Source organism: Physella acuta, unplaced genomic scaffold (genome assembly GCF_028476545.2).
Source record: "Physella acuta isolate Inbredline_101_S28 unplaced genomic scaffold, ASM2847654v3 ptg000388l, whole genome shotgun sequence".
NCBI classification, from domain to species: domain Eukaryota; kingdom Metazoa; phylum Mollusca; class Gastropoda; family Physidae; genus Physella; species Physella acuta.
Genome location: NW_026731907.1, coordinates 81052 through 220514, shown reverse-complemented (window position 1 = coordinate 220514; position 139463 = coordinate 81052). Strand labels below are relative to the sequence as shown.

General features: G+C 37.5%; 9 protein-coding genes across 13 annotated transcripts; 6 read left to right on the top strand and 3 right to left on the bottom strand.

Annotated features, from left to right (window-relative positions):
• The first annotated feature begins 2159 nt into the window (after positions 1–2159).
• LOC131942116 (sodium/potassium-transporting ATPase subunit alpha-B-like) lies at positions 2160–18763 on the top strand. Its single transcript, XM_059301842.1, has 19 exons — positions 2160–2191; positions 4274–4453; positions 5609–5812; positions 6225–6338; positions 6929–7063; positions 7801–7918; positions 8808–9076; positions 9502–9700; positions 9905–10016; positions 10301–10433; positions 11229–11415; positions 12104–12279; positions 12800–12936; positions 13673–13890; positions 14372–14723; positions 15432–15606; positions 16385–16515; positions 17247–17348; positions 18163–18763. The coding sequence occupies exons 1-19, from the start codon at positions 2168–2170 to the stop codon at positions 18281–18283; spliced, it is 3087 nt and encodes a 1028-aa protein (XP_059157825.1). The 5' UTR covers positions 2160–2167; the 3' UTR covers positions 18284–18763.
• A 1347-nt stretch (positions 18764–20110) lies between these two features.
• On the top strand, positions 20111–26293 carry LOC131942119 (uncharacterized). 2 transcript variants are annotated; one of them, XM_059301848.1, is made up of 7 exons: positions 20111–20164; positions 21801–21939; positions 22674–22752; positions 23129–23266; positions 23583–23661; positions 25135–25242; positions 26195–26293. In XM_059301848.1, exons 2-7 carry the CDS (start codon positions 21835–21837, stop codon positions 26208–26210), a joined length of 525 nt encoding a protein of 174 aa, XP_059157831.1. In that variant the 5' UTR covers positions 20111–20164; positions 21801–21834; the 3' UTR covers positions 26211–26293. The 2 variants fall into 2 exon arrangements, with proteins under 2 accessions (XP_059157831.1, XP_059157830.1); XM_059301847.1 differs by having other exon boundaries at positions 26192–26278.
• A 1588-nt stretch (positions 26294–27881) lies between these two features.
• On the top strand, positions 27882–35060 carry LOC131942109 (uncharacterized). Its single transcript, XM_059301831.1, has 8 exons — positions 27882–27937; positions 29123–29207; positions 30093–30232; positions 31778–31853; positions 32997–33131; positions 34122–34194; positions 34857–34952; positions 35039–35060. Exons 2-8 carry the CDS (start codon positions 29198–29200, stop codon positions 35058–35060), a joined length of 552 nt encoding a protein of 183 aa, XP_059157814.1. The 5' UTR covers positions 27882–27937; positions 29123–29197.
• Positions 35061–42020: 6960 nt separating this feature from the next.
• On the top strand, positions 42021–92176 carry LOC131942110 (uncharacterized). Of its 3 annotated transcripts, XR_009386710.1 has the most exons (12): positions 42021–42130; positions 44556–44740; positions 46108–46227; positions 47144–47238; positions 48412–48617; positions 50340–50985; positions 52197–52306; positions 85122–85248; positions 85676–85837; positions 89657–89815; positions 91544–91880; positions 91978–92176. XR_009386710.1 is itself a non-coding variant. In XM_059301832.1 (11 exons), exons 2-11 carry the CDS (start codon positions 44632–44634, stop codon positions 91775–91777), a joined length of 1968 nt encoding a protein of 655 aa, XP_059157815.1. In that variant the 5' UTR covers positions 42021–42130; positions 44556–44631; the 3' UTR covers positions 91778–91901. The 3 variants fall into 3 exon arrangements, 2 of the variants coding, with proteins under 2 accessions (XP_059157815.1, XP_059157816.1); XM_059301832.1 differs by lacking the exon at positions 91978–92176 and having other exon boundaries at positions 91544–91901; XM_059301833.1 differs by lacking the exon at positions 91978–92176 and having other exon boundaries at positions 42021–42134; positions 91544–91901.
• LOC131942111 (ficolin-2-like) lies at positions 61136–66419 on the bottom strand. Of its 2 annotated transcripts, XM_059301836.1 has the most exons (6): positions 66371–66419; positions 63628–63739; positions 63057–63133; positions 62721–62849; positions 62329–62448; positions 61136–61984 (listed from the first exon to the last, which is right to left on the bottom strand). In XM_059301836.1, the coding sequence occupies exons 2-6, from the start codon at positions 63704–63706 to the stop codon at positions 61598–61600; spliced, it is 792 nt and encodes a 263-aa protein (XP_059157819.1). In that variant the 5' UTR covers positions 63707–63739; positions 66371–66419; the 3' UTR covers positions 61136–61597. The 2 variants fall into 2 exon arrangements, with proteins under 2 accessions (XP_059157819.1, XP_059157818.1); XM_059301835.1 differs by lacking the exon at positions 66371–66419 and having other exon boundaries at positions 63628–63788.
• Positions 68910–71559, bottom strand: LOC131942113 (ficolin-2-like). Its single transcript, XM_059301838.1, has 5 exons — positions 71399–71559; positions 70915–70991; positions 70586–70714; positions 70194–70313; positions 68910–69742 (listed from the first exon to the last, which is right to left on the bottom strand). The coding sequence occupies exons 1-5, from the start codon at positions 71475–71477 to the stop codon at positions 69359–69361; spliced, it is 789 nt and encodes a 262-aa protein (XP_059157821.1). The 5' UTR covers positions 71478–71559; the 3' UTR covers positions 68910–69358.
• LOC131942112 (ficolin-2-like) lies at positions 77747–80291 on the bottom strand. Its single transcript, XM_059301837.1, has 5 exons — positions 80130–80291; positions 79647–79723; positions 79321–79449; positions 78929–79048; positions 77747–78577 (listed from the first exon to the last, which is right to left on the bottom strand). Exons 1-5 carry the CDS (start codon positions 80206–80208, stop codon positions 78194–78196), a joined length of 789 nt encoding a protein of 262 aa, XP_059157820.1. The 5' UTR covers positions 80209–80291; the 3' UTR covers positions 77747–78193.
• A 5646-nt stretch (positions 92177–97822) lies between the features above and the next one.
• LOC131942103 (uncharacterized) lies at positions 97823–104644 on the top strand. The gene is made up of 7 exons (XM_059301825.1): positions 97823–97887; positions 98579–98791; positions 100205–100313; positions 100820–100895; positions 101557–101700; positions 103257–103329; positions 104506–104644. The coding sequence occupies exons 2-7, from the start codon at positions 98748–98750 to the stop codon at positions 104642–104644; spliced, it is 585 nt and encodes a 194-aa protein (XP_059157808.1). The 5' UTR covers positions 97823–97887; positions 98579–98747.
• Positions 104645–117654: 13010 nt separating this feature from the next.
• On the top strand, positions 117655–123787 carry LOC131942107 (uncharacterized). The gene is made up of 6 exons (XM_059301830.1): positions 117655–117698; positions 118027–118169; positions 118975–119086; positions 120112–120187; positions 121167–121304; positions 123711–123787. The coding sequence occupies exons 3-6, from the start codon at positions 118976–118978 to the stop codon at positions 123785–123787; spliced, it is 402 nt and encodes a 133-aa protein (XP_059157813.1). The 5' UTR covers positions 117655–117698; positions 118027–118169; position 118975.
• The last annotated feature ends 15676 nt before the right edge of the window (positions 123788–139463 follow it).

Sequence of the window (139463 nt, the reverse complement as noted above, 5' to 3'; positions counted from 1 at the left end):
TTATCTAAAGGTTAAGGAAGTCAGAAATTAGGGTTACGGCTTTTGTAGGAGTTTGATTAGGATTTGAGTTAGAAATAGGGTATGTTTGACAAGCTGAAAAATAGGCGTGCTGGGGTTTTTGTTAGAATTGTCATCTATACTTTACGGCTGTGGTATGACTTTAGTTAGCCTTTAATCTAGACATAGAGTAAACTTAACATTAGCAAGTTAGTATTTAGATTACTGCTATTTAGATTTCTAGCAGTAATCTAATCTAACACCTTTTTTTTAATATTGAAAAATAGACGCGTTAGAGTGTTAATCGTTATGATATTATGATTAGATAAAAAAAGTTTAGGCAAGTTAGAAATTCGTGTTACGGCTATGTTAGGACTTTGGTAAGATATAGGGTTAATTTTGACATTAATAAGTTTTTGAGTTTTTGACATTTAAAATTTAGTATTTAATTTACTAGCAGTAATCAGACACACTTTTTTGATTCAGAAAATACACGCGTAAGGGTATTTGCATGATTGTTGTAGGCATACAATATTTTGTGTTAGCGTTAAGGTAGGACTTTGTTTAGGCCTTGAGTTATGCATATGACTAATTTTGACATTATCACGTTGGTATGTAGTCGTAAAATAGGTTCTATTATTGTAGTATTGTCCGGCTTTAGTGTAAAACATACCATGAACATCGAATCTATTTCTAGCCAATTTCTCTAACCAGTGTCCAATAATGCGACCGTATTGACAGTTTCAAAACATGTGTATGGCTTCTTGTTGGCATACACTATTATGAGTAGTATTGATACTACTTTTGTCCAATAATAGACTCTTCGGAAAATAGGTGTGTTAGGTTGTTAGTAGTAGGCCTATTGTCATCTCCAAATCTCCATTTCAGGGTTAGGGCTAGTGCTATAGTAGAAGTTGGGTGGGGGGGGGGGTTATGATGTTGACATTTGCAAGGCATAATTGTATTTAGTTAACAACCAGTAACCTAACGCCCCTTTTTTAAGAAGATTCCATTCTTGTTGTATTATCGGACAATTTTTTAACACACCCCCGGGTAATTACAAATACAGTACACTTGAGACGCCCAATTGTAGGTAACACATTCAGAAGTTTCTCGTATTTCTCAAGTTAATTTTTTAAAGCGTTGAATCAAAATTAGTTACCTAGAAGCCTATACGGATACTACTTTTAAACTACTAAACCTCCTATGTGTCTATGAATGACTAGTTAGTAAGAACAACGAACGCCCCGGCGTACGAGAGCTAGTCTTCCACTATATACCCAGGCTGTGTTACTTTCAGACATTTTTTTTACAATGGGGGGGGGGGTACTTAACTTTCCGGGGGGTAGGACCTTGGTTAAAGTATGTATTTTAACATCCAATTTTTCCTCATTTCGACTGGGGGAGGGGGAATGTTTCAGATGCCCCACTCCCCCGGATGTTTCAGGTGCCCCCCCCCCCCCCCCCCCAGAAAAATGTCTGAAACGAATGATACATTGTTTTGTAATATTTATTGAATATTGTACGTTTTTTATTTTTGTTTTTAAATTATGTAAGCCTAAACGGTAATCAGCCGTGTTTTAATCTAAAAAAATGCCCCCCCCCCCAACCCAACTATCAAAATATCTCTGTACCCGTACGCATGCGCATTTACAGTCCTTTGATATTTTTAATTCAAACCGAACCGTGACATCCTTCAGATCCAAAATAGGTTAAATATGATCTCTACTTTCTAGAATCTTCTATAATAAAATTAGCCATCCGGCTGGGGTTTAGATACACTTTGCGCATGTCTTCCGCGCATGTAAACTCAATGTCAGTTTGGCGTATATATATAAACACCCCGACCAACTAGTGCAGAAATAGTGTTCACTCACTCAAAACACATGTAAACAATAGGGTAGTTACAAATCACTATGCAACATTCCAATTTCTTGAAACTTAAATAGTCGTGAGCTGTTCTCACGAAAACTCATTCACGATTTACTTTTCTAAAAACACAAACACTTTACTTTTGTAGACCCTATTTTGACTCGCTGCCCTGTAAACTAGAGAAGGATTTAAAAACAACCAAGTTGATTTCCAAAAGTTTACAAAACTACAGGAAAATTAACCAAAAGAAAGTTGTCTGAAATTTTGTTGAATTTTTTCCTTCACAGATAGGCGTAAGATGACAGGAGCTGAAATGGGACAGGTACGTGTTGACATGGTGTCTGTGGTGTCATGGTGTCTTGTGTTGTCATGGTGTCTTGTGTTGTCATGGTGTCTTGTGGTGTCTTGTGGTGTCATGGTGTCTTGTGTTGTCATGGTGTCTTGTGTTGTCATGGTGTCTTGTGTTGTCATGGTGTCTTGTGTTGTCATGGTGTCTTGTGTTGTCATGGTGTCTTGTGGTGTCTTGTGGTGTCATGGTGTCTTGTGTTGTCATGGTGTCTTGTGTTGTCATGGTGTCTTGTGTTGTCATGGTGTCTTGTGGTGTCGTGGTGTCTTGTGGTGTCGTGGTGGCTGTGGTGTCATGGTGGCTGTGTTTTCATGGTGTCTTGTGTTGTCATGGTGTCTTGTGTTGTCATGGTGTCTTGTGTTGTCATGGTGTCTTGTGGTGTCGTGGTGTCTTGTGGTGTCATGGTGGCTGTGGTGTCATGGTGTCTGTGGTGTCATGGTGTCAGTGTTGTCATGGTGTCTTGTGTTGTCATGGTGTCTTGTGTTGTCATGGTGTCTTGTGTTGTCATGGTGTCTTGTGGTGTCGTGGTGTCTTGTGGTGTCGTGGTGGCTGTGGTGTCATGGTGGCTGTGTTTTCATGGTGGCTGTGTTTTCATGGTGACTGTGGTATTGTCATGGTGTCTGTGGTGTCATGGTGTCTGTGGTGTCATGGTGACTGTGGTATTGTCATGGTGTCTGTGGTGTCATGGTGTCTGTGTTGTCATGGTGTCTGTTGTGGTGTCATGGTGTCTGTTGTGGTGTCATGGTGTCTGTGGTGTCTGCCTGTAATGGTGTCTGCCTGTAATGGTGTCTGCCTGTAATGGTGTCTGCCTGTAATGGTGTCTGCCTGTAATGGTGTCTGCCTGTAATGGTGTCTGCCTGTAATGGTGTCTGCCTGTAATGGTGTCTGCCTGTCAAGGTGTCTGCTTTTATTCAATTTGTTTCACGATTTTTTCTATGCAAACACATATTCGGCTACGTTTAAAAACGTCTTTTATATATTTTTTTCTATCAATCAACCCCCCCCCCTCGTGTATGTTGGGGAGGGGGGGGGGAGCTAGCAGTTATTGGTAGACCACAGCAGATTGTTTGAATGGTCTTTTATTTTTGCCATTGTTTTCTGTCTTCTGCTGTTTTAAGTAGTTCTGCAACGGGGTAGCCTTGTCCATTCCTTGACTTCCTCTATCAAATTTCTAATTCGTTTTCTATTTTCTTTACATTTCCTTAGTCAGTTTACAGTTTAGAAGAATAGTCTCACATGTTCATAATATACACTGTTGTAGAAGCAATACTACAATGATTTAGACACAGTAAATAATGTACAATTTAAACCTTTACTTCCTTGGTAGAGTCAGCTAACATCAACATTTTTGTCGTCAATAATCTCCCACCACTTTTTTTAACCTCTTATTTGATTAATAAATTTTAAGGTTCCTATTATCTCTCCTTTTTGTTTGCCGCCATTGATTTTTAATAAAAATCCGTGTAATACTTAATTTATAGTCACATTTTTCCGGTTTAAAAAATCTATCGAGTCGCTTAGATTTAAACTATTTTGAGCAAATTTGTGCTTTATAAGTTCTTTTCACAATACATAAGACTACCCACCTCCTCTTCTAAGTAATGCGCTGCAACTCTTCATTGTCAAGTTCAAAGATTAGTTTAAGTCTGTTATGTCCCTTAGAACAACATATATTAAGGGATGACAGTGCCGATATTTAAAGTATTGTGAAATGTTGATATATTGAAACTAGCAGATAAAAAACGTATCCTTTCGAATCTGACGGTCTATGGGTCAGGTAGAGTTCACCTGATTCGTATGAAGGGATAGTGTGGTCAGCACTATACCCATACGCCTTTACTTTCCCTAACTTGAGTCATGCACCCATTAGAGGTGACTGGACTCAGATACGTTCTACTGACACAAACACATGATTCGAACTCGAGACTTTCGGGTTAGCAGACGGATGCTCTACCATCCAACCATTCAGTCCCACAACACTTAAGAATTACATGACAAAATCTTACATATTTAACAACAGCCATTTACGAAAAACAAATGCTTTGTTTTTTTTTCCAGAAAAATGGGGCCGGTAAGACTTTCAGTCACGGGGTCACCCGTTCGGGAACGGAGAAGAAGAAGAAGAAGAAAGGTGGGGAGGAGATCAAGATGGACGGGCTGAAGAGGGAGCTGGACATGGACGAGCACAGGATTCCCATGGAGGAGCTGTTGGAGAGGCTGAAGGTGGACCCAAAGCTGGTAGGGACTGTTTGTATAAACGTGTGTGGGGGGAGGGGGGGGTGGGGTGTGTGTCTTGGTTTGTATGCTGGTAGGGACTGTTGTATAAACGTGTGTGGGGGGGGGGGGGAAGGGGGGAAGTGATATGGCTGAAGGTGGACCCAAAGCTGGTAGGGACTGGTGTATAAACTTGTGGGGGGGGGGGGGGAAGTGATATGGCTGAAGGTGGACCCAAAGCTGGTAGGGACTGGTGTATAAACTTTGGGGGGGGGGTGTCTTGGTTTGTATGCTGGTAGGGACTGTTGTATACTTTGGGGGTGGGGGGTGGGTGTGTGTGGGTGTCTTGGTTTGTATTAAAAGCTGGTAAGGACTGTTGTATAACTTTTGGCAAGATTGGCGGGGGGGGGGGGGAGGGAGTTCTGGAAATAAGGTGGATCCAAAGATGGTAGGGACCGTTGTATAAACCTTGGGTGTGGGAATTTCTTGGCTTATATTCAAAGCTGGTAGGTAAGGCTTTGACATCTTTGGGGTAGCGGAGAGTGTCTTGGCTTCCGGTGGATCCAAAGCTGATAGGGACTGTTGTATAACCTCGGGAAGTTGGAGGGGGGGGGGGGGTGAGAGTGAGGGGAAAATTGGATAGTGCACTATTCTCTACACTGAGGCGTTTGCTCGAAGTAGCACGCCACACGTTACTTTCCAATGAAGGATACAGTTGTAGGTATCCCAAAGACTTAGTTTCAGGATACGTTCAGATGATGGGATAGTTATAGTTTCTTCCAGGCAACTCTTCGGGGGGGGGGGGGGGGGCTCTGAAGAAAGTCTTATACTTTTAACAGTGTCAGCCCCTCCCCCCGGAAAATGTTGACCGCCCCCCCCCAACCCCTAAAATATCAAGTGTCCCCCCCGGAGAAAAACGTCTGGAAGAAACATTGGATAGTTATGTTTGGGTTGGTAACAGTCTCGGGATAATTCAAGAGTTTATTTCAGGTATTTCTTCAACACTTAACCCCCCCCCCCCCCCCCAACGCCCTCGGAAGTGTCTAGAAAATTCTGTTAAAAAGAAACCTTTCGGTATATTTATGTTGATTTTAAAATGTCCTAGGGACTTAATAAAATCGAAACAAAATCTCGAGATATTTATACTTTTATTCCATCCCCCCCTCCCCCCAACCCTAGGGCCACACCCAGGATAAAGCCAAAGAACTTCTGGAGAGGGATGGACCCAACGCCTTGACCCCGCCCAAGACGCAATCTGAACTCGTTAAGTTCGCCAAAACCATGCTGGGCGGATTCGCCACACTGTTGTGGATCGGCGCCATCTTGTGCTTCATCGCCTACGCCATACAGGCGAGTCAGAATGAAGACCCACCCTCAGACAATGTGAGAATTTTTTTTTTTTAATTTTAATAATGTTAGTTAGAAATTTAGTTTTAATTCTAATACCATTTCATTATATTTTGGCGACGTAAAGATATTGGGTTAATGGATTCAATTTTTGTTTTTTCTTCTTACCACCCTTACATACTATTTTGTTTCGTTAAGATAATGGGTTAGCGGATTTTTAATACTTAATGCTAGTCTGAACATTCGTTTTTTTTACAAATAATGTCCTTTAATTATATTTCATGACGTAGAAGTATTAGGTTTAATTAGAAGTGGAGTTTAAAACAGGTTACATTAAAGCTAGTCTCAAATTTTTGTATTTGTTTCGAATGGTCTTCCATACTTTTTTTCCCACCCATATTACGATATTAGGTGAGCACATACTCACGTGGTGTGTTTCTATTTTCAGTTATACCTGGGCATTGTCCTGACCGGTGTTGTCATGGTGACCGGATGCTTCTCATACTTCCAGGAGGCCAAGAGCACGCGCATCATGGACTCGTTCAAAAACATGGTGCCACAGGTAGGCTGGTTAAAAGTATCTTTTTCCTGTGGCCTTACTAGGTCGTGTGTCATCCGGTGCGAAAACGGAGGGTTTAACCGTACCCGCTCAAAACTTAAAAAAAAAATAATTCGGTTTTTGTGTCACCCCCTCCCCCTAATTTTATAATTTTTTTTAACTGAATAAGAAATTTTGTCAGTAGATTTTATATTTTGATTTGACATCATCCCTTTCGAGGCCCCCCCCCCCCTAGTTAAATTTTTCTCTATTTTATTGCTCAAGAAAAACATACTTTTTATGTCTTATAATATAGTAAGTAAAGTTCCCCCTTTCAAACCTGACGGTCTATGGGGCAAGTGAAATAGAGTTCACATGTTTCTGTGACCTCGGCATATGAAGAGATAGTGTGGTCAGCACTATGCACGCCTCTACTTTCCCTAACATTAGTTAGGTACCCATCAGAGTTGGCTGGACTCAGGGACGGTCTACTGACTTGAAACCAGATTCGAACTCGAAACTTAGCAGTCCAGCTCCCTACCGTTAGACCACTCCGCCCCCTTATATTGAATTACATATTTAATTTTTTTTTACACTTCTTTTTTTTCTCCCAGCATGCATTGGTAGTCAGGGGAGGGGAGAAGCTGACAGTCTTGGCTGAGCAGTTGGTGGTCGGCGACGTTGTGGAGGTGAAGTTCGGGGATCGAATCCCTGCCGATATCAGGGTCATATCATCCCACGGTTTTAAAGTGAGTTAAATGTTTGGTCAAATAAATGTATCACTTTTATTAAAGTGAGTAAAAATTTCGGTCAAATGTATCACTTTTATTAAAGTGAGTTAAAATTTTGGTCAAATGTATCACTTTTATTAAAGTGAGTTAAAAGTTTGGTCAAATGTATCACTTTTATTAAAGTGAGTTAAAATTTTGGTCAAATGTATCACTTTTATTAAAGTGAGTTAAAATTTCGGTCAAATGTATCACTTTTATTAAAGTGAGTTAAAATTTTGGTCAAATGTATCACTTATATTAAAGTGAGTTAAAATTTTGGTCAAATGTATCACTTTTATTAAAGTGAGTTAAAATTTTGGTCAAATGTATCACTTTTATTAAAGTGAGTTAAAATTTTGGTCAAATGTATCACTTTTATTAAAGTGAGTTAAAATTTTGGTCAAATGTATGTATCACTCTTATTAAAGAGAGTTAAAATTTGGTCAACTAAATGTATCACCCATTTTAAAGAGTTAAATGTTTAGTCGGATTTTAAAGATTAATTTAAAAAACCCACAAAAAACGGGTGTTAGAAATTCGATGATTTATACACGTGGAAAAAAACCATGAAAATTTTAATTTACTTTTACAAAAATATTTGAACAATGCACATTAATTCGATCTAATATAGTTACTTTTGTAGATTGGTCTAGATTGTAAAATTAAAAAGAACTTTTAAAAATAAAAATTTAGTAAAAGATAACTCTCTGTTGCAGGTAGATAACTCATCATTGACTGGAGAATCTGAACCACAGTCTAGGAGCGCGGAGTTCACACATGACAACCCACTCGAGACTAAAAATTTGGCATTCTTCTCAACCAATGCCGTTGAAGGTAAAGAATTGTTATATTTTTACTAGTCAAATCACATTTACCTTACGGCTAATGGTTATTGTTTTGTTGCCCAGAAAAAGCGGCTGTGATGGCAATGCATTGTCCATCTGTTTATAATTTCCGTTAATGCTTCAGGTGGTACTCTGTTTTTGCCTCTTGGTTATGCCTAATTTATGCCTCTAATTTATGCCTCTAATTTATGCCTCTAATTTATGCCTCTAGGTTATGCCTCTAGGTTATGCCTCTAGGTTATGCCTCTAGGTTATGCCTCTTTGTCATGCCTCTTTGTCATGCCTCTTTGTCATGCCTCTTTGTCATGCCTCTTTGTCGTGCCTCTTTTTTTCTCCTTATCTGGCATACTAAAAGCTCGTCTCTCAATGTTAAGTAAAAGCAACAAAACTAATGCCATGCCCCCCCCCCCCCTTGTCAAGGCCAACCCACATGAGTACACTCAAAATTTAGCCTGTGATTTTACGGGTACATTTTAGTTAGAGGCATGTAAAGGAGAAAATTCCAGAATTTTATAAATTATTATTGGTACCTACGTTTTCCAAATATTTTCAATTACAACTAATGTAAGTAAAAAGTAAAGTTCCCTTTCAAACCTGACGGTCTATAGGGCAAGTGAAGTAGAGTTCACTTGTTTCTGTGACCTCGGCATATGAAGAGATAGTGTGGTCAGCACTATGCCCAGCCGCCTTTACTTTCCCTAACGTGAGTTAGGTACCCATCAGAGTTGGGTGGACTCAGGGGACGGTCTACTGACTTGAACCCGGATTCTAACTCGATACTAACGGGTTAACACTCCAGCTCACTATCGCTAGACCACTCCGTCCCCTACAACTAATGTAATCTGTAACATTAATTCTAAGACAACTTTCCTCTCTAGGTACGGCTACTGGTATTGTAATCCGGACCGGAGACGACTCCGTCATGGGCCGTATTGCCAACTTGGCCTCTGGACTGGAAGCGGGTCGCACCCCCATCGCCAACGAGCTGGCACATTTCGTCCACATCATCACCGGCGTGGCCATCATCTCCGGCGTCATCTTCTTCATCATCTGTTTCTTCTTCGGCTACTACTGGCTGGACGCGGTCATCTTCTTGATTGGTATCATTGTGGCGAACGTTCCGGAGGGGCTACTGGTCACTGTTACGGTAATTCCCTATTTTTGATTCCTACAAAAATACTCAGCGTTAAAGGTTGTTTTTAAATGACATCAGACATTTATCCTGTAGTTTATACCCCACCCCTTGTCTTCAAAAAAAAAAAAAATCTCCTCCTGAAAACTAAATGACACAACTAAATCAGCACCACTTTATAAATAATTCTAAACAAAGGTGTACAGTTTTCAATAGTTTTCATAACAGCAGCAATTTTTATAAGGCTGCATATGCTACGTGGTGTTTCCAGGACTATCTCCTTCCCGACTTAGCGCATCTTCCCCAAGTTCGAATCCCCCTTCCCATAAGTGTGACGTCATTTATAAACGACCATTAAACTACTCCTGATAGAGAATAAATCTTAAGTCAAACAAGTTTTTTGGTCAAGTCTCTGACGTGTCACAATCTATACCTACAAGGTTTGTCTGACACTGACCGCCAAACGCATGGCCAAGAAAAATTGTCTGGTCAAGAACTTGGAAGCTGTAGAAACTCTGGGATCCACCTCAACCATCTGCTCTGACAAGACCGGAACCTTGACCCAGAACCGTATGACGGTTGCCCACATGTGGTTTGATGGCCAGATTTTTGAAGCCGATACAAGAGACGATCAGACCAGTATGTTTTTCAAAAAAAAAAAATTACTTTTTTTTCACATGATTAATTTTTTTTTCAGCCTAATTTTTAAAAATAATTTTCTTCCAGAATTTTTCTGATGAAACTGACAAGAAAAGTCTGACAATCTAAGCAGAGTCTTTTATTGCCAGATTTTAAATTACGAATATTGTTTCGTAACTTTTCGATTTTTTCTTTCTTTTCCAGTTACAACTTTTAGCTCGGAGGAACCAACATGGAAGGCGCTGTCACGTGTTGCTATGCTGTGCAATAGGGCAGAGTTCAAAGGTGGCCAGGACAATGTATCGGTTCTCAAAAGGTAAAATTGCCAAACCAGTCCTGCCAAATTGAAGTAACATTTTGCTGACAATATATATTTGTGATTGATTTAAAAGATAGTTAATCGTTACAAAGATTATATTCGTAATATATATTTTTTATAATTTCTTATAGAATTAGAATTAGGCAGAGGATTCATTTTCAAATTAATCCATAGGTTAGGGTTACAAGATTGTAATAATGTATACTAAATTAAGCATGTCTAAGGAAAACCCCACCTTGACACTTGTTTCACAAACATTTTGTAAATTGTTGTTTTTACAGAGAATGTAATGGCGATGCATCAGAGTCAGCCATCTTGAAATGCACAGAGCTTGCTATTGGGAACGTAATCGACTACCGTAACCGTAATAAAAAAATTGTGGAGATCCCTTTCAACTCCACCAACAAGTTTCAGGCAAGATTTTTATTTCTAGTTATTTAATAACTACGAGCCGACCCGCTGCGTATCATACGCCGCTATTTAGTTGTTTTTTTCTACTTTTCAGTAATTTATAATTTGTGAATTCGACAGTACCAATGCTGCCATTGAAAATATTTGCTTAAAAACACTACCCCCCCCCTTCCACGTGAAAGCAGCCTCCTCTTAGGTTACCTCCTCTAAGTTTAAAATCGTTTCAAACTAAATTATCTGCCCCTAATAGCCGTCACCAAACCCGTCTCTGTGATTGTAAAATGTAAACAGAGTGAACACCGCTCACCAGATCATGTGGGGGTGGGGTGGGGGTGGTAGTGATAGTGATAGAGAGGAAGAGAGGGGACTGCAAAGGCGCGCTTGCAGCTTGTTTTCTAACTGATCCCAGAAGAGAATTATATATATAGATACTTTTTTATTTTTAATTTAAAATATTTTTTTTACAGTTTTCATTCTTCCCTCCCATATTATGAAGGATTAAGATAAATTATAACCGAAAACAAAAACTGTAAAAACATTCTTACCTCCTATATCATGAAGGATTAAGATAAATTATAACCGAAAACAAAAACTGTAAACATTTTTCCCTCCCATATCATGAAGGATTAAAGATAAATTATGACCAAAAACCAAAAACTGTAAAACATTCTTACCTCCCATATCATGAAGGATTAAGATAAATTATGACCGAAAACCAAAAATTGTAAAATTATTCTTACCTCCCATATCATGAAAGATTAAAATAAATTATAACCGAAAACTAATTAAATTTTACAGGTATCGATTCACCAACTGGAAAACTCCACGCAGTACCTGCTGGTGATGAAAGGAGCGCCAGAACGGATATTGGAGTGCTGCTCCACTATATTACTGCACGGGGAGGAATACGAGTTGACCGATAACTATAGGGACGCCTTCAACACAGCGTACATGGATCTTGGAGGTCTGGGTGAAAGAGTACTAGGTAGGTTGAAAAGCGAACTTCTTCTTCTTTGTTCTTATTTTAATTTTGGAAGAGATTCCCTCCAACACAATTAAGCGTTACGTGTCAACTGTTTATGCGCCATTTAGGCCGTTGACTCCGGTTACAGCCTGCTTTTCTTTTTGGATTTGATTCCATAGCCTTTGTCCAAACAAGTACAAACTACAAGACAGCAGTTGTTTAATTTTGGAGTTGTCTCTCCTAGAAGAGTGGCTGTCCCCAGCTAACGAGCCTCATCTGTCCGAGGGTTTGAACTCAAAGACTTTCGGTTTAGCATCCATGATCTTTACCGACTCGAACAATTTTAGTTTCAATTAAACATTAAATTGCCCAGACATTGGATGAGATTATCCCAAAATGTACAATAACTTATAACTGTTTTTTGTCATACAAATCAGATTAAGTTATACTTCCTTTGGGCGTAATTAGTCTAAAATGTAATCAGAAGTATTTAAAACAGTTCAATCATAATCTATAAGTCCAATCAAAGCAAATTCTACTTAAACAATAATCTAATGTTATTAACACTATATGTATAAACTCCTAATTGTTCAACCATTGGAAGTAAATAACCCAATATAAAATCAAATGAATAATTAGATGAAAATAGCCAAAAGAACGCAACATACTGTGTATTTTTTGTCTTATCCTCAACTTTGTGTTTCCCCAGGTTTCTGTGATTACCTACTGCCCACAGACGTGTTCCCACCAAATTATCAATTCGACACGGAAAATTTGAATTTCCCAGTGGCAGGCCTGCGGTTTGTCGGCCTCATGTCTATGATAGACCCACCTCGGTCTGCAGTACCAGGGGCGGTTCTCAAATGTAGAAATGCTGGCATCAAGGTGAGATCTGATGAGCAAGCTTCTTGGGTCTTTTGTTCTAACTTTCAATGGAGCACTACGCTTCTTATGTTGAATCTGTTCACACGGTGTTTTTAAGAATATTTTCTCAGGTGGGTTGGGTGGACGTACACCGGGGTGGTGTCTCCCAATCCCCCTAAGATATGCATGAAAGAAACCCTGTTTATATATCTTTATCTGAAGTCATGATTCCTGCTTTATCATTCCATTGCTGTTTTAGACACCTTTAGTCCGTTATATTATGTCCTGAAATTGTTTTTCTCCTGGAATTCTCTTGGAATTTCAGGTTCACTTTAGTGCAGGGACCCTGAATTCTTAAGACTTCTAAGTTTCTGCCTTGTGTCTAATGATGCTGTAAAATATTTTAAGTTTTGTTTTTGTTTTTACCCACGAATCCTTTTTTAGAGCTATTTATGAATACCCGTGACTTAAGTATTCGAAGGTACTTTGTGTGCACTAAATAGTAAACAATTGTTCTAGTTAACCGCCATGTTGTTTACAGGTGATCATGGTAACAGGAGATCATCCAATCACTGCCCGAGCCATAGCTGTAGGTGTTGGTATCATCTCACCAGAGAGTAAAACAGTGGAGGATATTGCAGCAGAGAGGGGGATACCTGTGGAGGAGGTTGACCCCAGGTAAGGAGAGGATATCTTGTTATCTTGTGTATATGTTACGCAATATTGGCCAATGCGCGCATTGGCCGGCCAATACGTGCTTTATCCGACTTCGGGCTTTGACCGTAACATATATAACTTTACTGCTATTTAGTAAAGTAATGTTTTGGGGAAATGAAAACCTGTAGTCTAGAAGATAGGTAAATTAAAATGACGATAGTAGTCATAAACTATGGGATGGTTTTGGAAATTGGTAGTGTATACTTGTTAATCTAAAGATCTCAGAATTTGTTTTCTGAACTTGAAGACCTTAAGACATCGTTGTCATTGGCGCCTGAATATATTGCTGACTAGACATTCCTGGGGTCACAGAACCAAATGAAATATCCAATGATCTAGGCTAATACAAGTTGTAGTGTACTAATTTATGAATTTATGATAAATAACCAGTGCTTCTTCGAGAATTTTTTCTCCGGTGGGGGGGGGGGGCTCTTTGAAATTTTTGGTTGTCCGGACTTACGGGGGGGGGGGGGGGGGGGGCGGACACTGTTAAAAGTATATATTTTCTATATAAATTCCATTTTGTTTGGGGGGGGGGGTAGACTTTCAACGGGGGGCTCACTCCCCCCCCCCCCAAGAGATGCCTGGATGAAAATCTGTAAATAACTTGTGAAACAACATGTTTACTATTATTTTAAAATGAAATAGTTAAAATTCCCATCGGTTGGGTTATATACGTATGTTATATCATCAACAGAGAGGCCAAGGCCGCCGTCATACACGGTGGGGATCTGAGGGAAATGACCCCAGCCCAGATAGATGCCGTCCTGAGGAACCATACAGAGATTGTGTTTGCCCGAACCTCACCACAACAGAAACTTATCATCGTAGAGGGCTGCCAGAGACAGGGTCAAATTGTGGCTGTTACTGGTGATGGTGTCAATGACTCACCCGCTCTCAAACAGGCTGATATCGGTATGTAAATAATAACTTAATTTTTTTCATTGAAATGGCTAGAGATAATCACGTAAACCTGACTGGCCACTACATGGTGGATAGTCAAGGCGTTCCGTCTATTCCCTAAGTGCAAATCATGCATTTTATACACTGAATGTAGTTATGAACACATTTAGAAAGACATATAACGAAACCTAAAGTAAAGGTTTTGGGACATATTTGTATATAAATTGGTGTAAAGAATGTCAGCAAAAAAACTAACGATTTTGCCCTGTAGCCCAACCTTAAACTATATTAGCTAGGAAAAACTAACTTTACTTACAATTAAGCAGTGTTGAAAAGAAAGCAGTCTTAATACACTAATTAACTTGCAGTGTTATCAGGCCTTCCACAATACATACTAGATTCAGAAATGCGTAACATCTGCTGCTTAACTTATGATCATATTTAAAGTCTCGAATAAATTCTATCTAAACAATTGCAATTTTTTAATGATCAGGAATTGCGATGGGTATTGCTGGCAGTGATGTGAGCAAACAAGCAGCAGACATGATTTTACTTGACGACAACTTTGCTTCCATTGTGACTGGTGTTGAGGAGGGTAGACTGATCTTCGACAACTTGAAGAAAACCATCGCCTACTCCTTGACCACCAACATTCCAGAGCTTGTTCCGTTCGTCATCTTTCTGTTGGCGGATATTCCATTGGCGCTTGGAACCATTGCCATGTTGTTTATTAATTTGGGAACGGATATGGTGCCAGCTATCTCGTTAGCTTATGAAGAGGTGGAGCTGGACATTATGAAGCGGGCACCGAGAGACCCAGTCAAAGACAAACTGGTGAATGACAGGTAACGTACAAACATGATACTTTCATTTTATCTCTTCGTCGCACTAGTTGTTTTACGTTTAACCCTCGCCATTCCGGCTAGGCGTTGCTCTGGTTTTTCAGCGGTGTGTTTACACATTTGGTATCCGATTTAGTTCACTTATTGTAGAAAATGGTGGTCGAATGATAGAGCGCTTTACAGCTAGCCTGAATGTTTCAAGTTCAGATCTCGATCCGGACTTGGGACTAGATGGCGTCTCGGAGTCCACTCAGATCAGATGGGTACTTGACTCACGTTATGGAAAGATAATGCGGCTAGGCATAGTGCTGACCACACTTTCTCTACATATGCCGAGGTGAAGTAACATATGAACTCTACTTCATTTGCCAAATGGATGGTTGAGTCTGAAAAGGGAAGATTACTTAGTTAACTAGTTAACATTAAATATAACATTAACATTGAAGTATTTGGTACTGTCAAGAACAGTGTTATGGATGAATTATTTGATCTGTAAAATCATGTAAAGAAACTCCAGAAAGCGTTTTATCGAAGTGCTGACTCGGCATTAATTATATTAGTGTTCACCCGAATCAAATATTTATGAAAATAAAAATCTATCAGATCTGTTATTTTTTTTTACCTATATAACACAACCGAAGTTAAAATATAACAATACAACATTCATTTTTAGCTAACGTAACGTGATGTACGTTTTTCTGCTCCTGCTAGGTTGGTCTGTGCGTCCTATGCTCAAATCGGGTTAATGGAAGCAGCGGCCGGATTCTTCACATATTTTATCGTGATGGCCGAGCACGGTTTCTGGATGTGGACTCTGGTCGGCATCCGCGCCAGGTGGGATAGCCCAGGTGTCAACGACATCAAGGATTCATACGGACAAGAATGGGTACATACAATCTTCTTTTTACCCCATGTATTGCAAGCATTGTGAGCAATGTTTCCTCAAAGTGGGAAATCTAGTTTGCAACGTGTATTTTGTGTGCGAGGTGTTTTTATCCTGTACAAGGATATATTTATTTTACAAAATGACTGCGCGGCAGCTCAAAACTACTGCGCGGCCGCGCAACCGCGCAGCTTAGAGGGAACTGAATGTCAGTCATTAGTTACGGTCGCATTCACAGGAAAGACATAGTTTCTATGTCAATGCTGGTGAAAGAGTTTCGTTGGCATCACAATTCCATTCTCTGTGCTTTCTCTGGCATTAAATTGTCTCGAACAGAGTTTCTTCCAGGCATCTCTTCGGGGGGACTCCGCCACCCCGAAGGAAGTCTACCGCCCCGCCCCCCCCTAACGAAATGACGTTTATATAGAAAACATATACTTTTACCAGTGTCCGCCCCCCCCCCCCCCGAAAATATTGACCGCCCCCCCTCCCCGAGAATATCAAGTGCCGCCCCCCACCCCCCCCCCCCAGGAGAAAAAAGTCTGGAAGAAACACTGGTCTCGAATTTCTAAGAAATATTTACACCAGCTGGATCCCGAACTTTAGAATTTAGTATTTCATTTTTTTCAGTATTTTAAATTTACTTGTGAATTAATTACGATCTTAAATTTTCATCTCGTGTGTTTTAAGATGTATAAATGCATTGGTTAACTTCACTATACCTTCCGAGTACAGGCGTATTACCTTACTTATTGTTTGTTGAAACATGTTTTCGTTCCAGACTTACTACCAACGCAAGCAGCTGGAGTTTACTTGCTACTCCGCTTACTTCGTGACGTGCGTCATAGTCCAGTGGGCGGACCTTGTTATCAGGAAAACGAGGCGTCTTTCAATTTTCCAACATGGCATGAAGTAAGTCACTTCATTCCGTTTTTTTTTTTTTAAAACTTTTGACATTGGAGAGATACTTTTAAACGACTTTTATACTGTTTTGATACTTTCAAAAACTCTGGTAAAAGTGCCGCAACCATGTTTGTTGATAATGTTACATCATCAACTAACATTGTCACATTATCAACCGTAATCCTATCACAAGCCTTACACTGACCCCCACCTAAACCTAATTCCTGACCTGTCCCTGATATTATCCCTGACACTTACCAAATGCTGATCAGCTTAATCTCAATGTGGCCTGAGTATCTTTCAGGCATCCCCCCCCCCCTGAGAGCACGTCCATCGCCCCCCAAGAAATAGTTTATATATAATCTATATCCATTATCCACTACCAACCCCTTCCCACACAATAAATGAAACCATGAATATGGTACTATATTGTCCTAACTGCTTATTTATAATTTTGCAAGACTTGGTGCATTTGCATATCTTTTTACTATTAAACATAACGCTCTCAAAAATTTAAAACACAATTTTAATGTTCTAAAATGACCTATTTGGCTTGATGGAAACTGTACTCCATTGAACGGCAAGACGTCATTATAAAAAAAAAATGCTTTAAAGTGTCAAATAGCAGGCTCAAGTCTTCATTTACCTATAAGAGAAACAATACTACGGTTAAAAAAAATTAATAGCATCGTAAATAGTTTTCTAATAAAAAAACCAACTAAATATTATTTAAATTTCAGAAACCACTACTTGAATTTCGGTTTAGTTTTTGAAACTGCTTTGGCTGCTTTCTTATGCTATTGTCCTGGTTTGAACCAAGCCCTACGTTTTCAACCTTTGAGGTAGGAGAACTGTGGATTGTTTGTTACACAATTAACTATAGCTACTCGAGTGTTTGGGGTCGAATGGTAGAGCGTTGGACTGTTATATCTAATTCAGTGTGTGTGGCCGAGTCTGTTCGAGGCCGCTGAGTCCATCTGACTGATTTTTTATCAAAAGTAAAGGCGGAAGGACTTAGTGCGGACCACACTATCTCTTTATATGCCGAGGTCACTGAAACAGGTGGACTCTACGCCACCTACACCATGGACCGTCAGGATCGAAATGGTACTTTACTTCAGAGTGTGGGTGACATGCAATCTCCCTCTAGGGGGGGGGGGGGGGGGGGGCGGGAAGCTAGTGTGCAAAATGTATTTTCTGTGCGCGCTGTTTTAAAAGTCTTATACAAGGATATGCTTATTTTACAAAATCACTGCGCGGCAGCTCAAAACTACTGCGCGGCCGCGCAACCGCGCAGCTTAGAGGGAACATTGGTGACATGGGTGGAACCACCTGAGCACACCCTGCACAGGTGGGGTGGGCAAATAACTGAGTATTGTCTCTGCTAATGCCAAATTCATAAACGCGCATTATCCCCACTTCTTCTGTCACATCTCTGATCTGAAAGTGTACTAATTTAAAAAAAAAAAAAGGATGAAAAGCCAATGTTATTGTGACGTATGCATCTATTTTTAGATTCCCATGGTTGTGTGGTCACCTCTACTGTATGGCTATTTGTTTATGACGTATGCATCTATTTTTAGGTTCACATGGTGGTTGTATGGTGCCCCCTACTGTTTGGCTATATTTGTTTATGACGTATGCATCTATTTTTAGGTTCACCTGGTGGCTGTGTGGTATCCCTTACTGTCTCGCCATCTTTGTTTACGATGAGATGAGGCGCTTTTTCTTGAGGAGGACCCCTGGAGGCTTCGTGGAGAGGGAGCTGTACTTTTAGTGCAATATCAACAGTGATATCAACATGGCGGTATCAACACTTGTAATTTCAACACTTTTGATATCAACATATCGATATTCACATCAGTGATATCATATTTAGCAATGGCATCAATCATAAAACGAATTTTTAAAAATTGTTTACCTGCTGTGTTTTTGTCAGCTAGGATGGTAATAGGAAGTGGCTGATGTGATCATGTGATACACATGCTTTTTATTCTAGTATCATTGACCTTTTTATTTCGATATTAAATTTTTTTTTTTTTTGATTGAACGAGCTTTTTTTTTTATTTACGAGGAGTTTAAGGGGAGGTAAATGTATCATTTAAAGTGAGTTTTATCCCTTTGAAATTTTATGTGAATTGAATTTTAATCTAAATTTTATTTTAATTAGTGATTGTTGAGTTATTTTATGTAATGCATTTGTCAGTTTATGATAAAAAAACACAATAGAAAGTAGTTTTTTACTTTGCATTTAAATAAAATGTTTTAAAATATGTTTGTAAATAAAATTGAATAAAATAAAATAAATAAAAGACTTAGGCATTTTCATTTAAAGCTTGGTGTATTGATATTCCTTTTCATGGGCAGTTGAAGTACAGTTCATCTTTTTTTTTGAACTTGGTATTAAGTGATTAAGATTTCCCCGAGATTCATTAACCTTCCTAATTAAGTCGAAAACATAGTTAAGTCAGCTCTGTAATCTAGCGGCCTTCAGACGGTAAATATATTTCAATGTTTCGAGATTAGCGATGGGATGTGTACAGTTAGCGGTAATTGTACTGATCGAACCAAGCAGAATGGAAGGCTTGGTGGGACTTGCAGTTGTCGAAACACAATTTTATGTGAAGGGAAAAGGTCTTTAATAGAACGATGCTGCGGCTGTTGTGGTCGGCACCAGACATCCGGCAATTGTTTGGGTGAAGGGCATCTGGTCTTCAATGTCTTGTGGGGCTAACCGCTAGGTTAGGTTAGCATCCCTCTCCCCCCCCCCCACCCCCGGACCAAAATTTCCAGGCTTCACCATTCTAGACTATTCACAGACCGTATCAGAAATACCAGACTCCAAATAACAAAGCTACTAAACTTCTGCTTCGTTTTAATTTTAATACGATTTTCTCCAATAACTAAGTATTACTTGTCAGCATGTTTATGAGCCATATGACCCGTTGATTCCTTACTTCAGCCTGCTTTTCTTTTTTGGATTTGCTGCCATAGCTTTTGTCTACCCAAAAACAATCAGAACGTTAGTAGTTTATACTTAATTTTGAAGTTCTCTCCCCTAGATGAGTTGCTGTCCCTTGCGAAGGAGCTCATTTGTCCGGCAGTTAGCAATCACATGCTAACTCAAGACCACGCCATCACCTCGCTACAATTCGGACTACAACAACATCATCACATCACAAAACAACTCAACACTTGATAACTGGCTTGACATTTTTATTAGGGCTAAAATATCATAATTTGTAATACACTGTCCACTGGCCCCTACGCCAACCCCACCCCCAAAACCCCAATCCACACAAGCACTCAAAGATCCATTTATTTTGAAAACTTAACTAAATGCTTACCCTAGCTCAGATACGACCCAGCTCTGATCACACAAGTTGTCTCCCATGTTAGACAACTCACACAACGTAAACAACACAGTGAGTTATCCAGTACACAGGGACTACACATTCAAGGGAGATCACGAAGATAAATATAATACAAGGGACGTAACAATAACTACCAAGACATAACGTAACGTTGAAATATGTAATAACTGGAACAAAAAATGCGCACTTCCTGGTGCTAAGCACTTTTACGCACCATCGCACAGACATGTCAACAATCCCGCTAGCAACAACTCATTACAGAACCTTTTAAAACAAAATGAAATGTAAGGTATTTTAAACTGAAATATTTATTTTACATTAACTCGATAATTAATTAGGCTAAGGCTTAATCAGGTGTGGGCCGCAGGAGAATGTCCAGATGGGCCTCCAATACTGTAATTGGCCTAGATTCTATGTTAATTTCGCCTGCTTTGATTTTAAAAAAAATTAAAACAACACGTTTTTGTTTAATGGACACTACCGAGTCCACCCAACTCTGATAGGTACCTAACTCAAGATAGGGAAAGTAAAGTCGGCTGGGCATAGTGCTGACCACACTATCTCTTCACATGCCGAGGTCACAGAAACAAGTGAACTCTACTTCCCTTGCCCTATAGACCGTCAGGTTTGAAAGGGAACTTTACATTACTATATGGTAGCGGTTTATGATTCGAGTTGTAAATTTACCGAGTTGGCGAGAATCTTTCCATCATATTATTGACATGGATAAAATCCGTGCTTTTAAGATTTAGTAATCATAAGCCCTAAAAAAACAACAACAAACAACAAAAACTCCAGGCTGAAAATAATTAAGAAATTTCATATTTTTAGAATCAAATGTTATAAAAGCTGCTAATCAAGAGAACTAGAAAATAATTTCTTGAGTTTAAGACTACATTTCTATTTATTTTCATCAAGCCGAAGTTATAACCCGAAGTTTCACTTTCGTAAGACAAATCTGTGATCGATGCTTTCAAAAACACCACTTCATAAAATCTTATAGTAATTTGTACTCAATACTTTTCCGATACAATTTTAAAATAAAATTTATTTTTTCAAACCACATGACCTAGCTCAGCCATGTTTGTTGTCATCTCCAGTGATAAAATGTACACAAACAAATTATTTTTTTAAAAAATTGCCTGGTTACCGTAAATACTAAAAACACCAAATATATCCAAACTTTAGTAAAGTCTAACAAAAAATCAAATAGATTTTTATAACCGTATTTATTTTAATAACATCGTGTTTGAATTTTAAACTATTTAATGGGCATTTCAAATAATTTCAAGAATAATCTCGGTTGTGTCAATCCACCAATTCATTGAGATTTGTCATTTTGAAAGTGTTGTAAATGGCAATTTTTAAAGTGACCCATGATTTTAGAGGCTGGGATTTTAAACAAATACACAATGAAAACTTAAGCCAGGGGGGGGATTGCTTTTATTTATTATTTTATTTATTTAGCCTATTACCCGGGTAGCATGGAAACAGCCAGTCCACCCAGGGCTTTTGTCATGGTTTATTTTTTTTCCGAATTTAAAATAAATTCACTGATGTAAAGAAATGTTTATATATATAGGCGTATAATATATATATGTATATGTATATATATATATATATATATATATATATATATATATATATATATATATATATATATATATATATAGTCATATATATATATATATATATATATATATATATATATATATATATATATATATATATATATATATATATATATATATATATATATATATAGATATATATATATATATATATATATATATATATATATATATATATATATATATATATATACATCTATAAACTCAGAGGGTGTATCAAAGCATTGAGCTTTCCGCTGTATCCCAACACCTCCCCTCACACACCCGCATATTTCCTCATCTCCTACAGGAACATCACGCACTCCCCCTTTCTCTGAGCCAAGATGGCACCCAACTGTTTGCAAATATTCACCCTCATCCTGACCTGTCTCACCTTTATCCTGCTCACCACCGGGCTGTACTCGGCTATGTGGATTAAAAAATCTGTGGTAGGTCACCACTGTACCTATATGATCCTCTGCTCAACACTCGGCTATGTGGATTAAAAAAATGTGCCATATATATATATATATATATATATATATATATATATATATATATATATATATATATATATATATATATATATATATATATATATATATATATATATATATATATATATATATATATATATATATATATATATATATATATATATATATATATATATATATATATATATATATATATATATATATATATATATATATATATATATATATATATATATATATATATATGATCATCTGCTCACAACTGGCCATATGGATTTAAAAAAATAAGTGGTAAGTCAACACTGTGCTTATCCGATAAGGTGTCAACTGGTTATGCGCCATTGAGGCCCTTGACTCCGATTTCAGCCTGTTTTTCTCTTCGGATTTGTTTCCATAGCCTTAGGACAACCAAGAACAAACTACAAGGCATCAATTGTTTTGTTTGGAGTTGTCTCTCCTAAAAGAGTTGCTGTTCGAACTCGAGACTTTTCGGTTTAGCAGCCTTAATCTAATTCAAATTTTAGCTATTTATAAAATTAGTTAAAAAAACTTACGATGATCATTATTTGTGAATGAAATAATACTTACATTTTGATTTGTGTTTGTAATATTAATGTTGTAATATAACTGATTTTTAAAATGTTTTTTTAATGACGTAATATATATTTTTTTCGCACTATTTTCAGAACGGACAAACCATATCCAGGGAGGGATTGTACGAGACATGTGTCCTCGATGGGTGTTCGAAGATAGGTCCTCTCACAAGTCGGTACCGTTTTTACAAGCTTTTATTTAACGTTCTCCCTCTTTCTTTTGTCTGTCCTGCTAGCTTCGTCCGTCATGGATCGAAACTGCCGAGCGAAATTTCGACCACTTCTAAACGACCGATTCGTGTCAAACTTGGCATGTGTGTCAAGACCCGATGACAATGAAATCTGTTTCAAATTTTATCAGATCACATTATTTCTCAACTGCCCATATCACATTTTCTCTTCTCCAGGTGTCCACAGCGAAATTTCGACCACTTCTAAACGACCGATTCGTGGGTCGAAACCCGATGACAATGCAATCTGACATCAAATTTCATCATATCACATTATTACTCTTATCAGCTGTCCATATCACATTTTCTCTTGACCAGGTGTCCACAGAGTGTCACAGATTTTCGGGCACCTGATGATTGTCATCTATGTGATAAATCTGGCCGGTCAGTGCGCTGCTGTCTTCCTCAGTTATCTCCGCTTTACCCGAATATTTGCCCTCATTTACTTCTCCACTGGTGAGTAAACCTTCATCTCATGGTCGGTAGACTTCAATGCCCTCATCTCATGGTGGGTATTAAAACACTCAACGCCATAGATCACATTATTTAAATACCAACGCAAGTAAAATAATGCTATCTTGCAATCCATACTAGTGAATGAATAAGTGTTGTTGATTTAAGTGTAATTAAAAAAAATGAAACATGCATCGTTTTAAAAATGATTCATAAATTTAAAAAAAAAAAAACCTTCACTGCCAGGGTTATTACTTACACATATATTAGGGTATGGCTTATCAGTTAAGATGTACTAATATGATGTTGTTTAATTCAGCCATCATCGCCTTCTCCTTACTTGTCATCTACCCTACTAATATCCGGCCTATAGGGAAAGATGGTCAGCAAGAGTTATGGTAAGTGTTAGAGTTATGGTAAGTGTTAGAGTTATGGTAAGTGTTAGGGTTATGGTAAGTGTTAGGGTTATGGTAAGTGTTAGAGTTATGGTAAGTGTTAGAGTTATGGTAAGTGTTAGAGTTATGGTAAGTGTTAGAGTTATGGTAAGTGTTAGAGTTATGGTAAGTGTTAGGGTTATGGTAAGGAAAGACTGTTAGAATTATGGTAAGTGTTAGGGTTATGGTAAGGAAAGACTGTGTTAGAGTTATGGTAAGTGTTAGGGTTATGGTAAGTGTTAGGGTTATGGTAAGTGTTAGGGTTATGGTAAGTGTTAGGGTTATGGTAAGTGTTAGGGTTATGGTAAGGAAAGACTGTGTTAGAGTTATGGTAAGTGTTAGGGTTATGGTAAGTGTTAGGGTTATGGTAAGTGTTAGGGTTATGGTACGTGTTAGGGTTATGGTAAGTGTTAGGGTTATGGTAAGTGTTAGGGTTATGGTAAGTGTTAGGGTTATGGTAAGGAAAGACTGTTAGAGTTATGGTAAGTGTTAGGGTTATGGTAAGTGTTAGGGTTATGGTAAGTGTTAGGGTTATGGTAAGTGTTAGGGTTATGGTAAGTGTTAGGGTTATGGTAAGTGTTAGGGTTATGGTAAGTGTTAGGGTTATGGTAAGGAAAGACTGTTAGAGTTATGGTAAGTGTTAGGGTTATGGTAAGTGTTAGGGTTATGGTAAGTGTTAGGGTTATGGTAAGTGTTAGGGTTATGGTAAGTGTTAGGGTTATGGTAAGTGTTAGGGTTAGGGTTATGGTAAGTGTTAGGGTTATGGTAAGTGTTAGGGTTATGGTAAGTGTTAGGGTTATGGTAAGTGTTAGTGTTATGGTAAGGAAAGACTGTGTTAGAGTTATGGTAAGTAAAGACTGTTAGAGTTATGGTAAGTGTTAGAGTTATGGTAAGTGTTAGATTTATGGTAAGGAACGACTGTGTTAGAGTTATGGTAAGTAAAGACTGTGTTAGGGTTATGGTAAGTAAAGACTGTGTTAGGGTTATGGTAAGATAGGATTGTGTTAGGGTTATTATAGTAAGATAAGATTGTGTTAGGGTTATGTTAATATAATATTGTGTTAGAGTTATGGTAAGATAAGATTGTGTTAGAGTTATGGTAAGATAAGATTATGTTAGGGTTATGATAAAATACGTTTATTTTAGAGTTATGTTAACATAGAAAAATAATGTTGGACGTGTACAGCCTGTAATAATGTGTAAAGTTTAATCCGCAGGTTTGACTAGGTATTTTACGTGTCCTCAACCTACATTAAACCTCCTTAAATACTTAGTTTTACGCCTCCTAAACCTACACACCCCTAAACCTCCTTTAATCTACAGGTTTGACTGGGGATTTTACGTGTCCTAAACCTACAATAAACCCCCTTTAATCTACAGGTTTGACTGGGGATTTTACGTGTCCTAAACCTACAATAAACCTCCTTTAATCTACAGGTTTGACTGGGGATTTTACGTGTTCCTGTCGGCGACCCTACTCCTGGTAGGTTTGTCTGTGCAGTGTTATGAACTGGACGAGGATACGTTTCCTGGGATTGAGCTAAGGTAACTCATCAATTTGTATGGTTGAGCTTAAGTAACTCATCGTTTTGTTTGGTTGAGCTTAGGTAACTCATGGTTTTGTTTGGTGGAGCTTAGGTAACTCATCGTTTTGTCTGATCGAGCTTAAGTAACTCTTCGTTTTGTTTGGTTGAGCTTAGGTAACTCATCGTTTTGTTTGATTGAGCTTCGGTAACTCATCGTTTTGTTTGACTAAGCTTAGGTAACTCATCGTTTTGTTTGATTGAGCTTAAGTAACTCATCATTTTGTTTTATTGAGCTTAGGTATCTCATTGTTTTGACGATTGAGATTAGGTAATTCATCGTTTTGTCGGATTGAGTTTTGGTAAATCTTTTTTTTTTTGAGTCAGTAGGTAACTGATCTTCTTGTCTGATTTAGTCATGTATTTTGTTTTTTGTCGTGCCAAATAATTCTATCATTTGCTGGATCAAGCTTTTCCTCTTTTGCTTGTCTGCGTCAGAGATTATACCTTCCATTCATCTTCTAGGGTATTTCGTTAGATTTAAAAGGGTCGACGTGGTCCAGTCGGTAAAGCTCATGGTTGCTAAACCAAAAAGTCTCGAGTTCGAACCTTCGGGCAGATCAGGCTCGTTAGCTGGGGACAGCCACTCTTCTAGGAGAGAAAACTCTAAAATCAAACAACTGCTGCCTTGTAGTTTGTTCTTGGTTGGACAAAGGCTATGGAAGCAAATCCAAAACGAAAAGCAGGCTGAAATCGGAGTCAATGGCCTCAAAGGCGCATAACCAGTTTACACGTATACTTAATTATATTGGAGGAGATCCCTTCCAACACCAAAATTAAGAACGAAGAAGAAGAAAAATATTGCTTACATTGATTGTAAATTTCTCTTTCTTCATATAGCCATCATTTCTTGCTATCAAAAACACAACTATGTAGCTTGATAGTTTCATGCAACGGTATTTTTTTATTAGCAGGAGAGATTCATCATGATGTAGAGTACATCAAAACATCACGATGTTGGACACAAGTTAAATATGAATTCGCCATCACGAAATAGATAAAATAAAACCTAAAACATTATGAGTGTTGTGTTTGGTCAGACACCGTTTGTGATCCCATACCTTAAATCGATATTGTTAGCAAATATTATATATCTGGTAGGGGTTCATCCATAAATGACGTCACTCTTTTTTTGACGATTTTTACCTCCCCACCTCTCCCTCCCCTCCGTCTCACAACGTATTTTTATCAATTCCTTTTACAATTTATTAAAACCGTTTTCTAAAACGCGATTACAGCTAAAACTCGTTCTCTAACATTGTTTTTTTATAATGCAAAAAAGTGACGTCACATTATCTGACCCCCCCCCCCCTCCCCCTCATCACACACCGTCACAACATTACGGACCCCCCTCCCCCCTACGATTGTGACGTCATTTATGGACGACCCCTAGACAGATGGCTAAGTCTGACTAAAGACTTAAGGTTAAATTAGGTTAGTTAGCTGATTTTGATATCAAATGAATGGAGTTAAGGTATTGATTTGGTGTTTTGTTAGTTGGCTATATTCAAAGTCCAAAAACGTGATTGTCATTTCCGATTTTCGGAATTAAAAAAATAATAGCATTTTAGTAATCGATACCGTTTTAGGTATTGACTTCCGTCAGATAGTGAATCCCTTTATATATTGAATAAGGTAAAGTATCGAATCGATTACGTCACTCTACGATTACTTTCTCAGGAAAGAGCCCAAACGCCTAACCTGAATAATGACCGATACACATCATAGCACACCATGCACACATCTAAGACAGCGCGAAAGATACTGGGCTACAGCGCGGGAGATACTGGACTGATAGAAAATATTTGGTTGTTGACAATAATAAAACTAAAAATAAGATCAATGTTTATGAATCATAGTAAAAACACATTAGAAAGATCGGTGCAGTTTTGTTCGAGAGAACAGAAAAATAAATTGGTTTTGAGGCGTATGTTTAAAGTGTTGAAATGAAAACATATAGCCCAATCTGATAGACACTAACACTAGAAAGAATGGTCACCATTGGGGACAGTTGGAGAAACTTACACCAAAAAGATTGGTTACCACTGGGGACAGTTGGAGAAACTAGCACAAGAAAGGTGGGTTACCACTGGAGACAGTTGGAGAAATTAGCACAAGAAAGATGGGTTACCACTGGGGACAGTTGGAGAAACTAGCACAAGAAAGATGGGTTACCACTGGGGACAATTGGAGAAACTAGCACAAGAAAGATGGGTTACCACTGGGGACAATTGGAGTAACTAACACAAGAAAGATGGGTTACCACTGGGGACAGTTGGAGAAACTAGCACAAGAAAGATGGGTTACCACTGGGGACAGTTAGAGAAACTAGCACAAGAAAGATGGGTTACCACTGGGGACAGTTGGAGAAACTAGCACAAGAAAGATGGGTTACCACTGGGGACAGTTGGAGAAAGTGGCACAATAAAAATGTGCCGTGAAATGTATAATTAACGGTCATTGCCCAAGAGTGTCCTACTGGCTCAAAAGATGATCATCTAGTTACACAATGAAAACTTGCGCACCGTCTACCTGATAGAATTATTGCACCGAAGAGCACCATTTTGGTTATTTTCGTAACGAAGGATAGATCTGTTCCGTATTAAACATTTCCTGAAATTCAAATTTGAAACCTGTGCTATATATTTGAGTTTGAGGTTTTTCTGTTTCTTCAACTAGATCTAGATTTATACGTTTTATAAACGTTTGTAGGGTTGTGCATTTTTAGTTAATTTAAACATTTATTATAATATGAATTAGCGTTATATAGACGAATCAATATCCAGGCAAGTTGATTTGAAGTAGATCTAGAGTCTAGATCATCTAGATCTAGATCTAGATCTAGATCTAGTAGTGTTGTTATCATTTCTATTTTAATTTAGACTATTGTTATTTCTACTATTAGTCAGTCAAATACCTTACACATTTCCAAGACTCTAGAATATAGAGACTCAGGACTATATAATTTTAACCTATCTTACAGTATCGCATACATGAATAATGACCTGTCGGTGTCTATGTTACGGTTTGGGTAAATTAAGGTTAGAGTAAAGATACGATAGGCCTGGGATTAGGTTAATTGTTAGGGCTAGAATTAAAATAGCGATGCTTTTTTAAAAAAAAAAACAACAAAACAAAAAACTATTTCTAGATCTATATCATGAAGGTAATGTGTTAGAGAGTAAGGAGTCAGGGTTAGAAAGTAATAAATTAGCATTAGATAAAGAAGTTTGAGTTAGAGAGTAGCATGTTATGGTTAGATTAACCAATTAGGGTTTGAGAGTAAAGTATGGGCTTAGAGAGTAACATATTAAGGTTAGATTAAGAAGTTTGGGCTAGAGGTAAAGAGCTAGGCATATAGTTTAACAAGGCCGAATAACAGAGTAAAGAGTTAGGGTAAGAGCGTATCATATTAGGATTAGATTAAAGAGGTAGGGTTAGAGTAGAGAATAAAGCGGTAGGGTTACAGGGATAGGGTTAGAGATTAACGAAATGTGGTTTAGAGTTAAAGCCTGAATATTTTTGATTTCCCGATTTGATATTCAAACAAAATTCCAAATTTACATTTTCAAAAGTTATTCATAACCACGTTTTTTTCTTCTTTTTCATTCACATAAAAACATGTTAAATTGTTAAATTTTATATTTGACTTAAACACGTCTAAACTATTTAAAAAGGGTAATGGAAAATAAAAATTGTTCCTAAGTTTTTCAATAGGGCTGGTAAGTAGGTCACCAACCACTTATACGGCTCAATAACACCTGCATGAGCCATAGAACTGGTTGGTGACCTACTTACCAGCCCTATTGTGATAGACCGTTTACTTTTGTAATTCTACACAGCCCATGTGTTAAGACTTCCTGTGGAAGAAATCTTGTCAATGCTGTCCTACCTTAGAACAATCAGTGACGTCGAGCATGCATATAGGTAAGACTTGTGAAACCCATGACTTATACAATGGAATAATAATGCAGGTATAAAAACTTATACATCGAGTTATGCCATTGCATATACCTGCATGAATTATAACGTGAATGAGGGTAAATATTGTCAGGCAAATATTGGTAGGATAAATTAGGTATGCAATGTCAAATTGATACAGGTAAAATAATATATATATATATATATATATATATATATATATATATATATATATATATATATATATATACACTGGTTTTATTACATATGTTATATTTATACTTGTTTAAAAGCCATTCAAAAGTATGTATGACATACAAAAACATACATATATACATGTGTTACATCTTAGAAATTAAATTAGAACTGCAGTTATTTAAAGACCAAACACTCTATGGGGCAGATGAAGTAGTATTTCTTTCTTGACATCGGCATATAAAGGAGTGGTGTGGTCAGCACTATGCCCAGCCGCCTTTACATTCAATAACTTGAGTCAGATGCCCATTAGAGCTGGATGGACATATCGACGTCATTCAGTCACGAGTCCGGGACGAGATCCGAACTCGAGGGCTTTGTTTGAGCAGTTAATCGCCCTGCCATCCGACCACACGATCCCAAATGCAGTTATTGCTTTTATCTAAATGCAAGCAGCATAGCTTAAGAATTTGAGTCTAGAACGAGATCCGAACTCGAGACCTTCATGCTAGCATTTAATTGCCTAACCATCCAACCACATCTAAATGCAAGCAGCATAGCTTAAGAATTTAAGTCTAGAACGAGATCCGAACTCGAGACCTTCATGCTAGCAGTTAATCGCCCTACCATCCGACCACACCATCCCAACTGCATCTAAATCCAAGCAGCACAGCCCAAGAGTTGATAATGTTGCAGGCCCGAATAACGCAGTGACGACGACAAAGAAGAAGAAACACGCAAAGCTGTCGGCGTACATTACGGTATTTTTCTCGATCATCACCTTCTTGGCATACACTGTTGGCCTCTGCAGTGTTAACTGGAGCTTGAAAATTGTGGCAAGTCATCGATTTATGCGTAGCAACTCATCCTTGTATTTATAACAGAGGCGTCGCTAGATCTAGTGTCACCTGGTGCGGAACCTCATAGTGTCACCCCCCAAACCAAAAAAAATAATAAATTATAGGCTATATATATATATATATATATATATATATATATATATATATATAAAGTTACGTTTTCATATTAAATTATTATATATGGTGACCCCCCCAAACTAAAAAAATAATAAATTATAGGCTATATATATACATATATATATATATATATATATATATAAAGTAACGTTTTCATAGTAAATTATTATATATGGTGACCCCCCCCCCCCCAACCTAAAAAAATAATAAATTATAGGCTATATATATACATATATATATATATATATATATATATATATATATATATATATATATATATATATAAGTAACGTTTTCATAGTAAATTATTATATATGGTGACCCCCCCCCAAACTAAAAAAAAATAAAGTATAGGCTATATATATATATATATATATATATATATATATATATATATATATATATATATATATATATATATATATCAACGTTTTCTTAGTAAGTTATTAGATATGGTGATACCCCCACCCTGGTCGTTGATTGACTTTAATTACCAGTAAATGAAAATATTCAACTTAACATAATTTTCTTTGTACATTTTGCAGTTAGTGCCACCCTTGGGTGATAGCGTTATAGTGTGTACAGTTAACAGTAATGATGTTATTCTATAATAGGTTATTAATACAGTTGGAGGTAGCATTGTTTTATCTATAGTTAGCAAGATTAGGTCATGGTTTCACCTCCCTAACCTTGTCGGTATTTGTGAATTTGTATTTAAAAGACTTTTTCATTCTGATTAAGAATTAATTAACTGGCGAAAAATGATTCATCTATATATTTAGCAAATTGTTTTTGTCTTGGTGTCACCCCTTAAATGGCGTCACCCGGTGTGGTGCGCCCCCCTTCCCACGCCTCGCGACGCCTCTGATCTATGTGAAGTAAGTTATCCTTTCGAATTATGGGACAAATGAAGTAGAGTTCACAGTATTTTTTCTGCATGATCTCGGAGGGATGGATAGTGTGGTCAGAACTATGCCCAGCTGAATTTATTTCAATTAACTTCAGTCAGGTACTTATTAGAGCTGGGTGGACTCAGGGACATCCTACGGACTCGAACCCTGGATTTGAACTCGAGACTTCATCGGGTTAACTGTCGTGCGCTCTACAACCCGACCACGCCATTTTTAACTATAACTAATAATCGTATTTTTTAAATTTTTCTTTGCATATCATTACATTTTGTCTAGTAATTTGAAGTATTATACGATGTAAGGAGTCAGTTTATATGTAGCAGTCATAACGTTATTTATATTAAAAAAAAAACAAATTAGTAAGCAATTAATCATAAGTGTAACATTGTTCAGTTACAATTCTATTTGTATACATCAGAAAGGCAAGATAGTTGACAATGTTGGCAGTTTAAGTGTAACATTGTTCAGTTACAATTCTATTTGTATACATCAGAAAGGCAAGATAGTTGACTATGAAGGTCTGTTCTTGACGTGTACCGAGATAGAATGCAAGTTCCAGAACGAAGGAGGTGAGAGGTCATGTCCTTGTTGCAGAATTAATGGGGGGGGGGTGGCTAGGGTCAAGACACACAACCATAAAAAATACCGAACCCTACTGCTCCAATACCGAACCCTTCTCCTACAATGCCCAATACCGAACCCCACTCCTCCTATATCGAACCCTTCTCCAATACCGAACCCTTCTCCTACAATACCCAATACCGAACCCCATCTCCTCCAATACCAAACCCCAGCTCCTCCAATACCGAACCCCACTCCTCCAATACCGAACCCTACTCCGCCAATATCAAACCCATCTACTCCAATACCGAACCCATCTTCATCGGGACTGGTTTATTAAAGTACTTAGCCTATAATTGGGTACCTCCTGATAAAATAACCAATTGGCATATTATGCACCACTTAATTAACTGCTAGATTAATTAACTGTAACATTATTATCTAATTATATTAGTATATACGGGCAGGCGCACAGGCTGAAGACTCTAATATACTACAGACCAAGAAATAGACACAGATGTTTTAAATGATTGATATAACTCTCCTTAGATGTCAATAAAACTGCTCACAAATTATATACAATTCTCCCCAGCTGTCTACAATACTGCTAACATGTTTTGGTATAACTGTCCCAGCAAGACTTCTCACACGTTTTGATATTACTCCTTCAGCTATCAGCAAAATTGCTCAGATGTTTTGATATAACTCTCCCCGTAAGATTGCTCGTGTCTTGATATAATTTTCCCCAGCTATCCATAAAACTGCTCACAAGTTTTGATATAACTCTCCCCGTAAAACTGCTCACAAGTTTTGATATAACTATCCCAAGCTATCCATGAAACTGCTCACAAGTTTTGATATAACTTTCCCCAGCTATCCGTAAAACTACTCACAAGTTTTGATATAACTATCCCCAGCTATCCATAATACTGTGCACAAGTTTTGATATAACTCTCCCAAGCTATCCATGAAACTGCTCACAAGTTTTGATATAACTTTCCCCATAAAACTGCTCACAAGTTTTGATATAACTTTCCCCGTAAAACAGCTCACAAGTTTTGATATAACTTTCCCCGTAAGATCGCTCATGTTTTGATATAACTTCCCAGCTATCCGTAAAACTGCTCATGTTATGATATAACTCTCCCCAGCTATCCGTAAAACAGCACATTTTCTCGCCCTCGTCATGTCGCTTATCTACTACACCAATGTCGTCTTACAACTAATGGCTGTCTACAGCAAATGTTACTGTCCGACTGTCTATACATTGTTGTATTACACATCAGGTGAGTGATGTAATATATCAGGTAAGTGTTGTAATATATCAGGTAAGTGTGATATTATATCAAGTAAGTGTTGTATTATATCAAGTAAGTGATGTATTATATCAAGTAAGTGCTGTATTACACGTCAGGTAAGTGTTGTATTACACAGCAGGTAAGTGTTGTAATATATCAGGTAAGTGTTGTATTATATCAAGTAAGTGATGTATTATATCAAGTAAGTGTTGTATTACACAGCAGGTAAGTGTTGTAATATATCAGGTAAGTGTTGTATTATATCAAGTAAGTGATGTATTATATCAAGTAAGTGATGTATTATATCAAGTAAGTATTGTATTACACATCAGGTAAGTGTTGTATTACACAGCAGTTAAGTGTTGTAATATATCAAGTGTTGTATTACACATAAGGTAATTGTTGTAATATATCAAGTGTTGTATTACACATAAGGTAATTGTTGTAATATATCAAGTGTTGTATTACAGATAAGGTAATTGTTGCATATGTCAATTATAAGTTTTAGCAGGTAAATATTGCAGATGTCAAGTATAAGTTATATCAGGTGAATATTGCAAATATCAAGTATGAGTTTTAGCAGGTAAATATTACAGATGTCAAGTCTATTTTATAACAGGTAAATATTGCAAATGTCAAGTATAAGTTATAGCAGGTAAACATTGCAGATGTCAAGTATATTTTATAGCAGGTAAATATTGCAGATGCCAAGTCTGTATTCCGATCTTCTACTTACGCGTAGTCCACAGTTGATCTTCATCAACCATTTTATTATAAATTCTCCCCAACTGTAAAACAATAAGACGTTATGAATTTAGTTTTCATTACTCATTAAGTCTACTCTGGCTAAGTGCTCCTAATTATGAGCCCACCATTTAGATGTTTACCATTCCCGCTATATGTTTTAGAAGCTTAGAGTTATTTGTTTACACTAAAAAAAATTCTGATTTTTGCCTATCCTTTCCTGAATCATTTCAGCTGTCATTGCCTTCATGTTAGTTCTGGTCTACCCGACGTTTTTAAGATGGTCAGAGCCAGACAAAGAGATCAGGTTTGGTCAATAGCATTCAACATATATATATATATATATATATATGTATACATATATAGAGATATATAGATCGATAGATTCAGATATATGTATGTTTATATATAATATATATATATATATGCTTGTATGTGTGTGTATATTATGTTTGTGTAGTATATGTATATCAACATATTATATACACATATATATATATATATATATGTATATATTTATAAATATATATATATATATATACATACATATATATATATATATATATATATATATATATATATATATATATATATATATATATATATATATATATATATATATATATATATATATATATATACTTGTATGTGCGTTGGTACCTGTGTCTGTATGTGTGTTTGTATTTTCAGTAGATACAGATAATCTATCAATCTATATATCTCTATATATGTATACATATATATATATATATAAATATATATAAATATATATATATATATATATATATATATATATATGTATATATAGCTACATATATAAACAATAAACAGAGAGAGATTATATATATATATATACATATATATATATATATATATATATATATATATATATATATATATATATATATATATATATATATATATATATATATATATATATATATAAGCATGAAACATTGTTGGTCATAGGTTAGACTGGGGATACTTCACTTTCCTTTTCGCCCTTTTTATGATGATAACCATGGGGATGCGCTGTTGTAGATATTCTAAGGCCTACTGCTGCAGGTACGTGTGTTGATATGTCAGGTACTATGTTGGTCTATATGAGGTACTATGTTAGCCTTATCAGGTACTATGTTGGTCTATATCAGGTACTATGTTGGGCTGTATTAGGTACTATGTTGGCCTGTATCAAGTACTATGTTGGTCTATATCAGGTACTATGTTGGTCTATATCAGGTACTATGTTGGTCTATATCAGGTACTATGTTGGTCTGTATCAGGTACTATGTTGGCCTATATCAGGTACTATGTTGGTCTATATCAGGTACTATGTTGGCCTATATCAGGTACTATGTTGGCCTGTATCAGGTACTATGTTGGCCTGTATCAGGTACTATGTTGGCCTATGTCAAGTACTATGTAGGCCTATATCAAGTACTATGTTGGCCTATATCAAGTACTATGTTGGCCTATATCAAGTACTATGTTGGCCTATATCAGGTACTATGTTGGCCATTATCAGGTACTATGTTGGGCTGTATCAGGTACTATGTTGAGCATTATGATGTACTGTTGACCTTTATTGGGTAAGCAATATCAAAAGACACATTGTTAGATTTTTTTTCCTTAATGCTTTATAAATTGATAGAATTAAAGTCCTTTTTTAACATCTCGATTATTTTTATATTGTTTAGCATTTAGGAGCCAATCGCTTAAATTAAAATACTTTTTAAAAAATCGGAGCTTTTCAAGTAATTCAAAGAGACAAAATTCTTATTTATGATTTCAAAAATTTTACAAGAAATTGTTTTAAATATACATAAAAAACAAATAGTCAAGGACTAATTTTTTACGTCACAATGTTTCAACATTTACGTCACAATGTTTCAACATGGAATGATCAGCTGCTCTATAGAGTGACGTCAAAAGTTAGGTAACGACAGAGTTTCATGACATAAGGTTACCTCTGAACTTGGAATAATCAACTGTTCCATATAGTGACGTCATAAGTTAGGGTTCTTAGGGTTCTTGTCATGTTTACCACAGTGGAAGCTCCTGTTGTGTGTGCAAGACGGGATGAGGTGACCCAAGGAAGCGTTAATTGTGATGGTCTTCTGGAACTTTCCTGGGGGTAACTGACTGTCTTTGTGCTTTAACAGCAAACCTAGTTCATATATATATATATATATATATATATATATATATATATATATATATATATATATATATATATATATATATATATATATATCGTGTGAATGAAATACAGAAGTTTGACCATTTCCAAATTTAAATAAATCTAAATTGGTATGTAGAATGTTTAAAAAAATATTTATCAATAAAAAAAAAAGATCCCAGTAAAGAGAGTTTGCAGAAAGTAAAATAGCAGAATATTTAACAATGTTTGGATGACAGATACCATTTTTTAAAATGTAAATATGTGGATTTAAGTGGGGGGTGGGGATGGGAAGTAGTTAAAGTAACTGTTACATTTTCAGTTAGGGTTAAGTTAAGCCTTAAGGCACATTATTTTAAATTATGTTTTTATTACACGGTACAGGTAAACAGACAGGGCATGCGCATCCGATGACGTAGAAGTGACGTCATTTATTGGTCAAGCTAAACACGGTCATCCTCCGCCTGTAGTCCACAGTGATGTTCTTTATTCACTCATTAACTTTAATGATGCTGTTTTAATTAATTATCTAGGCAGTAAATGAACATGTATTGCTTGAAATAGTGTTATGGTTTGGTTTTTTCATAACCTGTTATTTTTGTGTGTCTAAAATTAGTGACTAGTTTTATGTGGGTGAGGATTTAAGAAGTCAGTCTTCGTTTTTGTGTCGGCTTCATTATTCATACATTAACTTAAATTATGCTGTTCTTAATTAATTATCTAGGCCGTAAATGAGCATGTATTGCTTGAAATAGTGTTATCGTTTGGTTTTTTCATAACCTGTTTTTTTTTGCGTCTAAAATTAGTGACTAATTTTATGTGGGTGAGGGATTAAGAAGTCAGAATTCATTTTCGTGTCGGCTTCATTATTCACACGCTAATGTTAATGATGCTGTTCTTAATTAATTATCTAGACAGTAAATGAAATGTGAAACAGTGTTATGGTTTCTTCTTCTTCTTCTTCTTCGTTCTTAATTTTTTGTATATGGTGGAGGATTAGACAACAAGTCCAACTTCGTGGACAAACCGGACTGTGGTTTCCAGTTTGTCAGGTGTCCCATATAATTTTTCCCTGAGTGGGGTGGGCTGGGGCCAGTGTCTGCCTCTTTCCTGGCTATACAGAGTGCATTCCTGGAGTACGTGCTCCGTGTTTTCCGGGGCCTTTCCACAAGGGCACATTTCGCTACACCCAACCTTCAGTTTTTTGTGCATGTGTTGATTTAGTCTGTTGTGGCCTGTTCTAAGTCGAAAGATTATGTATTGTTGTTTTCGTGTTAAATTGTAATAGCCGTCGTCTTTAATGTAGTGAGGGTGTGTGACAGACCACATTTGCGTTTGTTTGTTTTTACAAGCTTTTATTTAACTCACTTCCTCTGTCGTCAGTCGTCAGTCGTCAGTCTAGACGGAAACGCAGGAGTGAAAATTCGGACAGTTCTACTTGACCGACACGATTCACAGTTGGCACGTGGGTCAAGACATGAAGACAATGCAATCTGAAACTAAATTTGACTTAATTGGATGCTTAATTAATTTTTTATGAATTAATTAAAATTTGGACCGAATTAGTAGGCATGTCTAGCCAACCACACCACACGCGTCATCAATAGCTGCGCCATCACGACCACGTAATGGCTGCGTTCAAAAACCATTGCGCGCCTACTGAACGTGATATTCAGTAGGCGCGCAATGGTTTTTAGTCATGTAACTCTATTGTAGATAAAACATGTAAAGTACTGAAAAAAAAATTCATAAAAAACGTTTTAATAACAAGCTTTTATGTAATGATGCACTAAAAAGTAGAAAATAAATTATAGACTACTATTTAAATAACTATAAAGAAAAGCGTGGGTCACTTTAGTATCTATTGGATACCTTTACTAATGTTAAGGAAGACACCCACGCTTTTCTTTATAGTTATTTAAATAGTAGTCTATAATTTATTTTCTACTTTTTAGTGCATCATTACATAAAAGCTTGTTATTAAAACGTTTTTTATGAATTTTTTTTTTAATTATTCTTTTTATTTCTTTTGGGTGTAGCGAAATTTCCGGTTGTGGTTTCTTTCCCCCAATTTTTGCCAGCTGGTCTGCGATCTCGTGTTATGGTTTGGTTTTATTATAACCTTTTTTTTGTTTAAAATTTATGTGAGTGAGGGTTTAAGAAGTCCGAATTCATTTTCGTGTCGGCTTCATTATTCACACATTAACTTAAATGATGGTGTTCTTAATTAATTAACTACTAAATAAGCATGTATTGCTTGAAATTGTGTTATGGTTTGGTTTTTTCTTAACCTGTTATTTTTGTGTGTCTAAAATTAGTGACTAGTTTTATGTGGGTGAGGATTTAAGAAGTCAGTCTTCGTTTTTGTGTCGGCTTCATTATTCATACATTAACTTAAATTATGCTGTTCTTAATTAATTATCTAGGCCGTAAATGAGCATGTATGGCTTGAAATAGTGTTATCATTTGGTTTTATTATAATCTGTATTTTGTTTATAATTTATGTGAGTGAGAGTTTAAGAAGTCAGAATTCATTATCGTGTAGGCTTCCTTATTCACACGTTAACGTTAATGATGCTGTTCTTAATTAATTATCTAAGCAGTAAATGAACATGTATTGCTTGAAATAGTGTTATGGTTTGGTTTTTTTATAACCTGTTTTTTGTAAAATTATAGTTACTAGTTTTCTGTGGGTGAAGATTTAAGAGGTCAGAATTCATTTCGTGTCGGTTTCATTATTCACACATTAACTTTGATGCTGCTAATTTTAATTAATTATCTAGGCAGTAAATGAACATGTATTTCTTGAAATGTTGTTATTATTCTTGTTATGTGGTTTTTATAACCTGTTTTTTGTTTACAATTACAGTTACTAATTTTATGTGGGTAAGGGTTTACGCAGTCGGACTTCATTTTTGTGTCGACTTCATGGTAACTTCATTACTAGAGGGCATTACTTAAAGGGCTGTTGAAATGGAACAACTCGACCACAACGGTGTTTGAAACGTTGAGATAAAACTGACGATGATTAAGCGGGTCTTTGTTATGCTGTAACGTGCAGGGTACGAAGATTGTAGTCGCTGGTAGTTGATTACGATGCAGACACAAAATTCAGTCAGAATAAACATCAAATATAGCGTCATCAGAGTTTCTTTCAGGTATCTGTTTGGAAAATGGGGGGGGGGGGGGGGTGGCCACCCTACCCCCAGTAGCACATCCTCCGCTTCCCTCCCCCCATCTCGGACGAAATAGAAAAAAATACAATTCATATAGAGTATAGAGAATACATACTCTCGAGTGTCTGCCCCCATCCCCCACCCCCTCATATTAAAAAAAATTAAATGCGCCTCCCCCAAAGGCAACATGAGCTCACGAAGAAAAATATCTAAAAGAAACACGGATCATCATGAAAGAGTAACATTAAAGTCTGTACAGGTTCTTTGTTCTGTGTTGTGTTGACGAGTACAGTAGAGCCTGGTACGTCGGACTCCCAAGTCCCCTACATATTAGCGTGGGGGAGGAGAGGTGCAAGACTGCCGGGAACGGTTTGCTCTCGACCCTAACTAGATATCTTGACCTTAAGTTGCGGCCTTCACGTGGCTTCGGAAGAGTGCCACTAGTCGGACCAAGCGCATGACCCCCCCTAGTGAATGCGGAATGGCTAGTGGTAGCCAACAGCAACTAGAGGTTTTTGATCTGGCCGAGTAGAGCTGCTGTATGCGCTAGGCTCAAAGAAGACCGAATGCCCCCCTCGATCAAGCTGGGTACCAGGCGGTAGGACGACGTCCCGCGTCTGGTGGGTGGGGAAGGAAAGCCCGGTGAGAGCCGACGGAAGTAGCGACCGATGTGTGGGAAACTCTTATGGTCGGAGTTTGCTACACTGAGGCTTGCCTGGCTAATGGAAGTCAACCTTCTGAGCCGGTTTCCGTATAAGGAAGGTAGGAAGCACAGCAACAGAATGGGCCACCCGAACCTAAAGGTTTTTGTACCCACCTACCAAACAAGACACTTCTCACTAGCCACTGAGTGGTCGGCGTGGTCGAGTCAGTAAAGCTCATGGTTGCTAACCCACGGGCAGATGAGGCTCGTTAGCTGGGGACAGCCACTCTTCTAGGAGAGACAACTCCAAAATCAAAACAACTGCTGCCTTTTAGTTTGTTCTTGGTTGGACAAAGGCTATGGAAGCAAATCCATAAAGAAAAGCAGGCTGAAATCGGAGTCAATGGACTCAATGGCGCATAACCAGTTGACACGTAACGCTTAATTGTGTTGGAGTCGTGGTCGTGGCGGAAAAGCTCATGGTTGATAAATTCGAAAAAAAATCTCGAGTTCAAACCCTCTGGCAGATAAGGCTCGATCCCTCCCAACACAAAAAATTAAGAACGAAGAAGAAGAAGAAGTTTTTGTGGACATAAAAGAAACACTATGATGTTACATGTAAGCAAAAGGGACGATACTCTCAATTTACACAAAGGTTCAACACAACTATAATATATCTATCCGACACAACCATACAATAAAAAGTAAAGTTCCCCAACCAAACATCACGGTCTACGGGGCAGGTGAAGTAGAGTTCACCTTTTTCTGTGACCTCGGCATATTAAGGGATAGTGTGGTCAGCACTATGCCCAGCCGTCTCATGGACGGTCTACTGACCCAGATGCGGACTCAAGACTTTCGGTTAGCAGCATTGCTCTCTACCGCTAGGCCATTCCGTCCACTATATATTTCAGACGGGACCCTGCTGTATATTTCAGTCAGGGCCCCGGGTGTATATTTCAGTCAGGGCCCCGGTTATATATTTCAGTCAGGGCCCCGGTTATATATTTCAGTCATGGCCCCGAGTATATATTTCAGTCAGGGCCCCGGTTATATATTTCAGTCAGGGCCCCGGTTATATATTTCAGTCAGGGTCCCGAGTATATATTTCAGTCAGGGTCCCGAGTATATATTTCAGTCAGGGCCCCGGTTATATATTTCAGTCAGGTCCCCGGTTATATATTTCAGTCAGGGTCCCGAGTATATATTTCAGTCAGGGCCCCGGTTATATATTTCATTCAGGGCCCCGGTTATATATTTCAGTCATGGCCCCGAGTATATATTTCAGTCATGGCCCCGAGTATATATTTCAGTCAGGGCCCCGAGTATATATTTCATTCAGGGCCCCGGTTATATATTTCAGTCAGAGCCCCGAGTATATCGTTCAGTCAGGGCCCCGTGTATATATTTCAGTCAGGGTCCCGGTTATATATTTCAGTCAGGGCCCCGGTTATATATTACAGTCAGGGCCCCGGGTATATATTTCAGTCAGGGCACCGGTTATATATTTCAGTCAGGGCACCGGTTATATATTTCAGTCAGGGCCCCGGTAATATATTTCAGTCAGGGCATCGGTTATATATTTCAGTCAGGGTCCCGAGTATATATTTCAGTCAGGGCCTCGGTTATATATTTCAGTCAGGGCCCCTACTATATATTTCAGTCAGGGCCCGTGTATATATTTCAGTCAGGGCCCCGGTTATATATTTCAGTCAGGGCCCCTACTATATATTTCAGTCAGGGCCCGTGTATATATTTCAGTCAGGGCCCCGGTAATATATTTCAGTCAGGGCCCGGTTATATATTTCAGTCAGGGCCCCGGTTATATATTTCAGTCAGGGCCCCGGTTATATATTTCAGTCAGGGCCCCGGTTATATATTTCAGTCAGGGCCCCGGTTATATATTTCAGTCAGGGCCCCGGTTATATATTTCAGTCAGGGCCCCGGTTATATATTTCAGTCAGGGCCCCGAGTATATATTTCAGTCAGGGCCCCGGATAAAGAGAACCCCTTTGACAACACTATTAAAACTCTTCAAATGTTAAGAATAAAATTACCAGTTCGACATTTTGAAAATTGTTTCATTAAAATAGATGTGAACTGTTCTAGTTTTTAATATCAGCACTAGTGCATGCTGGGAGTGACGTCATGGCTACGCTTTGATCAAAATATTTCCTTAACTGCATAGCACATAGAGTTTAGATCTAGATCTAATCGAATTACTTTTAAACGTTCATTCAATACAGTACGTAAGTTATAATCATTGACGCTTAATTGTATCTACAGGTTACTGAATGTTTTCTTAGAATTAGGGTTATATTAAAGTTGGATTAAAATGTTAGTTGCAGATTAGTTCTAGACTAGGTCTAGCCTAGTCTATATAGATTCTAAAGCCTAAATGCTAATGCAGCTCAGCAAAGGATCTATGTCTAAATCTAAATTTCTATAAAATGGTCGAATGGTAAAGCGTTCGACTGCTAACCTGAAAGTCACAAGTTCGGTCCCATCTCTGCTAGAGTCAGAGCATGTCCTTGAGTCCACCCAGCTCTAATGGGTACCTGCTTTTCTTTGGGGAAAATAAATATGGCTGGACATAGTGCTGACCACACTATTATCCCTTCATCTGCCGAGGGTACAGAAACAGGTGTACTCTACTTCACCTGCCACCAAGTTCGAAAAGAGAACTTTACTTATACTTGTAAAAGCTAGTATAATAAATATCAGCACGCTTATGGTTTTCTACAGGGGATATCATTAGCTAGTATAGGTTAAGGTAAATCCAAGATTTAACCTAAGCCTAACCGCGATACAGGTCGAACACTTATCTACTTCGTTCGTACGTTTAAACATACCTGAAAGAAACTGACAGTATTACTACTATCTCCCGGACCACGTCTATCGACCCCCATCCAGAGGCGAAGCGACCCTTCCAGGCGCCCGGGGACAAACTTTTCGATTTGCACCCCCCTCAAGATTTTGATTTGCACCCCCCTCAAACTTTCGATTTGCAACCCCTCCCCCTCAGATTTCGATTTGCACCCACCCCCTCAAATTTTCGATTTGCGCCCCCCTCGACCTTTCAATTTATTTTTCCAACACATTTTGGCGCCCCATAAGGTCGGCGCCCGGGGACATATGTCCCCCCGCCCCCCTTGCTACGCTACTGCTCCCATCGGGAAAAAAATAGACAAAAAATTGTGCACCCGGAAGCTTTAAGTGCCCCCCCCCCCGCCATCGCAGAAAAGAAAATGCCTCAAAGATACCTTGCAATTAATAGCACTAAGTGCTGTTTTTTTTGTTAGAATCGCGACCATTACTTTTATGTCTGACTATATTCTTAACCACCTTTTCCACATCGTAATCCTAATCAACTCCCCACCTCGTACCCCTTACCCCGTCCCCGTCAAGTAACCTAACCGAACACATACCCTAACCACCTATCAGGCTTTAAAAAACCCATCTTTGAGACAGACGAGCAAAAGAAATGTGGATAAAAAAAATAAATCGCTACTTCTAACCAGTGGCGTAGCGAGGACGGGTGTTACCCGGTGCGGCACTTAATGGTGTCACCCCCCCCCCCCCACCAGAGGTGTAGCGACCTTTCCCGGGGACAAAATTTCAAATTTTCGATTTGCACCCCCCCCCCCCTCAAACTTTTGATTTGCACCCCCTCTCAAGTTTTTCTCTATATATTTTACTATTTTTTGCCTTGGTGTCACCCCCCTAAATGGTGTCACCCGGTGCGGTCCGCACCCCCGCACCCCCTCGCTACGCCTCTGCTTCTAACAATGATGTCAGGCAAAGGAGTCTAGGACATTACCTCCTCAAGTCAATTACCCCATGTACCCCCCCCCCCCCCTTATGTCAACCCCCGGAGTCATTTTTATCACCTGGGCATTCCCACCCACACGATACCAACCCTAGGAGTCATTACCGTCCTGGCAATTCCCCCTGGGCAACTACTCAATAACCCTAACCCTAAATCTAACACTAACAATAACACAAACCCTAACCCTAACTTCTACCTAACTGGACGGGGGGAGGGGGTAATTGCTCCTTATGTCTGCTGGAGGTAATTGACGGAAGGGTGGTAATGTCTTGCACCCCCAGGCCAAGATTGATTTCGCCGTCGTCTCTAACGCTGTTCCCCAACCTCAGTGGCGTAGGCAAGGGGGTTTTAGGGGGGGGGGGGGGTTATAACCCCTCCCATGGACCCCCACAACTACGTACAAATATAGCTTATGTATACTATATATACATATATATATATATATATATATATATATATATATATATATATATATATATATATATATATATATATATATATATACTTGTATACATATGGAAAACATTTTGAACCCCTCCCATGACCAATTTCTGGCTACGCCACTGCCCAACCTTAGCACTAACCCTAATTCTAGTCCTGACCATTCTTTCATCTATGTCTCTTGGTCTAACCCCAATATTTAAATAAGTAGCGATGAAATAAGACGCTTTCTATCCGACCTTTCAAATCTGTTCACTTGATATTATCCTCCCTAGTACAAGATGGTGGTTTTGTATTTCCAGAAGATGAGAACTCCACTAAACCCTAACCTTTGAACTTTACAGTGGGTATACATGAATGTTGTTGCGGGTAAAGGCGGTATGTTTTCCTTTGCTTACAGAGTTGACGGATGCTGGTGTTTGTGTCCAGCTGTGTGTGATTAGCTCCCTTTGTTCTATTTGGTGTGATCTCTCAAGATGGCCAACTACGTGAAGATCGACGCCAAGTTTTTTTTCCACGTCTTCCTCGGGTTCATGCTGACATCGGTCATGTTGACCTGTGTGCTCGTTTATCAGGTCATTAGAGGTTTGTGTAGGGCGTGGTTAGTATTGTATAGGGCGGGGTTAATGTTGAGTAGGGCGGGGTTAGTGTTGTCTAGGGCGGGGTTAGTGTTTAGTAAGGCGTGGTTAGTATTGTATAGGGCGGGGTCTGTGTTGAGTAGGACGGGGTCAGTGTTGAGTAGGGCGGGGTCAGTGTGGGGTAGGGCAGGGTTAGTGTTGTCTAGGGCGGGGTCAGTGTCGTCTAGGGCGGGGTCAGTGTTGTGTAGGGCGGGGTCGGTGTTGTGTAGGGCGGGAGTCAGTGTTGAGTAGGGCGGGGTTAGTGTTGTCTAGGGCGGGGTCAGAGTTGTGTAGGGCGGGGTCAGTGTTGTGTAGGGCGGGGTCAGTGTTGTGTAGGGCGGGGTTAGTATTGTATAGGGCGGGGTCAGTGTTGTGTAGGGCAGGGTCACTGCTGTGTAGGGCGGGGTCAGTGTGGTGTAGGGTGTGGTTAGTGTTGATTAGGGCGTTACCTCTAAATTATGTAGTATGTATTAATATGCCCTATACAATTTTATTAGCCACGTGTGAATTAAATGTGTCCTATATAGTGTTATATACCCTATATGACGCTATATACCTTATATGATGTTATATGCCCTATATGATGTTATGTGCCCTATATACAAGTCCTATATTATGTTATGTGACCTAAAATGTTATGTGCTCTATATGATGTTGTTTGTCCTGAATGATGTTATATACTCTATATGATGTTATGTGCCCTTTATGTGCTCTAAAACTTTATGTGCCTTAAAATGTTATGTGTTCTATGTGATGTTATACGCACTATATAATGTTATGTGCCTTAAAATGTGTTATGTGCCCTAAAATATTATGTGCCCTAAAATGTTATGTGCCCTCAAATGTTCTGTCTTACCCTCGATAGACTGACCGCCTAAGAGCTAAGATTAGCCCTATACAACTCTATTTCTTAGCCCTATATAAGATGTCTATTTCTTAGCCCTATATAACATGTCTATTTCTTAGCCCTATATAACATGTCTATTTCTTAACCCTATATAAGATGTCTATTTCTTAGCCCTATATAAGATGTCTATTTCTTAGCCCTATATAATATGTCTATTTCTTAGCCCTATATAACATGTCTATTTCTTAGCCCTATATAACATGTCTATTTCTTAGCCCTATATAAGATGTCTATTTCTTAGCCCTATATAACATGTCTATTTCTTAGCCCTATATAACATGTCTATTTCTTAGCCCTATATAACATGTCTATTTCTTAGCCCTATATAAGATGTCTATTTCTTAGCCCTATATAAGATGTCTATTTCTTAGCCCTATATAACACGTCTATATCTTAGCCCTATATAACGTGTCTATTTTTATCAACAGTACACGAAAATAACGAGGAACCGAAACAACTAGGGACGCTAGTTGGTCACGTGGGGTACCGATTCGAGGGGGAAATATTTGCTAGAATGTCGGCTAGGACCAAAGCAAGGGAATCAGCAGGTAAATGGGAGGGGTTTGTTTAGGGAGGGGAGGGGAGAGGAAGGATTGTGTATGAAAAGGTGGGGAGGGAGGGATTGTGTAGGGAGGGGTGGGGATGGGAGGGAGTCTGCTGGGAGGGTTGGGGACGGGAGGGAGTGTGCTGGGAGGGTTGGGGAAAGGAAGGATTGTGTATGAAAAAGTAGGGAGGGAGGGATTGTGTAGGGAGGGGTGGGGATGGGAGGGGTTATGGAGGAAGGGTGGGGATGGGAGGGGTTGTGTAGGGAGGGGTGGGGGTGGGAGGGGTTATGGAGGGAGAGGTGGGGATGGGAGGGGTTGTGTAGGGAGGGGTGGGGGTGGGAGGGAGTGTGCTGGGAGGGGTGGGGATGTAAGGGGTTATGGAGGGAGGGGTGGGGATGGGAGAGGTTGTGTAGGGAGGGTGTGGTAGTGTGATTTATTGTTTTGATTTATCGTGTATTTTGTGTTATGGTTGGAAAACAACGATATTTTTTTTTCATTTGTATTTTTCGTAACATTTCAGTTTTTGAATAAATATTAGTCTACACCAGGGGCTTACATTATCGTTAGCAACCCATAACATGCTGCGATATTTTTTTTGACAAGAATGCAACACGAAATGCATTTATATTTTTTTTTAAAACAATTTTTTTGTAGTTCTGAAATATGTTATAGCTTTTGAAAGTGGTTAAATTTGGGGGGGGGGGGCAATGTTTTATATTAGGAATCGTGAACTATGGTACTGTTATATAACCGCATTATTGGATAGGGTCGGACATGTCCAAAGTTTGTGTTTTAAGGAAGCACACCCCCCCCCCTCTCCCTTAAACGTATCAATTTCTTTTTAATATAAATACGGTAGTAATAGCTAACACTAGCGTTCTAACATTTAAAGATAGATTTTTAAAAATTTCGCTTACAGAGAGTTCATGTAGAGTGAGTCAGATTGTCTCCAATGAAACGTGTTTGGGTTTCGTTTGGACGTCGTTTTCTTCGCAGAACATCACCGGGTTCATTGTGAGTACAATTGCTATCTTGAAACGTAGTCGGTTGTCCTCAGCATTGGACGGTTGGTCTTTTATTTCATTTTACCTTAGTATGGTAAAATGTTATCTCGAATAGTATACATGCACATGTTTGATGATACATAATATTTGGTGATACATACACAAGTGGGGATACATGCACAAGTGGTGATACATACATAAGTCGTGATACATAAACAAGTGGTGATCAACACTCCCTCTAAGGGGAAAAGGCTTGTGTACAACTTGTATTTTGTGTGCGCGGTGTTCTAAAAGTCTTATACAAAGATATATGTATTTTACAAAAGGACTGTGAGGCAGGTTCAAAACTACTGCGCGGCCGCGCAACCGCACAGCTTAAAGAGAATACTGGTGGTGATACATGCACAAGTGGTGATACATACACATGTGGTTATACATGCACAAGTGGTGATACATACACGTGTGTTTATACATACACAAGTGGTGATACATACACATGTGGTTATACATACACAAGTGGTGATACATACACATGTGGTGATATATACACAAGTGGTGATACATACATAAGTGGTGATACATACTCATGTGGTGATACATACGCAAGTGGTGATACATACACGTGTGGTGATACATACACGTGTGGTGATGCATACACAAGTGGTGATACATACGTAAGTGGAGATATATACATAAGTGGTGATACATACACATGTGGTGATACATACACAAGTGGTGATACATAAACGTGTGGTGATACATACACAAGTGGTGATACATACATAAGTGGTGATACATACATAAGTGGTGATACATACACATGTGCTGATACATACACAAGTAGTGATTTATACACAAGTGGTGATACATGCACACAAGTAGTGATACAGAATATGTTGTGATACGTATAGGTGTGGTGATTTATACACATGCAATACATGCACGTGTGTTTATACATACATGTGTGGTGATACATGCATAAGTGGTGATACATGCATAAGTGGTGATACATGCATAAGTGGTGATACATACATAAGTGGTGATACATGCATAAGTGGTGATACATGCATAAGTGGTGATACATGCATAAGTGGTGATACATACACGTGTGGTGCGACATACAAATATATGGTGACACATACACGTGTGTTGATACATACATGTGTGGTGATACATCTTACAGGTGAATGTGAGGAAGTCAAAAGACTCACGTGACGCTGGGTTGACGCATGCGCTGTCGGCTGTCAGGTCAGAGTTCACCCAGTGCGATTTGTTGCCTTGCACGCCGTACCTTGTCACCTTGACCGGTGTGGGGACGAATCCCAACCAGACGGCGTCTGAGGTCATGTGGACAATGCATGCTGTGCCGCCAACACCTGAACTTCCTAGGTAAGATTGTGGTTATATTTTAGGCCGATGCTAGCCGGAATAAGATGCGCATGCGTAATGGAGAGAAACTACGACTTGCCATCGCGGCGATGTTTTCGATGGTGCTGCGCATGCGTGTATTTACAACCGCAGAACCCTAACACCAACCCTAATCTTATTCCTAAACCTAATCCTATCCCTAACCCTAATCTTATCCCTAACCCTAATCCTATCCCTAACCATAGGTCACTGCACATGCGCAGAGCTATCTTTTGCCGACTAAGTGGAGACGTTGGGGAGAAAAATCTTCTTCCGAGTAGTCACTTCGTATATTTTATTAACTAGTTAAATGGCCCGTTGAGAGAGAAATACAACGGGTGCTATGTTGATAGAGTTGTCTTATTCTCTAAACCGAAAATAAAAACTGAATCACTACATTAACTTCAAATTTAACCGAAAGGTTTCTTTGAAAACGGATTTTTATCCAGAATCGGCATTTTAACCTTGATCTACACGTAGTTACTGCACATTGATACCAAATAAAGTCGCACACAAGCTCAAACCTGACTAAAGTCGCATTGTGTTAATATTCTATTAATATTTAATCTGTAATTAATATTCTTTACCCTAACTTTTTCCCCTGTATCGATACAGTGACTCTAAACTTAGTTATGAAAACTAAACTAAAACACGAACTCGGTTTTTGATTGTGTTAATGTAATGGAATCCTTCATCTTAACAACGATTCCAGCGGAAGAAACCGCGATACGATACTGAACTTTCTAGACAGGAAACAGAGTAAATGGTTCTGCCGTATCTGTGACCTCGGCATATGAATTGTTAGCAGTGTTTCTTCCAGACTTTTTTCTCCGGGGGGGGGGGGGCACTTGAAATTTTCGGGGGGCGGTAAACTTTCTTCGGGGGGGGGGGCGGACACTGTTAAAAGTATATATTTTCTATATAAATTATATAAATTTCATTTCGTTCAAGGGGGGGGGGGGGGCGGTAAAAAAATTTTCGGGGGGGGGGGGGCTTTTTTTTTTTGCCCCCCCCCCCCCCCCCCCCCCCCCCCGAAGAGATGCCTGGAAGAAACTCTGATTGTTAGTAGGGTCAGTACTCCTTCACTTTCCCTTAATTGCTCGTCACGGGATCGGGAACTCAAGACAATCGGATTAGCAGTAGTCAGAGGCGTAGCGAGAGGGGGGGGGGGGGGTGCGGATCACACCGGGTGACACTATTTAGGGGGGGGGGGGGATGACACCAAGGCAAAAAAATAGCAAAATATATAGAGAAAAACTTGAGGGGGGGGGGTGGAAATCGAAAGTTTGAGGGTGGGGGTGCAAATCAAAAATTTGAAAGTTTGTCCCCGGGAAGGGTCGCTACGCCTCTGGGGGATGACACCATTAAGTGCCGCACCGGGTGACACCCGACCTCGCTACGCCACTGGTAGTAGTGCGTTTTACCGTTCGATCATGCATTCGCAGGGGTTCGTACCTCGAGATACGAGTGTAGTTAGTTCCGTAATGTTGCTCGTAGGTCGAATCGCTCGTATCTCAAAGACATTTTCTCTAATTAAATTAAATTAAATTCCATTAATCCTAATTTTAAAAAAAAAGACGTTTGAATAAAAAAAAATATATTTATAAATAACAAATGTATAAAAAACAATAAAGGAGAAAGTAAAGAAATACTTTCTATCAACGCATATGGCTAACTCGACTTGCGCTGTTTTTTTTTTTCCAGACTCCTGGATGTGACTGATTCAACCTTGACCCTTCTATTACCGGAAGTGACGCTGACCGGCGGGCCGCTGACGGCCGTGGAGGTCCGCCTTAACCCAAATGTCAAGCCCCCTCCGGCCGAAGACCTGTTGAAGGCCGCTGCCCGCAAGGCCTCGTCTCCTCGCTACAAAGTGAGACGGGTCAAGCGAAGTCGGGACCCGCTTGGGCGTGCCGTGGAGGTCCCATGGGACGTTCTCCGAGACATGGGCCGGCACTGGGAGGAGTCTCACACATCACCAAACACAAATCTCAAAGACTTCTTGCATCACAAGAAAATAAATTCCTCAATGATGGAGCTTTCAGGAAATACCAGCATCAATCAGCGTTGGTACGAGAAGCTCACTGGCGACGAACTGTTTGGAGATTATAGTTCACTCTACGATCAGCAAGTTGCAAAAATTCTGAGTCAGCTGTTTGTAGATGACAAGGGAGGTTACCTGTTTTCTAAGATTATACAGGGAGACAATTCTAAATTACTCGCGTCGATATTCGCCGATCTTGAAAAAGAAGAAGGAACGGAAACCGCGGGTAAAAGAAACGAAACAACAACAAAAGAAACAGTGGAGAATAGGGGTCAAAATACAAAAACAAGGCACAAAAGAAATGCGGTAAGTTAGGTTTATTCAGCTATCGGAACAAATATGGTGTCACAGAATTTCAATCACAAATAGGTGTTTAATTCAAGTAGAATTTTTCATACTGAAGTCAATCCAATGCCTCCAAATGGATCATAGTATGAAATACATCAAAATTTCATACATTTCCTAGTCATTCAATAGAATACCTAATAACATATACGCAAAGTTTAGAATAATAGCAAAATATCAAAGGTTAGTGTTAGCGTTAGGTTTTGGATCAGGTCTAGGGTTAGGAATAGATTACGATTAGGGTTAGTTTAGGGATCGGGTTATAGTTAGGGTTAGTATTACGACAAGCGTTAGGGTTAGGGTTAGAGATCAAATTTAGTGCAATTAAAAATGCCATTCTAGCCTTCCTAGCTGCAAGAAATATTGAGTGATAGCTTTTCTGATTATTTTGTTCTCTCGATAAAGATTTCCTGTTGTCCATTTTGTATTTTTTCTTTCTGTTTATTACCGTACAAAATAGTAGTGCATTTGCTAAGGGGAAATCACTCAAGTAATATTTCGTTTTGTGTCCTCTGCACTATGTTAGTAGTCTCCCATCTTACAGCACTTTCTTTGTTTCTTTTTTTTATCTGCTTTAATTGGCTGTCACCTCGGTCAAGTTTATATATATATATATATATATATATATATATATATATATATATATATATATATATATATATATATATAGATATAGATATAGATATAGATATAGATAGATATAGATAGATATATACATATATATATATATATATATATATATATATATATATATATATATATATATATATATATATATATATATGTATATATATATATATATATACCCAGATGAGTTTTAAATTAATGAAATTAGTAAGCGTGAGAGTTGCCAAAATAGTATTTAATACAGTAATTTAAGTTTTTATAACCTCATAAACTCAGCTGTTTGGCCATTTTTTTTTTTTTACAAAAGGCAAATTGACATCTAACACTAATCGTCCATTGATAAAACTAGATCGATCTCGTTGAATGAAACGCAAAAATAATGATTATAATGTATGTGTTGTTGAAATGACCGTGAAATATTTCTAAAAATTGGAAACTCAGTATCAGTGTTTTCGGCGGCCATCATTACCATGACGACGGTTAAAAAAAAATTAGGTCACGCACCAGATTACTTTATCTTAGTTCTCTCCCCTCCCAACTTACAGGTCAAGGACAACATCTACAGCCTTGAGATAAACAATGACCTTCAGATTGACCCTTATCAAACGGTTCACGTGATTCGACGTGACAACAAAACTGTTGTGATCAAGACCGGGTATGTTATACGTAGTTACATAATTATAGTGGAGGAAGGTGGGAGGTAGGACAACGATTTTACCCCTTAACAAAAAAAAATGTCTTTTCTGTGAGTCTAGAACGATCCCATACTTTCCCAATCACTCATGAGGACATACCCTAACAAAAGGACAGTAGGGATCAAAGATATGTTACCCTGTCCAAAGGATTGGGAAGATACCATATTATTTTTTGAGCACTTCTCTGTTCCTATAGCATCATATTTTATGCGGATACGTTGAAATGTTGGTCCAAAATCACGGAAATAATGAGTTGTCCTACTTCTCCCTCATCACACTTCTAATCACTCTATCCCATACATATTCATATATATATATATATATATATATATATATATATATATATATATATATATATATATATATATATATATATATATATATATATATATATATATATATATATGCAAATATACTTGAAATCGAGTTTGTTTACACATTTGCATATTTATGCTTATGTGTCTGTTCTGTTAGATGAGAGCATCTGCACTATGTATAGAACTGAATAATACGCATCTATGTAGAGAAAAATGTTCTATTTTCCCCAAATGTTGTACATAAATGTATTTCAAGACGACAATTAATTTGTTGATATATTCATTTGTAGAAATACCCCTTTAGTTATAAAAGTTCAGCTCAAATATATTAATTTTTCTAAAAAAATTTAAAATTAATCGGACTTATTGATGTCACTTTATTTAAGGCGAAACAAAAAATAATTTTCCAGAAAAATACAGGGACTTATAGTGACTTCACTTGAAATATACAGTAATTTATTCAAATAAAAGGCAACTTAAACCGAACAACACACTTTAAGGGCAAACCAAAAAATAATTAGTTAAAAAGAAAAATATACAACAATAAACAATACGCAATAAAAACACAGTAAATAATTGTCTCTTTATTAAATTATTTTAGTCCTTAAATATCTGGGCCGATAAAGAGTTTCTTTACTGAACAGATGTTAACTGGAGTGTAAGTGTTAAAATATCGATGATAATGTAGATGTCTTTTGTTGATGGTAATGTTAATGCTTGATTGTTAGTGGTACCGTTCATCTGTTGATGTAACACCGTTTATACTTTTACGTCATCTTTCTTACAAATTAGTTCGACTTGAAAATAAAAGAAAACCCAGGCCCTGCAACTTAAGTGATTCTTAATAAAAATGACATACACAGACAAAGGATTAACAGGGGGATATGTTTTTAAGAAAGAAAATATTGGAGAGTTGAAAAATATGTGGGGGTAGGCATTTACGAATGCTGAAAAGATGTGCTAAAATACTAAAAAATATCGATAAGAATCATATTCATATATATATATATTTTTGCTGTAATATACTAGTATCGAAATTGTTTTAAAGACACGACCAAAAGTGAACCAAATAAGCTTTTCCCTTTTGCCAACTACACTCTACAAGAGCAGGGGTTCATAACTTTTTTTTTTACATTAACGAGCACCAAGAGTTTCATATACACATTCACTGAACACTTCTCAATAGTTCCATTGTCCTCATTGACAAAATCCGATCGTGAATAATATGAGACGGGTGTGTGTTTAGACCTCCGTCGAAGCTCTGAGACTGACACTACGAGCCACAATAGGGCTAGTAAGTAGGTCGCTAACCAGTTCTATGGCTCATGCAGGTTTTATTGAGCCGTAGAACTGGTTGGTGATCTACGCACCAGCCCTATAGCTAACCTATTAAGAGACAATAGAACAAAACACTTTAATTTATCTGATCAGTTTTATTGATGTCTCAAGTCAAAAAATGGTTGTCCGATCAATGCCGACCTGGGCTTATAACCCCACACATGACCCCACACATGACCCCACACATGACCCCTGATATAACCCCACACATGACCCCACATATGACTACTGACATAACCCCACACATGACCCCACACATGACCCCACATATGACCCCACATGCTCTGAATGAAGATGTATAAAAAATCTAACGTAAACATATTTTCTGTTGTAAAACATTATATTGCCCAGTGTTGCAGCCTTTGACTTTTACTACTTTACATTAAGAAGTGTTCTATTGAAGTTGTTGTTGTTAACTTCCTGACTATAGTTTTCTTCTAGATAGAAATAAGAAAGTGTTAAGATATAGACAATTTAATTACTAAGATGTTCCCTCGTTAAAATTTAATTTGTCCTTAATTAAAACAGTATTTGGGGTTTCTTGTCCAGAGCGTTAGTAGCGAGTTTTAAAGTGCAGGTAGAAATTAGAAAATGTTAAGATATAGACAATAAAAGTTACTAAGATGTTCCCTCGATAAAATTTAATTTGTCCTTAATTAAAACAGTATTTGGGGTTTCTTGTCCAGAGGGTTAGTAGCGAGTGTTAAAGTGCAGGTAGAAATTAGAAAATGTTAAGATATAGACAATAAAAGTTACTAAGATGTTCCCTCGATAAAATCTAATTTGTCCTTAATTAAAACAGTATTTGGGGTTTCTTGTCCAGAGGGTTAGTAGCGAGTGTTAAAGTGCGGGTGATATATGACCAGGTGGTTAATTGACCTGGGAGCCATAATGATGACTAGGGATTTGGTTTTCGGAGTTTCATCTCAACAGAATCGAGGGAGTCATGGGCACGAGTGAACACGTACCAGTAGATACCCATAACGAAACCGTTACTTCCCCGGATTCCATTCAAGTTTGTAAATCCACAGCTGCCATCGGTGGGCCACCACCAACCTTTACTCGGCGTGGTCGAGTCGGTAAAGCTCATGGTTGCTAAACCGAAAAGTCTCGAGTTCGAACCCTCGGGCAGATGAGGCTCGTTAGCTGGGGACACTCTTCTAGGAGAGACAACTCCAAAGTTAACTGCTGCCTTGTAGATTGTTCTTGGTTGGACAAAGGCTATGGAAGCAAATCCAAAAAGAAAAGCAGTCTGAAATCGGAATCAATGGCCTCAATGGCGCATAACCAGTTGACACGTAACGCTTAATTGTGTTGGAGGCGTGGTCGAGTCGGCAAAAAGCTCATGGTTGATAATTCGAACAAAGTCTCGAGTTCAAACCCACTGGCAGATAAATCTCGATCCCCTTCAACACTAATAATTAAGAACGAAGAAGAAGAAGAAAGAAGACTACCAAAACTACCCTGACACATATTGACGGGTACACGGTCGAAAGTTGAGAACGGTTTTCCATTGTTGTAAGAAAAGTGATCATGAAACTGATGTCAGTAATCGTATCCCTATCCCAAACTCTAACCAAAGAAAAACATGAATTGTATTACTTATCCTAAAATGATACCGCATATCACAAATTAACTAATACACAATTTGGGAAGAGTCCATTGTCGAACATTAATTTTGATTGGACAAATCTTTTTAAGAAATGTGCTTGATTAGATTCAACTTTGGCCGATGGTAAAGATACTTTTAATTTTTTGACCAGTTTCTTGCCCAAGAATGTATATTATATTTTAACAGTAACTGACCCTGAATTTTAGAGTTGCTGCAGTAAGCAAGTTTTAATTTCTATGATGTGAGGTTCAAGGTTAGTGTAATTTTATAATGAGGGTTAGTTTAATGTTAGGGTTAAGGTTAGTGTAATGTGGGGGTGAAGGTTATTGTAATGTTAGGGTTAAGGTTAGTGTAATGTTAGGGTTAAGGTTAGTGTAATGTTAGGGTTAAGGTTAGTGTAATGTTAGGTTTAAGGTTAGTGTAATGTTAGGGTTAGTGTAATGTTAGGGTAAAGGTTAGTGTAATTTGGGGTCGAAGATTAGTGTAATGTGAGCTTGTTGGTTAGTATAATGCTAAGGTGTATTTTAATGATTACCAAAATATATATTTTAATCTTTCATCCCACTAATCCTACATTCAATTATCGACTGAACTGTGCAGACGTGGTGAGATCTCATTTTATTCTTTAAATTAATGTTGGTCAGGTCAATCTAACATCAGATCGTTTTTAACAGATATCGATTAGACAAAATATCGGTGAAACTAATTGAACATTTGAATGTTGTTGTGGGATAATATTTCTTTTAATATCTATCCCTGTAGAGCCAAACGTATCTCAAAGAAACACAACAGTTCCAACTATTTTATCTTTAGGAATCATACATTTATGACATCCCCAAGGAAGGGGAGTGTGATTGTCTGAAAAAAAATCTATTTTTGCGGACATGTGTGGAGTTATTGTGTGTGGGGGGGGGGGGGGGCTTTTTTGTTTTTACGTGGACGACAACATGCTGAATTTAACATTTAACATTTAATAATTGCTTATATATTTGTACATACGACTCGTATTCTGCATGTATAAAGTACAGTTAAGAGGACGGTGTTTATGTTTTTAAAAACAATACCATTGCATCGGGTTAATGAAGCACTGGGTATACACCTAAGAGAAGCATGAATTGAAAACATCGATTAATATATAAGCTATAAAGTAATATTGATTTTTTTTCATGTTGCTTCAAACCGTGAAACGTATTTGCTACCCCAACATTTAATTTGTTTGTGTGTAAAGCTGTAAAACAAAACCATGCTCTTTACACTCAAAATAATCAAATAAGCTGTAACAAACATTTAGAGATATTTTTAAAAAATATTAGGTCTATGTAAAACATAAAACTATATTAGTATCAAAGCAATACCGAAAAAATCAGTGAACGAAAAAAAAAAACTCACAGAAAAACCCCAAGAAAAAGTCAGGTTTCGCTAGGAAAAAAAGACACAGAAAAAAAGTCACAAAGGAAAAATAGTCACAACAATAAAGTCACAGAAAAAGTTTAAAAATATTTTAGAAATTTAATCAAGCAAATTTAATAAAAACATCTTAAAACTGAGATGTACCACTTTATGTAGATACAGCAATGTCCCTTTCAATTATAGGAAAAGAAATCATCAGCTCGCAAAAATGCATATTATCTGTATACACGAAGTTCTACAAATTTTACATTACATTAGTACAGTTTGCGTTATGGTTTTTAGTTAAGATAAATACTTGGTATAATTAAATGTACAACAGGGCCTAAATTAAAATGAAAAAAAAAAGATAATAGATATTCGTAATCGGTTTATCGATGTACCATAGTCGTAACTAAGCTATGGATGTATTTTTTCCGAACAAGCTGTCCGTTCTTGAAGACATAATGGCCTCGGAAATATATGTGCTGAACAAAATTTACCTTCTTAAAAGCATGGTTAAGGTGTTCTATATTTAATCTATCTAGAGTAGGGGTTCTCAACTCCTTGCCCGCGGGCGCCATGGCGCCCGCCGAACGATTCGTATGTGCCCGCCGCTCACTATTCGACAGAGACAGAATTTTTGTTCATAAACATTATTGAAATGTTGAAGGGGATGGCAATTGAAAGTTTGAGAGGGGGGGGGGGGTGGCAAATCGAAAGTTTGAGAGGGTGCAAATCGAAAGTTTGAGGGTGGGGGGGGGTGCAAATCGAAAGTTTGAGGGTGGGGGGGGGGTGCAAATCGAAAGTTTGAGGGTGGGGGGGGGGGGGGTTGCAAATCGAAAGTTTGAGGGTGGGGGGGGGTGCAAATCGAAAGTTTGAGGGTGGGGGGGGGGGGTGCAAATCGAAAGTTTGAGGGTGGGGGGGGGGTGCAAATCGAAAGTTTGAGGGTGGGGGGGGGGGGGTGCAAATCGAAAGTTTGAGGGTGGGGGGGGGTGCAAATCGAAAGTTTGAGGGTGGGGGGGGGGGTGCAAATCGAAAGTTTGAGGGTGGGGGGGGGGTGCAAATCGAAAGTTTTGTCCCCGGGCGTGAGGAGGATCGCTACGCCTCTGGAAGGAGTTTGTCGATTTAAAATAGGTGGTGCCCGCCACCCTACCGATATTTTAGAATGTGCTCTAGAGTAAAAAAAGGTTGGGAACCCCTGATCTAGAGCATCGACCTATTATGCACAACAACTAGAGATCGATATTAAATAAAAATTGTGGCAGGATCTGATTAGTTTGATCAAATTGGTTTTGGTCAGGTTTTGCCCAAGCTTAAATCCACCTTAACACCCACCTCCCCAAAGTTTTACGCGTTCATCCTCTTCTACCTTAAAGCATGCCATATTTCACATGCTTGTAATATAGATAACGTTTGCGAGGGATAGCAGTTCATGTGTCTATCTCGACTGCACAGTACCAATGAGGGACTGGGTGGATTGGGATAAAATAATGTGGCTTTACTAAATAAACTTGGTGGGTAACAACGGTTAAAAAACAAATAGATCGCAATAACGAAAAAAAAAGCAGAACTAAAAGAAGGTCGGAAACATGGCTGCTTAGTTTATTTTTTATTGCCTAACACCAAATGTATGGCGCTTAATATCAGGTTTTGGTTGATTATGAATAACAAATATTTAAAGCTACATGCAACACTAAAACTAATGCGGAGAACTCACGTTTGTGTGTGTCGGGCAGGGTGGGAAGTTTGGGTACGTGGCATGAGTTTACCACGACCCCACGGTATAACTGAATAACTGAAGTCAATCGAAGGCAGAAATTATTTAACTGGGTCATCACCTAAGATCGCGCGATCAGGAATTATGCAGTACAGTAGATTCGTAAATAAACACAGCAGTATTTTAAGTCTCGAAGCAGTCAACGCGTTTCATTTTAAATGTAAATTATTTGAATATAATATGGACAGGTTTATTTATTCTCATTGTCAATTAATAGACGAAAAGTAGTTATTGTCTATTATGTTTCAATTTCTTTATGCCGTGAAACCTAACTGAGTGTAGTACAAATCAGTTTTAAGATTTTTAAAAGAAACTATACATGGGTGACGAGGGAAGGGGGTGGGTTCTATTGTGGAAAAGTCAAACCGTGTTATATGATGGGACGACGGAGGGGAGTGGTATTTTTCAACGTTCAGCCTGAGTGTATTGATGTCTTCAAAATAAAAAAATCCCCGTTTCATCCCTATCCGCAACTCCTCCCTCATCCTATATACCAAAAAGAAGCCCCCGCCACCTTCTCCCCCCTTCACCATGCAGTCCACCACTTCGCTCACACTGCAGGAAAAAGAAGTCTAAAAAGCTTAATTCTTAACATACAGGAATATATCAAGGTGTTAAATAAGTCTGTACCATATATTTTACAAAGCTAAGGAAGTATAAGTGCTGATCAAAATTTACGTTCTTAAAAGCCTTGTAAAGGTGTTTTATATTAAATCTAAATAAAGCATCGACCTCTTATTTTGTATAAATCTTCACGTACTGAGTAAAGGGGGAAAGGAAGAAATAGCTATTAGGGATGATCAGGTATATTCAATTAAATAGGCTAACATCTCAAAAGGCGGATTGACTGTAATTACATTAGTGCTGTTTACGTTTTATTTGTTAGTTACCTAAATAAATCCTTAATCCTCATCACTCCCTGTGGAGTGTAGGGCAGCAACAAATCTCCGCTATTCCACTCTGTCTTGGGCGAGCCACTTCAATTCATGCCAAGTCTTGCCAGTAGCCTGCACTTCTTCTTCCATCTCTCTCCTCCATGTCCCCAGTGGTCTTTCGCTTTCCACTTCAGAGCCATGTTGGGGACTCTTCTTTTGCTCATGCGTAGGACATGACCCAGTCATCTCCATATCCTCATTCGAACGTTGTCGGGATCTTCTTTCAAAGCCTCCGAGTTGGCTCTCTCCTTTCTTGTTTAGTTTCCATGACTCTACAGCATAGAGGAGTACAGAACGTACATTAGATTTTTACAGTAGCCCTAGTCAGGTTAAAATATAACAGATTAACCTGGTTGCAAATTCCCCTTAGGAAATAGACATTAAGGATGAGGAGGTATATTCAATTAAATAGGCTATCACCTCAAAAGGCGGATTGACTGTAATTGTATAAGTGATATTTGCGTTGTATTTGTTAGTTATTAAATAAATTATTGGTTTAAATGTAGACAGAAAAACAAAACAGAAAATAGTGGTAAAATTGTTTTATGGATGTTCGAAGGTATGAGTTGAACTAATTTTACCCTGCTCGACTATAATATCCACAACAACTAGAGATCCATATTAAATTAAAATCGTGGCAAGGTCTGATTGGTTTGATTAAACTGGTAGTGGTCAGGTGAAGTGGAAGTGGGGATTAAATAATTGACGTTATTCATCAGGTCATATCTGTTTTGGTTTTGGTTGTAAAATTGAATATGTTGAAACAGCACTTTACCTTGTTATACGATTATATGTCTATCAACTCCTCCCAATCACCGTCTTTAATGTAATGGATGCTTCAATCCCACACTACAGGTACAACATTTGTAATGCAAACGGGAATTTTTTACACTACTATCTAAAACTACTTTATCTTATAAATATTTCAAAAACTAAAGGATGGAAACAACGGAGAAGATTTGCAACTTAATTGACTTTATATTACTGCCTTTTGCCCCTATTTCTTCTTAAATGTTGATGTTGTATTGAGGGACCTCTTAGCCATTAAATTATTTTCAATAACTTACTCTAAAATACTTGATGGGCTGCATAAATGAAGTATACTTGTTTAATATTGCGTGATTCTAATGCAGTAATAAATTATGTAAGCGACTTTATATCAATACCACCGAAGCTTAATTTGGCCAGAAAATTTTGTGTAAAGTTTGATGTCACTTTCATGATTAGGATTGAACGCTGTACTGTTTGTAAAAACAATATTAGTACAATTTGCATTTTGATTGGTCTATTTACATCTACTTCCACACACATCAACTCAGGTTTAATTTAAATCTTAAAATGTTAAAATTTTAAAGTACATTTCACACAACGACCAAAACAGCTAACTTATCACACAACGATAAAACATAACACTTTCATTTATCTGGTCAGCTTTATTGTATTGATGTCACAAAGGTGGCAAAAATCTCAAGTCAACAAAGTGGTTGTTCGATCAATGTCCACCTCGGCTTATAACCCCACACATTACCTCACACATTTCCCCACATGCTCTGAATGAATACATAAACAAAATCGAACGTATTCATATTTTCTTATGTTAAACAATATATTGCACATTGTTGCAGCCTTTGACTTTTACTGCTTTACATTAAGAAACGTTCTATTGAAGTTGTTGTGCTTTAGCTATGCTCACATCCTTTTTGTAGTTTTCTTCTAGATAGAAATTAGAAAGTGTTAAGATATAGACAAAAAAGTTACTAAGATGTTATTTTGTCCTTAGTATAAACAATATTTGGGTTTCTTGTCCAGAGGGTTAGTAGCGAGTGTTAAAGTGCGGGTGATATATGACCAGGTGGTTAATTGACCGGGAGCCATGATAATGACTAGGGATTTGGTTTTCGGAGTTTCATCTCAGCAGAATCGAGGGAGTCATTAGCACCAGTGTAATAGTACCAATAGATACCCAGAACAAAACCTTTACTTCCCCGCTTTCCGTTCAAGTTTGTAAATCCACAGTTAACTCCATTGTCAGTCCACCACCAACCGGTATAACCATAAGGTCTACAACCATAGCTGGGCCCATGATCGAAAGTTGTGAACTGTTCTCCATTGCTGGTTCTAAAGTGATCATCATCGGTAGAGCCTCGTATGCTGCCGGCAGTGTAGGACATTCGATAGAGATCTGCTTCGCCTTGCACCGTAAAGTTCTTGTATGTAAAGTATTTGTTTTGTCCCTTCCATTTCATGTCAATCCTCAAATCTGTATAACCCTGTTATATTATCATATAATTAAAACAACTGTTAACAAGTGATTAGTTAACTGCTGCACTCTCCCAAATCAAGAATTCAACTTCAATAGTTAGTTACTGCAAGTAACACAATGATATAAAATAGAAAATTATAAACTAGAAATTTCTTGCAAGCTTTCACACTTTATTTTCTCCGCCCTCACACACACACACACACACACACACGTTATCTGCCTCTGATACACACTCCTCTCACTCTAACCCACACACAAACCCATCTCTCTCTCACACACACACACTAATTTTCTCCTTCTCACACACTCTCCAATAACAAATTTATCAAAAAAAATTTTTAAATTATTTACCTCAGCTGTCAGTTTACTTATCATATCATTCCCAAGCCAAAAGTCACCATCAAGAGAACCGAACCCATCGCGAAATTCTTCCCAGGTTTTATTAAAGGTCACATCACCAATCATATTTCGCTGGAAATATATTTGACAACAACCAGATTATCTAACTTCTATTAATTTTTCGGCTAGATTTTTATTATTGTGTCAAAGGTTGAAATTAAACTTAGGCACATTTTTAGACTGGTGAAACTTGAAAGGTAAATTAAGAAAGGAACCTAGAGCCTCTTACAAACATTTAAAGAATAACTAGGCTGGATAATAATGCAACCAACTTTGTCAGTTTTACTATCACAAAGAACTCAGAATTTACCAATTGTTTTCAATTAAGTGTTTGAATAACTAACCTGGATAAGAATCCAACCACCTCCGTCAGATTTAGTGTCACAAAGAACAAGTCTACTATCCAGAGATTCAAACACTGCTCTGTCTTTCAAGCAGGCAATCATGGCGCGTTTTTCACATTTTGGCGTTTGCTTAATCGTGCAGTTCATAAATCATCAGACATATATATATATATATATATATATATATATATATATATATATATATATATATATATATATATATATATATATATATATGATATAGAACTTCAGTTCTGAGCTTTATCAATTAATGAAACTGATTTTGTTTAGTAATGAAAATGTCAATAATGCAATTGATAAAAAAAAACGACTGACTTGACCAAATGTTGATCTACATTTTTGAGGTCTGTTTTTGCAGCGACCTGTCCCAGCTTTCTTGGTGTATTTGTTCTCTTATCATACATTCAATATAGGTAAACACGAGGTTAGTGAACAAAAGAATAAACAATATAATTAGGTGGTCGAGAATGTAATGTGATATCTGTTTATGTTTTTATCTTATTTATAATGTGGAATTGTTTTAAGTTTCGATATGCTTTCAGCTAAATTTGCACGTAATTCGCATAAACATAAGCACATACAAATAAAGCCACACATAGAGCACAATCATACCCACCAACTGCTTGTATTAGCACATATAACTGTCCTAAGTAATACATTATTTTATCATTCACAATTTTAATTAATTGAAGATTTGCTTCGAATATACATTTTGAACATAAATACTATTATCTAAAACGTATATAACGAAGCATTACAACATTAACTTTTCTTTTTATAACAAATGTTGCACTTTTGTTAGTTTATGGACTTTCTACAGTGAAAAATAATTTATGCTGTAATTTGTAAAAAAAAATATACAAGATATTAAAATATAAAGTCTCACCCGATGTATCATCAGCGTATGAGCAGTTGAACAAAAATAAACAGACAGAAATAGTTAGCCACCATGTGAAGTAGTCCATTGTAGATGGATGTCAGATAGGCTGGGGTCTGGGCTGTAAAGAGAAGAACATTCTAGATGGTTTCTTCCCTTGAACAGCCAAACCAGTTGACTAGCATGAAGTTTTTTCATTAACTTATAGTATTAAGTAAGGCAACAGATGACAATCTGATTAAGTGTTCTTTTCTCGTACGTGTCATTTACATCCTGATTTAACGAGCCTTTAGCAAATTGAGGTCAGGAATTAGGTTGTTAGCACTATTTTTTTTCAAACTGATGTGAATAATTGTGTCTAAACTCTAACCAAAGAAAAACATGAAGTGTATTACTTATCCTAAAATGATACCGCATATCACAATTTAACTAATACACAATTTGTGAAGAGTCCATTGTCGAACATTAGTTTTGATTGGACAAATCTTTTTAAGAAATGTGCTTGATTAGATTCAACTTTGGCCGATGTTAAAGATACTTTAGGTTATTGTAATTTTAGGGTAAAGGTTAGTGTAATGTTAGGGTAAAGGTTAGTGTAATTTGGGGTCGAAGATTAGTGTTATGTGAGCTTGTTGGTTAGTATAGTGCGAAGGTGTATTTTAATGATTACCAAATCGTTTAAATTTTCATCCCACTAACCCTACACTCAATTATCGACTTAACAGTACAGTCGTGGTGAGATCTCATTGGTTTCTTTAAATTAATGTTTGTCAGGTTAATCTAACAGCAGATCGATTAGATAAAGTATCCGTGAAACTAATTTAACATTTGATTGTTGTTGTGGGATAATACTTCTTTTATATCTATCCCTGTACAGCCAAACGTATCTCAAAGAAACACAGCAATACCAACCATGTGGTATGTTGAGAAGGGGGGGGGGGAGGGAGGCAAACAGTGTTTCTTCCAGATTTTTGTCTCCGGGGTTGCACTTGTTATTTTCGGGGGGGGGGGGGGGGGGCGGACACTGTTAAAGGTATATATTTCTATATAAATTTTATTTCATTCGGGGGGGGGGGGGGCGGTAGACTTTCTACGGCATAGTCCCCCCCCCCCCGAAGAGATGCCTGGAAGAAACTCTGGAGTCAAAAAGCGTCGTTAGCATTCGATGCGTCAATTACCCAATTTCTTCCACCACTCCTCCCACTTTGATTGATGGGGTTTTCACAGAACTAAACAAAAAAATTAAAGAATATAATGCTTAACTTATTGAATAATATTAATGTGCCGAACTCAAAATTTTTATCATTTGTGAACCACAGACGTTAATTAGTTATGAAAATGTATTTCATAACCTCTATGAACAAACTTAACGTTCTTGAAGGAATGTTTACTAGCGAGGGGAGGGGGGGGGTTGATAGCAGCCAGGTTAATATGTTATATTTTAACCTTACCTAAATAATCTTGCCGAGCATCTTGACCGGCAACCACACCACCCCCCTTCCATCCTAGCTTTGCATGATAAAAGTAATACAGAGTCAAATAGTAATAGTTTTTAAAAAAAATCTATTTGTCCTAACCGTTCCTCCCCTACCACAACCTCGCAAAAATGCATACTATCTGTAAACACGAATTGGTCCAAATTTTTACATTACATTAGTGCATTTTGCGCTTTGTATTTTAAATAAGATAAATAGTCGGTATAATTTTATGCACTACAGAGGCCTACAGTAAAATAGATAAAAAAGATTATCGATATTCGTAATCGTTTTATCGACCTACCATAATCGTAACTAAACTATAGATATATTTTTTTCTAAACAAACTTTCCGCTCTTGAAGGGGAAACTGCGATGTACCACTTTATTTAGATACAGAATGTCCCTTTCGATTGTAGGAAAAGAGATTACCACCTCGCAAAAATGCATACTAGTTGTATACACGAAGTGGTCCAAATTTTACATTACATTAGTACAGTTTGCGTTATGTTTTTTAGTTAAGATAAATTTTTGGTATAACTATATATACAATACGGGCCTAAATTAAAAGAAAAAATAAATAAAATAGATATTCGTAATCGGTTTATCGATGTACCATAGTCGTAACTAAGTTATGGATGTATTTCTTCTGAACAAGCGGTCCGTTCGTGAAGACATGATGGCCTCGGAAATATATGTGCTAAACAAAATAAATTTACCTTCTTAGAGGCATGGTTAAGGTGTTCTATATTTAATCTATCTAGAGCATCGACCTATTATGCACAACAACTAGAGATCAATATTAAATATAAATTGTGGCAGGATCTGATTGGTTTGATCAAACTGGTTTTAGTCAGGTTTTGCCCAAGCTTAAATCCACCTTAACACCCTCCCTCCCCAAAGTGTTACGCGTTCATCCTCTTCTACCTTAAAGCGTGCCATATTTCACATGTCGGTAATATAGATACCGTTGGGGAGGTATAGTAGTTCATGTGTCTATCTCGACTGCACAGGACCAATGAGCGACTGGGGTGGATTGGGATAAAATAATGTGGGATTACTAAATAACCTTGGTGGGTAACAACGGTTAAAAAACAAATAGATCGCAATAACGGAAAAAGAAGCGCAGAACTAAAAGAAGGTCGGAAACATGGCTGCTTAGTTTATTTTTTATTGCCTAACACCAAATGTATGGCACTTAATATCAGGTTTTGGTTGATAAGGAATAACAAATATTTGAAGATACATGCAACACTACAACTAATGCGGAGAACTCACGTTTGTGTGTGTCGGGCAGGGTGGGAAGTTTGTTCACGTATCATGAGTTCGCCACGACCCCACGGTATAACTGAATAACTGAAGTCAATCGAAGGCAGAAATTATTTAACTGGGTCATCACCTAGCATCACGTGATCAGGAATTATGCAGTACAGTACATTCGTAAATAAACACAGTAATATTTTAAGTCACAAAGCAGTCGACTTATTTCCTTATGAATGTAAAAAATTATAATATAATATGGACAGGTTTATTTATTCTCATTGTCAATTAATAGTAGATCAAAAGTCTTTATAGGCTATAGTTTTTCAATGTCCTATAGCCGTGAAACATACTAAATGTGGTAGAACTCAATTTTTAAGATTTTTAAAAGAAACTAAACATGGGTGACGAGGGAAGGGGGTGGGTTCTATTGTGGAAAAGTCAAACCGTGTTATATGATGGGACGAGGGAGGGGAGTGGTATTTTTTAACGTTCAGCCTGAGTGTATTGATGTCTTCAAAATAAAAAAAATCCCCGTTTCATCCCTGTCCACATCTTTTCCCTCATCCTATATACCAAAAAGAAGCCCCCGACACCTTCTCTCCCCTTCACCATGCAGTCCACCACTCCGCTCACACTGCAGTAAAAAGAAGTCTAAAAAGCTTAATTCTTAACATACAGGAATATATCAAGGTGTTAAATAAGTCTGTACCATATATTTTACAAAGCTAAGGAAGTATATGTGCTGATCAAAATTTACGTTCTTAAAGGCCTTGTAAAGGTGTTCTATATTAAATCTAAATAAAGCATCGACCTCTTATTTTGTATAAATCTTCATGTACTGATTAAAGGAGGAGGGGAAGAAATAGCTATTAGGGATGATCAGGTATATTCAATTAAATAGGCTATCATCTCAAAAGGCGGATTGACTGTAATTACATTAGTGCTGTTTACGTTGTATTTGTTGGTTATTTAAATAAATCCTTAATCCTCATCACTCCCCGTGGAGTGTAGGGCAGCAACAAATCTCCGCCATTCCACCCTGTCCTGGGCGAGCCACTTTAATTCATGCCAGGTCTTGCCAGTAGCCTGCACTTCTTCTTCCATCTCTCTCCTTCATGTTCCCAGTGGTCTTCCTCTCTTTCGCTTTCCAGGCGGAGCCCACTTCAGAGCCATGTTGGGGAGTCTTCTTTTGCTCATGCGTAGGACATGACCCAGTCATCTCCATATCCTCATTCGAACTTCTAAAAAAATGTCGTTTAAACCTGTCCTTCGCCATATTTCCTTGTTCGGGACTTTCTCGTCCCACTTTATCTGAGGATACGTTGGAGGGATCTTCTTTCAAAGCCTCTAAGTCGGCTCTCTCCTTTCTTGTTTAGTTTCCATGACTCTACAGCATAGAGGAGTACAGAACGTACATTAGATTTTTACAGATTTTTACAGTAGCCCTAGTCAGGTTAAATTATAACAGATTAACCTAGTTGCAAATTTCCCCTGGGAAAGAAACATTAGGGATGAGAAGGTATATTCAATTAAGTAGGCTATCATCTCAAAAGGCGGAATAACTGTAATTATATAATTGCTGTTTGCGTTGTATTTGTTAGTTATTTAAATAAATTATTGGTTGAAATTTAGACAGAAAAACAAAACAGCAAAAAGTGGTAAAATTGTTTTATGGATGTTTGAAGGTATGAGTTGAACTAATTTTACCCTGCTCGACTATAACTTGCAAAACAACTAGAGATCCATTTTAAATTAAAATCGTGGCAGGATCTGACTCTGATTGGTTTGATTAAATTGGTTGTAGTCAGGTAAAGTGGAAGTGGGGATTAAATAATTGAAATTATTGATCATGTCATGTCTGTTTTGGTTTTGATTGTAAAATTAATATGTTGAAACAGCACTTTACCTTGTTATACGATTATATGTCTATCAACTCCTCCCAATCACCGTCTTTAATGTAATGGATGCTTCAATCCCACACTACAGGTACAACATTTGTAATGCAATCGGTAGATTTTTACACTACTATCTAAAACTACTTTATCTTATAAATATTTCAAAAACTAAAGGATGGAAACAACGGAGAGGTTCGAAACTTAATTGACTTTACATCAGTGCCTATTGCCCCTATTTTTTCTTAAATGTTGATATTGTATTGAGGGACCTCCAAGCCATTAAGTTATTTTCACAAACTTACTTTAAAATACTTAATGGGCTGCATGACTGAAATATACGTGTTTAACATTGCGTGATTCTAATGCAGTAATACATTATGTAAGCGACTTTATATCAATACCACCGAAGCTTAATTTGGCCAGAAAATTTTGTGTAAAGTTTGATGTCACTTTCATGATTAGGATTGAACGCTGTACTGTTTGTAAAAAAGATATTAGTACAATTTGCATTTTGATTGGTCTATTTACATCTACTTCCACACACATCAACTCAGGTTTAATTTAAATCTTAAAATGTTAAAAATTTAAAGTACATTTCACACAACGACCAAAACAGCTAACTTATCACACAACGATAAAACACAACACTTTCATTTATCTGATCAGCTTTATTGTATTTATGTCACAAAGGTGGCAAAAATCTCAAGTCAACAAAGTGGTTGTTCGATCAATGTCCACCTCGGCTTATAACCCCACACATTACCCCACATGCTCTTAATGAATACATAAACAAAATCAAACGTATTCATATTTTCTTATGTTAAACAATATATTGCATAGCGTTGTAGCCTTTGACTTTTACTGCTTTACATTAAGAAACGTTCTATTGAAGTGCTAAAGTGCTAAAGCTATGCTCACATCCTGGCTGTAGTTTTCTTCTAGGTAGAAATTAGAAAGTGTTAAGATATAGACCAAAAAGTTACTAAGATGTTATTTTGTCCTTTGTAAAAACAATATTTGGGTTTCTTGTCCAGAGGGTTAGTAGCGAGTGTTAAAGTGCGGGTGATATATGACCAGGTGGTTAATTGACCGGGAGCCACGATAATGACTAGGGATTTGGTTTTCGGAGTTTCATCTCAGCAGAATCGAGGGAGTCATTAGCACCAGTGTAATAGTACCAATAGATACCCAAACCGTAACCTCTATTTCCCCGCTCCCCGTTCAAGTTTGTAAAACCACAGGTACCATCGTTAGGCCACCACCAACCTTTATAACCAATAGGTATACAACCATAGCTGGGTCCTTTATCGATAGTTGTGAACGGGTTTCCATTGTTGGTTCTAAAGTGATCATCATCGGTAGAGCCTCGTATGCTGCCGGCGGTGTAGGACATTCGATAGAGATCTGCTTCACCTTGCACCGTAAAGTTCTTGTATGTAAAGTATTTGTTTTGTCCCTTCCATTTCATGTCAATCCTCAAATCTGTATAGCCCTGTTATATCATTATATAATTAAAGCAACTGTTATCAAGTGATTAGTTAACTGCTGCACTCTCCCAAATCAAGAATTCAACTTCAATAGTTAGTTACTGCAGGCAACACAATGATAAAAATACAAAATTATAAACTATAAATTTCTTGCAAGCTTTCCCACTTTTTCATTTTCTCTGCCCTCACACACACACGTTATCTGCCTCTGATACACACTCCTCTCACCCTAACCCACACACAAACCCATCTCTCTCTCTCACACACACACTTTATTTTCTCTGCCCTTATCTCTTCCTCAGACATACACCCCCCCACACACACACCTTATCTCCCTCTAATACACTCCTGTCACTCTAACTAACACACAAACCCATCTCTCTCTCTCTCACACACACACTAATTCTCTCTTTCTCACACTATCTCCAATAAAAATTCATAAAAAAAAATATTTACCTCAGCTGTCAGTTTACTTATCATATCATTCCCAAGCCAAAAGTCACCATCAAGAGAACCGAACCCATCGCGAAATTCTTCCCAGGTTTTATTAAAGGTCACATCACCAATCATATTTCGCTGGAAATATATTTGACAACAACCAGATTATCTAACTTCTATTAATTTCTCGGCTTGATTTTTATTATTGTGTCAAAGGTTGAAATTAAACTTAGGCACATTTTTAGACTGGTGAAACTTGAAAGGTAAATTAAGAAAGTAACCTAGAGCCTCTTACAAACATTTAAAGAATAACTAGGCTGGATAATAATGCAACCAACTTTGTCAGTTTTACTATCACAAAGAACTCTGAATTTACCAATTGTTTTCGATTAAGTGTTTGAATAACTAACCTGGATAAGAATCCAACCACCTCCGTCAGATTTAGTGTCACAAAGAACAAGTCTACTATCCAGAGATTCAAACACTGCTCTGTCTTTCAAGCAGGCAATCATGGCGCTTTTTTCACATTTTGGCGTTTGCTTAATCAAGCAGTTCATACATCATCAGACATATATATATATATATATATATATATATATATATATATATATATATATATATATATATATATATATATATATAAGATAGAACTGTAGTTCTGAGCGTTATCAATTCATGAAACTGATTTTTTTAAGTGAAGATATTTTCAATAATGTAAATGACTAAAAAAACGACTGACTTGACCAAATGTTGATCTACATTTTTGAGGTCTGTTTTTGCAGCGACCTGTCCCAGCTTTCTTGGTGTATTTGTTCTCTTATCATACATTCAATATAGGTTAACACGGGGTTAGTGAACAAAAGAATAAACAATACAATTAGGTGGTCGAGAATGTAATGAGATATCTGTTTATGTTTTTATCTTATTTATAATGTGTGATTGTTTTAAGTTTCGATATGCTTTCCGCTAAATATGCACGTAATTCGCATAAGCTTAATAAGCACATAAAATAAAGCCACACATATGAGCACAATCATACCCACAAACTGCATGTATTAGCACATATAACTGTCCTTAGTAATACATTATTTTATCATTCACAATTTTAATTAATTGAAGATTTGTTTCGGATATACATTTTTTAACATAAATACTATTATGTAATAGATCTAAAACGTATATAACGAAGCATTACAACAAGATATTAAAATATAAAGTCTCACCCGATGTATTATCAGCGTATGAGCAGTTGAACAGAAAGAAACAGACAGCAATGGTTAGCCACCATGTGAAGTAGTCCATCGTAGATGGATATCAGATAGGCTGGGGTCTGGGCTGTAAAGAGAAGAGCGTTCTAGATGGCTTCTTCCCTTGAATAGTCAAACCAATCGACTAGCATGAAGTTTTTTTCATTAACTTATAGTATTAAGTAAGGCAACAGATGGCAATCTGATTAAGTGTTCTTTTCTCGTACGTGTCATTTACATCCTGATTTACCTAGCCTTTAGCAAATTGAGGTCAGGAATTAGGTTGTTAGCACTATTTTTTTTTCAAACTGATGTCAATAATTGTATCTAAACTCTAACCAAAGAAAAACATGAATTGTATTACTTATCCTAAAATGATACCGCATATCACAATTTAACTAATACACAATTTGGGAAGAGTCCATTGTCAAACATTAATTTTGATTGGACAAATCTTTCTAAGAAATGTGCTTGATTAGATTCAACTTTGGCCGATGGTAAAGATACTTTTAATTTTTTTGACCATTTTCTTGCCCAAGAATGTATATTTTATTTTAACAATGACTGACCCTGAATTTTAGAGTTGCTGCAGTAAGCAAGTTTTAATTTCTATGATGTGAGGTTCAAGGTTAGTGTAATTTTATAATGAGGGTTAGTTTAATGTTAGGGTGAAGGTTAGTGTAATGTTAGGGCGAAGGTTATTGTAATGTTAGGGTTAAGGTTAGTGTAATGTTAGGGCGAAGGTTATTGTAATGTTAGGGTTAAGGTTAGTGTAATGTTAGGTTTAAGGTTAGTGTAATGTTAGGTTTAAGGTTAGTGTAATGTTAGGGCGAAGGTTATTGTAATGTGGGGGTGAAGGTTAGTGTGATGTTAGGGTGAAGGTTAATATAATGTTAGGGCGAAGGTTATTGTAATGTTAGGGTTAAGGTTAGTGTAATGTTAGGGTTAGTGTAATGTTAGGGTAAAGGTAAGTGTAATGTTAGGGTGAAGGTTATTGTAATGTGGGGGTGAAGGTTAGTGTAATGTTAGGGCGAAGGTTATTGTAATGTTAAGGTTAAGGTTAGTGTAATGTTAGGGTTAGTGTAATGTTAGGGTAAAGGTTAGTGTAATTTGGGGTCGAAGATTAGTGTAATGTGAGCTTGTTGGTTAGTATAATGCTAAGGTGTATTTTAATGATTACCAAAATATATAATTTAATCTTTCATCCCACTAATCCTACATTCAATTATCGACTGAACTGTGCAGTCGTGGTGATATCTCATTTGATTCTTTAAATTAATGTTGGTCAGGTCAATCTAACAGCAGATCGTTTTTAACAGATATCGATTAGATAAAGTATCCTTGAAACTAATATAACATGTGATTGTTTTTGTGGGATAATAATTCTTTTAAATCTACCCCTGTAGATCCAAACGTATCTCAAACACAACAATTCCAACCATTTCATCTTTAGGAGTGATCCATTTATAACATCCACACGGAGGGGGAGGGGGTTGGTCTGAAAAAAAAATCAAATTTTTGCGGACATGTGTGGAGTTATTGTGTGTGTGTGTGTATGGGGGGGGGGGAGTGGGCCTTTTGTTTTTATGTGGAACAACAAAATGCTGAATTTAACATTTAATAATTGCCTATACATTTTTACATACGACTCGTATTCTGCATGTATAAAGTACAGTTAAGAGGACGGTGTTTATGTTTTTAAAAACAATACCAATAACGGGTTAATGAAGCACTGGGTATACACCTAAGAGAAGCATGAATTGAAAACATCCATTAATATATAAGCTATAAAGTAATATTGATTTTTTTCATGTTGCTTCAAACCGTGAAACGTATTTGCTACCCCAACATTTAATTTGTTTGTGTGTAAAGCTGTAAAACAAAACCATGCTCTTTACACTCAAAATAATCAAATAAGCTGTAACAAACATATAGAGATATTAAAAAAATATTAGGTCTATGTAAAACATAAAACTATATTAGTATCAAAGCAATACCAAAAAAAATTCGGTGAACGAAAAAAAAGTCACAGAAAAATCCCAAGAAAAAGTCAGGTTTCGCTAGAAAAAAGATACAGAAAAAAAAGTCACAACAATAAAGTCACAGAAAGAAAGTCTAAAAATATTTAAGAAATTTAATCAAGCAAAGTTTCATTCATCATCTTAAAACTGAGATGTACCACTTTATGTAGATACAGCAATGTCCCTTTCGATTATAGGCAAAAGAGATCACTAGCTCGCAAAAATGCAGATTATCCGTAAACACGAAGTTCTCCAAATTTTACATTACATTAGTACAGTTTACGTTATGTTTTTTAGTTAAGATAAATACTTGGTATAATTAAATGTACAACAGGGGACTAAATTAAAATAAAAAAAAGATAATAGATATTCGTAATCGGTTTATCGATGTACCATAGTCGTAACTAAGTTATGGATGTATTTTTTCTGAACAAGCGGTCCGTTCGTGAAGACATGATGGCCTCGGAAATATATGTGCTGAACAAAATTTACCTTCTTAGAGGCATGGTTAAGGCGATCTATATTTAATCTATGTAGAGCATCGACCTATTGTGCACAACAACTAGAGATCGATATTAAATAAAAATTGTGGCAGGATCTGATTGGTTTGATCAAATTGGTTTTGGTCAGGTTTTGCCCAAGCCTAAATCCACCTTAACACCCACCTCCCCAAAGTGTTACGCGTTCATCCTTTTCTACCTTAAAGCATGCCATATTTCACATGCTTGTAATATAGATACCGTTGGCGAGGGATAGCAGTTCATGTGTCTATCTCGACTGCACAGGACCAATCAGGGACTGGGGTGGATTGGGATAAAATAATGTGGGATTACTAAATAACCTTGGTGGGTAACAACGGTTAAAAAACAAATATATCGCAATAACGGAAAAAGAAGCGCAGAACTAAAAGAAGGTCGGAAACATGGCTGCTTAGTTTATTTTTTATTGCCTAACACCAAATGTATGGCGCTTAATATCAGGTTTTGGTTGATTAGGAATAACAAATATTTAAAGATACATGCAACACAAAAACTAATGCGGAAAACTCTCGTTTGTGTGTGTCGGGCAGTGTGGGAAGTTTGAGCACGTGCCATGAGTTCGCCACGACCCCACGGTATAACTGAATAACTGAAGTCAATCGAAGGCAGATATTATTTAACTGGGTCATCACCTAACATCACGTGATTAGGAATTATGCAGTACAGTAGATTCGTAAATAAACACTGCAGTATTTTAAGTCTCGAAGCAGTCAACGCGTTTCATTTTAAATGTAAATCATTTTAATATAATATGGACAGGTTTATTTATTCTCATTGTCAATTAATAGTAGATCAAAAGTCATTTTCGGCTATAGTTTTTCAATGTCCTAAAGCCGTGAAACATACTAAATGTGGTAGAACTCAATTTTTAAGATTTTTAAAAGAAACTATACATGGGTGACGAGGGAAGGGGGTGGGTTCTATTGTGGAAAAGTCAAACCGTGTTATATGATGGGACGACGGAGGGGAGTGGTATTTTTTAACGTTCAGCTTGAGCGTATTGATGTCTTCAAAATAAAAAAATCCCCGTTTCATCCCTGTCCACAACTTTTCCCTCATCCTATATACCAAAAAGAAGCCCCCGACACCTTCTCTCCCCTTCACCATGCAGGCCACCACTCCGCTCACACTGCAGTAAAAAGAAGTCTAAAAAACTTAATTCTTAACATACAGGAATATATCAAGGTGTTAAATAAGTCTGTACCATATATTTTACAAAGCTAAGGAAGTATATGTACTGATCAAAATTTACGTTCTTAAGGGGGGGGGGGGGGACCGGTACTTAATTTTTATTTTATTAAAGATCAGCAATTGAACATTGTCTACATAGCTAAAACAAAGATATTGATATGTTTTAAAGATAACATATCTCAAACATGTTGAGAACAAATGTTGAACCCCAAAAAGTTGAGTTTATATGTATTTTTATATGCAATTTTGTATGCTAAAAATCTCAGTACGTATAAGACATAATAATTCATAAAGTAAAAGCCACATTTAGAAATGGTTACAGAACAAACTGATAGAAGGATGTTTAGATTAAACGCAAACTTTTTAAAATATGAATTTTTTTCATAGTCACTTAGAAAAAAGAGTCTTTGTGGAGAGACATGAACTTTAAACAACCATAAAAATTAAATAAAGAAAGATATCATTAAAAGCTTCTATCAGTTTGCAGAACAACCTATATTGTAAAGACTGTGCAAGTTTCACTGTATTCTGTAAGACAGTTTTTAATATTTCTTCTCTAGAAAATTTGGAGTAGGCAAAAAAGTGTCAATGCTTATTTTTGTAAAAAATAAAATGTTATCAAAACTAGGCATCTATAAACACTAAAATAAGTATTTCAACACATTTTTTGAGTACAGTAGATTAGTTCAAGTAATTGATGGGATGTTAGAGTTGCATTAGACTATTAAATATACATAGGCAAAAAGATAATGAAAATGCTATTTTTAAGTACTGGTCCCCCCTTAAAGGCCTTGTAAAGGTGTTCTATATTAAATCTAAATAAAGCATCGACCTCTTATTTTGTATAAATCTTCACGTACTGAGTAAAGGGGGAGGGGAAGAAATAGCTATTAGGGATGATCAGGTATATTCAATTAAATAGGCTATCATCTCAAAAGGCGGATTGACTGTAATTACATTAGTGCTGTTTACGTTGTATTTGTTGGTTATTTAAATAAATCCTTAATCCTCATCACTCCCCGTGGAGTGTAGGGCAGCAACAAATCTCCGCCATTCCAATCTGTCTTGGGCGAGCCACTTTAATTCATGCCAGGTCTTGCCAGTAGCCTGCACTTCTTCTTCCATCTCTCTCCTCCATGTTCCCAGTGGTCTTCCTCTCTTTCGCTTTCCAGGCGGAGCCCACTTCAGAGCCATGTTGGGGAGTCTTCTTTTGCTCATGCGCAGGACATGACCCAGTCATCTCCATATCCTCATTCGAACTTCTAAAAAAAAATGTCGTTTAAACCTGTCCTTCGCCATATTTCCTTGTTCGGGACTTTGTCGTCCCACTTTATTCTGAGGATACGTTGGAGGGATCTTCTTTCAAAGCCTCTAAGTCGGCTCTCTCCTTTCTTGTTTAGTTTCCATGACTCTACAGCATAGAGGAGTACAGAACGTACATTAGATTTTTACAGATTTTTACAGTAGCCCTAGTCAGGTTAAATTATAACAGATTAACCTGGTTGCAAATTCCCCCTGGGAAAGAAACATTAGGGATGAGAAGGTATATTCAATTAAGTAGGCTATCATCTCAAAAGGCGGAATAACTGTAATTATATAATTGCTGTTTGCGTTGTATTTGTTAGTTATTTAAATAAATACTTGGTTTAAATTTAGACAGAAAAACAAAACAGAAAATAGTGGTAAAATTGTTTTATGGATGTTTGAAGGTATGAGTTGAACTAATTTTACCCTGCTCGACTATAATATCCACAACAACTAGAGATCCATATTAAATTAAAATCGTGGCAGGATCTGAATGGTTAGAATAAACTGGTAGTGGTCAGGTGAAGTGTAAGTGGGGATTAAATAATTGACGTTGTTCATTAGGTCATGTCTGTTTTGGTTTTGGTTGTAAAATTGAATATGTTGAATCGGCACTTTGCCTTGTTATACGATTATATGTCTATCAACTCCTCCCAATCACCGTCTGTAATGTAATGGATGCTTCAATCCCACACTACAGGTACAACATATGTAATGCAAACGGTAGATTTTTACACTACTATCTAAAACTACTTTATCTTATAAATATTTCAAAAACTAAAGGATGAAACGGAGTAGATTCGGAACTTAATTTGACTTTACATCACTGCCTTTTTGCCCCTATTTTTTCTTAAATGTTGATATTGTATTGAGGGACCTCCAAGCCATTAAGTTATTTTCACAAACTTACTTTAAAATACTTAATGGGCTGCATGACTGAAATATACGTGTTTAACATTGCGTGATTCTAATGCAGTAATACATTATGTAAGCGGCTTTATATCAATACCACCGAAGCTTAATTTGGCCAGAACATTTTGTGTAAAGTTTGATGTCACTTTCATGATTAGGATTGAACGCTGTACTGTTTGTAAAAACAATATTAGTACAATTTGCATTTTGATTGGTCTATTTACATCTACTTCCACACACATCAACTTAGGTTTAGTTTAAATCTTAAAATGTTAAAATTTTAAAGTACATTTCACACAACGACCAAAACAGCTAACTTATCACGCGACGATAAAACACAACACTTTGATTTATCTGATCAGCTTTATTGTATTGATGTCACAAACGTGGCAAAATCTCAAGTCAGCAAAGTGGTTGTTCGATCAATGTCCACCTCGGCTTATAACCCCACACATTACCCCACATGCTCTTAATGAATACATAAACAAAATCGAACGTAATCATAATTTCTTATGTTAAACAATATATTGCATAGCGTTGTAGACTTTGACTTTTACTGCTTTACATTAAGAAATGTTCTATTGAAGTTGTTGTCAGTGCTTAAGCTATGCTTACATCCTTGCTGTAGTTTTCTTCTGGGTAGAAATTAGAAAGTGTTAAGATATAGACCAAAAAGTTACTAAGATGTTATTTTGTCCTTAGTAAAAACAATATTTGGGTTTCTTGTCCAGAGCGTTAGTAGCGAGTGTTAAAGTGGGTGATATATGACCAGGTGGTTAATTGTCCGGGAGCCACGATAATGACTAGGGATTTGGTTTTCGGAGTTTCATCTCAGCAGAATCGAGGGAGTCATTAGCACTACTGTAATAGTACCAATAGATACCCAGAACAAAACCTTTACTTCCCCGCTCTCCGTTCAAGTTTGTAAATCCACAGCCACCAGGGAAAGGCCACCACCAACCTTTATAACCATAAACTCTACAACCATAGCTGGGCCCATGATCGATAGTTGTGAACTGCTGTCCATTGTTGTATCTAAAGTGGTCATGATCTGTAGAGCCTCGTATGCTGCCGGCGGTGTAAGACATTCGATAGAGATCTGCTTCGCCTTGCACCGTGAAGTTCTTGTATGTAAAGTATTTGTTTTGTCCCTTCCATTTCATGTCAATCCTCAAATCTGTATAACCCTGTTATATCATTATATAATTAAAACAACTGTTAACAAGTGATTAGTTAACTGCTGCACTCTCCCAAATCAAGAATTCAACTTCAATAGTTAGTTACTGCAAGTAACACAATGATATAAAATAGAAAATTATAAACTAGAAATTTCTTGCAAGCTTTCCCACTTTTTCATTTTCTCTGCCCTCACACACACACACACACACACACACACACGTTATCTGCCTCTGATACACACTCCTCTCACTCTAACCCACACACAAACCCATCTCTCTCTCACACACACACACTAATTTTCTCCTTCTCACACACTCTCCAATAACAAATTTATCAACAAAAAAAATTAAAATATTTACCGCAGCTGTCAGTTTACTTATCATATCATTCCCAAGCCAAAAGTCACCATCAAGAGAACCGAACCCATCGCGAAATTCTTCCCAGGTTTTATTAAAGGTCACATCACCAATCATATTTCGCTGGAAATATATTTGACAACAACCAGATTATCTAACTTCTATTAATTTTTCGGCTTGATTTTTATAATTGTGTCAAAGGTTGAAATTTAACTTAGGCACATTTTCAGACTGGTGAAACTTGAAAGGTAAATTAAGAAAGTAACCTAGAGCCTCTTGCAAACATTTAAAGAATAACTAGGCTGGATAATAATGCAACCAACTTTGTCAGTTTTACTATCACAAAGAACTCTGAATTTACCAATTGTTTTCGATTAAGTGTTTGAATAACTAACCTGGATAAGAATCCAACCACCTCCGTCAGATTTAGTGTCACAAAGAACAAGTCTACTATCCAGAGATTCAAACACTGCTCTGTCTTTCAAGCAGGCAATCATGGCGCTTTTTTCACATTTTGGCGTTTGCTTAATCAAGCAGTTCATACATCATCAGACATATATATATATATATATATATATATATATATATATATATATATATATATATATATATATATATATATATAAGATAGAACTGTAGTTCTGAGCGTTATCAATTCATGAAACTGATTTTTTAAAGTGAAGATATTGTCAATAATGTAAATGACTAAAAAAATACTTACTTGACCAAATGTTGATCTACATTTTTGAGGTCTGTTTTTGCAGCGACCTGTCCCAGCTTTCTTGGTGTATTTGTTCTCTTCTCATACATTCAATATAGGTAAACACGGGGTTAGTGAACAAAAGAATAAACAATACAATTAGGTGGTCGAGAATGTAATGAGATATCTGTTTATGTTTTTATCTTATTTATAATGTGTGATTGTTTTAAGTTTCGATATGCTTTCAGCTAAATATGCACGTAATTCGCATAAGCTTAATAAGCACATAAAATAAAGCCACACATAGAGCACAATCATACCCACAAACTGCATGTATTAGCACATATAACTGTCCTTAGTAATACATTATTTTAGCATTCACAATTTTAATTAATTGAAGATTTGTTTCGGATATACATTTTTTAACATAAATACTATTATGTAATAGAGCTAAAACGTATATAACGAAGCATTACAACAAGATATTAAAATATAAAGTCTCACCCGTTGTATTATCAGCGTATGAGCAGTTGAACAGAAAGAAACAGACAGCAATGGTTAGCCACCATGTGAAGTAGTCCATCGTAGATGGATATCAGATAGGCTGGGGTCTGGGCTGTAAAGAGAAGAACGTTCTAGGTGGCTTCTTTGCTTGAACAGCCGAACGAGTCTACTAGCATGAAGTTTTTTCATTAATTTATAGTATTAAGAAAGTTAACAGATGGCAATCTGATTAAGTGTTCTTTTTCTCGTACGTGTCATTTACATCCTGATTTACCGAGCCTTTAGCAAATTGAGGTCAGGAATTAGGTTGTTAGCACTATTTTTTTCAAACTGATGTCAATATTTGTATCTAAACTCTAACCAAAGAAAAACATGAATTGTATTACTTATCCTAAAATGATACCGCATATCACAAATTAACTAATACACAATTTGGGAAGAGTCCATTGTCAAACATTAATTTTGATTGGACAAATCTTTCTAAGAAATGTGCTTGATTAGATTCAACTTTGGCCGACGTTAAAGATACTTTAGGTTATTGTAATTAATTAGTTTTTTTTTACATTTTTACGCCCTAGAATATCTATATATATAATTCTCTTCTGGGAGCCGTTAGAAAACAAGCTGCAAACGCTCTCCCTACCTCCCCACCCCTACATGGTTTTAGTGAGCTGTGTTCACTCTAAATGTTTACAAGCAGAGCCAACGATTTTAAACGTAGGGGGGGGGGGAGGGGGGGAAGGAAGGGGGGGGGGGTTATGGTCCTTAACGAGCTACTTATAGTGTTTTACAGAAATATTTTCAGTGTCAGCGTTGGTACTGTCGAATTCACAAATTATGAATTATTGAAAATTAGAAACAACTAAATAGCGGCGTATGTTATGCCGCGGGCCGGCTCCTCGTGTGTTATATTATAGAAATGTTTGACCCTGAGTTTTAGAGTTGCTGTATTAAGCAAGTTTTAATTTCTATGATGTGAGGGTCAAGGTTAGTGTAATAATAGTATAATTTTATTGGGAAGGTCAGTGTTATGCGAGGTTTTCAGTTAGTATAATTCCAAGGTGTAATCCTACTCCCAAAGATCGATAGAAAGTATAGTCGTGGCAAGATCTCATTGGTTTCTTTAAATTAATGTTAATTATGCCAATCTAAAAAGCAGGTTATTAAAAAAAGGATATCGATTTGATAAAATATCGGTGAAACTAATTTAACTTTTGAACGAGGTTAGGTCATGTTTCCTCGATATCTATCTACGAAGAGTTAAGCGTATCACGGCAAACTAGGTTATACAGTGAACAATAGCTCCATAGAAATCAACTCATCAGTCGTCTTTAAGGGTCATCTATTTAAGTCGTCCACACGAGGACGTGTGGTGGGGGGGGGGGGGGGGGGTAAGAAAATCGAATTTTGCGGGCGCGTGTGGACTAAGGAGGGGTGGGGGCTGGTTCGGTTTGTTGTGGACTGTTACGTGTCATATGCGGTCAGGGTAGAATAGGGTAGAATCAGTGGCGTAGCGAGGTCGGGTGTCACCCGGTGCGGCACTTAATGGTGTCACCCCCCAGAGGCGTTGCGACCCTTCCCGGGGACAAACTTTCATGTTTTCGATTTGCACCCCCCCCCCCCTCAAACTTTCGAATTGCACCCCCCCCCCCTTCAAGTTTTTCTCTATATATTTTGCTATTTTTTGCCTTGGTGTCACCCCCCTAAATGGTGTCACCCGGTGCGTTCCGCACCCCCCGCCCCCCCCCCCTCGCTACGCCCCTGGGTAGAATAGCCTCGAACTTAGGGGGGAGTGCGTGTGTGAGTTGAGTTCACCCTACTGTGTAGTAACCCCGGTGTCTTTATGTATTGTAATCCCAAGGTCGTTTGCGGGTATAAAAGCGAGAGTGAAGGATTGTGGGGATGAGGAGCGGTTAGTTAATAGCAGCTAGGACGAGGGCTGCTCTGTTATGTGTGAAGAATGGAGACAGAATAAAAGGATTGAAGTAAACACGAATCGTCTCTTGAGTTGATACCAACCCGAACGTAACATGGACGTCAACATGTTGAATTTAACATGGAAGTGCTTATACATTTTTACATGAGACTCGTAGCCTGCATGTTAAAAGTACAATGGACACAAGCGAGAAAAGTCTCAAAGGTATTTGAGAGGTGTATAAATTCATTAAAAAATCATGCACAGCGTATTTACAATTAATATGGTTATAAAATCCTGCCTGTCTGTTTTTTTTTCGGACTTTACTAAAGATTGGATGTATTTGATGTTTATAATATTTTCGGTAACTAAATAAAAATTTAAAAAAAAGCAAAAACAATTTGGTTTTCACGTGTAATGGCGACATAAACATGGCATCCTGCTATTGGATAGGCTGCCATAGATTTTATTGTACACATTGTAAGCTAAAAATAGAAAACTAGGTCATGGAGTTTTAAATTTGTATTGTTATTTAAAAACTTGATCTGCAAAGTTTTGTAAAACAAATAGTTATCGATCACTAAGTTACTGTACAGCCAATCAATATTTGTCTTACGAAAGTGAAACATCCGGTTATAACTTAGGCTTGATGAAAATAAATAGAAATGTAGCCTTAAACTCAACAAATTATTTTCAAGTTCTCTGGATTTGCAACTTTTATAGCATTTATTCTAAGAATAAAAAATTTCTAAATTAATTTTAGGCTTAAGTTTTTATTTTTTATTTTTCTTTACGGTCTAAATCTAAAAAAACACGTTTTTATTCCATGACAACAACAATTATGGAAGGAATCTCGTCAACTCGCTCGCCTCCATTAAGAGGACAGTGGTTTTAGCGCAATTTCCATTCTGGAGAATTGCGTTTATTAACCCGTCATTTCTGGATGTATGAATGAATGTATGTATGGATGTGTGTTCGCAGCTTTAAGTCGTATCTCCTCCTCAACGAAGCAATATCGAGGACTAGTTCCAAAAGCAAATTTGTTAAGCAAGTTACGAGGATGATAGTGGGCCAAAAAAAACTCCGGAATTCCTTCCTGGAGTTCACGGAAAAGCCAAAAAAAAAACCCTCGAAAAAATGCAGTTTTTGGCCCATATCACTTAGCGACTTGAAACATTTACCAATCGATTTCTGCTATAATTTAGAACAATATTGCCGAAAAAAGTTTTCAAAAATATCCTTTCGTTCGGTCACAAATTTTAAAATTACATAAACACCTACAAACCGATCGTTCTTCTAGCTTGAACGCACCCCAGCATTATACGTCAGAGCTATTTTTAGATAACATAAGGAAATTGCGCATAAATGTCACTAGACTTTTTAATTAACTTGTTTTTTAAATCCTATCGCAACGTGTAAATAAAGTTTTGGATATAATTATACCTACACTGGGACATCCTTATCATAAAAGACGTTATGAGTTGTAACGATTTTTTTACCTTCCCCAATTCACCCGTGGTAACTCAAAGCCAGGACCTAACACCTAAAACTAATTTGTAATTAACAATTTGGTCAAAAATTTGGTTGTTCTCTACCTAAATACTATTTTACAGCTCTACACATAGTGCAGATTCTCTCATGTAACCAAACAAACAAACAAAACAAAAATATCCAACATGTAAACAAACTTGAGTTTCAGTAGTATATAGATTAAAGAAAATCATTTATATTCTCCTTTTTAATGTACTATTACTTAAAAGCTTATTATATAAACGTTTTTGTGCATTTATATAAATATATAATAGTATAGACTAATTTTCATCTCATCTTAATACACATTGTTTATGTTTATTAGATACGCAATTATTTATTTCAAAGCGATTCTATTTTTATTAAAACATGTTATATACAGTGAAGTTTGAGAGAAGTCACTATCGCTATTTAAAAAAAAAAATCTAATCGCTGTCAATATAACATACTATAAATTTTGTAATTCTCATTGGTTTAACTAATTTCCCATACATTAACAAATATATATTTTTCAATTGTTGTTTATTACATGCGTGACTCAATGACTCTCACAATTCAAGTTTGGGTACCTGATCACATACCAAATATAAAGTTCAGTTTGTTGTTTATTCCATGCGTGACTCAATGACTATCACACTTCAGGTTTGGGTACCTGATCTCATACCAAATATAAAGTTCTGTTTGTTGTTTATTCCATGCGTGACTCAATGACTCTCACACCTCAGGTTTAGGTACCTGATCACATACCAAATATAAAGTTCTGTTTGTTGTTTATTCCATGCGTGACTCAATGACTCTCACATTTCAGGTTTGGGTACCTGATCACATACCAAATATAAAGTTCTGTTTGTTGTTTATTCCATGCGTGACTCAATGACTCTCACATTTCAGGTTTGGGTACCTGATCACATACCAAATATAAAGTTCTGTTTGTTGTTTATTCCATGCGTGACTCTCACACCTAAGGTTTGGGTACCTGATCACATACCAAATATAAAGTTCTGTTTGTTGTTTATTCCATGCGTGACTCAATGACTCTCACACCTCAGGTTTAGGTACCTGATCACATACCAAATATAAAGTTCTGTTTGTTGTTTATTCCCTGCGTGACTCAATGACTCTCACATCTCAGGTTTGGGTACATGATCACATACCAAATATAAAGTTCTGTTTGTTGTTTATTCCCTGCGTGACTCAATGACTCTCACATCTCAGGTTTGGGTACATGATCACATACCAAATATAAAGTTCTGTTTGTTGTTTATTCCATGCGTGACTCAATGACTCTCACATTTCAGGTTTGGGTACTTGATCACATACCAAATATAAAGTTCTGTTTGTTGTTTATTCCCTGCGTGACTCAATGACTCTCACATTTCAGGTTTGGGTACCTGATCACATACCAAATATAAAGTTCTGTTTGTTGTTTATTCCATGCGTGACTCAATGACTCTCACACCTCAGGTTTGGGTACCTGATCACATACCAAATATAAAGTTCTGTTTGTTGTTTATTCCATGCGTGACTCAATGACTCTCACACCTCAGGTTTGGGTACTTGATCACTGACCAACATGGCGTCAGGTACTCGTTCTACAACAGCACCCAGTTGAAGGAGAATCTGCTACGTCACATCCGGTTTCAAGAAGTGGATGATTTCCTCTACTACTTAAAGGTGAGATCTGACAGCTGTGAGATCTTAAGTTCAGGAATAGTATGTCTTTTGCTGAGCCGGTGAATTAAGTATTAAAAGTATATACATAAATATATATATATATATATATATATATATATATATATATATATATATATATATATATATATATATATATATATTTATATATATATATAAATATAAAAATATATAAATATATATATATATATATATATATATATATATATATATATATATATATATATATATATATATATATATATATATATATATATATATGAGAGAGAGAGAGAGAGAGAGAGTTGAGTATTATTTTGTAATTAATGTGAACCCCCTTCATAAAAAAACAGTATCCAAAAAAAAATAACAACAACAACAACAGTTATATCGCCTGCTTCTAGTAATGAAACAAAGGTTTCTTTAGCAGAAGTTGCCTGAGAACGCTTCAATCTACAGCCGTGACGAAGTGAGTGAGTTGTCGAAACGTCTGGACACGGTGAAGGAAATCAACAAGAAGCGAAGGGAGAGAATATTTAAGGACACGTTCGAAGAGTTTATCTGGCTGTCCGATCAGAAATATCGGGGACAGGTATGCCATATTGCACGCTTGTTTTCTTCTTTTTTTTAAGCGAGACAAATTTGGTTTGTATGTTTTATGTAAACCTTAGAAAAACAATACCTCTTTGGTTTATGTTTGTGGCACATATTGGCACTTTAAAGTAGGATACATGTGTAGGGAGAATAAAAACCAACCAATACGAGTATTTCAGACAGGAGCATAGTTGCCTTTGATGGTTATGCTTTATTTCTATCTGATTAAGTTTTTTTAAGGAAAATGTCATAGATTTCATCCCATGTTATAACGAATGTTTATTTTTGTCATGGCGAGAAAACTATGACTAGCTACTGAGATTACTGAAGTAGGTTACTATGACTACCGATACAGACAACTATCATAGGCTGGTTCCAAATCCTACCGTTCGCCACTTTGTTTATTTTGAACATTGTGTGCGTAATTGTGTATTTTATCATAGAAAATAATTGCAGTGACTTTCATTGTTTTACTAACCCTGGCCATCTGGTTGACTTCAAGGGAGGGTTGAGAGTGGTTTTTTAAATACTTGAATTGATCAAATAATTCTAAAATTGTTTTCAACGGTTATATTCAATGCAAAAATATGAAAATGATTGTAATCGATGGCTCCCAAACAGTTACAATTTTATAAAAAATGTAACTATAATTTTATCGCTAGCCATAATTTTAAGAAATATTTTTTAAAAACTTTAATATTATTAACAAAGATTTTTCAAGCTTATTAGTGTGGCGCTTACAATTTTAAACTTCATTATTTTTCAAGAAGTGTTATACATTCAAAAACTACATTTATATACCTTTGATTTGATATCAATTTTAATTATCAAAATTAATACGTAACCTATAAAATAATATTTAAAATGCGTTTGTTTTTAAATGGCTACATTACTATGATTGGTACGATGCAGAGGCGTAGCGAGGGGGGGGGGGGGGGGGGGGGAGGCGGGGGGGACATATGTCCCCGGGCGCCGACCTTAGGGGGGGGGGCGCCAAAATGGGTTGGAAAAACAAATTGAAAGTTTGGTGGGCGGGGGGGGGGGGTGCAAATAAAAAGTTCGAGGGAGGGGGGTGCAAATCGCAAGTTTGAGAGGGGGGGGGTGTGCAAATCGAAAGTTTGTCCCCGGGCGCCGGAAGGGTCGTTACGCCTCTGGTACGATGGGTTAGATTTTAAGATGGGGTGACTGTTCAGCAGAAATGTGTTGTCTGTTAGAGCTTTTCGCATTCAAATACAATGTGGGCAAAATGGGCGGGCAAAGTTGTCTCGATCCAGCAATATTTTAAATGAATTTTTTTAAACCCTGCGTAAGTTTTTCAATTATTGACATTACTTTAGTAAGACGTTACTTATAAAAGGTTGTATAAAACGCAAAAATAACGTTACAACTATGTGTAGTTGAAATGACCATGAAACATGGTTAAAATATGGAACCCCGGTATCGTCGTTTTCGGCGGCCATCATTACCATGACAACGGTAACAAAAGTAGGTCAAGCAACAGCCTACTCTAATTACCGAAAAGGGGACGGAGTGGTTGAGCGATACAGTGCTAGACTGCTAACACACAAATCTCTCTGATGGGTACCTGACTCACGTTAGCAAAACAAAGTCGGCTGGGCATAGTGCTTGTCGAGGTCATTGAAACAGATGAACTCTATATAATCTGCCCCATGTTTCTTTGGCACAAAAAGGAAAATATGATGATGTTGTTACCCAGATGAGTCGCTACCAACGTCAGATATGTATGGTTGCCAAAAGAAAAGGACTACTGAGGTTAACAAATTATATTACTATGACTACCAAACAAAACAGACAACTATAATAGGGCTTGTAAGTAGGTCACCAACTTCTCGTTCTCCTACTTGCCAGCTAGTAGATTTTTTTATAAAATTAACAATAATAAAAATTGGAAAAAAAATAGAAAGCTACTTTCGCAATCGCTAGGTTTTTTAACCTCGTAACCAATGACAATAGTAGATTTTAAGGTGAAGGCTAGCTAAAGGAAAAGAATATAGCCAACATTAAATTGTGATTTTTAAAAAAAGCGTAGAGTTTGTCAATTATTTATTCGAATCCGTAACAAGTTTTCCTAAACGCAGTTACAATATCAATATAATATTAATAACCTAGGACTACTATTATTTATAAAAACATAAAGTTGTTGTATTTTGAGTACTGTTGGTATTTTTAAATCTCCTTGCGTAGATAGAAGAAAAACGCATTTTTTTTGTTATTGCGAATCGTGATAATAAAAATTGATTTAGTTCGAAAATTTATATATAATTTCTAGGCAAACGAGATTTAGAATTTTAAGCGAGAAGGACCGAGAATTACAAGCTATGTGAATAAGACTGTGTCCTATAAGATTGTGTCATCTCCAATAAGATTGTGTCCTCTCCAATAAGATTGTGTCCTCTCGTATAAGATTGTGTCCTCTACTATAAGATCGTGTCCTTTAAGATTGTGTCCTATAAGATTGTGTCCTATCAAATAAGATTGTGTCTTCTCCTATAAGATTCTGTCCTATAAGATTGTGTCCTATAAGATTGTGTCCTATTAGATTGTGTCCTATGAGATTGTGTCCTGTAAGATTGTGTCCTTATAGATTGTGTCCTATGAGATTGTGTCCTATAAGATTGTGTCTTCTCCAATAATATTGTGTCCTATTAGATTGTGTCCTCTCCTATAAGATTGTGCCCAATAAGATTGTGTCAACTCTTATAAGATTGTGTCCTCTCCAATAAGATTGTGTCCTATAAGATTGTGTCCTCTCCTATAAGATTCTGTCCTATTAGATTGTGTCCTATGAGATTGTGTCCTATAAGATTGTGTCCTATAAGATTGTGTCATATAAGATTGTGTCCTCTCCTATAAGATTGTGTCCTCTAAGATTGTGTCCTCTCCAATAAGATTGTGTCCTCTAAGATTGTGTCCTCTCCTATAATATTGTGTCCTCTACAATAAGATTGTGTCCTCTCCAATAAGATTGTGTCCTCTAAGATTGTGTCCTCTAAGGTTGTGTCCTTTTAGATTGTGTCCTCTCCAATAAGATTGTGCCCAATAAGATTGTGTCAACTCTTATAAGATTGTGTCCTCTCCAATAAGATTGTGTCCTATAAGATTGTGTCCTCTCCTATAAGATTCTGTCCTATTAGATTGTGTCCTATGAGATTGTGTCCTATAAGATTGTGTCCTATAAGATTGTGTCCTCTAAGATTGTGTCCTCTACAATAAGATTGTGTCCTCTCCAATAAGATTGTGTCCTCTAAGATTGTGTCCTCTAAGGTTGTGTCCTTTTAGATTGTGTCCTCTCCAATAAGATTGTGTCCTCTCCAATAAGATTGTGTCTTATAAGATTGTGTCCTCTCCAATAAGATTGTGTGCTCTTAGATTGTGTCCTCTCCTATAAGATTGTGTCCTATAAGATTGTGTCCTATAAGATTGTGTCCTCTCCAATCATTGTGTCCTCTCCAATCATTGTGTCCTCTCCAATCATTATGTCCTCTCCAATCATTGTGTCCTCTCCAATAAGATTGCGTTTCTCGCCAAAAAGATTGTGTCCTATCCTATAAGATAAGATTGTGTCCTATAAGATGGTGTCCTCTCCAATCATCGTGTCCTCTCCAATCATCGTGTCCTCTCCAATCATTGTGTCCTCGCCAATAAGATTGTGTCCTCTCCTATAAGATTGTGTCCTCTCCTATAAGATTGTGTCCTCTCCTATAAGATTGTGTCCTAAAAGATTGTGTCCTCTCCAATACTATTGTGTCCTCTAAGATTGTGTCCTCTCCTATAAATGTGTGTCCTCTCCAATCAGATGCCGCAGACGATGGTGCCAGAGATGGCCAAGCTTGGGTTCCCGCCAGGCTTCCCCGTGGCCAGATTTCAAGATGGCCGCTCACGGAATGTAACAATAGGTGGCCGGCAGTCTGACGATATCCGGCTGGTTTATTTACATTCCGGGATGCAATATGAGGTGAGGGATCAGTTGTGGGGAGGTGAGGGGGTTGGTGTGGGGTGATGAGGGGAGGTGAGGGGGTTGGTGTGGGTGATATAAGGATGTGAGCAGGAGGGGTGAGTTGTGGGGTTGGTGTAGGGGAAGTGACGTCGAAAGTGTGGGGAAGTGAGGCGAGGGGAGGGGAGGTGAGGGGAGGTGAGGGGACGGGGTTGGTGTCGGTGATATGAGGATGTGAGCAGGAGGGGTAAGTTGTGGGGGTGGTGTAGGGGAGGTGACGTCGAAGGTGTGTGGAGGTGAGGGAGTGGTGGGGATCTGAGGGATAAGGTGTTGAAGTGTGTGGTGTGGGGGAGGTGAGGGGAGGGGAGGTGAGAGATTTGTGTGGGAAGGTGAGGTGAGGTGAGTGGTGTGGGGTGGTGAGGAATAAGGTGTGTAGATGTGAGAGGTGAGATGTTGATAGTAGTTAGGGTGTGAGGTGCCTTGTGCGTAGAGGAGGCGTGAGTCTTGGTAGTGAAGGGATGAGGTGTGAGGAGGTAAAGGTGTGGGGAGGTAAAAGTGTGTGAGAGCGGCGAAGGGTTAGTTGTGGGAAAGCTGTTAACTGGCGGGTTTTAAAGACGGGAGGTCAGATAAGGGAAGGGTGTTGAGTGGGTGTGGGGTGGGGTGGAGAGACTGAGAAGATCTGGAGTGTCGAGTTTGGGGAAGATTTGAAGGCTTTTTTTTAGGGTGTCAGTGGGGGAGAATTAGGCGTAAGATTGTGGGGAGGGTGGGGGTGTGATGGAGGGTGGGGGTTGCTAGCTGTGGCGTCACCAGGTGCCACATACGGGTTATTCACTTACCGTCGGGTAAGCAATATTAGGGACAATAAAGTGGGAGGTAAAGTTTGGGGATGGGAAAAATGTTGATTAGGTGTGGAAGGGAAGGAATGAAGGAGAAAGTAAATGTAGAGGATTGAGTTTGTGGAAGAGTTTGGGGAGGCTTATTGGTATCGAGTGGGGGGGGGGTATGTGTATGTGAGAAAGAATAGGGTTAGGGACAAGACTAGGGTTACAGATAGTTTTAGGGCCAGCTTAAGGGCTAGGATTAGGGTTAGGGTTAGTATTTTGAATAAGGGACAAGACTAGGGTTACAGATAGTTTTAGGGCCAGCTTAAGGGCTAGGGTTAGGGTTAGGGTTAGTATTTTGAATAAGGGACAAGACTAGGGTTACAGATAGTTTTAGGGCCAGCTTAAGGGCTAGGGTTAGGGTTAGGGTTAGTATTTTGAATAAGGGACAAGGCTAAAGTTACAGATAGTTTTAGGGCCAGCTTAAGGGCTAGGGTTAGGGTTAGGGTTAGTATTTTGAATAAGGGACAAGGCTAGATTTACAGATATGTTTAGGGCCACTTAAGGGTAGGGTTAGGGTTAATATTTTGAATAAGGGACAAGGCTAGAGTTACAGATATGTTTAGGGTCACTTAAGGGTAGGGTTAGGGTTAGGGTTAGTATTTTGAATAACGGACGTCTAGGGTTACATATATGTTTAGGGCCAACTTAGGGTAGGGTTAGGGTTAGGGTTAGTATTTTGAATAAGGGGACAAGACTAGGGTTATAGATAGGTTTAGGGCCAAATTGAGGGCTAGGGTTAGGCTTAAGTTTAGGGTTAGTATTTTGAATAAGGGACAAAGCTAGGGCTAGAAACTAGCAAAAGTGTGACCTCAAATACGTCCCTTCGACTTCTTGTTGACGTGCTCAAAGACGTCCTCTGTTCCAGGTTGTCTTCGTGGTCCTAAGCACCGTGGCCGGCGTAACGAAGCACTCCTGGGTCAGCTTCAATGTCACGGTCAAACACATGACCTACCAGGATTCGAACCCCAGCCATTTCAGCTTCGTCGTGGCTTTTATCGCAGTGGGTTTCCTCTTCTCCCTCGTTGTGAACATCGTGTTCTGGAAATTGGAGTGGCCTCGTAGGAAGATGTACCATACATCCCGGCAGACGATCTGCTAGCTCGCATCTGAAGGGCAAAGATAAAATGTATTATACTATCTGCAATGTCTCATGGAGTATTTCTATGCTGAAATGTGTGGTCTATACTTTTGTAAAAAGTTAGGTTTAGATTTATGCAGTCAAAGACAAAATGTATTATACTATCTGCAAGGTTTTATGAAGTATTTCTATGTGTGGTCTATACTTTTGTATAAAGTTAGGTTTAGATTTATATAGTCAAAAAACAAAATGTATCGCACCATCTGCTAGGTCTGCGTATGGCCTATAAGCTTTTTGTTTTAGGGTTAGTTGTATAGTGAAGCAAAACCAAACATTAGTCTACGCTCTAAGTTTACCTTGGTTGTTTAAAATGTTTTTACGAAGAAACGTAAACACGTACAAAATAAAAGAACATTAAAAATAGCAGGTATTGCGAGTTTTATTTTTATTTTTTAAAATTTTGTTAATTCACTCTTTAAGCCCGTAATTTGTTTTTAAGTTTGACGGGAACATTATTGATAAGAATTACTTTTTATGAGTTCTTATTCAAAGAAAAAGAAAGTACGGCCATTTCTCTAAAATAATTATGGATTGGATAAATATCAGCATAAATAATTTAATTTTTGGTTAATTTTATAACGCGGCGACTTAAAACGATTATACAATAAAAAATCAACGAGAAAAATACAAGAAGAAAATTACACGAAAAATGGCCGCTCTAGCGACATCATGACCTAGATTTACGATTACAAACTTTGGATTCTGAAAACACCGATTAGACAGGGAAAATACTAAGGGTCGCTGAGAGCTTCGTTAAGGTCTTAAAGAGTTTATCTAAGGCACATTACTCAATAATTACTTGAAAAATTAGGCCTATATTTACAATTATGCTAAAAAAATAAATAACGAGAATCTTTAGAATCAGCCGTGTCATAGTAAATGGTTCAGCAATCATTTCAAAGAACCAAAACAATCATTACAGGAACAACAATTTTCAAAACAATCCTTAAAACAAGCACCACACACAACAGTTATCTCATCAATCACCTAAACAATCATTACAAAAAACCACAATTATTGCAACATTCACCTAAACAATCATTACAGAAACCACAATTATCGCAACAATCACCTAAACAATCATTACACAAACCACAATTATCGCAACAATCATAAAAGCATTACAGAAACACAAAAGTGACTTATGTTTGTATCAGAAACACAAAAGTGAATTAAGTTTGTATCAGAAACAAAAACGTGACTTAAATTTATATCAGAAACACAAAAGTAACTTACATTTGTATCAGAAACACAAAAGTTACTTAAGTTTGTATCAGAAACACACAAGTGACACAGGTTTGTATCAGAAACACAAAAGTGAATTAAGTTTGTATCAGAAACACAAAAGTGACTTAGGTTTGTATCAGAAACACAAAAGTGACACAGGTTTGTATCAGAAACACAAAAGTGAATTAAGTTTGTATCAGAAACACAAAAGTGACTTAGGTTTGTATCAGAAACACAAAAGTGACTTAAGTTTGTATCAGAAACACAAAAGTGACTTAGGTTTGTATCAGAAACACAAAAGTGAATTAAGTTTGTATCAGAAACACAATAGTGACTTAAATTTGTATAAGAAACACAAAAGTAACTTAAGTTTGTATCAGAAACACAAAAGTGACTTAAGTTTGTATCAGAAACACAAAGTGACTTATGTTTGTATCAGAAACACAAAAGTGAATTAAGTTTGTATCAGAAACACAAAAGTGAATTAAGTTTGTATCAGAAACACAAAAGTGACTTAGGTTTGTATCAGAAACACAAAAGTGAATTAAGTTTGTATCAGAAACACAATCGTGACTTAAATTTGTATAAGAAACACAAAAGTAACTTAAGTTTGTATCAGAAACACAAAAGTGACTTAAGTTTGTATCAGAAACACAAAGTGACTTATGTTTGTATCAGAAACACAAAAGTGAATTAAGTGTGTATCAGAAACAAAAACGTGACTTAAATTTATATCAGAAACACAAAAGTGACTTACATTTGTATCAAAAACACAAAAGTGACTTAAGTTTGTATCAGAAACACACAAGTGACACAGGTTTGTATCAGAAACACAAAAGTGAATTAAGTTTGTATCAGAAACACAAAAGTGACTTAGGTTTGTATCAGAAACACAAAAGTGACTTAAGTTTGTATCAGAAACACAAAAGTGACACAGGTTTGTATCAGAAACACAAAAGTGAATTAAGTTTGTATCAGAAACACAAAAGTGACTTAGGTTTGTATCAGAAACACAAAAGTGAATTAAGTTTGTGTAACACATATCGTTACCAGCCAAAGGGGGATAAAACTATGAAGTTTTTATTCATTGGGTTGCGGCCCCTGTGGGACTGCAACTGAACTGTTGACGTTTTTTTTATGCTTTTGTGAGCGAAATTACCTGTGTTCCATGTCATGTGACATGTGCCTAGTCGTGTCGCACACGCAAGGCTGCTGTCTGTGGACCAAGATGTAGACCTAATGAAGGTAGTGTAGATATATAAATTCCTGCTAGTGCTGCATGTGCACACTAGTTAGGGTGATGTATTAAATTAAGTATTTATTTTGTAGTACTACTTATTGGTACTTGTTGGCAGTACTGTGTGCTGGCCGAAAACATAATTTATTGTACCCGTGTATATTGTAGCTTACACGTGGTGTTGTCCTGAATGTAACTTTTTTATTTTACATTTGTTTTAGGGCTACAGTTTTCTGTTTCTATTTTGATCTTTTGATCTTTTGATCTTTTGGTCTTTTGGATTGTTTGGATCTTTTGGTCTACCTTGGCTAGTTCGTTTTGTGTTGCATCGCCGTCATGGCTCGATGCTATAAATAAACGAGTACTGGACAACAACTGTCGGTGTCGGTGTATACTTAATCTCAGGGTCAGCCCGTCTTAAACCACAACACCTCAGTGGGTAAAAGCATCCCCACTGAGTGAGGGTTACATTTGGCGCCCAACGTGGGGCTTGACCTTGGGAGGTAGGATGGAAAGCACCAAGCCGACGTTCGAGAAGTTGTCGCAAGAGCTGGCCAAGTTGAAGGCTAAGATGGCTGATCTACAACACGCAAGTGCGCAGCGGCCCGTGACGGTAAAGGTGTGTGCTCCAGTACACAGCGATGATGACGAGTTCACCGACTTTCTACCCACGGGCGGGGTTGCAGGGGAAGCTAGCCCGAAGATGGAGTCCGTCCTGAAAGCTGTTAAAAGGCTGGACGGGACAACTGAGTCTCCAGTCGTAGCCACGGCAGCAGCTAACAGGACTATCCAGGTAGACTCACTAACGGCAGCCGTTCGCCAAGAGACGACGCCGCTGATACTCACGGAGGAACAACTTGACCGTCTGGCGGAGAAGGTGGCAGCAGCTATCCTAGCCCGGAAACAACGGCCTTACAGAGGAGCTTGTTACGGGTGCGGGTCCAGGAAGCACTTCGTCCGCGACTGTCCTAGGAAAGCAGCTAGGCAACGGAGTCAGCAGCAGGGGAAATGCCAGTCTATCAGCGTCGGGGAGCGGATGCTGATGCGTGTTCTGCCAAGCTCCCAGCCCAAGTTTACGCCACCGAGATCAGCACAGTGTCGAGCAACCACAGCTCAGGTTACCTCGCCTAACGGCTGGAGGTACGGCTGTCGGGTGTTCCGCCGTGGCGGAGGGTTGCAGCCGGAGGGTGCGCGTGAGAAGGGTAGACAGCCACACTATGAATGTCAGTCTCAGCGCGAGCAAGATCGTCGCTTGGGAGACAGACATGACACAAGCAGAGGTCGGAGACGCCGCCGGAGGAGAGGCCGACGACGTGGTGGACGCCGCCGTGGTTGGCAGCGACCCGACTATACAATGTCGAGTGCTGAACCCACTGTGGCGGAGGGGGAGCGACGGAGAGAGATCATCCCAACCAGTGAGGCAGATGAAGGTGAGGAACTGACAATCAAGGTAGTGGTCCCAACCAGACTTCGGCCGGAGGCAACGCCTTTCGTGCCCGAGGTGGTCGCCCGGGACGGACAAGACAAGGTGATGGTCAGGCCAGCCCCACATCTGGATGAGGTGAATGCGAGGGACGAGGCATCGGACGAGGATGACTCTTGGATCAACCCAGAACCACCAGCGGAGCTGCGGAGGTCAACCCGTCAACGACGACCCGTCGAGCGACTCAACCTGGCGCATCAAGTGGTGACCAGTACCAGCACTGGAGCCAGCACCGGTTTGCCGGGAATAATCTATTTGAGTTGAAAGGACTTAATGTCTGTGTACTTGTGTACTGAACTTTTTTTTTTTAAGTACTATTATGTATGAGTGTAAATGTAAATGTAAATGTGAATTCCATTGTACATTTATTTGTGAGGGGGGCTGTGTAACACATATCGTTACCAGCCAAAGGGGGATAAAACTATGAAGTTTTTATTCATTGGGTTGCGGCCCCTGTGGGACTGCAACTGAACTGTTGACGTTTTTTTTATGCTTTTGTGAGCGAAATTACCTGTGTTCCATGTCATGTGACATGTGCCTAGTCGTGTCGCACACGCAAGGCTGCTGTCTGTGGACCAAGATGTAGACCTAATGAAGGTAGTGTAGATATATAAATTCCTGCTAGTGCTGCATGTGCACACTAGTTAGGGTGATGTATTAAATTAAGTATTTATTTTGTAGTACTACTTATTGGTACTTGTTGGCAGTACTGTGTGCTGGCCGAAAACATAATTTATTGTACCCGTGTATATTGTAGCTTACACGTGGTGTTGTCCTGAATGTAACTTTTTTATTTTACATTTGTTTTAGGGCTACAGTTTTCTGTTTCTATTTTGATCTTTTGATCTTTTGATCTTTTGGTCTTTTGGATTGTTTGGATCTTTTGGTCTACCTTGGCTAGTTCGTTTTGTGTTGCATCGCCGTCATGGCTCGATGCTATAAATAAACGAGTACTGGACAACAACTGTCGGTGTCGGTGTATACTTAATCTCAGGGTCAGCCCGTCTTAAACCACAACACCTCAGTGGGTAAAAGCATCCCCACTGAGTGAGGGTTACATTTGTATCAGAAACACAGTCGTGACTTAAATTTGTATAAGAAACACAAAAGTAACTTAAGTTTGTATCAGAAACACAAAAGTGACTTAAGTTTGTATCAGAAACACAAAGTGACTTAAGTTTGTATCAGAAACACAAAAGTGACATTGGTTTGTATCAGAAACACAAAAATGACGTAAGTTTGTATCAGAAACATAAAAAAGTGACTGAGGATCTCACACTCTACATTGTGTTTGTTCCAGATCAAGGCTACGATGTAAATTGAACAGAGATCAGTCAACTAACGTTACATAATCAGTTAAGTTAAGTAACATCATCGAACCAGTTGTAATACGTTTTTGCTATGTTATTGTTGTAGACTATGGCAGAGTTTAGCTTTTGAGTAACTTTATTCTTTACAATTTTTGCTTTCTCGAATACAGAGTATACAAAAAGGGCTGTAATTTTAATCGTGTCGAATAATTAAATCTATGGTTTATCTTATATGGAATATAAAGAAAGCATTGTAATCGTGAACAAATAAAAATCGAGATTTTGACAAATTTTGACGCTTTATAACACACCTTTGTTTCTGTAATTTCTGACAGTCTGTCTGTGTGTATGTAAACACAATAACTTGATTATCGATTCAGTTAGGTTGATGAATTTTTTAATTAGTGTTTTATCGAATTTGTTTTTATTTTTTTTATTTTTAGCGACTTTAAAAAAAAAATAATTTCATGTTTAATTAACGTTAAAAAAATTAATAAATGTAATCAATGCTGTTTTTCCGCGGAATTGTTTGCTTTCAAAAAAATCGCTCGCATTTTTATGTGTTTAAAAAAAAAAATTGTCCGATTGATTTGAAAGTGCCGTCCCGATTTATTTTTTTATGAAATTTTTTTTTAAAGACACTATAAATTCCGTGTGTTTAACTTTAAATGAGACATAGATTACGCACCATTTTAAAAAACCCAATAATTCAGTGCACCACAAAAAACCGCTATATGTATGAATGCGATATTGAAACACCAATGGCTGTTCAGCTGTATGAAAGGGAATGAAACAAATAAGAACTACACATACTGTAAACATTAACAATGTATATTTTGTAAATTTCAAAAGTTTATTGAAATAGTGTTTTTAGCCTATAACTAGATTCTATATCCACAAGCTTGTTTATTAGTTACTGCTGATATAGATGATTTATACTTTTTCTACTGCATAATTAGATACGATATTTAGAAGTAGATTCTAGATTAGATCTAGATCTATCTAGATCTGGATTAGATCAGAGATTAATGGTGTGAGAAGGGTTTATCAAATTTTAAGCCTAGAATCTAGATCTTGTTAAAACTCTAAGCAATGAAGCTAGATTCTGCCTTAACAATGAATGGTACTTCATCGTTGTTATTATTAACAATTATACAGTTTTCAAAGCTAATCACCTACGTTTTAGTTTACGAATATAGCTGAACATTATAATCAGCTACGGTATAGTTTATGAGTATAGCTCATCGGCATAATCGCCACTTTTTAGTTTATGACTAGCTGATCGTCATATTCATCTTCGTTTTAGCTTATGAATATAGCTTTTGCAAAAGTCACCTAAGTTATAGTTTATGAATACAGCTTTTCGTAAAAGTCAACTAAGTTATAGTTTATGAATATAGCAGATCATAAACACCAGAGCTGATAACTAAACATATTTCCATTTGGAGTTCATCATACTAGGAAGTTAAGTGTTTTTTTTTTAAATCTCTAACCCTTTCGTACAGCTAAACAAAACTGATGGTCATGGGGTGTTGATAGACCTTGGTGTCACGTGCTACAGATGCGTGCTGCCCTACGTCATCAGCTGATGAGCTGGGGCTATAGCACCAATAATTAGACGAAGGGAAGAGTTCTGTTGCCATAGAGCTGATCGTTCAGGGGCACCGCGGAATAATGACGTCAGAAGTGGATAATGTTTGGGAACAGGTGGTTGACAGGTGAGAGGGGTTGGTAGAAGGGTTGGTAGGGGGTTGGTAGAGGGGTTGGTTGATGGGGTTGGTAGAAGGGTTGGTAGAAGGGTTAGTAGAGGGGTTGGTAGGGGGTTGGTAAAGGGGTTGGTAGGGGGTTGGTAGAGGGGTTGGTAGAGTGGTTGGTAGAGGGGTTGGTATAGGTGTTGGTAGAGGGGTTGGTAGAGGGGTTTGTAGAGGTGTTGGTAGAGGGGTTGATTGAATTGTTGGTAGAGGGGTTGGTAGAGGGGTTGGTAAAGGGGTTGGTAGATGGGTTGATTGAAGGGTTGGTAGAGGGGTTGGTAGGGGGTTGGTAAAGGGTTGGTAGAGGGTTGGTAGAGGGGTTGGTAGGGGGGTTGGTAGAGGGGTTGGCAGAGGGGTTGATAGAGGGTTGGTTGGGGGGTTGGTAGAGGGGTTGGTAGAGTGGTTGGTAGAGTGGTTGGTAGAGGGGATGATAGAGGGTTGGTTGGGGGGTTGGTAGAGGGGTTGGTAGAGGGGTTAATGAGGGGTTGGTAGAGGGGTTAATGAGGGGTTGGTAGAGGGGTTGGTAGAGGGTTGGGTAGAAGGGTCGCTAGAGTGGTTGATATAGGGGTTGGTAGAGGGGTTGAGAAGTTGTGTTGTAAGAAGAAAAAAAATAGCAACGTTTAGGGTTAGTGCTAGTTCACACATCCCCACTCAAAACTCATGCACTAATTTTTGTCACACATCCACACTCAAAAGTCATGCACTAATTTTTGTCACACACACACATCCCCACTCAAAACTCATGCACTAATTTTTGTCACACATCCCCACTCAAAACTCATGCACTAATTTTTGTCACACATCCACACTCAAAAGTCATGCACTAATTTTTGTCACACACACACATCCCCACTCAAAACTCATGCACTAATTTTTGTCACACATCCCCACTCAAAACTCATGCACTAATTTTTGTCACACATCCCCACTCAAAACTCATGCACTAATTTTTGTCACACATCCACACTCAAAAGTCATGCACTAATTTTTGTCACACACACACATCCCCACTCAAAACTCATGCACTAATTTTTGTCACACATCCACACTCAAAAGTCATGCACTGATTCTTGTCACACATCGTCACGAAAACGTCATGTATAATTTTTGTCACACATCACCATACAATCCTTTTACGTCACTTTTCGGCACCCTGTCGTTACGTCACCGTGACACATCATTTCTTTGTCACAAATTGTGCCTCTGGTACATATAACAGAACCCCTCTCCCCAACCGATTAACTAAAACAACTACAACCTACACACATTACAGTTAAGATACGGAAATCTTACGATTAATGATTTCCTTATCTTAACTGTAACTTTCCATTTTCAGTAGGTTAAGACGTTTAAGCCTAACCTTAACCCAACTTTTTCCAGGATGTCTTGTGCGCAGTTCATCACGAAGATCAGCATTTTTTATCAAGCTGTACTCACTTTCTGCACATTCAACATCGGCATGTTTTCTCCGTGGATCGGAACTTATGATGTAAGACATGTTTTGTGTTGTGTCTATGTACTGGACACATTAGTGTAGTGTGTCTGCGTTCGACACATTATTGTGGTCTGTCTGCGTGCTTGACACATTATTGTGGAGTGTCCGAATCCTGGACACATTATTGTGGAGTGTCCGAATCCTGGACACATTATTGTGGAGTGTCCGAATCCTGGACACATAATTGTGGAGTGTCTCCGCGCTGGACACACTATTGTGGGGTGTCTGCGTTTAGATTTCAGCCAGCTTTATATTCTGGAATTGCTTCCTCAGCCTTTGTCCAACCAAGAACACATAACAAGGCAGCAGTTGTTTGATTTGTGTTTTTTTTTTTACTCTTTTAAATGAGTTTAACTACCTGCAATAGTACATTTCAAAATGAATTTTTTATCAATACATTATATAAACAAAACAATACTATAAAATAAATCAATGTTGCCATATTGTTATAAAACATAAACAATGTATGTATAGGATTCATTAGGTCTTTTTGTCCACAGAACAACAAAGTCAATTACTCACAGAACTTGATCTACGAGTGTTATGGCAGAGCCTGCTACACGTTAGAAGATAGAGGTGAACAAGATGGAATTTTTTTGGTTAAAATATACGACAAGAACGTTTCAATTGTGTTGTCCTTTTTTTGTGTGTTAAAAGTTAGTCTGGTCATGTTAGACCCCTGTACAGATGACGTTAGGATATTTTTTTTTCGTTAGACATTCTTCCCGTATTTACACACGATAGTTAGAGACAGTGGATAAATAACTTATTTAAAAAGTACATATATATATATATATATATGTATATATATATATATATATATATATATATATATATATATATAAATATATATATATATATATATATATATATATATATATATATATATATATATATATATATATATATATATATATATATATATATATATGTATATACCCTAATGTATAATATATATAAATATAAGCATATACAAACGTAATCATAAACACGTATATATATATAATATATAGGCTATATATATATATATTTATACCTCTATATATATATATATATATATATATATATATATATATATATATATATATATATATATATATATATATATATATATATATATATATATATATATATATATATATATATATACCTATATATATATATATATATATATATATATATATATATATATATATATATATATATATATACATGTAAGAATATACTTTGTGAACAGCCAGCGATTTCCGCATCTTCCTGTTTGTGGTAGCGGCTCTTGTTATGACCATCTACTACATCCTGTGTCTAGTCCAGCTGGCGGCCATGTTGTGTCCTTCTATTCGATATTCTGGGGCTTTTGGAACCATCTACCTCACATTATGTAAGCAAAATATTTGTTGTTTTTTGTTAATTTTTTTTTAAATACCTCACATTATGTAATTAAAATTTGTGCTTTTTTAATAAGTCAAACTTTTTTTAAATACCCCACTTTGTGTAAACAAAATGTTTTTTTTTTATTAAAAACTTTTTTTAAAATACTTCACATTATGTAAACAAAATATTTTTTGTTTTTGTTAAAAACTTTTTTTAAATACCTCACATTATGTAAACAAAATATTTGTTGTTTTTGTTTTAAACTTGTTTTTAAAATACCTCACATTATGTAAAGAAAATATTTGTTGTTTTTGTTAAAACCTTTTTAAATACCTCACATTATGTAAACAAAATATTTGTTGTGCTTTGTTAAAACCTTTTTTTTAAATACCTCACATTATGTAAACAAAATATTTATTGTTTTTGTTAAAAACTTTTTTTTAAATACCTCACATTATGTAACAAAATATTTGTTGTTTTTTGTTAAAAACTTTTTTTTAAATACCTCACATATGTAAAGAAAATATTTGTTGTTTACACTTTTTTAAGTACCTCACATTATGTAAACAAAATATTTGTTGTTTTTCTTAAAAACTTTTTTTAAAAACCTTACGTTAGGTAAGCAACATAGGGGCCTATTAGTTGTTTTTGTTTACAATTTTTTTTAAATACTTCACATTATGTAAACAAAATATTAGTTGTATTTGTTAAAAACGTTTTTTAAAAACCTTACGTTATGTAAGCAACATAGGGGACTATTTGTTGTTTTTGTTTACAATTTTTTTTAAATACCTCACATTATGTAAAGAAAATATTAGTTGTAATTGTTAAAAACTTTTTTTAAATACCTCGCATTATGTAAACAAAATATTTTTTGTTTTTGTTAAAAACGTTTTTTAAATACCTCACATTATGTAAACAAATATCGTGTTTCTTTTATTAGTTAATGTTTTTTTTAATTCTTCAAATTTTCGTAAACAAAATTTGTGTTTCTTTTATTAGTTAATGTTTTTTAAACTAAATTTTAAAACGATATTTGAAGATGTAAAAAAATAATCAGAAAATGTGGAGCTGAATGCATAAAACTGTTAGAATATTCTTACTTCATACTTTATTGGGCTTTAATATTTTATGAACTTTGAAAATCTTATGAATAGCTTAAAATGTTTGTGATGGCCCCTGTTTTCACAGTAACCAAGATTCACACTCCAAAATGTGTTAATAGAATGTTCCATAAATAGCTATGAAGAAATAACACAAGGTAAATCGCTAAACTACGCCTTCTCGGTGAAGGAATATATATGTGGTATCGTCGTCATATTATTTCATGCATAGTTTGCACTTGTGTTTACGGTAGTTTATTTTGTTACCAGCAGTTATAGGGTTAACGTCGATAATGTGTTGCTTCCTAAAGTGCTATTATTTTTATGACCTTTAATGGGTTAAAGTTATTTTTTTCCATAGAAATCATTGGTTTAACCCTTCATGTTGGGTTGTTTCTAAAGTTTTATTCCTTTTACCAGTACGTATACGATTAAATGTGTAATGTTTCTTTTTAACCAGCCATTATGGGGTTGACGTTGATGATTGGCTATGGGACGATTGTTGTACCTTTAGACGAGAGACCGGAGTTCAGGTGAGTCGCGTTTCGTTTCTTTTTTTACGACGTTGTAGTTTTGAGGTTTGTTTTTTTAGAAAGCTTTTGAGTAATTTCAGAATCGTACCGAGTTTTTTATTTTCTATTTTTTGTTTTGTTTTTATTGCTTCTACTGATATGAGTTAGGATGAGAAATAAATTATTGGTAAGAGGATAAGAACGGTTTTCTAGGATGAGGCTCAAGGTTTTCTTTCAGTCTTGGGTTTTACTAAGGGATCCCCTCCAGCACAATTAAGTATACTGTCAACTGGTTTTTCGCCATTGAGGCCATTGACTCCGATTTCAGCCTGCATTTCTCTTTAGATTTGCTTCCATAGCCTTTGTCCAACCAAGAACAAACTACAAGGCAGCAGTTGGTTGATTTTGGAGTTTTCTCTCCTAGAAGAGTGGCTGTCCACAGCTAACGAGCCTCATCTGCCCGAGGGCTCGAACTCTAGACTTATCGGTTTAGCAGCCATAACTTTAACGACTCGAACACTGATTTTATCAACTGTTCACTTTGTGCCTAAGACATATGGGCTGCCAAAGAAAGGTTCTTCCGTCTTTGCCGACCCCCACCCCCCGGGAATTTTTTAGTGCCAGTGCCCCAATATAGTCACTATTTTTTTTTACCGTGCGGCACTAGGTTTCCATTGACCTTGCCTGTTTCCTTTTCCCTTGAATCTTTCAGTCAAGCGCCATCCCAATAATATTATCTTGATTCATTCTTAAAACCGTGACTCATCTAGTATCATCTTTCTGTTTTTACTTTCTCATAAACGAAGTATAGAGGTAGTATTGTAATCGTGAAAAAAAAACAAAAAAAACAACAGATTTTCAAAAATTACGAAGTTTTACACCTATCTGAGTAGAAATAAACATAGTAGTTTTGCAATTTTGTCCATATGTCTGTGTGTGTATGCATGTCTGTGAGTACCGTAACAGCTCGGTTGATAAAATTTCATATATAAGTATTATATCAAATTTTTAGTTCTGTATCAACTTTTCAGCGATTTCCGATAACCGGAAATGAAACTTATTCAAGTTTAATTTTGAACTATTTTTTTTTATTAATTTTAATTTAATTTAAAACCGCTAGTGAAATACGGCATAACTAATTTAATTACATACGGATTACGTTTATTTTTAATTTTTTTTTTTTTTTTTTTTTTGCAGGTTCCTGTGGGGATTTTACGTGTATCTGCTGGCCATTTTCATGTTGCTAGCGGCGGCCTGTGACTGCTTCAGGATGACGCCCAATGTCTTCCCTGGGTTTCTGGGTGGAGGGGTGGAGCCCGACTACGACATTGTGTAGTGGGCGTGGCTAACTGGACAACGTGGGGGGTGGGGATGATGTGAGTAGGACAGAGAGGCTCGCGTGAGTGTTCAGGGTGTATTGAATTTTGGGGTGGTAAATAGTTGTACAAGGGGGCGGAATGGACTAGCGGTAGATTGCTAGACTGCTAGCACGAAAGTCTCGAGTTCATATGAGAGATGCGTCACTGAGTCCACCCAGCTCTGATGAGTACCTAGCTCATGTTAGGGAAACACAAGCGGCTGGGTATAGAGCTGACCACATTGTCCCCTTGCATGTCGAATTAAATGAAACAGATAAACTCTACTTCATCTGCCCCATTAGTCTTGGAAAAAATAGAGATGATGAAATAGTTTCAATGCATTATAAGTATCGCATGGTGTCGGAGTATTGCGGGGTGTTGTATAAAATGTTTGGGCATGTGAGATATTGTAGAAGCTGTGGTTTGGAGGTGTTATATAGTGCTACCAAGTTCAGTAGTTTATGGCCATAGTATAACCTTCCAGTAAAAAGTTCACCGGCATGGGCGCAAGAGTTCCTAGATGAACTTCAACGGCCATTAATTTGTGATCAAGGAGAGCCACCTAGATAGAGACACCCGGCTGTGGTCAGGCATAGAGAGGGGTGGGTGCCACCATGCGACACTTAGCCCTAGACACTCCACTCTGTGGCAGGGGCGTAGCGAGGGGGGGGGGGGCGGGGGGGCGGACCGCACGAGTGACACCATTTAGGGGGGGTGACACCAAGGCAAAAAATAGGAAAATATATAGAGAAAAACTTGAGAGGGGGGGGGGGTGAAAATCGAAAGTTCGAGGGTGGGGGTGCAAATCGAAAGTTTGAGGGGGGGTGCAAATCGAAAATTTGAAAGTTTGTCCCCGGGAAGGGTCGCTACGCCTCTGGGGGGGTGACACCATTAAGTGCCGCACCGGGTGACACCCGACCTCGCTACGCCACTGCTCTGTGGTACCTAACTAACATAACAAGGGTTGAGGGATTATATAGATTTAAATAGCCTATTAAATGTGTTGTATAGTCTTAATTTATTATGTATTGCCAGAGTGTGTTCTGAGTGTTTTTTTTATTCCAGTTCATGTAAGGGATTATCTGCTGTAAGACACTGGAGAATTTGTGACCATCTTTACCTCTGACTTGTGAGAATGGATCTGGAATCCTGTCATGGGGTTGTCTTAGAATGTTGGTTCCTGTAATGCTAGGTAGGAAACAGTGCCAGGAATGTCGTTACATCGATGGCATGTGTAAAGAAAGAGCGAATACATCTCTATTTATTTACATCACGGGTGAAGAGTCTAGTTTATCACACGTTAAATAGTTTCCAGTAAAATAATAGGTTTAATAGTCCCGTTATATTTATTTCTAAATAGTTTCCAGTAAAATAATAAATCTAGTTATATCCTTTTCTAAATAGTTTCCAGTATAATAATAGGTTAAAAAGTCTAGTAATACATATTTCTAAATAGTTTCCAGTAAAATAATAAATCTAGTTATATCCTTTTCTAAATAGTTTCCAATATAATAATAGGTTAAAAAGTCTAGTTATCTATAAATAATAAGTAAGCAACTCTAGTTATATCATCATCTTCATTTCCCTTTCATGCCCAAGACAAATAGGGAAGATGAAGTAGAGTTCACCTGCTTCAAAGACCACGGCATATGAAGGGATAGTGGGGCTAGCACTATGCTCAGCCGCATTTGTTTCCCTAACGTAAGTTAGGTACCTATTAGAGCTGACTGGTCTCAGGGAAGTTCCACTGCTTGAATCCGGATTCGAACGAGACTTTCGGGTTAGCAGTCTAGCTCTCTCTACCGCTAGGCCCATCAGTATAGTTATATATTTTCTAATGTCAGAAAATAATAGGCTAGTTAGTCTAGTTATATATATTTCTGAACAGCTCCCAGAAAAACAATAGGTTAGTGCAGGGGTCGGCAACCTTTTGAGGCGGAAGAGCCAAAAGTTACAATTTACAAAATTTTCCAGTTTTTAAAGAGCCTCTAACATTTTTTCCCCCGATATTATGGTTTGATTAGGATTAGATAAATAAATTTAAAATAAATGGGTTAAAGTATGAAACACTATTTATTCATATAAAAACATACACGTTTCGCACAGAACATAAGAAAGTATTTACGCAAGTTCTGCTTGAAAAATAAAATTAAATTATAAAACTTTAGCACTATCCCTACCCAATGTAGAAGCTAATAACTAAAAAATTATGTCACTCAAGTCTAATTAATGCACAATGACATATAGGCCCTACAAAATGCTTTCTGAAAAAAAATTACTATTCTAAATATTAGAAAAAAAATGTGCACTACGGCAGTTGAAATCATGGAACCAGCTTCCACGGGGCTGGCCACAGCAAAGTTGAGGAGCTAGGCCTTGTACCCAAGCAGCTGTCAGCTGTCTGTATGCGCTCTAACTTATCTACTCATAGTGTTTTTATCTTGTTCTAAGTTGTTTTTACAGTATAATATTTGTATCAGTTATGATAATAAAAATAACATAAGCCGCATCCTGACATCAAAGGAGCCGCATGCGACTCGCGAGCCACTTGTTGCCAACCCTGTCTTAGTTTAATTAAGAAGAGAGTTTTTTTGCTCTTTTTTTGTTCTATAAAAGGTAATTATACATTTAGCCACACAGTAGGACTTTGTCATGAAAAGCAATCAATTATTGAATGTTTTGCATGAAAACAAATCGCGTGTTTAATTTCGCTAGCCCTTTTAATTTTTTATTTAAGCGTTGAAAGTAAATGTTTGCTTTATGATTTTTAAAATTTTTACACAGGTTATGTAAAAAACTTAAAATATATACCTACGTAAACATCAAACAATACGCTGTTGATTTAAAGAAATTATATCTAACTTTATTTAATATTTAAAATTAATTAATATTTGTTATTTCCCATGAACATAATTTATTTTAGTATGGGAAGTAACTGCTAACACAATCGGTATTCTGTGTTACAAAAAATGATATTTTCTATAAAACATTACAATGTATCAAAACTTATCACAAGTTATGATTATATATATATATATATATATATATATATATATATATATATATATATATATATATATATGTATATATATATACAATTATATTGTTTTTTGTTGTTTTTCCTCTGATTTTAAAGCACCTCATTTAACACAACATCATGAATTCCAATTTATTTATGAGAATACATATATGGTTAAGATTTTTTTATCTTATCGAGATTCAGTTGTCTGTGTGAAAAGCCCTCGATTATTAAATACAGCAGTTTTAAATGAAAAGATTGGCCTTAAGACTTGTTGATTATGATCTAGAAATAAAGATCTCGAACAATCAAGGGGATCATATGAATAAATACATTTTCGCCCTAATACAGTCCATTTTAAATTGTTGCCTTAATCTTGAGCCGTATCAGTTTTGGTTGATTAAATTTGTTATCGACCGAATTTGTACAGGTAATTTTTGCGCAGGAAGGTCAATAGATTAGAGAAAATTAAGAAATATATAGGTTAATTTGTTACCTCAACTTGGTTTATGTAAGTGTCTTAATAATCATCACGTCTTATATTATATCCATAGCCTATCGCGCTGTTTAAAATGAACGTAGCCGCCATGGTGCTCACGGGTACACCCGGTATCAATCTGCAAGCGACTTTTATTTTTATATACCGTATATAGAGAATAATCGCCCTGCCGGGGAGCCATCCTGCTAATTTGCATTTTTTTACAGATACCTCTCAACAACTTCCTAGTTTCATGGCGATCAGATGAAAGGTGTGGTAATGAATATAAGACAAACAGAAACACACACTCACGCACATACATTTCTTTATATATATATATATATATATATATATATATATATATATATATATATATATATATATATATATATATATATATTTATATATATATATGTGACCTTCCCCGAGTCTATCCTGCCCGACAACGCCAATTGCAACGAGTTGAACCACTCATGCTACACAACATCGACTACAGTAGAAAGACTCGAAGATGCAGGTTCGCTATTGATCCTTTTATTACATGAATCAAGAAATGCTTCAATATAACACAATGAATCAACAGGAATGTTTCACAATAATAGTCTGAATCAACTGACCCCTAACAGTCCTCACTAGGCTTCATATAACTGAATCCACATGTCTATTGTCCTTCTTAACACAATATAACCAACTTGATATGTCACACAGACTGACTGATCTAAAGCGAGCGATGAAGAGGGAAGAGAGCGAGTTCTGCCGTCCCCTCCTATTTATCCCTTGTATTCGTACTCATCTTCGTACTTGTATTCCTCCGTAATCGATACTTGTACTCGATGTCTCCGACCACTAGTTGCGCAGTTCTAACGTACAGTCCGTGTCATAAACATCTGCATCCTATCAATCAAAGTTGACAGGCCGTCTGAATCCCCTCGTACCGTTTCCCAAAATAGCACGCGTTGGCTTTGAGATTGTTATCAGTCCGATCCAATAAGCCACCTGCTATCGGTTGCATCAGACTGTAATACTGCGTCTCGGCTTATCGTTCGTTATCAGATTTGTAACTAGTAGCTAGGCCTACCCTAGTTACATCCACCCCTGCCTTTTTTTGTGTGTTTTCCACCACAAACAACGCCTGGCAGGTGCGCTCCTCCAAAGTCAATCGCACAATCGTAAAAAATTTTTACTGTTCCACTCACTGTCCACGACGTCCCATTCGTATACGATTGACAGTTATACCTATTTCACATATCAACTGTGTCTACATCGTCTTCCTGAGACACAAAACAGTTCTAGAATTTACATCCACCCTTTTCGTTTGGTGCCTTCACCAGTTCCGTTTTATAGCTTTTTGAACCGTCTGTTCTCATACCAGCGCGACCATGAAAGACTTGATGGTTGCTGACAAAAAATTTCGTCTTCCTTCTGTTCCTCAAACTTCTCCGCGGACCACTTATCTGATGGTCTACTGTCTCTCTGCTTCTGGAAGGAACGGGATCCTCTTTGTTGCCGTTATCCTCCACTTGTATATCGCGGTTGTTCTGTTGATGGTGATATGGTTCCGGGATGGGTATGTGAATTTCCGTTATAGTTTCCGGTTCCCTAATTGTCTTGGATTTCCTTGTGTGTAACTGCTCTTCTTGCCTATTCCAATATTTCTTTAATTGAGCAATATTCGCCCACCGATCCGGTTTGGCGTGATCGATGGGTCTTATCTTAAAGGGGCCACCTGCTACTTTAGGCATCTCCACGACTTGCCATATCTCCTGTCCCCAGAGATCGTGGATTTTGTTTCTGCCTAACGGGTGGCTACGCAGTAATACCCTGTCATTCAGTTTGAGTGGCGGGTCCTTTGTCTGTACCGGCGGTTCCCTTCGCCGTGCTTCATGTTCTAATCTTTCCTGTACTACCCTGTACATTTCTCTAATTCTTCTCATATGTTCATTCACATATTCCAGTGCGGTGTATGAGCCAGTCATACTCTCTCTTTTTCCTAGGAACAAATCAAGAGGGAGTCGAGCCTCCCGTCCGAACAGCAACATGTATGGCGAAAAGCCGGTTGTGGCATGGGGTGTGCAGTTGTATAGATATACCAACTCTGGGAGAAAATCAGGCCAACGTTTTTTCTGTTCAGGTTCTAGCGTACGCAGCAAATCATGCATGCTGCGGTTGAACCGTTCACACTGTCCGTTTCCTTTCGGATTAAATGTGGTTGTTCTAGATTTGTTGATCCCGTAGTGGCTGCACAGTTGGTTAATTACTTCTGACTCGAAGGCCCTTCCTTGGTCAGAGTGTAATTGTCTTGGTATGCCATATTTGATGAACCAATGTTCTATTAAGACCTTTGCCACTGTTTTGGCAGTCTGATCTCGCGTGGGCACCGCCACCGTCCATTTGGTGAATACATCAGTCATTACCAACACATGTTCCGTCCCATCCGATGATTGCTCCAACGACGTAAAGTCCATAGCCACAATCTCTAGTGGTTTTGTCGCTAGTAGGTGTCCTGATGGCTGTCTCATTTTGACAACTGGCATTTTCGCATGCTGACACCTCACACAAGCCTCACAATGGCGTTTGACCTCCATTTCCATATTGGGCCAGTAACACCTCCGTCGTAATATTTTGTGCGTCCTGTCCTGACCCTGGTGTCCTGCCCTGTCATGTGCCAACCTTAGCACTTCTTCTCGTAACTGTCCAGGCACCACCACCTGGTGTATTGTCCCATCAATTTGGTCATGAATTCTCCGCATGAGAACACCATCCTCTATACTGAGACGGTCCCACTGACTCAGTATTTTCTTTGTTTCTCGACCAAATTGTTCTCTTTCCCTTCTTCCTGGGAATTTTTGTTCCTGGACGTATTTCAATAGCGGTTGTAAGCCACTATCCGTTCTCTGGGCATCTCTTATCTTTTTGTGATTAAGGCAATTAAAATCACTACTGTCCATATGTTCGGGCTCTGTGGATATGTGCTCCACCCCGGTCTGCCCGTTCTGCATCACTTGTACCCCATGAGGGATATCTGTTGACGCTCTGACCTCACATATTCCTGTCAGCGTTTCTTCCTCATCACCCGGTTTCTCGTAAGGATTCCTTGATAAGGCGTCCGCATTGCCATTGGACCGCCCCGGGCGATACTTTATCTCTAGGTCAAAGAGTGCCAATTCTGCTGCCCATCGCTGTTCGATGGATCCCAACTTTGCTGTCTTTAGGTGACTCAAGGGGTTATTGTCAGTGTATACCACACATTTAGCACCTAATAGATAGTCCCTGAATTTCTCAGTCACAGCCCATTTTAATGTCAAAAGTTCTAGTTTCATGGCGCTGTAATTTGTCATGTTCCTCTCTGATCCCTTCAGAGCTCGACTGGCATACGCAATAACCCTGAAACCTTGCTTTTGTTGTTGTGATAGCACAGCTCCCAGACCTTTAGAGCTGGCGTCGATTTCTAAACGAAATGGTTTGTCAAAGTCCGCGTATCCCAATATCGGCGCCTCTGTCAAAGCCTTTTTCAAGAGCTTAAACGAGTTCAGGCATTCATCAGTCCATAATTCACCTATCAGTTGTGTTTTACCTTTCTTTTTCTCCTTACTGTGTTTCTTTGTCATTTTGTTTACCAAGTCATGCAATGGTGCGGCAATTTTTGCAAAACCAGGCACAAATTTTCTATAATAGGAAGCAAAGCCCAAGAATGATCTGACCTCTACTGTAGTTGTTGGCTGTTTCCATTCTTTAACAGCTGCAATTTTATCTGGGTCAGTGGCGATGCCATCCGACGAAATCACATAACCCAAAAAATGTACCGATTTCAGACCAAAGCAGCATTTGTCTGGGTTCAGCTTTACTCCTATCTCCCTAAGACGGAGAAACACTTGTTCTAATCTTTTTAGATGGTCCTCCCAAGTTTTTGAGTAAACTAGAATATCATCCAAATACACCAACATTATTTGAAATAGAAAGTCACTCATAGCACTCTGCATTACTCGCTGGAATGTAGCAGGTGCATTAGTTAGACCAAACGGCATACGGGTCCACTCGTACAGTCCCAGTGGAGAAATAAATGCAGTTTTATGTTGATCGTTGGGGTGCATGGCCACTTGGTGGTAGCCACTAGCCAAATCCAAGGTAGAAAAAAATCTTGCTCCCCCCAACGCATCAAGACATTCATCAATACGAGGCAAGGGGAATGCATCCCTTCTTGTGATATTGTTCAATTTCCGGTAATCACAACACAGTCTTATCTCCCCTGACTTCTTTTTTACCACTACTATCGGTGCCGCATACGGGCTTGTACTGGTTGTAATAATTCCCTTTTTTAGTAGATCATTTAGGTGTGCCTTCACCGCCGAGTAGTGACTCGGTGGTAATCTTCGATAAGGTTGCGCCACCGGCTTGTCTTGTAGTAAGGGTATCTGGTGTTTTATTACTTCCGTGTACCCCAAATCACCCTCATACGAGGCAAATATATCACTGTATTTATTCAGCAATTCATTTAGTTTTGGGTCCTCAGTTTCCGGGAATGTATATGATCGGCCATCCTCTTTCTTCACCTCGGCCGTCACATTGACCGACCTAATTGTTACTTCATTACTGCTGGTATTGCTCAGTTCGATGCACTGTGCCGACCTTAGTACCTCGACGTTCTGTGGTACTCCTACCAGAGTATTAGGCGGTATAAAAATTTCCTCATCCAAAACATTTGCCACTAATCCTTGAACTAGTCCATTTTCCGCTGATGTGTATGTCCGCAGTAACACGACGCCTGCCCTCAGTGCGGCGCCACATGGTTCTATCATCACATCACCATTCACGCTTCTATCACCAATTTGTAATGTGATTGCCTTGACCGTGTTTGCCGGGACTGCTGTCCTTCCTCTGGTCTTGGCAAACCTGGCCAACTTGGATCCCCGACCTGGTGTGGTCGATCCGACAATGTTTGTAAGAAATTCTGGCAACTGGCCAAGAATATTCATGCCCAACAGGCAAGGTATATTTGACACATTTGTCTCTAGGTTGTGTTTCGTAACGAACACCCCAACCTGCTTCAACCTATGTCCTGCCACCACGACATCCGCCAGAAAATAACCACAGTATGGAATGGTTAGTCCATTAGCTGCCGTCAGGCGCATGCATGTGTCAGACCTCAACCTATGGTCTTTTCCTTTCATCCATTTGGTGTAAAAATTTTCCGTGATTGTCGTCACCTGGGAGCCTGTATCCACAATTGCCTTCACCGCGATGTACCCAATCGTAATCACCATTTCGGGACAGACTCCCATCATTTTGCTTCTTGGGCCATAACCTCGCCCCTCTGTAGCCTGGCCCTGCCTTACAGAGGACGACCGTTTCCCTGGCAGTACCGTGCCATATGTCCGGGTTGTGAACAAGACAAACAAATTGGTCGACCGTCGGCCGTCCATTGGAGTGATGGCTTGGCAGGACGCGGCCGTCCAACCCGTCCCTGTTTTGTCCCGTTCTTTTCCTGATTCTCAGCTGTTGACCTGCTTTCTAACCTCTCCAAACGTTGGTCAACCTTATCTAGGTGGGCCAACAGTTGAGCCATCATGGTCTCCATCGTGTCGGCCCCTGTGGGTGGGGATTGTCTCTGTTCAGGCACAGAGACTTTGTCCACCGAACAGTTCGATTGGTCCTCATCCTCGGACCTGCGGATCGCTGAGTTCCTGACCTGAAGGAAGGTCAACTGCGGGTCTTTGTGGACCTCCTCTTTCAACTCTCTTCTTAGGATCGGGGTTGCCAGCCCCTCGATGAAATGGTCCCTCAGTAGGCGCACATCAATGTCAGGTGTTTTGACCTTTACCGAATCAAAGGCCCTGTTCATCCGGTGTGAGTACTCCATCACACTCTCCGCCAATCTCTGCCTTAAGCCTACGAACCCTGCTAGCAGTTGCGATCCCGACCGTCTCTCCCCAAAGGTCTCCATAATCAGATCCAGCACCTTATCTGGATCTGATTGGATGGTTTTATCGTGGCATTTGACCTCTGCCCTAACCGTCTCTCCTATACTGCCCATCAGCCGTCTTAATCTTTCCTCTGGTGACATGCCTCTCGAGGCCCAGGCCGCTTTGACCTCTTCACTGAACCTGTTGGTTAAAGTTGGATCACCGTCCCCGTAAAATTTGTTAATGTGGGACTCTCTGGGTAGGACCACTATATGGGTCTGCTTCTCGTCCAGAGTAGACATTTTATTCCGTAAGTAAAACAAAAGAGTTCTTTCTTACCGTGTGTATATGAAAAAATTTTCCTCGATTTTCACAGTTCCTGAATGTCCGAATTCACATACACACAAAACACAGTTATGCACAAGGTTGACTATGGGTGCCTCAAACGGCAAGTCTAGTTGAATTCATCCTGTTCGCAGCGCCAAATGTGACCTTCCCCGAGTCTATCCTGCCCGACAACGCCAATTGCAACGAGTTGAACCACTCATGCTACACAACATCGACTACAGTAGAAAGACTCGAAGATGCAGGTTCGCTATTGATCCTTTTATTACATGAATCAAGAAATGCTTCAATATAACACAATGAATCAACAGGAATGTTTCACAATAATAGTCTGAATCAACTGACCCCTAACAGTCCTCACTAGGCTTCATATAACTGAATCCACATGTCTATTGTCCTTCTTAACACAATATAACCAACTTGATATGTCACACAGACTGACTGATCTAAAGCGAGCGATGAAGAGGGAAGAGAGCGAGTTCTGCCGTCCCCTCCTATTTATCCCTTGTATTCGTACTCATCTTCGTACTTGTATTCCTCCGTAATCGATACTTGTACTCGATGTCTCCGACCACTAGTTGCGCAGTTCTAACGTACAGTCCGTGTCATAAACATCTGCATCCTATCAATCAAAGTTGACAGGCCGTCTGAATCCCCTCGTACCGTTTCCCAAAATAGCACGCGTTGGCTTTGAGATTGTTATCAGTCCGATCCAATAAGCCACCTGCTATCGGTTGCATCAGACTGTAATACTGCGTCTCGGCTTATCGTTCGTTATCAGATTTGTAACTAGTAGCTAGGCCTACCCTAGTTACATATATATATATATATATATATATATATATATATATATATATATATATATATATATATATATATATATATATATATATATATATATAACCCAATCCTAATCATAGAGCATAATATTGAGAGAAAATATTTGTGGCTCTTTAAAAACTGGAAATTTTGTAAATTGTAAATTTTGGCTCTTCCGTCTCAAAGGTTGCCGCCCCTGCACTAAACAATAGGTGATGCGTTAATTTGTTTTAAAAGTTATCAATATTATAATAAAACTATAGTAAGTCTAGATTTATTAAGAGTTCATTAGTATAAATTGTGATTACGTTTAGTTTTTAAAAGTGACGACTAGTCATTAAGTATAATGATTGAATGTTTGTATTTTGTATTAGGACAGGTGATTTGTAAATTCGGAAATTGATGTCCTATCTGTGCTATGGTCTAGTCAGCTTTGATCTGTATGTGACGACTGTTAACATACACGAACCAGTCAGCTTTGATCTGTATGTGACGACTGTTAACATACACGAACCAGTCAGCTTTGATCTGTATGTGACGACTGTTAACATACACGAACCAGTCAGCTGTGATCTGTATGTGACGACTGTTAACATACACGAACCAGTCAGCTTTGATCTGTATGTGACGACTGTTAACATACACGAACCAGTCAGCTGTGATCTGTATGTGACGACTGTTAACATACACGAACCAGTCAGCTTTGATCTGTATGTGACGACTGTTAACATACACGAACCAGTCAGCTTTGATCTGTATGTGACGACTGTTAACATACACGAACCAGTCAGCTTTGATCTGTATGTGACGACTGTTAACATACACGAACCAGTCAGCTTTGATCTGTATGTGACAACTGTTAACATACACGAACCAGTCAGCTTTGATCTGTATGTGACGACTGTTAACATACACGAACCAGTCAGCTTTGATCTGTATGTGACAACTTTCAGCTTACATGAAGTTACTTCTCGCATTTCGAACGAAATATTACAAACTTTTTTGTAAAATTAAACTTCAGTTTTACAACAGATATACGATGGTCTTCACAATTTGTTGTATTCACATTTTAATTGTTAATTTATGCTACCTAATTCGAATTATTTATGAAACGGCGTGGCCTACCGATAGAGCGGTAGACTGCTAAACTGAAAGTCTCGTGTTCGAACCCGGGTTCAAGTCAGTGGAACGACTGTAAGATTATTCCAGCTCTGAAAGAGACCTAACTCACGTTATGGAAAGTAAATAGAGCTGGGAAGAGTGCTGACCAAATTATCCCTTCATATGCCTAAGCTACGAAACATAAGAAATTAACTTTGCTCAATAGATCTCAAGGTCTAAACAGGAATCTTTTTTTTTTAATTTGAATTATTTGAATTTTTAAAGTCTTGAATGACGTATTTGTGGGTTTTTGTTTCTTGTCGGTTGATAGTTAAGCCGAGACGGTGAACTAAATATAACAAGCTTTACGATTGGACGGTTGCGACCTGATAATCAAATCCATATGGGCAGCAATATAAGAGGATCCAGCATTGTCCCGTGTATTGGGTATCTTCTCCCACTAGTCCCCACACAGCTAATGGGGAGAAAGGGAGAGGTTTTAACTATACAGCCATGCATCAGCAGGAGCTGTTTTAAAGAATCTAGAGTTGGTAATCCCATCACCTGAGGGGGCTCCACTCCTGTTTGATCTGTTTTCAAATTGTAAAGCCATGCATCTCTCTAGTGCTAGCTTCTCTAATAGTTCCAGTGGATATCCGTCATTCTTGTGCCAGCTTCTCCAATAGTTCCAAAGTGGTGACCAATTTTTCTTGTGCTAGTTTCTCCAATAGTTCCCAGTGGTAACCCATCTTTCTTGTGCTAGTTTCGCCAATAGTTCCACAGTGGTAACCCATCTTTCTTGTGCTAGTTTCTCCAACTGTCCCCAGTGGTAACCCATCTTTCTTGTGCTAGTTTCTCCAACTGTCCCCAGTGGTAACCCATCTTTCTTTATCTCGTTTCTCCAACTGTCGCCAGCGGTAACCCATCTTTCTTGTGCTAGTTTCTCCAACTGTCCCTAGTGGTAACCCATCTTTCTTGTGCTAGTTTCTCCAACTGTCCCCAGTGGTAACCCATCTTTCTTGTGCTAGTTTCTCCAACTGTCCCCAGTGGTAAGCCATCTTTCTTTTGTTAGTTTCTCCAATAGTTCCCCAGTGGTAACCCATCTTTCTTGTGCTAGTTTATCCAACTGTCCCCAGTGGTAACCCATCTTTCCTGTCTAAGTTTCTCCAACTGTCCCCAGTGGTAACCCATAACGCTTTTGATAGATTCTGAATTTTATTATCCCCATGTGAAATGCATACAGGTTTGTCCAAATATAGCGAACTGCACACCATAAATCGTAGCACGGATTTGCACTGATCCTGATGGGTATAATGAAAGTAAATTAAATCATTGCAGCTGGCAAATATTTGAAAACAAGAATTTACAATGTATGTGTAAATTTAGACATTTTCTTATATGAAATAACAATAAAGTCTCGTTTTTTACTCTTGTTAAATACAGTTAAATGAAAGGTTGAATTAAGTAGTTAATTCACCAAAACTATGTTCATTCTAAAACATACTAGATCTACAAGAATGTGAGTTAGTAATAAAGGCGGCCATGAATAGTTTCCAAATAGTAGATCTAGAATCTAGATCTGTATTAAGATTAAAATACATATCGAAATCATCAAACAGAACGGGAAAAAAATTATAATTTAGATATTTTTTAAATCTTAAAATTAAAATATAATTATAAATTCCTTGCATTGTTTAGGCATCAACTGTATCACTGTACCACTGTTTTATAGTGTGGTAGGCTGTGGTCGGCAGAGAGGGCAATTACTGTCACGTAAGTTTTGGGCTCGACTCAAGTTTTAACTCGTACCCAGCCCTGGTGGGTGCCTGGCATGTTTTGAGGTAAGTAAATGTCTGTGTTGTAAACCCCTACTTTTTTTTGGGAAGGGGGGGGGGGATTTTTTTAATACCCGCGTCCGATAATAGAATCTTCTTTAAAAAGGGGTGTTAGGTTACTTTATCTAATATCTAATGACTAATGTTAACCCTAACCCTAATGCCAACCCTAGTTTTACAATACACCTAACTCTAATTTCTAACCATAAAACTAGTTGAGAAACAATACTACTAGCAACCTAACACCCCTATTTTTAGAACAATTTATTATCGGATATCGGTATCCTCAACCATCAGTTTTTTTCCTCACTGTATGTTTTATTTTTACATATTCTGTTCAACAGAGTTAGTCAAACTATACTTCTTCTTCTAGGGTTGGGTATTACCAAATTACCGTATTTTAGTTTGGAGAAATGTGTGTAACAATCAGATGCACTTTTAAAAATTATGTTTGAAATATGGGTGGCAAAGTGGTTGATTGGGTAGAGCACGAGGTGCTAGCTGGATAGTCTTAAGTTGAGTCCTTACTGGGGATCGTATAAACTGAGTATAAACTGAGTATCTTAAAGTATAACCTTTTTCGTAAAGTTATTTTCACTCTATTTACAATGGCGAGGTCTAAATTTGTGACTTTAAGTCTAACATTTTGCGTACATTTACTATGACTTTATTTAGAATAGCGAGGTCTAAATTTGTGCCTTCAAATCTAACATTTTGCGTACATTTTCTATGAATTTATTTAGTATGGCGAGGTCTAAATTTGTGAATTGAAGTCTAATATTTGGCGTAAATTAACTTTCATCTCATCTAGAATGGCGTGCTCTGAATTTGTGACAAAAATCTACACAATTCTCCTCAATCTGTTGACCCTGGTTATCTACACTACAGGACTTTTCAATCCTTATTGGGTGGGCGTCTACAAGGTATGTCGTAATGTATACACATTTGTTAATGGAAAGTTTAATTTAATGTATCCTTTCTTCACTTGACGACATTGGAACAGAAGAAGTAGAGTTTATGGGGGTTTTGCTACATTATAATGCTGACGTTTCAATGGCTGATATATCTATCTTACACACTTATGCCAGGTACTTGTTAATGCTGGGTGAACTCAGGTGCATCTGTTGGATGCATGTATTGATCATATTTAACGTCGAGATTCGAACTCATGTCATTTCACTCGTGAACCTGTTAATTAAATTGATCAACTGTTTATAATGTGCACTAAAAGTGAAAAATCGGCAAAAATAATCTTTTCATGTGTCTTTGTTAGAGTTGGGTTTTATCTCCTCCGCCATTGGTCTGTAGGTTCTAGAAAATTCTTTTGTTTATTACAACGGAACTAATACACTAGTATACACATATAGTTGTTGTTTTAAAAAAAAATATTATATGTATTTTTCATACCCTTATCGCACATACAACAATGCCAAAATCCCAACACCGTATCTTCAACAATATCACACGTATACACATCCACTGTGCAATCGGAAGACACACATGTACATCAGTGGCACACATAAATTCCAGGATCTGATAACGGATGCAATCACACGCTCTTAACATAACAGCATTGTGTAATCCTGTAGTGCCACTAGGGTATAGTCCAACAAAAGCTTTCGTGGCAGCTCGACTTTTCGGCCAGATTTTTTAACAGTTGTAACCCATCTTTCTTGTACCACTCTCTAAGTCATATGTTAATGTTGTTTTTTTTCTTCTTGCTTAACCTGCTTCTTTTTTTCTTTTTCACTGGAGGGTTCCAATTCAAGTTTGTTTTGATACGCTAAAAATATTGTTTTTTCTTGCTTAACCTGATTTTCCCCCCTTTTTCCCTGGAGAGTTCTAGCAAGTTTTGTTTTGATACGGTAAATATTAAAACAACAGCATTACTATCATAGTTAAATAGCCACCAGGCCACACACTGTAACAAATTGTACCGTCTCCACAGGGGAATGACATCGAACACAGTCAGAATCTCTTCATTTACTGTGACGCCAACGGCTGCAAAACTCCAGACCCACACTGTAATTATACTTTAACTCTTCCATATTTACTCGCTAATTAATCTACATTTAATCATGGAATACTTCATTCAAATTTTAAGTTAAGCTATCTATATATATAATTCTCTTCTGGGAGACGTTAGAAAACAAGCTGCAAGCGCGCCTTGCAGTCCCCTCTCTTCCTCTCTTCCTCTTCCTCTCTATCACTATCACTATCACCCCTACCCCACATGGTCTGGTGAGCTGTGGTTCACGCTTAATGTTTACAAATCGTAGAGCCGGGTTTAGTGACGGCTATTAGGGGCAGATAATTTAGTTTGAAACGATTTTAAACTTACTGGAGGGAGGTAACTAAGAGGAAGCTGCTTTAACGGGGGGGGGGGGGGGGGTGTAGGGTAGGGGTTGGGGGAAAGGGGGGGGGGGGTAGTGTTTTAAAGCAAATATTTTCAGTGACAGCATTGGTACTGTCGAATTCACAAATTATGAATTTCTGAAAAGTAGTAAAATAAAACAACTAAATAGCGGCGTATGATACGCCGCCGGTCGGCTCGTCTTTACAATTTGTCCTAATGGCTTTTTGTGAGGCATAAGGCAGCAACATCACTCCACCATACCTGTCTATCTCAGATCAGACAATTGAGTTTATGCCACCTTTTGCATGTGGTCAGCTCTTCTATTATCATCTCTACTCATTGCACCTCTTTTAACACCTCTTTCCTCCCCGTTCAATATAATCTTTCCCTCCTTAACTTTTGTTATACGTGGGGCTCAACTCTATGCAAAGTTTCAACAATAACAACAACAAAAAGGCAGATGTTGAACAAATAGAAATGTGTAACTATTCAATAACACAATTGAATTTAAAAAACCGTAATTAATATTATACAAAGTTATTATGAAGTAAAGATTAAAACTTGATTAAGATAAATGGTGACTAGGGAGGGGGAAGACAAATATTGAGCCCATGAATGTCGATCTGTAACACTTCTACTACTTCCAGATGTACGATACCTGTGTGGGGCTCTAGCGGTACTCACAACCTGCGCCTACTATGGTATTCTGTTGGTCCAGGTGTTTGGCATGTGCGGTGCGAACGTGAAATGGCCAAAAATATTTGGGATCTTGTACATCTTGATAGGTAAAATATGAGTGGATATTTTAGGAAAAATATTTGGGATCTTGTACATCTTGATAGGTAAAATATGAGTGGATGTTTTAGGGAAAATATTTAGGACAGTGTACATCTTAATAGGTAAAATATGAGTGGATGTTTTAGGGAGAATATTTGGGATCTTGTACATCTTGATAGGTAAAATATGAGTGGATATTATAGAGAAAATATTTGGGATCTTGATAGGTAAAATATGAGTGGATATTTTAGAGAAAATATTTGGGATCTTGTACATCTTGATAGGTAAAATATGAGTGGATATTTTAGGGAAAATATTTGGGATAGTATACATCTTAATAGGTAAAATATTGGTGGATGTTATAGAGAATTGTTTTCTATTATGCACACACATACTTACGCATACTGTACATACATTTTTAGAACTATATTATTTATAGACAGCACATAATATATGTATTTAAACACAAACACAAACACACACACATACTAATATATATATATATATATATATATATATATATATATATATATATATATATATATATATATATATATATATATATATATATATATATATATTTATATATATATATATATATATATATATATATATATATATAAAGCAATGTATGTGTGTGTGTCTGTGTGTGTGTGTGTCTTTTATGCATTACCACACCGCTTATCACATCGCCGTCGAACTTTGGGAAGTTGTTGTGAATATTCCTGGGGAGGTTTCTGCGGAAAAAAAAAATTTCAAATTCGCTGGGGTGGCGCCCCGGCAGGGCGCGATTTGTTTTTTCTCTATATACGGTATATAAAAATAAAAGTCGATTTTGGTTTGACAGCGCTCACCCTATAGCCATGAGACTTTAGGGAGTTGATTATACCACTCTAGCGAAGTGTTCTGTAAAAAATTATTTTTAATTTCGCAAGTGCGGCGCCACGGGAGGGTGCGATTTTTCTCTATATACGGTATATAAAAATAATAAAAGTGAATTGCAGTGACACCGTTCATCCGATAGACATGAAACTTTGGGGAGTTCATTATAAAACTCTAGGAAAGGGTTCTGTAAAAAATCATTTTTAATTTCGCAAGGGCGGCGCAACGGGAGGCTGCGATTTTTCTCTATATACGGTTTATAAAAATAAAAGTCTATTTCGGTTTCACACCGTTCATCCGTGTACCATGAAACTTTGGGGAGATGATTAGATCACTCAATAGTGGGTTCTGCAAAAAAAAAATTGTTTAATATTGCAAGGGCGGCGCCCTCCGGGGGGGGGGCGATTTTTTTCTCTCTATACACGGTATATAAAAAATAAAACTCGGATGCGGTTCATCCGAGTGCCATGAAACTTTAGGGAGTAGATGAGAATACTCCCGAGAATATTTCTGCGAAAAAGAAAACTAAAGTTTCTTATGGGCGGCGCCATATAGGGTACAACTTTCGTCAATACACGGTTTGGCACCCAGAGTTTTAGAGCGACTATGTTGGCACTTGGCATCCGTTAATCGAGCGTTCTGCATAGCAAGTAAGGGGTACTACTATATTCAGCCGTAAAACTACAACAGGCTTCTAAAAATAACTTTGTAACGCGTGGAAATCATTCTGTACAGTTTCGTCACCTTGCCAAAGATGAAAAAATAACTTTTTGAATATGAGGAGCCTACTGTAGAGTTTCGTCACTTTGCGAATGATGCAATAAGCATCTACTATTAGACAAGCCAGTCAGAAATTGAGATCAAGCATCTAATAATAGACCTTTAGTAACGCTAGCTTATCGCATCAGTCACACTGATGTTTAAAACACGTCAAATACTTTTTTTACGTGTTAAAGAAAAAAAAAACTGTTCATTTGTGTCACTTTAGCGAATGACGAAATCTGCATCATTATTAACAGGATGCTATTTGGCACGATGGCGCCTGTTACTTTTAAGGAGCCAGGGGTCGTACGCCGCGCCTATGCGGTAGTCTAATCGGGGGGTTGGGGGCCTAAGAGCGCCCCAGTGCGTCTCTGACACATGGGCGGTCACCGAAGTGTGTTCTAACATTATTTCGGTGAGTGATTAATGTACACTCAATGTTTACATGCGGTAGTGTAGGTAAACCCGTGTCCCGATATTTATGATTTAAGCGCAGGCATTGTTTACATTTAAATAACTCACTTTTAGAAAAGATGGTCACGCGTCTAAGAACATATAACTATAATTGGTAACGTATTGGTGAAATCCTTCTAATACATTTCGTCAAACTTTCTTCTATCCCCGCGGCAACGCGCGGGGGACGGGTACGCTAGTATATATATATATATATATATATATATATATATATATATATATATATATATATATATATATATTGTAAAATTAAACCTGAGTTGTGGTAGTGATGAGTCTCCCTCTGTCATCCACAGCTATTTCATGTCTGGTACTGGCAATACTTCTACCCACTACTATCGTGCCACTACATACCATGCCTGCATATAGGTGAGCCACGCCTTTACTAATGTTAACTGGTATTTGTATGATCCCTGTATCATTTCGGCCTACAAATGCATGCACATCACATATTGTCTACATCTGTTAAGGGGAACACACACACACGCACACACACACATATATATATATATATATATATATATATATATATATATATATATATATATATATATATATATATATATATGCATATATATATATGTATATATAATATATGTATATATATATATATATATATATATATATATATATATATATATATATATATATATATATGCATATATAAGGCCTCTACGTGTTTATGTTGCAGATTACTGTTTGGATACTATTTGTTCATTTTGGCCATCTTTATGCTCTTCGCAACAGCGTCCGATTGTTTTAGGGTGAATGGCGATATTTACCCAGATTTTTAAGCCAGCGGTGGGACAACATTTCATTTTGTTCGGACATTTTTAGCTGTGAGTTTAAACTTTGTGAGGTATCAGTAGAAGAATACTTGCTGTTTGACTGGCTTGTGTGTTCGAGTGGTTTGGTTAGTAGAGTTTATTCAGGCTTGCGATGGTTCAATCTGTAATGCCTAAATAGCTTAGATGGTAGTGTAACAGTTACCATGCGGGTGGTACGGGATCGAGACCCACCACTTCAATGTTAACTTTTTTTTCAATAATTTTTTATAAGATATGAATGATAAAGTTGCCTATCGGAACTTGGCGGGACATGGGGCAGGTGAAGTAGAGTTTGCCTGTTTCTGTCATCTCAGCATATAAAGGGATAGTTTGGTCAGACCCATGCTCAGCTGAAAGGTGTTTTTAGAAAGACAAAAAAAAAACATAACTACCAGTGAATAGCCGGGTTTTTAACTAAATCATTTAAGTCTCTTAATTTTAAGTGTCCTAATCATCGTGTGCATTTAATGCTGAAGGTGTGGCCATATGCCTACACCGGTGGGGAGGATGGTGTTTTAAAATAAACAGACACGGCTTGGAGTTTTTATCCGTTAGATTAATCAGGGGTCTCCAAACTTTTCAGTCCGAGGGCCGCATTAACTATCAAATTTCAGTTCGGGGGCCAGTTTCTTCCAGACATGTCTTTGATTTTTTTGGGCAAAGTTCCTCAGCCATCACCAACAAACGTTTTTTTCCGTTGACAAAAAGATCTCCGCGGGCCGGATGAGAGGACCTCGCGGGCCGCATCCGGCCCGCGGGCCGTAGTTTGGAGACCCCTGCGTTAGATAAAGAAAAGATGCCGTTGTTGCATAGGTTGCATCTCCACATCGTTTTTACTTTTCCTGACAACTCGAAATTTCGAGGTTTAAAAACGTACACATAATTTTGAATCTGAAAGCATTTTAAAGAGTACACCACGGCCATTAAATTTAACTAACGTGAAACAGTTTTATTTTCTGAGCCCATGAATTTAGAGATGAGAAGATTGAGGACGAGTTGTAACCCACCTAACACTCTCCTGACCAGATAACTGAGAACTTCTATGTTTTCTGTACACATTCTGTACACATTCTGTACACATTAACTGCAGTAAACGATCAGCCTAAAAACGTACTTTTAGGTCTACGCAAAATGAACATTAATTTTACAATTCCAAACTAAATTTGCGCTGGGAATAACCTTAAAGGATTCACTTAACAAACACAAATTGAACAAATGAAATGTTTATTTTAAAGTTGTCATCGGTTGTTTTGATTTATATAACTAACACAGGTTAAATGTACTCCCCAGATACACCATACGAACTAGTGCAGGTGCAGTAGAGCGTAGGAGATATTCCGTCTACCCCGATTACAACATCGTATGCTGACTGGTATCCGAACTTGGAACTGCTGGAGTAGATGGGGTGTGATAACCTCTTCGACTATGATTAGAATATATTATTCTGACTGGGATTCGAACCTCAAACGTGTTTATCAAAATGAAAAGATGTGTGGTAGTGATCGTGTGAACTAGCAGAGGGTAAGGTTGATGGTTCAAATCTGTGGCTCTATGCTGGACGCTGGGCAGGGAGATTGACATCAGGAAACTCTCACTAAAGAGGGGTCGCTGTCTATCGTACCAACAGTCACGCTCACGTGTGAATGGGTTCGTAAAGGTCAAATCCGCATGTATGCAAGGGTTTGCTGTCATCTGAAATTGTATTAGGGATACAAGTTGTTTATAGAATGCTCGTAAACATTGTCCTTAAGGCCTAAAAACATCCGCTCTCATTCTCATCCTATTGAAGTGTTATGTTTTGAATAAAGTGCATGTACGCATTGTCATTGCTGTCTTGTTCAATTGATTGTATGCAAACAAGGAGAACTGCAACACAAAATTGTAGGTGGCATCAACATTTCTACACAAAGTTGCAAATGACATCATAATTGGTACACAAAGTTGCAGATGACATCAACAACTCCTACAAAATGTTGTGACAACAACTCCTACACACACTAAGGTGACATAAAAAAAACCACTAACAAACTTTTGCTGAGCTGTTAAAATCTTTTAATAATTCTGAAAAATTACTAGCTGAAATTTTAAAAAAAAAGTAAAATAAAGATTAGGGTCTTAACCGCTAAGTCAATACACAAATCATGGAATCTCTACGTAAAGCGAGTTATACAAAGCACTGAAATGAAAACAAAGTGATGTATCAAGAAAACACAGAAAGGATAATAAAATAATCCCATTATACAATACGAAAACAAATACGAACTAAAATCGCAGAGCAAGTTGAGTTCTTAACTAATTGGGCAATAAAGGTCAATGTCACAGTTAATCATTAACGAATCGGTGAATCAGACCTGGTTAACTAGCCTGCCGAGAAGGTCTGTTAATGTCAAGGTCAAAACTAACGTCACAGCCAATACATTGATGGAACTGTGACTGAACCATGATGATTGTTCAGGAAAAGGTTACTCTGATTTATTCACCATTTACCTCCCTTGTCGGGTTGTACACTGGAAGATATTGAACCCATAAATGATCGTGGATTGTGTTAATTGTGTATGTGTGTGGGGGGGGGGGGAGGTTTAGAGGGCAGTGTGGGACAAAATGCGGTGGGGGCAAAAGGCGTGGCGTTCGATGACGTTGAAAATGCCTGGTGATTGTTTGTATGAGTGTGTGTGTATGAAAATTGAGTGGGTTTCTAAACATCGCACGCAAGTTTGATTAATTTTACTATATCTACAATCCATGTATATTTGCGTGTGTGTGAGGGGGGAGGGAGAGAAGGGGGATGGACTAGTTGCGCAACGTAGTGAAGAAGGGATGGGGGGGGGGGAATTACGAAATAAACGTAGCTTAGATTTACTGTTTTGTTCTAAAATAAGTAAAATATATCTCTAAAAGTTTTGTCTTTTTTTTCTCTATTCAAGAGTGGCGGCAGGGGGGGGGGGGTGGGGATTGGGATGGGAACATTGAACACAGTATGTGTTGCCGAATGCACATTGAACACTGAACACACGCCCTATCTAACATCATAATTACAAAAAATATTATTTCATTCTTAGAACAAAGATAAACTAAATGAAAATATCTAACCAATTAATCAACATATTCACCTTATGCCGGATACAGATAAATAGACTGGTCATAGATAGTTGGATAGCAATTAGCCTGTCGAATAACGGCAAAGATGTATTTTTTTTAACAATCGTAAGTTGAAATACGTCATAATTTCAGATGAGAAGCATTTTCGTGTCGTTTTAAAATAAAGGAATCTTTAAAACTATACAATGATACATATGTATGATATTTAATTTACTATTCGAACTAAACATTTAAAAACACGATTTCGTGTATTTCTGATAATCTGACAAAACCTCCCTTTGAAGTAGTTTCCGACCTCGCCCATGTCCGAATTATCTTAATGCTAGAATAAATAAAGGGACGCAATCACAAGCCCTGTCCCCAAGGGAAACAACGCCAACACAACAACTAGTCGGGTCGCTCATGTTTTATCAATAGGCTAGAACTCTCGATAGCACATTTGGGTTCCCTTCAAAGGTGGGTAAATGACATGACGAACTGGTAATGGCTGTGTAGTATTAAACATTTTGGTTGTCTGATTATGGGATTGCTATTTCGCATGTATATAAAATGCGATTCCCTAGTAAATCCAGCCTAAAACTGACTAGAATAGCGTAATCCTTAGTGCGTACCATGTTATTCTTGAGCTTTGCAGCAGTGTTGCTAAATTTTCTGGATCTCAAAAATATGTGTTAGTATTTCGCCATTGTATAGAACGCGATTCTCTGGTAAATCCAGCCTAGTTATGCATGTACTTGACACCATATCCATAATTGTATAGATTTGTTTCACACAATTTTGAGTGCACGTTATCCTAAGCGCAAACCATGTTATTCCTGAGATTATCAATGGTGTTGCTATATTTTCTGGCGCTCGGTACTGTGTATTGTAACACAATGGGTGGTGTCAATGACCAGATAGATTCCATACTGAAGGAAAACGGAACTGATGTAAATATCAGGGATGTGGATATGAATACAGGTACATATATACATTTCAATGATACAAGTACACTTTTTAACTACTGATGTGCGAATAGTTTATATATATATATATATATATATATATATATATATATATATATATATATATATATATATATATATATATATATATACATATATATATATATATATATATATATATATATATATATATATATATATATATATATATATATACGCCTATATATATATATATAAGTACAAACACACACGTAAATATATATTTACTTATATATACACATACAAATATATATAAATATACATATATATATGTATAGATACATATGTAATGTATATATATATATATATATATATATATATATATATATATATATATATATATATATATATATATATATATATATATATATATATATATATATATATATATATATATATATATATATATATGTATAATAGTCAATTCTTGTGAAATAGGTTTATGCATACATTTTAATTACACATAATTTATATAACTGGTTTTGCTTTAGTTTTTTTTTAAATTTTAATTTTATAACATACATAAAAAGAGTGTTTAAGTTAAGCATGTTAGTCTTACATCAATATATGCAATGAGCACAAATATTCAATATGCATTTTATTTTCATCAACACAGATATTCACATCAGTGATTTGGTTTATCTCCAAACTGCATCATCACTGCCAGCTTACGTTCATTTTCTGAACAAAACAACGAAAATATTTTACTGGAACAAAACTGACACATCACCGGAAATATACCAAAACAATTTCTGCAACGTCAGATGTGATGGTGAAAACATTACAGCACTTAATGCCTACAAACAAAGCTGCCCAGTGTTCAGTTGTACATTCTGTGACTGTCGTTGGCCTTCCTGTGAAGTATATGGCGTCTGTTGTCCAGGAGTCTCTCGAAGTTTTCCGTCTATAGAAAAAATGAAGAGCGGAAGTTATGCTACCGAAGACCTTTCTCGAAATTCTAAGCTCTTTCGTGAACCTAAGGAAGAGTCCAGAAGTCTAGATACGCTCAGCACGCATACACTGTACGCGTCTACCAATCAGATTCCTTTAGTTGACTTTAAGAACAAAATTGATTCAAAAACTGTTGACGATAAAATCTTTCTAGAGCACACCTACCCGAAACTTGGATGCGAATCGGAAACAATCGGCGCCGGAAATTTCATCTACATCCGGTCATGTGACCCTGGTTACTATGGAGACGTGAGGACAGTCACGTTGTGTGAGGGAGAAGTTTCTTTCGAGGAGATCACGTTGGATTTTGTCACACGAGTGATAGACAAAGACACACATGTCGTGTACAGAAACAAGTTCTGTGCACGATGCAATGACGTAAATCAGGTTAGGATAAGAGTTTGTTTACCTTTCGTTCATTCAGGTAAGCCTTAAAGAACATGTACATCAGCCCATCACAGCCTTGACTATATACGTATATATATATATATATATATATATATATATATATATATATATATATATATATAATCCGCTCCCCAGAAAATTCAAGAACATATATGTATATATATATATATATATATATATATATATATATATATATATATATATATATATATATATATATATATAAAATCCGCTCCCCAGAAAATTCAAGAACCTCCCCCTCCCCCACGGAGACTCTGTGTCAGATCAGAAGACAGACATAATAAAGAAAAAAAAATAGAACACGCGTGTTTACTTCCAAAAATATAACTTTGTTACGAGTTCCCCTTATCACTCTTCTAGGCTTGATCTGTGTTCAGTATTTCTTTTATTATTCCCCCTTGCTAGGGACAGACGGAGGTACTTCGCCAATAAAAAAATTTACTAAACAGGTAATCAGTGAGAGCAATAGTGTTTGCTACAGGCCTGAGATCAATAGATGTTTGGGCAAACTTTTCCAACATAAAATGTTTATATTTTATGTGTATAGATTTTAAAGTGAAATTCCGTGAATAGGATATGGGAAGTAGTGGCCTAGTGGTGAGAACTAGGATATTTAACCCGTAAGCCCCGAGTTCGAATCCGGGTACGGGTCAGTTGAATGTCCCTGAGTCCACCTAACTTTGCTTTCTACCAAAAGAGCAAACAAACACGGTTAGTCATAGTGCTGACCACAGTATACCTCCCTATGACGAGGTCTCTGTAGCAAATGAAATCTTGTTTAATTCTCTCTATCGTTTTGGGCACGAATATTGGAAGATAATAAAAACATAAAACTATTTTTAAAGTATTAGAACATGGAGAATAATAAGAAAGAGGAAAGCACTATTTTCATAATTCCAAGAATAGAAAATAAAAAATTACAAGTAAAAGTACTAAGTATTTTTATAGTTTCAAATATAGAATACGGAAAATTATAAAAATAACAAAAGTACTGATTATTATTTTTTATATTTAATGTAGTTTTAACACATTATTGCTAGATTAATCTATTATTTTGATTACTTAATATAATCTGTGCATTTTTAATTACCGTATCCCTATAATACCATCTAGCCTGAACTGTTTCTAAGAGATAAAAAAAATATGTCTGCTATTATAATCCCCAGTACGTCCAAGTACCCATTGAGCTGAGGTGTGTGAGCCACATGTCCGTGTTTAGGGCGCTCAACTGGGACCAGACGGTCAGGCTGGCACTGGGGGACAGGTCCGGTTGTCACGTGACTCATGCGGTGCCCAGCGAAGCGAACACAGTAGCGTGTGAGGCAGGTCAATTCAGGTAACAGTGAGGATTAAATGAGGATTATATGAGGATTATGTGAGAGTTATGTGGGTTGTGTGAGGATTATGTGAGGATTATGTGGGTTGTGTGAGGATTATGTGAGGATTATGTGGGTTGAGTGAGGGTATGTGAGAGTTTTGTGGGTTGTATTAGGACTGTGTGGGTTGTGTGAGGATTATGTGAGGATTATGCGAGAGTTATGTGGGTTATGTGAGGATTAAGCGTAAGTTATGTGGGTTGTGTGAGGGTTATGTGAGGATTATGCGAGAGTTATGTTATTTTTATGTAAGGGTTATGTGAGGATAAAATGATTATAAGAGGATTAAATGATTATGCGAGGATTATGTCAGGGTTATATGTGTAATATTATGTGAAGATTCTGTGAGTATAATGTACGGGTTATGTTTAGAGTGTGTATGATTAGAGGAGAGAATTAAGTAAAGATTGTGTGCGGATTATGTGGGTAAATTTATTCGAGGATCATGTGAGTTTATGTGAGGGTTATGTGATGATTATGTGGGTCAGATTCTTTGAGAATCATGTGAGGATTATTGGGGGATTATATGATTACTATGGATTATGTTTGGATTATGGGTTCACATCACATTATGTGAGAATTTTTGTGAGGGTTATGTAAGTACTGTGTGAGGATTATGTTTGGATTATGGGTTCACATTATGTGAGTATTATGTGAGAGTTATGAGAGTACTGTGTAAGGATAATGTAAAGATTATGTGAGCATTATGTAAGAAATATGTTAGGGTTATGTCATGATAATGTATGTCACAATATTTGAGGATTACGTGTCTCACAGTTCATGAGTAATACCTACGTCACATTATGTGGGGATTATGTTGATCAGTCGTATAGCTTTAACATTCACTCTTGTAAACTGACCAATCAGCCGGTAGTTCAACTCACGATAACACAATGCATCATAACTAGACCTAATCTAACGACATCATGACCTTGACCTAATCTACAGTGCCACGGTGAGCAGGTGTAACAGTGCCAACATCCACCCTGATGTGATTCAAGCATGTGCACACCTCGAGAAACCATCGTACATCGTCTACAGCAGTTCCAGAACTGGCGAGCACACTTTCTTCAAAAATATTTTTTGTGCTATTTGCAATCTGGTAAATGCATTTAACTCATGTTATTGCCTCTTTAGTGTTCTAGTATACGAGGGAAGAGATTTATCACCAGAAGGTAGTAGGCTATATATAACGTCCGCTTGCTAATTCGTCACTTGACTTAAGTTCTCACAGGCATACAAGTTCTTGTGCTATTTGAAATTTGGTACATTCATTTATTCAGGTTATTACCTCCCTTGTGTTTGGTGAATCTATATCTATCTATATAATTCTCTACGAGGGAACCATGCGATACACCACTACGTAAACAGTGTTTCTTCCAGACTTTTTTCTCCGGGGGGGCACTTGAAATTTTCGGGGGGGGCGGTAGACTTTCTTCGGGGGGGGCGGACACTGTTAAAAGTATATATTTTCTATATAAATTATATAAATTTCCTTTCGTTCGGGGGGGCGGTAAAAAATTTTCGGGGGGGGGGGGGCTTTGCCCCCCCGAAGAGATGCCTGGAAGAAACTCTGTACGTAAACACGCAGACTCGCCCCCTCCCTCGCTCTCCAGGCATGCGGAACAGATCATATCGCTATCACCCCCACCAGTCTGTTGAGCCAGAGGCGTAGCGAGGGCGGGGCGGGGTGCGGACCGCGCCGGGTGACAATATTTAGAGGGGTGACACCAAGGCAAAAAATTGCAAAATCTACAGAAGAAAAATGCTTTTTCCCAGTTCCATTAATGATTAACTAAAGTTAAATAGTCTTTTAAGTACAAATCATCAAATATTACAGGGGTAGAGGCGACACAATGACGTAAACGCGCTAACTTTAGAGAAAACAATGCTACATCCAACTGTATTATTAACAGACTAAAGATAAACATCGTTACTATTACGTCTGCAACGCGTATGTGGCATATATTTAAATTATAGGCCTATTTAGGCATATATATATAATAAATAAATAAATAAATAAATAAATAAATAAATAAATAAATAAATAAATAAATAAATAAATATATATATATATATATATATATATATATATATATATATATATATATATATGTATATATGCATATGTATATATATATATATATATATATATATATATATATATATATATATATATATATATATATATATATATAATCTGTTTCTTGGGGGAGGGGGTGACACCACGAAGCGCCACACCCGGTGACACCCGACATAGCAACGCCACTGTGTTGAGCTACTGATAGTGTTTTAAAGCAAATATTTTCAGTCGCAGCATTGTTAGTGTCGAACTCACAAATTATGAATTACTGAAAAGCAGAAAATAAAACAACTAAATAGCGGCGCATGACTTTTTTCAGACTTGCAAACGTGTATAAAAAGCCTGCATATTTGATTCAAGGTCATTCGTTTATTGCATAAGCCAGGCACCGTCACATTTAAGCAATAAAGAATGAAATAAGGCTTGAAAATAGTTATATCAAGCATAATGGCATTAATGTATGTCTACAGGAAACCCTACCAGAGAACGATGTATGCAAGCAGGCTTTTGTAAGTTCCACCATTGAATCCACGCCGTTTGCATTGCTGCTGAACTTCAGAGAGAGGCGGATATTCAAAAGTTCAAGGGCAAAGTTGAAGGCCGTACAAGGAAACTGTGATAGTAACCAATGGCAAGAACCTGATGTAAGTGCTGTTGTAATCTTGTGGGACAGAGGGTTTAAAACAAAGCTCAGAAAATCGAGATATTTTTTCGTGTTAAAAGAATTTCTTGTTAACCATTTGTACAAAATAAGGCGAGTGTGATCTCCCCTAAACTTTCTCGAATATTCTCATATAGCTTTATGGAGGATGGCAACTCGTGATATAGACATGATTTTTAATCAACTTCTACATACTTAAACTTTTTAAAATAGAACAGAATCTCGTAGAAAGAAGAATAGCGCATCAAGTGAACAGCAAACAATGTGTGTATAACAGTGCGAAACATTAGTACTTTATAAATTCTTATGCTATTTTTGAGATATCGGAAAAAGCGTAAAGTACTACTTCCGGTAAACGGAAATTATTTAAAATTTGAAATTAGGCAAAGTTCGATCTTTTACCTAGATGTAAAATTTCGTCTATCTAACTGAAACAGTAGGCCTACTCAAGTTATAGGCTTTTGAAAAACCAAATGTAGAGTAAGTTCCACTTTCGGTTACCGGAAATCGTTGAAAAGTTGATACAGAACCACAAATTTGGTGCAATATTTTTATACGAAATAACATCAATCTAGCTGTTACGGTACTCAAGTTATCACACACGGACACACACACACTTTAAAACGTCGAGATTTGTGAAAAATCTCAATTTTAAATTTTTGCACGATTACAATACTTCCTCTATACTCCTCTATCCTCATCATACTGTTCACTTCAGTTGATAAACTGTATACTTAAAAACAAATTAGCATAGATTTTGAAATACCTATGTTATTTAAACACCCCTTTTTGTCTGACAAAGGGCACGTGTGTTGCATTAAGGTGCTCACCCGGAAAACTTTTATTTGAGGACAGAACTTGCAGGACGGCTTTAGAAGGCATACGTGGACTGGGGTACAACTTGAGTCTGTGGCTGGTGCCCACTGCTAGGGACAACTCAACGGTGTGGGAGTCCCTGATGGGGCTTCATGCTCTGGATGTGATGATCAGTCTCAGGGAAAGCGTAAGAGGTTTTTAGTTTTCCATTTTTTTTACAATCTTTTGTTTAAGTTCTCTGTACAACAATACGATTTTAATACTTTTCAATGATCCTAACGTCAAATTTGGAATAGGTAGTATTTTTAATTTTTATCACGGTTTTTATTTTTAGAAAGTGTCATTTACATTTAGCTTAACTAATGTTAAGCTTTAATGTCATATCCCCCCCCCTAACCCCAGCTAACGTCTTCTAGGTCGTTTGTTTTTTCCTCACCGTTTTAATGTCCTATATCCCTCCCCCCCCCCCCAGCTAATTGCATTAATGTCCTATATCACCCAGCTAACAGCTAAATTTGCTATGTTTTGTATACAGCTATTCCACCAGCTAATAGTATAATGTCAAATATCCCCCACCTAGCTAACATCTATAATGCCCTATGTTATCTCCTCCACAGCTAACATCTAATGTCCTATGTTCTATCCACCACAGCCAGCAGCTATAATGTCCTATGTTCTATCCACCACAGCCAGCAGCTATAATGTCCTATACACCCCTCCTCAGCTAACAGCTATAATGTCCTATGTTCTATCCACCACAGCCAGCAGCTATAATGTCCTATGTTATCTCCACCACAGCCAGCAGCTATAATGTCCTATGTTCTATCCACCACAGCCAGCAGCTATAATGTCCTATGTTATCTCCACCACAGCCAGCAGCTATAATGTCCTATGTTCTATCCACCACAGCCAGCAGCTATAATGTCCTATACACCCCTCCTCAGCTAACAGCTATAATGTCCTATGTTCTATCCACCACAGCTAACAGGTCTAATGCTAAACGTCGCCGCCTATTATTCGCTGAAACTTGGAGTTATAATACCCAGAGACAACGGAACAATTTCCTCAACTCCATTTCTCGCGTGGGCTGCTGGGAAATTCATAGCAAGAAAATCTTGGGAAAGGGACATCTTCGAAAGTTTGATTGTGGAAAAACTACTTGTCAATGACCTAGAGGTGAAGGTCAGAGGTCAAATAGAATTTGGTTATCAAACTGTTGTAATGGTCAACAAAGTGGATGAACACCATTTCTGCAGAGAGATGAAAGCAAAGAGTTCAAATATTTGTTATACGGATTCTTTAGACTCGGGTTTGACATTTCAACACAAACTAACTCTTCAATTCGGAGATTCTTTTCTCAAAGTCTCCTCTATTTTAAACTGTAGCTTCGTAAGTTTTGAGAAGTCGCAATACAATCTCTCAATCAACCACTCCTACTTGCCGCCTAAGGTGACAGTGACCCTTGACCTCAACATAACAACAATTGTGATCTCAAACTACTCGTATTTTAACTCTATCACCGTGGAAGACAACGGCGTTTTAAACATCTGCTACGAAATTTTAGATGAGCTCCTGCGTCAACAGTACGAATTCGTAATCAACCAGGCGGTGGAAAATGATACTGTGATTCCAGAAAGTTCTGAAGCTGAGTACATCGTGAGCTTGGCATGCATCGGGGCATCCATAATCTGCCTTCTGCTGACTCTGGTGACCTACTTTCTGTTTCCGGCACTACGAACAACGGCGGGAAAAAACACCATGTTTCTGTCTTTGAGTCTGTTGTTGGCTGATGGTTCTTTGCTGGCCAGTTTACACATGTAAGTAGAAAAATACAATAAGGTTTCCGATCTAACGGTCAGTTGGGTAGATGAAGTAGAGTTGGTCTTTTCTGGTAGACGTTGCGTTGAATTAATTTAGTCACGGAAATAATTCATAGTCTTCTTTGCCTTTTCTGGTGAGTATGAGGGGTTTTTACGATAACAAATTAGACAGTACTTAATCACAAACTAGTAAGTAGATAATCACAATTTAGTCAGTAGATAATCACACATTAATTAGTCGTTCCGAAGCAAGGTTACTAAAGGGGCGCTACTCTAAAAATGTGAATGCGCATGATTGATTTGGTTGACTCCCCTGTACATTTTGATATACTACAGTTACAGAATAGATTTTACTTAAAATATTTTAACTTTATACTATAGTTGAGCTGTTGGGTAAGTCATAGTTTCAAGTTCAGTTTATTAAAGTGAATTGACATTAAACTTGTATTTAGTTTTTATGGCCAATCTACTTCACCTGCACAAGATATCACCGTTTCCTTAACTTATTTTTTAAAAATGTTTTTAAAATGTTTTAAATATTAGCATTAAACAACTTTTTTTCTTCAATTATTCATACCGGAACAAAATCTTTAAAAATCCTTTGAAATAATCCACTCAACCCTTATCCACAATCCACAGGCGTGGCCCAAGCTGGGCCTGCACTGCCGTGGGTATCTCCACCCACTTCTTCTGGCTGTGGATGTTCACGTGGACGTTCATCAGCAGCCTCCACATGTTCAGGGTCTTCACGGCCAAAACTCGGAGCTTCGATCACACGGCGCAGTCTCCTCAGGATCGTCAGCTGGTCAAGTACCTGGCCCTCTCGCTGACGCTGCCTGTCGTTGTCATAGCAACTGTGATTGTCACTTTGCATGTCAGTACCGGCGGGAGTAGCATCGGATATGGAGACACTGCATGTTACCTGGAGCCTGCATTGATTGGTGATTAAATTAAAGAATGTTTGCTCGTCAATATAATTATATAATATGTAAATTTTTATGTATTATATATATATATATATATATATATATATATATATATATATATATATATATATATATATATATATATTTACATGTCTATATATAAACATACATATACATACATATACACACACACACACACACATATATATATATATATATATATATATATATATATATATATATATATATATATATATATATATATACATGTATATATATAAAAATACATATACATACATATACACACACACACACACACACACACACATATATATATATATATATATATATATATATATATATATATATATATTCACTAATACTGAAATAGTGCGACGGTGTGGCCAAGCAGTAGAGCGCTAGACTGCTAATGAAAAAGTTTCGATTTCGAATTCCGGTTCAAATCAGTTCAAAGTCCCTGAGTCAATCCAGCTCTGACGGGTACTAAACGCACGTTAGAGAAAGTTATGACGGCTGGCCAAATTGTTAACCACACTATTCCTTCACATAAACAGGTTAACTCTACTTCCCTTGTCCCATGGGCAGTCAGGTTCGAAAAGGGAACTTTACTTTTGTGTAATACTGCAACAGATATTTATCCTTTTATTTCTATCTACTTGAATTTATTTTTGACTGAAAACTTCAAGCTCTTTTTCATAGCTATGCCTATTGTAAAAGCTTTTTCGTATGCTTTAATTTTTGTTATAACAATGAAATATTTTTTTTTATAACAATATCGTAACAATATTTTTTTTACTTACAGTTCTTGCAGTAATCGCCCCATTAGCCCTCACCACCATCATCAACATCACGTTTTTCATCATCACTGTGGTGAAGATCCACCACGTCGACCAACCCCAGCCTACGCCTGGTCTAGACGAGCACAGGAACCTGTACGTCTACGTCAAGTTATCGTCCCTGACTGGCGGGTTCTGGGTCCTCGCCGTCATTGCTGAGGTGTTCGATATCGATGAGTTGAGGTCAGGGTTTCTTTCAGGCATCTATTGGTTGGGGGGGGGGAGGGCCCGAAGAAAATGTACCGCCTAACTCCGGGACGAAATGGAATTTTTTATAGAGAATATACACTTTTACGAGTGTCCGCATGCAAATTTAGTCTGCCTCCCCTTCTCCCGTGATCCCTTCCCCCCCGTCCCCGTCCCCCGGAAATCTCAATTTTATTGAGTGTGATTGGGTTTGAACGTTTTGGGACATTGTAGTTCGTTATTTTGATTATAGTTAGACTTTTGGAGGAGCTTTTGTGTTTACAGTTGTGATAGGCTTATGCTTTTAATTAGTCTTGATTTTAGTTGTTTTATTTTTTAGGATTACATGTATGATATAGATTAGAGGTGTATTTCTGTTTGATTTTTAAAGAACAATTTGGAGTTACTTACGCGCATTATTCCTGTACATTTTTTATTACCAACAGAATAAAGCAATGATTTTAGCCAGTTTAGAGAATTTATAGTTTGTGATGCACGAAAATCAGAATTACCTTAAGAATTTTATGCTTGTAAGTCTGATGATTTTAACAGTGTTTTTGATTGCGAATCTATACCATACATGGAAAAGATACAATATTTCTATATAGACCAAAATTTCGACAGGTATTGTCGTATTTCATAAGACATTGAAATACAACATAAAGATCTAAAGAAAATACAATCAAACAACTATGTAGAATGATGCTTAACTCCTTTGCAGGTTTGTCTCCATAGTCCTCAATGGCCTACAGGGTGTGTTCATCTTCCTGTCTTTTGTGTGTAGCAAGAGGGTACTCAACTTCTACTTGGTCTCGTTTGGTCTCGAACCCCTATCCACGACATTGGCATCGGAGTCCCGAACGAGGTCATTCAAGTCAAGAAAAAATACGTTTTGAATACATTTTGGTGATACAGACAAGCAGTTCTTCTTCTTCTGCGTTTTTTTTTAAATTTTAGTGTTGGAAGAGATTCCCTCCAACACAATTAAGTATCGTGTCGACTTGCTATATGGGATGTTGATGCTGATTTCAGACT

Coding starts and splice junctions, on each gene's coding strand:
- LOC131942112 (XM_059301837.1), bottom strand. CDS start 80,208: ATGGACTACTTCACATGGTGGCTAACCATTGCTGTCTGTTTCTTTCTG. Junction 79,450..79,646: donor GTAGATCAACATTTGGTCAA/GTAAGTATTTTT, acceptor TGCTTGATTAAG/CAAACGCCAAAATGTGAAAA. Junction 78,578..78,928: donor TAAGTAAACTGACAGCTGCG/GTAAATATTTTA, acceptor ATGATATAACAG/GGTTATACAGATTTGAGGAT.
- LOC131942111 (XM_059301836.1), bottom strand. CDS start 63,706: ATGGACTACTTCACATGGTGGCTAACTATTTCTGTCTGTTTATTTTTG. Junction 63,134..63,627: donor ATACGCTGATGATACATCGG/GTGAGACTTTAT, acceptor ATGTATGATAAG/AGAACAAATACACCAAGAAA. Junction 62,850..63,056: donor GTAGATCAACATTTGGTCAA/GTCAGTCGTTTT, acceptor TGCACGATTAAG/CAAACGCCAAAATGTGAAAA.
- LOC131942107 (XM_059301830.1), top strand. CDS start 118,976: ATGGCGTGCTCTGAATTTGTGACAAAAATCTACACAATTCTCCTCAAT. Junction 119,087..120,111: donor ATTGGGTGGGCGTCTACAAG/GTATGTCGTAAT, acceptor CCGTCTCCACAG/GGGAATGACATCGAACACAG. Junction 120,188..121,166: donor CAAAACTCCAGACCCACACT/GTAATTATACTT, acceptor TACTACTTCCAG/ATGTACGATACCTGTGTGGG.
- LOC131942109 (XM_059301831.1), top strand. Junction 30,233..31,777: donor ACTGGAGCTTGAAAATTGTG/GCAAGTCATCGA, acceptor TGTATACATCAG/AAAGGCAAGATAGTTGACTA. Junction 31,854..32,996: donor CAAGTTCCAGAACGAAGGAG/GTGAGAGGTCAT, acceptor AACTCTCCCCAG/CTATCCGTAAAACAGCACAT.
- LOC131942110 (XM_059301832.1), top strand. CDS start 44,632: ATGGCCAACTACGTGAAGATCGACGCCAAGTTTTTTTTCCACGTCTTC. Junction 48,618..50,339: donor CCAACACCTGAACTTCCTAG/GTAAGATTGTGG, acceptor TTTTTTTTCCAG/ACTCCTGGATGTGACTGATT. Junction 85,249..85,675: donor ATTTCCTCTACTACTTAAAG/GTGAGATCTGAC, acceptor TTTCTTTAGCAG/AAGTTGCCTGAGAACGCTTC.
- LOC131942116 (XM_059301842.1), top strand. CDS start 2,168: ATGACAGGAGCTGAAATGGGACAG. Junction 2,192..4,273: donor CAGGAGCTGAAATGGGACAG/GTACGTGTTGAC, acceptor TTTTTTTTCCAG/AAAAATGGGGCCGGTAAGAC. Junction 5,813..6,224: donor AAGACCCACCCTCAGACAAT/GTGAGAATTTTT, acceptor TTCTATTTTCAG/TTATACCTGGGCATTGTCCT.
- LOC131942119 (XM_059301847.1), top strand. CDS start 21,835: ATGGCACCCAACTGTTTGCAAATATTCACCCTCATCCTGACCTGTCTC. Junction 21,940..22,673: donor TGTGGATTAAAAAATCTGTG/GTAGGTCACCAC, acceptor CACTATTTTCAG/AACGGACAAACCATATCCAG. Junction 22,753..23,128: donor GAAGATAGGTCCTCTCACAA/GTCGGTACCGTT, acceptor TCTCTTGACCAG/GTGTCCACAGAGTGTCACAG.
- LOC131942113 (XM_059301838.1), bottom strand. CDS start 71,477: ATGGACTACTTCACATGGTGGCTAACCATTGCTGTCTGTTTCTTTCTG. Junction 70,715..70,914: donor GTAGATCAACATTTGGTCAA/GTCAGTCGTTTT, acceptor TGCTTGATTAAG/CAAACGCCAAAATGTGAAAA. Junction 69,743..70,193: donor TAAGTAAACTGACAGCTGAG/GTAAATATTTTT, acceptor ATGATATAACAG/GGCTATACAGATTTGAGGAT.
- LOC131942103 (XM_059301825.1), top strand. CDS start 98,748: ATGACGTCAGAAGTGGATAATGTTTGGGAACAGGTGGTTGACAG. Junction 100,896..101,556: donor CTACACGTTAGAAGATAGAG/GTGAACAAGATG, acceptor CTTTGTGAACAG/CCAGCGATTTCCGCATCTTC. Junction 103,330..104,505: donor GACGAGAGACCGGAGTTCAG/GTGAGTCGCGTT, acceptor TTTTTTTTGCAG/GTTCCTGTGGGGATTTTACG.